Source organism: Mytilus galloprovincialis, chromosome 6 (genome assembly GCF_965363235.1).
Source record: "Mytilus galloprovincialis chromosome 6, xbMytGall1.hap1.1, whole genome shotgun sequence".
NCBI lineage: Eukaryota > Metazoa > Mollusca > Bivalvia > Mytilida > Mytilidae > Mytilus > Mytilus galloprovincialis.
In genome coordinates, this window is record NC_134843.1 from 56,208,206 (window position 1) to 56,352,384 (window position 144,179).

Here is a 144,179-nt window from a genome sequence, read left to right on the forward strand (position 1 = left end):
GAGTTCGAACCCCGCTTCTGCGGGAGCACTTGACTCCAATCTTAATTGACTAGGATCGTCAGTTTTCCTATCGAAGGTCGGTGGTTTTCTCCGGTCACTCTAGCTTCCTCCACCAATAAAAACTGGCCGCCACGAAATATATCGTAAATATTTAACTTATATTTTAATAGTAAATGTTAAATTAGATACACTCAATTATGCATCCTTTGTTTGACATAACATCAATACAAAAATAAGAATTCACAAACAAAAGTTTAATTCTAGGTGTAGAAAATGACATTTGAAACTTTCCAATTTTAGATTTTTTTTCAAATTTTAACAAAAGTATTTAAAAAAAAAAGTAAATTGCAAAAATACCAAACTCCAAGTAAATTCTTTTCGTAGATAAGTTATTGAAATTCTACAAGAGTGACGTACGCAACCAACGGACATCCAACCTCAAAAGTTAAACTTTAAATGAGAACGCAATGGCTTAAAAAGAAGAAAAGACAAACAATACTTTAAAATTTAAAGTTACCATCACGTATCAGACATGTGTGTCAACATGTTTAAATTTAAATTAGAGATACTCCAGGGTGTGACTTAGAGGCACTTTATGTTTAAATTGATTTGACTTACCCAACCTGATAATGCTATGCCAACTAGATTCATTTTAAGGATAGTGTTGGAATATCCACAACGAGTATATGTTGATCTAGCGCCGCCAGTACCGTATCTGCTGTAGAAGTTATAGTATTTGCAACCACTGTCTAAGTCAGTGTGGCTTAGAATAGCTCCAACAATTCCAAAGATACCACACACAACACCTAGGCCAATCTGTAGTCCACCCAGAATTCGAAGTGCTCTTACTCTTGATGTGCGTACATCTTGTTGTGTTTGATTTGGAACTATTTGAACATCAGTAATCATCTATGTAAAGAAAGGAATGCAGAAAATAAATATTTTATTTCAAGATTTTGGTATCCATCGACACATTTGGTTTTCTCTGTTACAATGTGTTATGTAGTAAACTAAGTGAGATTTGAGGTTATATATTAAACGTTACATGATTGTGTGTACAGAGATTTGAAATATTCAATTCGTAGCTAACATTCTGATCATTGATCGGTGATTGTGATCTATGAAAATCCATTTAACAAGAACCGTTTTCTGTACAAAATGCTTATTGAATTTTCACAGTACCAGTCTTTCATTAAGGCGTATGAATAATAAGTTATATTATGGATCGAAGTCTCCGTAAACATATGACGTATTTACAAAAAAGAAGATATGAGTTGTTTATGTTGTTAATGGTTTAATCAGATTACAGTTGAAATGTTTTCAACTGCTACTCTTCCAAAACTCAAAAGTGATATTTTGTAACTAATTTGTTTTGCATTAAACATGTTAATTGATAGAACTATGTTATGGTAACGTTATTCGCCCAACCTCTAGTGCATCTATGTCCAAAGGAAATCCCGTAGGTCACCTGATCCTGCAGATAATTATTGCTCAAATTCTATTTAACAGAGCTTATCATTTGTCGGAATTGGAGTATACGAGTTTACGTCACCATGTCTATGAGAATTAATTGCGTATTAATTTATTCAACAAAGCAGAATAAGCTCCCAATAAATGTTGGTTTAGATTTATAAATTAGATAACTATCAATCACAGAAGAAAGGACGCAGGTATATATTTAACCGTACAACATTCAACAATGAATGAGCAAATAGAATATCATTAGAAATGAATTGTCCAAATTTAAACAAGGTTAAACAGACAAAAAGTCATTTATATGCTTCAATGAGAAACAAAAATCAGGTATGACAGATATTAACCATACTAAAGTTAATATCTACACTGTCTATATTTGAGTAGGAGAGTTAATGGCATTGATAAAATGTATCTGCATTTGCAATGATATGCTCTTAAGGTAGCACAATACAAAGATTTTATAACTCCAACTCCCAAGTTTTACAATGCTGTATCTTTCTTAATAATGCTTGAAAATTTATAAAAGTGGTAGTTTTGGATAGCTAACAGATTACTCTTTCAAATTAATGCAATGTTAGTATTATGCAACAATTATGTAACCAATTATAATGTTAAGTGTGTCTAAAATATTTTTCACCAAATTTCCACTTTCAAATGAAATTAGCTTCGGCATAGGTATCCCTAGAGGGTTGATTTTATAACATGTTGTTCCTATGGCCATTATCTACTAAAGGGTGTCTCAGATTTCAGATATAATGTATAGATCAAATTTTACACCTAATTAAACATTATCTTCTTTTATGTGGTTAGGATGTTAACACTAATTAGAGATTTATGAGAGAATGGAATACCATAGGGACAATTTGAGACACCCTTTTGAAGCCCATGGTGTGTTAATTAAGATTCCGTTAAATTTTTCTGTATAGTTAAAGAGATGATAGAGCTAAATTCATTCAAGTGAACTGACTAAGATTTTGCCACTAATTACATAATAATTGATTACTTAATGATTACATGATAAAAATATTGCATTCATTTAAAAGATTAATCTTTTATCTATCTATATATACCTTTTTTATTATTTTTTATGCATTCATAAGAAAGTTACAGCATTTTAAAGGTTAGTGATTGGAAGTAAAAACATCTTTGTATTGTGCTACCTTAATATGATACATCATATACAATTGATGCTTTATCGATATCGACTGTGTCATCGATTTTTTTTCATGTCATTTTCGTGTTTCTCTATGTATTTATCCAGAAACTACAGCTAAAGAAGTACAATCAAAGTCAGTAATTAACTGTTATCCAATGCTACGTCTACAATTATAATATACGTTATAACAAGAATAAAAACAAATCTTTATAATATTTGAAACCCTTACCCTTCTCCAAATCACCAACTCCTACGTAGTCATTGGATTGATTGGTAAATCATAATTCGTTTTGCAATTCTGTTATTGTCATTTTCTTCACTCAATCATTGCTTGTTTAATTAGATTTAATCAATAAACATGCAATAAATGAAATAAATTTGAAAGTATCGTCTGCTAAACAAGAATATGTTATATTTAATCCTGATGACATTCGCACGTTATTTTTATAATTATTCTTGTTTATATGCTTTTATTTGGTATATTATTACATGATTTTCGTGCTTTGTTTAAAAAAATTTGATAAATAAGTCACATTGTGCACATATAGATTAATTTTTGAAAACATGTTTTACTGCGTACAGATAACATGTTAGTTTTGATATAATCGATGTGTGAGTGATACATCTTGCACAGGTACTAATATATTGTGTTTGATTTGTGTATCATTTTTATGAGGGGATACTTTTTTTTTCAATTACACGTTAAACTATTCCAAAGTTGGGTAGCTGAAGAAAGTAGACCGTTAATAAACTACGATTTTTTTTATATAATCAATTGTATACAGTGAAGTGGATTTAAGTTGTGGTTTGATATTTGATTTTATTTGTGTAAATGCATTGACATATATTTACGTTTATTTTAGATAACGTTGTGTGTATAAATATATAAGTAATTTGTTCTACTTAAGTGAAATTTATTTTATATTGGTTAAAAAGAATTTATATTTCTATAGTTTTCGTTTTAAACGCAATTGCCAATACGGGCATTATATGTGGTTTCGAATGATCTTGCTTTCAGATGTCGTAAATTTATAGACAATGAAACTGATAATTGTCCAAAGCACGTCAAATACATTAAAGGAAATAACAATGAACCTTTGCTTCATAAGTTTGTTAATTTTGATAACAAAAACAAGCGGTTATAACAGATTTATTAATTTTCAGAACTACAGCCGTCCTGTTGAAATGTTTGACTCCATGAAAATCTCCGTTATAAAGGTGAAGTAAGTTTTTAATAACTATATCTTGAAAATTAAAGGGCTGTGCAACTATAGAATAGATTAAGGTCTTATTTAAAATCTATTAATATATAAGTTTAAGACGCTCATGTGCACCAAATGTGAAAAACATATCAATAAGATTTAAAGCCATCTTTGAGTCACATTTTGACGTAAGTGCTTTAAAATAAATGTTAAATTTTTTTAGTTTTTTTTCATATTATTAATTTCACAAAGGTTTTTTTACTGGATGCAATCACCTTTTTAAAAACTTTTTTTTAATTTTTGTAATACCACAAAAAGTATGAGTTAATTCGGTTTTGAATATGAAAAATACTTTAATTTGAAGATCTGACAAATGAATGTTTATTAATATTAGAAATATAATTAAGAAACTACTTTATATCAAGAATAAATCACCGACTATGCATAAATTCCAGAGTTCACTTATTGCCTAAAATTGTGTTCGGCAATAGGATGAATAATCATCATCAGATTTCAGAAAATAAGCTTAATGCCTGAACATTTTAGGAAATAACTTAAGGTAGATTCATGGTATACCGCCATCTTGAATTGTACAATCACAGTACAAAATCGGTCTAGTTATTTGCCCAAATCAGCAAATTTGGAAACACATTTGCAATTTAATGGTCAGACTGTTTATTTATATAAAGAAAACTTGTTAATTTATTGTATTATTCAAAATATTTTAACAAATATCAACCTTTTTGGTTTTTAAAATCATTTTTTTCAAATGAGCCATTTAAGGGGAGATAACTCTTTTAGTACAAAATTTATACTGGGCTAATAGGGAAATTTTTTATTTTTACTTGTGGCAAGAAAACAAGTTCGGTGACACTATGTTTTCTTTTTATTTTCTTAAAAGATATTATGAAATCTAACTTCTCACAATTTATTTCAAAATTCTATCTCATAGAATTTGTTTTATGCACTCTTATGTGTTTTTTCATGAACAAACTAACCAAATTTAGGCAATTTTTAACGACTCATAGCTTGAAAAATAGCACGGTGACCCATACTTTTTATTATATTTTTGAAAAAAGCATAGTAAAATCTTCATTTTGGCAAATTATAAGAAAATTCTGTCTCAAAAAACATTTACTTATGATCTACCTTAATGCCTAGGCGTTAGCTTATTGCTTAGGGTTTAAGCTTAATGCCTAATTTCACTTATTGCCGCTAACATATATATTAAGTTGCTGTTTGTGTTACCACACCCGATAAAAGCTGAAACAAAAGTTAAAGGATGAGATATCGTTAGGTCAGATAGCCAGCTCATTTGTTGTGTCTTCTTAACGATAGCATCAGTTACTCAAGGTATATAATTCATTTACAATTCGTCATTTGATAACGCTGTCAACATTAATTAGAAATATAGGAACAAATATCATCTTCAATGGATATCAAAAAGTAAATTCACAAAAATACTGAACTTAGAGGAAAATCAATTCGGAAAGTCCATAATCACATGGCAAAATCAAATAACAAAACGCATCAAAAACGAATGGACAAGAACTGTCATATTCCTGACTTGGTACAGGCATTTTCAAATGTAGAAAATGGTGGATTAAACCTGGTTTTATAGCGCTTACCCTCTCACTTTTATGACAGTCTCATAAAATTCCGTTATATTTACATTGATGCGTTGACCATGTTGACTAAACAGACACAATAAATAAAATAGTCAAAATATGGGTACATCAGTCATCATCGTATAACAATTTTAAAAGGAACAATTTAACAGAACACAAAAACATCTATCTACAAACACATTCATTGATTTGTGTGTCTGACGTTAGAAAATTGTATACGTCACATAGATTTGTCGTTTAATGTGCATACAAACAATTTTAAAATTTTCATAGGCAATGTTAGCATATAGGGTTAAAAATCAAAAGTATGTAAGAATAAATTTCAGAAATAGACCGCGATTGAAAATAGTCCAAAAGTTATATATATAGAATTTATAAGAATCCACCAATAGTTAATTCCACTAAACGATTGAATGATTTTGACGTTTATGGTTCAACGTATTTTGTAATTCACAATAGAAAATATATCATAATGACATAAAATAAAACAATATCATACTGACGGGATCTTTTAAAGTACAGAGTCACGTTATAAGAACCAAAGAAATACAAAAAGTCGCATATACAAAACACGCGACCAAAAAATGAAAGACAATACAAACACATTGACGAGATGTATAAGTACCGAGCCACGTCAAACGGATATCACATAAAACCATTCAACAGTAAACGTAATATTAATAATAGAACAAAGACAAATGAAAGAACTATAAAACACGTTGTTAAGATGATAAACAACACCAGTACGCAGAATCTATACATCAAGACCATCGTGTATTATTTGTGAAGTTGATACAGAATATTTATCAACAAGGTCTTGGTACCTTCCGATGAACTTTTTTAGTTTTTACGAGACGTTCTTTGACATACCCCTGGTTCATCAACTTTCTACTCAGACACTGATGACGTTTTACAAAATCTGAGTAGGAGCTGCAAGCTCTTTAATATCTAATAAGTTGGGAAATATATATCCCATATGCAGGTGAAGTTGGTATATTGCTACTAAGGTGGGGGAAATTTATAATTTCAAAATTAAAATCGTCTCGGTTGTCATAGATTCTGGTACTAAGATGACTGTGTAAGTCAAATTCGAGATATAAGTCTAAAAATGAGGCGGAGGAAGCCGTGTCTGTTGTTTCTTTAATCTCTAGTTCTGGGGGATATATTAATTGGAACCCAATCAGAAAAGTTCGGATTGTTTATCATGTTTATAGAAAGAACATCATCAATATATCTGAAAGTGAAATTAAATAATCTGGCTTTTTTGATCCTCTTGTTTTTGACAGATTAGCTTTTTCTTTGCTTAAACATCGTTAGATATAACCCGTGTAAATTTGATTGTTATATAGCTGAATGAAAAATTACTATATTCAAAAATTGATGTCCGTTGAATGTTCTATGAGGTGTCGGACGTTTGAGAAATTTTCAAAATTTTCGCATTAGTCAGTTAATTATAAAATGCATTTGGAAAATTTATATCATTATCATGTGTTTAGTTTGTTAGAGAAGTTCATTATGATGTATTTTTCCTACTTTCCGATCCATTTTCAATTGTCGCATAGCAGTCCCGATAGCCATTTAAAAAAACTTAGAGTCTTGCACACAACGTAAATATTGAGGTTTACATTAAAAAACCAAAAAATCAAATAAATGGGGCATTGGGAAAACAGTCTTAACGAAAACAGTCTTTAACAGGTTCAATGGCTTTTAGTCCAAGGGCTCCGACTTTAGGCAGAGCATTAATGAAGTGTCTAAAAAATTCTAAGAAACCCGAATAATCTGATATATCTCGACCTAAGAAATACTTTATGGTCTGGAAATTCGTTAGTACTTTCGTAAAGAATATGATAGTTGTACCTATACCCTGATTTATAAATAATAGGATTTAAATTATAGTTTATATTTGTATATTGATAGTGCAGGTGGTAATTCATTAGTTACGCCGTCTTTTCAAATGAGTCAATTTTAAAATGGCAAAATAATTGTGACAAAGATTTATTACGTGCCATTACTTATTTGTAAATTTTACCTACCTCTTAGGTTATTCATCGATAGAATAATAAGAAACTTTTTATTGGGATAACATGTCGATAATGATGGTTCTTCTTCAAGTTTAGAGTACAAAATCTTCAAATGATAGGATTATGTGTATTTTGAAAAAAAGGTATGTGAAGGTTAATATTCAAATTTTGCTTATGCTATATAGAAGGACAGTTGATGAAATTGAGAGAAGAAGCCAGCAAAGTCGACCTGACTTTTCCACATTCATTTTTCGATCATCTTTTGATGTAGACGTTCCAAATTATCAAATTAATTTATTCGTCAAAATTGGACGAACGTTTATGAAAGTGAATTCGTTCAATATGTTTAGGATGGAGTATCCTATTTCCCTTTTGCTGCAACCCAAAAACAAACAAATTGTATGATATATTAGGTTTGTTGTAATTTAATCAAATAAATATTCACGATCAACAATAAAAGCATATTTCCCTGGGATAAGCTTCAAATGACCAATTAAAGGGCACAATTTGTGACATTTGTAAAAATTTGTAAAAGAAATGTAAATACTGTATTATTTTATGCATATCTTTCTAAAATATAGTACACTTCACTATTCTATTATTTAGATTTGGATTTGCAATTTTGCTAAATTTTTAAATGTTATCATTAATAAATACCACAATATAATTAATTGTAGTCTCGAAGTACATGTAAAAAATACATTTGTTAATGGCGATGACACATGGTTCACTTTGAGTTATCTGCCGTTTACCAATAAGCATCCTAAGCTAGAATTACTCAAATATATATAATTTGCCTATGCCTATTACTCATGAAATATATTGATATATAACAGTCTCCGGGACAAGTTTGCAATTCCGCTGAGTGCAAAAGTTGTCACCTTAATTTTTGGAGTTAAGGCAAAATAAAGTTGATAACTTGGTTGGTATTAGTTCCCTGATATTTGTCCTAAAATTTTTTGGATCTAGCACCACTGTTGAAAAAGTTATGCCCCTTTTTTCAACAATTTCCTCAGAGGAAAAGTACTTTTCCTCAAGGGAAATCAAATTTCCCTGAAGGAAAAAGATTTTTCCTCAAGGGAAATTGTTTTTTCCTCAAGGGAAAAAGATTTCCCTTAGGGAATTTGCTGCATAATTATTTCCTTTGAGGAAATTCTATTTCCTTAGAGGAAATTCTTTTTCCTTAAAGGAAATTCTTTTTCCATTGAGGAAATTTGCAGCTTCAAATTTTCCTTGGAGGAAATACTTTTTCCTGTGAGGAAATTTGTAGCTTCAAATTTTCCTTGGAGGAAATACTTTTTCCTGTGAGGAAATTTTTGACAAACACTTTTCCTTGGAGGAAAATTCAAGACAACAAATTTCCTCTAAGGAAATCATTGATCTTCAAATTTCCTCTAGGGAAATTTCTGAACATCAAATTTCCCTTAAGGAAATGTTTTTCCTCTACGGAAATTTCATAACAGTACAAACAGTATTAATATATTTTCTCCTAAACTGAATTATTGATACAAAAGATAATTAAAACTTTAATACTGTAATACAAATTTTCATGGTGAGTATTAAACATACAAAAACAAAAGGCTGACTGTTTAGCATGTTTAAGACAATACAATAATAAGCAAAACGCTATGAATATCATACCATTTGTGATGTTATTAATATTGTGCTCATATTTGCATATTAAATCAAATAAACACTTTTCATGTCAAATTAACTTGTCTTCTGTTTCAGCTGCTGTGTATTCGACCCCCTACATAACTGTTCAGTGCATAAATAATTCAATCCACAAGACATCTTTCTTCAATTGGTTGAATAAATTTTGGCAACATATGTTCTTCAAACATCTTCTTTGTATATTTGATATGATGGAGCCATGTACATGAATGGATAAAGCAGGTGTTTATTTCGACAACAAACATGACAAAGATACTATTTTTTTTCTTAATTTCTCCATAATCCATCAGTTAATATGAATGTAGGTTGTTACATTTTACACAATTGTGTTCTTTGATAGTACTCCATTTTGTTTATAGCAATTTTGTAGGATTTTTTCTATTTCTTTTTCCAGAAAAACACACAGTTGAGTTCATTTCACATTAATAATCCAATTAGCACATTATGTAGAAAAGTATTAACAATTAAGTTTCCTCTACAGTATAGACCTGCAGGACCTGTTGATGATCATAAAAACCAAGATATCTGACCTATAAATACACAAAATAAAAAAAAATGTTATAAATGGAGAAAAAAACAGCAATATAAATAAGCTTATTTTATCATGTTTTAATGAACATTTTGAGAAACTTTCATTTGATATTCTTACTTGTCATGCTTATGCGTTCTCTTATTTCAGTGCTTTGTGTCCAAGATTTAATATTCGTTGTTTAGTGCCTTGAAGTGATATTTAAAGTTGAGCCACTTGCAATAGTTGTTATAGAATGTTCATATGTTGTGTTAATATTTGAACCACTGTCCTATATTATGGTCAGGTTGAGTGCTCACAGACATGAGGCCTAAATTAATATATTGTTTTTTTCCCTAATCCCTATTCTGACAAGCCAGGTGTGGGTAGTTAGGTAGGTAAATAATTTTATTTTTCCCAAAAGCCTGAATATTATCGGATGATCCAGCAAGCCCGAAAATCAGAAATGAATAAAATAATATTTGGCTTAGTTTTGACAATAAAATTTTATGAGTAGGGCCATTTTTGCAGGGTCGGTCAGGATTGGAGAAACAAACAATATTTTATATTAGGCATGATTTTTTTTTATTAATTGTTATTGACTTTGAACATGTTGAACTAAATTGGATTGTTTAAATCTTTATATGTTGAGATCTTTAATGGATGACCTATAAAGGAAGTGTTTTCTCATTATTGAAGGCAGGCCCATGATTGGCCTTTAATTTCTTGCATCCGCTTCATTGAACTCTGGTGGATAAGTCACTCATTTACCATACCACATTTTCTTATTTTTATATGAGTCATCATTCAAAGGCAATTTCTTTTATTACTGTAATTCAGAAATTATCGAAACTTTTTAGTAATGCGAATAATGTGACTGGGTGAGTATCGCAAAAACAGAAACATATATATATATATATCATGTAACTATATAGATCGTTATGCAGATTTTTTTTGTAATCACAATAAGTTGTCCATTCCCTGAAAAATCTGAATTTACAGTATATAGAAGTGGTCTTACCATTTAGGCCTTGTTGTATTCTGTTTATCTTGTTTTGCGCTCATTTCTATTGTAACTGTTTATATTTTTCATTATTTTTCTATATTTCTTGTCCTATAAAACATAAAAAGGGTAAAAACTATTATAAAACATCAGTTTGTGTTTTTCTTTATATTTAGTTATATTTAAAAAGAATGGAATATTTGTGCTATTTCATTTCACAAACTTTTTGCCAGTGATGACTTTCAAAGACTTTCACCCTGGTCAATAGTTTAAAAAACAAACATTCCCATACTTTTTCTTTGTGTTCGTACTAATTTTTCATTTGACAACAAAGACATGATTCAACTATTCTTCTAAAATTTGTTTCGCTTGACTACGTTAAACTCTGAAATATTGTTAACAGTATAATCTGTATGTGTCTCACTTGTCAAAATTTCAAATTAATATATAAATAACCAATAAAAATGCTATGCATGGCTCAGCTTGATACAAACGTACAGGTTGAACCCAGAACAGTTGGGGCAAGTATGGACACAACATTCAAGCTCGATAAACTCTGAATTTTAAATTTGGATTGTGATTCAATAGTTGATGCAGCATAGGTTTCTGACACAGAATGAATGCGGTCCAAGAACTTAAAAATTTTAAATTGACAATTAACCTCTAAAATGGTCCAATATTCAAAATCTCAATACATGGTTAGATGCAGCATATCAACATGATCAAAGAACCCCAATAATTCATTTTTTGGTGAAATAAAATAAAGTTAAATTTTGGACCTTTTAGAACTCAATGTGGAACAATTTGATAACGGGCCAAAATATCAAAAATCTTAATGAATGGTTAGATTCAGCATATCAAAGAGCCTCATATAATCAATTTTTGTTGAAATCAAACAAAGTAAAATTTTGGACCCCGATTTGGACCAACTTGAAATTTGGGCCCATAATAAAAAAATCTAAGTAAATATTCAGATTCAGCATATTAATCTGAACACCAAGAATTTAAATATTGTTAAAATCAAAATAAGTTTAATTTTGGACCCTTTGGACCTTAAGGTAGACCAATTTAAACAGGACCAAAAAACTAGGAATCTAAATACACAGTTAAATTTGGCATATCAAAGAACTCCAATAATTCAATTTTCTATAAAATCAAACAAAGTTTACTATTGGCCCCTATTGGCCCCTAATTCATGTAATTCCTAAACTCTGAACAAAAACTCTGGTCACAAACATTGTGTTTGAATTTCATAGATTTTTATTACTTGTACTAAAGTAATTAAGCGAAAACTAAATGTCCTGGGACAACGACGACTACATGATAAAATTGAGAATGGAAAAAGGGAATGTGTCAAAGAGACAACAACCTGACCATAGATTCGAGGGTTGGAATCCTTTTCTTTTACCGAGCAATGCATTTGAATGGGAGATATAGTTGGAACCCCTCTTTGCTCTTGGTTGGGACCCCCTTTTAAAATGGCTGGATCCGCCCCTGAGAAGCATTATAGAAAAATCTATAACCTTTAACTCAAAATAAGGATAATTTTATTTTTAAAGGGCAGGCACAGATCCAGAGAGGGGTTCAAGGGATTGGAACCCCCCTTTTTTCGGATTATCAATGCATTTCAATAGGGACATGTAATTGGACCCCCCCCCCACTTTCCCCTTTTGTCCTGGGTTAGAATCCCACCCCCACCCCTTTTTAAAATGACTGGATCCGCCCCTTAAGGGTCTATAATTAAGTTTGACAACATCAGACATACTACTTTATAAAAAAAAAAAAATGCCACATTTCATCCAATTTAATTTCATCCCTTACTTGCTACATGTATTTCATCCATAATATTTAAAGAAATAAATTTGGGAGGAGTATGATTTTAATTTGCAAGTTATTAACTATTTAAACTAGAGACCTAATAGAGTCGATATATACTTGACTAATTTAAATCAAACTTGGGGTGACTGGGAACAAAGCTTTAAGGGAATAGATGACAGTTTACCTACAATGACCTAGTTTCATAGCAATAGCATACATTAATAAAGACTACATGGTCATTCTTTAATATGTTTAAACGTGGTTTAAACTTTGGGTGTTCATTTTTTAATGTTTAACATGTTTAAAGCTAACAGTTTCAACTACATACATGTATCAAGATTTGATCCTACATTATTTAAATATTGAAAAAAATAGCTTTTTAAATTTGGATCTATATATAATTGTGAATGTCACATGGATGTATTTTAATGTAAAGCATCTGAAAAATCATTAGCCCTCTCATATTTATTTCAGTTCTTCAAAAGGCAAATTTATATGAGCTTATGCTGAAAATAGAGATTTCTTATTAAGGAGAAATCCCTGCCCCCCTTTTTGTGTGAAAAATTTTGTTGATTATATAGGGAATCACAGAAACATGACTGAGGCAAGCATCCCCCATCTGAACCCCCCCCCCCACCCCCCCAATGAAAAGTTCTGGATCCCCCCGTCAACCTTTCACTCAGGTCATTGGTGAAGAGTTGTCACATGTTTGTTTAGCTTGTGTAGGTGTAAGTCAGTAAGAGGCAACCATTTGATGTGTAGGCCGGGTGAAAAATGTGATTATAATCTTGCTTTGTAAACTTGTGCTTTAAATAAAATTACCAATCCATTAAAAAATCTGTGAGCCCAATCTCATCCAGTGAAATAGATTATAGTCTGTTTTCGAAGTTATATGGAAGTAAGTTAGTAGTCCAGATAATTATGACGCATTGCAAGGCATTTTTTCTAAGGAGAAGTGTAGAATGGGGGAATGGAACCAATAAATTGATCGGATCCGAAATGTTCTTCCCAGTAAAGGAGCACCTATTATTTTGTAGGTAATTATTATTAGTGTCGGTGGTCTCACAAGTAAATCAGAGTGAATATTGCATGCACATTAAAATTAGCAGAGAAGAGACAATTATCAACTTGTGTATTATTCATCTTCTCGCAGTTATTTACGGTAAATCAGCTATATAGACATAGGAAGATGTGGTGTATGTATATATATCCCAAAACAGGTGTTCGGTTCTAGTACTATATAGTGGCTATATAGTATATGACTTTTAAATAACAATTATCAATTATATCTGTATTCTGTGGCGGGTCGAAGGGGATGGAATCCGGGGTTGGCCTCCCCTAGCATTTTGTGAGCAAGCATTGCATAAATGATAATCTCGGGAATCCTCTCAAGTTCCTATATACAAGGTGATAGGACGTTCCGTTGGAATAGGTTACCTGTGCATCAGGAAAAGTTTTAAGGCATAGCGTGAAAAGGTAACATATTCCAACGGAACCGAACGTCCTATCACCTTGTATATGGGCCTTTTTCAAAAAATGTGGATTTTCTTGTACAATCAATATTTCTAAAAAAGTGTAAATATTTTTATCCAATTTTTAGATACACCATTTAGTTTTTGGTGTGTGTAACAAGTTCCAGCAAATTCAATATGAAATTTAGCTACAGAAATTGCTTCCAGTGGGTTTCAAAGGGTCCAAAAACCCCAAAATTGCTTGTACGAAATTGAAAAACTAGTCTTTTTTAAATGCTGGTTTTAATACCCAGCGGAAATTATTATTTTTCTTTTGTTATTATAAATATATAGGTATCACTGCAGGTATGTATACACAAATACAGGGAATTATTAGATTTTATTAGCATTTTTTTTTACTTTTCATTTCGTACTTAAAAAAATGTCAACTACATAACACAAATGAAATAATGTTGCCAATAAACAACTGATTATATTCCTTGTAACTAAGCATTTAAGATTGCATATTTTTATTTCAGGTTGTATTGTTGTTAAACTATTCAATTTCATGTATTAAAGTTGAAAATTGAATATTTTTTTGTATTGTTATTTCACAACTGAAATATCCACATTTTTTGAAAATGACCCATATAGGAACCTTAAAAATATGTGAATAGGTCGGGAAAAACTCTCTTTTGACACTTAGGTATGCTTAGACACCCCTTATTTAATGGAGACATGTAGTTGGATGTAGTTGGAACCCCCTTTATTATGGCTGGATCCGCCCATGATTTTACATGTAAATCAAGCCCCGGGTATTTGTTGGCATAACGGTAACCACGAAAGGGGGGGGGGGGCCTAATTAAAAGCACGAGGAATTATAAATATACAATTCATCAGGGGTAGAGTGCATCGAGGAATGGGAATTAAAATTGTCTCTTCACGATGATCGAAAAAAGTATCTTGCACGTTATTTTCATCATCTTGTCTGAAACACTCTGAATAATGAGCTTCAAGGCGAAAACAAGGCATGTGAAATACTAATAACATACACTTCTTTTTTTATACGTTGTATGGACAAACCCATAAATCCCTCAACAAAAATTGCTTGATTCATGTCATATCAAATAAATTACAGCGCGGAAAGGTAACTTTAATTTAATATCAAAACTAAATTTTTGTTATATTTTTCAATAAATTTATAAATCTTAATTAGGCATGCGTTGCGTGAGTTCCATTTCATGAGACCTACACAGATTTCTATAAAACAAATAAAAAATTATAAATACAGTTTTTCAATTCTTTCCGGCATAGATAAAAAAAAAATATGTATATAATCAAGGATTTGCATAGTAAGAAAATCCTTGATATAATCTATATACGATTTGGTTGAATTATTTCACTTCATTATAATGATAAATCCTTTAGTTCTTAAATTTTTAATTAAAATGAATTTATCATTTTGATATCTAACGATAAACTTTTTAAATTGAAGTGACATGGTCAGTAACCTAATTAGTTGCATGGCTGATTACCATCTTACAGGTGACCCAGTAATTTTCCATATGACAGTAGCGTGTACCCTCGGGGTTATATCGGGGTGTGTATAACTTATTTTCTGGGGAACATCCTGTCCACGTGTAGTACTTAGCATATATTGCAACAGATGACATTAAACAAATTTTCTTTGTAGCATCGGAGGCAATTTCATGTTCGACCACACAAAATATTTCATAAAAAAGATATGATAAAATCAAAAGAAAAAGATAAAGAAATATTAACAAATAAAGGTGAATTGAGTAAACGGGGATTCGTGTTTTTATGAGCTTATTTTCAGTGGACAACAACAAATGGAAGTTTTTAACGACCTTGTGTGACCTATAGTTGTTAATGTTTGTGTCATTTTGGTCTTTTGTGGATAGTTGTCTCATTGGCAATCATACCACATCTTTTTGACTGGCTATATACATGATATAATATATATAGCACTTGCAAGTCCAGTGGACATATTTCATACTAGATAACTTATACAGTAATTCTTTTTATATATATGAAAATTATTGTCCGATCTGATACACGTACCTATAATGTACAGAATTTTGAACAGCTTCAAATATATGGGGTCCGTAGAAACACCGCAAAGGACCTCCTTAGTGCACTAAGAACAAAAATGTGCACTAAGGACCTGATGGAATGATACAACTGTCACAAAGGATATGGCATATAGAAATAGACTTTGTAAAAGGAGAAGGTCCGGTAAGACACCTTTTTGGCCCCAAAATATAGCAGTTTTACAAAATTGTTAAAAGTAAACTTTTAGTTATTTTTTGGACAGTAGAATGCTTCTGCTACATAAATATGGGCTGTTTTTGACAATACATGGCACATATATCGGGTACAAGCACCATAAAGTCATGCTAAATTGCAAAAACCATCTGAAAAGTGACATTTTCCGGAATATTTGGTGGATTTTTCATATTTAATTGAGCTTTTAATGACAAAATCAGTGAAAATCTTCCACATACACTAATAGAATCAAATAAAATAGACACTTAAGTGTTTCAAAAGTGGTCAAAATCTTTCGTCAGATGAACCTGAAATTTGAGGCCAAAATCGGTCCTTACCGGACCTACTCCTTTCATAATTTTAAATTATATTTTTTCTAATGTTTTCTCGACACGTGCCTCAAAAAGTTGATTGTCACCTTTAGTATAATCGATAGCAATTCATGTTCGCTCAACCTTGGCCCGTGATCTACTAGTATACTGATTAAACATGTATATGGTATTTCAAATTGTTCTCTATTTTTTTTCATTTGTTTGTTTCTGCCGTATTTATTCTGTCTGCTATATTTTTTACTTCTAAATTAATAGCGTATTTTCAACTCTTTTCAGTTTGGGAATTTTTCATCCTTTTAATTTTAAAAAGACAAATAATTGTGAACACTTCACGGAAAAGTGAGGATTGATATTTGGTTGCTTAACGTCCAGTTGCCAATACTTCATTCATTTTTCTAATGTTAAGAACTATGCCATTTATCAATATTTCGATTTGAGCGTTACTGATGAGTCTTGTGTAGACGAAACGCGCGTCTGGCGTACTAAATTATAATCCTGGTACTTTTGATAACTATCACAGCAATGTTTTTAAACATGTTTAGGAAAGGAACATATTTCTGATTCGATGTTTATATACAAATGCATTACAAGTATAAATATGTATAGGTTGATGTTTAGTCCCTTCGATGTTTTAGACTGTAAATAAATTATGACCAATTTATTTCTGACATCTTCTTCATTTTTAACTTTTGTGGATAGGTGTTTCATTGACAGCCGTACCACATCTCCTTTCGCTTATTTTTGTTGTATATATTTTTTAATTCACTTTCCTTGTCTTTTAAAATATATTTATTCCATTATTTTTATTTGATGCCGAAAATAAGAATACGAAGTTATTTGTTAAATGCTATAAATAAGCGAAGTAAAACAACCGTTAATAATTATGTATATGAGCATTTAAAAAGGGGCGGATTTAGGCGGGGGCGTGGCGGGCGTGCGCCCCCCCCCCCCAAACCCCTAAAATTTGCAAGCATGGGTTGTCCGGACGTAATAAAGTATCCGACGAAAGCTTATGTCGTCGCATTCAATCTGTCGTAACATTCAAACAAGTATTACTATATAAAACAGTAATTTAACAGATTCATTTAACGTGATTACTAATCAACTGACCTTTTGTTTATTTAAGTTCTATAAACATGTTACACTTCAAAGGAAGGTGTCAAATCGGTACTGCGTTTGATGACAAATATCATAGGCTTTTAGCAGTTAGAATAAAAAAAATTGTGACATTCTAGTTGCAGTTTTAATAAACAATTTCTTTGATAATCGAAGTTCAAAAACATCCCTACATCACTTTACCACGAAGAAGGTGGGAGCCCTACCCGCTATTTGGGTAACCGGTTGGTTATTTCATCATACCAAGAAAGCAGTGTAAGTTAGATTCTTTCTTAAGGAAAGATAAAGATTATGGTTCAAGCGAGAGGTTAGTTTGTTAATTTGACTCATTATTTAATATCTCTGTGACAATACATGATTTCTCACTTGCAACATGTAAATTTTGCCGAAGCATGCATAAACGGTCAAGGCCCAAACCCGTAGGTACTACCGTATTAAATGGGATCCCAAGAAAATAAGCACAATGAATTGTTTAAGGATCTCATTTTGATTTTAGTGGTTAGCGGCCATTTTTGTTTGTTTTACAGTATGTAAAAAGTCTAGCACGACCTCCAAAAATAGAACAAAAATAAAAACACGTATCATGAATTGACAAATAAATTGTACCAGTAATCATTTTCGTTTTCAATACCTTATATTGGTCAGATGAGCTATCGTCATTTGCTTCGTCTCACTTTTTTTATATGGAGAATCAGTTTGTGTACTCAGAATTGTTTCTATTCTACTTTTGTTCAGTCCCGTTTTCTGGTAAATATATATAGGTAGTCAATGAACAGAAACTAATAGATTTTTTGTTAATTATGGTTAATGTAGATTGTCATTTAAATTATGCGGTTTTAGATTGAAACTTTAATTTCTCGCTCATTTTACCACAAATGTTTCTCGCCACACTTCACTTCGCTTGGCAAGATATCTATCTACATTGCACCTACTCTAGAAGAATATTTCAATAACTTTGATAATTTTAACCTCAAAAAAATTTTCGAAATTTTATTCTGCGCCCCCTAACGTCAAATCCTGTATCCGCCCCTGCATTATATCTATTTATAAAATATTTTAAATACAAGCAGACATACCATTTGTGACACCAATTTCATTTATTTCCAAATCTTAAAATCATACATTTCCGTTCTTTAGCGTTTCTTAATAATGACAGAACGGGCTTAAGAGTCATATGATTAAATTAACTAAATAATTTAGTTCTCCCACATCATTAGCGGATTTAGGGGGTTAAAGCGAGCCCACCCCCGGTTGAAAATCTTAAAATATTAAGTTGACTAAGAATTTTGAATTAAACTGTATAGGTGATAATAAGCTGCGTTTTGTACTTTTATATAAGATTAATGACTCAAGATATATAAATTCTTAATAGCTCTCAAAATATTAAATGTTAATTTTTATTCAAGATCGCAACATTGTAATCTATAGTACATTATTATGAAAAATAGAGAACAAAATTATGAAAAAAAGCAAAAAATTGCTTCCGGCCGTACGGTAACGGATACTGGATGTGTAGTGATTGATAATTTAGTCTTAGATTATTTGTTGTTCTGTTGCACCAATGTCTCAAGATAAGGGGGAGTGTTGGAGCCTGTAATTCGGTGGTTGTCGTTGCTGTGTAATATATTCGTTTTTCGTTCATTATATTGTACATAAAATAGGCCGTTATATTTCTAGTTTGAATTGTTAAACATTTGTTTTCTCGGGTCCTTTTAAAGCTGACTATGCGGTATGACTTTGCTCATTGTTAAAGGCCGTACGGTGATCTATATTTGTTAATGTCTGTGTCATCTGGTCTCTTGTGAATAGTTGTCTCATTGGCAATCATACCACATCTTCTTTTTTATGTATAATTGTTAACTTCTATTTCATTTGGTCACTTGTAGAGAGTTGTCTCATTGTCTATCATACCATGCACATATTATAAAATAAAAAATTACATCACTGTGTTAGACTATATGGACTTTTACAATTTTGGGAGACTATTAAAAAATATATATTTCTTTAAAAAATATATACCTTTTTAACAATATTTTGGTCAAGAACATGTGAATTACAGGTAGATATCAAGATCCAGTCCTTAAGAGGACCCCATAATCCCTAGTGCTGTTTTAGTCTAATTACCAAATGTTGGAGAAACGTGACCTCACCTTTTGTATTAACCATTTCTTGTTTTAATGTTATCTTTACTATAATTTGAATATCTAGCACTGAATAGAGTGACACGTTGTCGCTACACTTCTTTAAATATACACAAGTCATAATAACATTGGCCAGAGGGTAACTTGATATAGCCATGGAGTTGTCAGTTTGTTTTAGATTTATGAGTTTGACTGTCCCTTTGGTATCTTTCGTCCCTCTTTTGATAATTAGAGGACCAAAGGATTTAATTAAGACAATCCAAGGCTGCTATCTCTATATTTTATTATATATATCTTTATTAGCCTCCCTTAGAGTGATACAACAATTGCAAAACGGGTAGATACGATCTGTAATCAAATAATTAAACTTATAAAATTAATACTTAAAATTTTATTTAGAGTAACCATATGCCGGATGAACAAAAAGTGTGCCATTTCTTGAAAAACATATGGTTTGGTATAACATGAAAACTTCTCTTAGTGTTTTAAACATTTCTCACATAACCCCTCCCCCAAATTCCCACTTCAAGCTCTGGATCCGCGCCTTCCCACAGTGCTTATTACATTATAAAATAAAATGGTATTCATCTTCAATTGTTGAAATAAAGATGAATTGTTAAAAAAAAAAGCATTGACACCAGTTTAAAGTTATCGTTCATAGAAGACAGTTATGATTTATTCTATAATTCTCTTTTTAAAACGTAAAATAATTTTACCTCTTGGAGTTTTTCTATATATTACTTCTGTAATCGGATTTTGAAGAACCCCATGGACACCACATACTCTCAAATGTCTTTCAAGGAATAATGATAGTATGTAAACTCTTGTGTTGTTAGTAAGGAAATGAAATATCAAAAGCATTTGTTTCTCAATTTTAATCTTAAAATAGGGTTCTTTAAATAAAAAAAAAGCTTGCATAGCAATTTCCTTAAAAACTAAATATATATAACAAAGGCAAAGTTCTAAAACACAAAATTTATTTTTTATTTTTCTTTCATAAACTTGAATTTATACCACGCTAAACCGTTAGGTTAACAACCATTGATTAATCAATAAGTAACGATCAAAAGACAATTGTTTATTGGATTAGGTTGATTGAACATGATGATTCGGGAATCTGCAATAAACCGTTGGTCACGTGGCGAGTGGCAGGCGTTGATTAAAAAGTCATTTAACTTCAAAATTACAAAATCTATTGATACCTTACTTTATAGATTTGAGGTATTTAATCATATCCTCTTATATTCATGTTCGCTGTGATCTTAAAACATCGTTTTAGTGTCCTTAATGCAAAAACTTTCTTCTTAGTGCACTAAGAAGTCTTTTGCGGTATTTCTACACACCGAAATATATGGCCTTATTATTGGTAATATACCATATTAGTGTCACTAATGGCTTAACGTGTTACCAAATTAAAAAGAAGAAATAGACTCAAAACCGCATTTTTAACCTTAGATTTTTTTTCAATCCCAAAATAGAGAAGAGGTCCGGTATACAGACTTATTGAAGGCCGTACTTTAACCTATAATGGTTTACTTTTTAAATTGTTATTTGTATGGAGAGTTGTCTCATTGGCACTCACACCACATCTTCCTATATCTAATTATTAAAAAGTCCAGATGAGAAGTTTAACTTGCTTTTCTATTCCCGGCACTTTTAACTGTTTCTTGACGCATGCAAAAAAAAAATGCAGTACCTGGTTACAGTTGCGCATTGACAAATTATAATCTTTCGATTAAATGATCTTAAATCTATATGGTCTTAATTTTAAAAGTTATAAAATCTAAATGTGAAGTGATCTAAAATGTTCAATATTAATGAGTATTTTCGCTGTGAAATGAATCTAAGGTCGTCTAAAAGTATATACATGTGTATTTGACCCGACTACTGACTACATAGTAAACTATATGTACCTGGTCTGAGCGGGACTCGGGATTGTCGAGGCGTATTTTTTGTAAACGTGACACATGAAAGTAAAATTATGAGGGAGGGTAGGAGGGGTACTGATCCCGAAATCCCGAGCTTAAAAACACGAAATCCCGAAATCCCGGGCTTAAAAAAACGAAATCCAGAGGTCCCGAAATTCGAAAAAAGAATTATCGTATCCCGAAAGGATCAATCCCGAAACCCAGAGCTTAAAAACACCCGATCCCGCAGTCCCGATAAAGGTCCTATCCTCCCTCAAATTATTGTGCCGTGAAAACGCGAAATGAAGTTTAGCGGGACATGGGAAATTACAAAAATAGCAGAATTGTTCACTTACATAGTGTAAGCGGGATGGCATCATGCGAGAATCTAAAAAAATAAGTAGTAACTAAGCGGGATCCGTGAACAAAACCCCCAATGAGACCCCCATTAGTTGTGGCTTATTTTGGTCTTTTTAGTTAGTTTCTTTCCCCTCCATTACTTGACCGTTTTTGTAAAACAACAGCACTCGAGGTCTGACAGTATTTTACCAAGAAATGCACAAACTATTCAAAAAGAAGGCCTAGAAAATTTAAATATTGGTATGCACACATACTCCCCTCTCAGCACAGACAATTACATTTTTGTAAAGGCGCCAAACTCGTTTCTAATATTTATAATAGAACCGAAAAGAAAATGGAAATGGAAATGGGGAATGTATCAAAGAGATAACAACATGACCAAAGAGCAGATAACAGCCATAGGTCACCAATGGGTCTTCATTGCAACGAGAAAATCCCGGAACCTGAGACTGGGGTGGATCTAGTCATATAAAGGAGTGGTTCCTCACCCAGCACAATTTTTTTTTTGGGGGGGGGGGGGGGGGGGTGTCCAACTTCATGTCCCCATTCAAATGCATTGATCGTCCAATAAAGAAAGGAGGTTCCAACATGTCCAACCCTCAGCCCCCCCCCCCCTGGATCCGTGCCTGTGAGGCATGCTTTAGCTTGCCATTAAACAAAAATGTATACTAGTTGAGTGATAATGGACGTCATACTAAACTCTTCAATATAAAAAAAAGAAACTAAAATAAAAATCATACAAAGGTCACAAAGGCCATAACTTCTGGCTCCTGGATTAGGAAAAGTGCAAAATCCAGTGAGGATAAAAGCCTTTACTGTAAATTCCTGAAATTACAATTATATAAATCATCTCACATCTTTGTGCATTTCTTGAAATTGGTCATATTAATAAATGCATGCAATATTTTAAGAAAATTTCAATATATAGGCTTTTAAAAGTCAATACTCGCACAATTAACACATGTGGTTCTCAAAACTCAGAGGTGTCTATGCTATTTATGACAACATTTTAATCAAGTATAAATTTACAAAATTTGTTTAGAACTATATGATTTTTAGGTTTTTAAGCATAGATATAGTAGGTCAGGATCTGCGAACTCTCACTGACTGACTGAGCACATGAATTCAACACTAGTTTTTTGGTGATGTTGGTGTTGCTTAGTGTTTTGTTTTGTTTTTCTTTTCTGCATCTTATGTTTTGCCTTGGCATTGTCAGTTTCTCTTTCATTGCCTTTGTTTTTTTTTGTTATGTTAAATAACAAGTCACAAGAGAGAAAAAACAATAAAAATATGTGAAAAAATGGCTGAGTTCAGTATATATTAAGGAAAGAGATAACAAATAGCTAAATAAGAAAAAAGAAAATTCCTTTTCTACAGTCAATTGTCTGATAATCTAGAAGATAGCCTGATTTGGTCTAATTCTCCTGAATTCTAACAGGTACTTTATTCCAACTTTTTTAATTCAAACAAACCATGTCTTAGATAGTCTTGGAATTAGAATACATTAATCATAAAATTTTCATAATACTTTGGTGAATTATCTATTGATATAATCATGATAATTAAGCTCCTTTTTAATTTTTAGGGATTTAAAATTTTTGATTTAAAGTTAGGGATTTTATTCATAAAAAGGGGGATTTTTCCAGTACGTATACTATTAATAATGCTTTGAGCAATTTTCATGAAACTTGGTGAATTATTTTTGTATATAACATAAACATGATAATTTTCCTTTTAATTTAAAAAAAAATCTGATTTATGTCATTGTACTATCATGACTTGGGATTAGGATAGTCTCAAGAATGCTTTCACAAATTTTTATGAAACTTTGGTGAATTGTTTTTATATCTTGACAAACTCCCTTTTTAGCTCACCTGACCTGAAAGGTCAAGTGAGCTTTTCTCATCACTTGGCGTCCGTCGTCCGTAAACTTTTACAAAAATCTTCACCTCTGAAACTACAGGGCCAAATTCTACCAAACTTGGCCACAATCATCCTTGGGATATCTAGATTAAAAAATGTGTGGCGTGACCCGTCAAACCAACCAAGATGGCCGCCATGGCTAAAAATAGAACATAGGGGTAAAATGCAGTTTTTGGCCTATAACTCAAAAACCAAAGCATTTAGAGCAAATCTGACATGGGGTAAAATTGTTTATCAGGTGAAGATCTATCTGCCCTGAAATTTTCAGACGAATCAGACAACCTGTTGTTGGGTTGCTGCCCCTGAAATGGTTATTTTAAGGAAATTTTGCAGTTTTTGGTTATTATCTTGAATACTATTATAGATAGAGATAAACTGTAAACAGCAATAATGTTCAACAGAGTAAGACCTACAAATAAGTCAACAAGACCAAAATTGCCAGTCGACCCCTTAAGGAGTTATTGTCCTTTATAGTCAATTTTTAACAACTTTTCATCATTTTTTGTAACTTTTCTAAAAATCTTCTTCTCTAAAACTACTTTGCCAAATTTAATCAAACTTGGCGACAATTATCATTGTGGTTTATAGTTTAAAAAATGTGTCCGATGACCCAGCCTACCAAACAAAATGGCCAACATGGCTAAAATTAGAACATAGTGGTAAAATGCAGTTTTTGCTTTATATCTTTGAAACCAAGACATTATGGGCAAATCTTTCAAGATTTTAACGTCCATCAGAATAAGATATATCCCCTCACAAATTTTCAGTTGAATCGGACAACCTGTTGTTGGGTTGCTGCCAACTGTAAACTGTAAACAGCAATAATGTTCAACAAAGTAAGATCTACAAATAAGTCAGCATGATCAAAATTGTTAGAGGACCCCCTAAGGAGTTATTGCCCTTTAGAGTCAATATTAAACAACTTTTCCTCATTTTTGTAACTTGTATAAAAATCTTTTCTAGAACTACTTGGCCAAATTTAACCAAACTTGGCCACAATCATAATACTAGGGTATCTATTTTTAAAAAGAGTGTCTAATGACCCCGCCTACCAACAAAGATGGCCGACATCAGTAAACACATTAACAGGTGAGCGACACAGGCTCTTGAGAGCCTCTAGTTATTATTATGACCCAAAGTGGAGGGGGCAAAATGTTTAACACTTGTCAGATCGTTTGTCCGTCTGTCCCAAAGTTGTTTTTTGTTCTCTTACAGTACTTTAGTTTGCCTCAACCAAATTCAATTAAACTTTTACAAAAGCTTGTTATCACAATTCTCAGATCAAGTTTGAATTTTGGTGATGTCAGTGTTACTGTACTAGAGTATCAGAGTTATGCCCCTTTAGAAATGGGGAAAATATGCTGAATTTTTGGTTTCCTGTTCTCTAAAATTTAGTTTGTCTCAACCAAATGTTATGAAATCAATACACAATGCTTATCATCACAAAATACAGATTAAGTTTGAATTTTGGTAGTGTCTCTTTTACTAAATTCTATAGTTATGTTCTTTAAAAATGGAAAAAATTGTTTCGGCCTTCTAACTTAAGTTTTCCTCAACCAAATTTTATTAAACTTTAAAAAAATACTTTTTATCATAATTTTAATCAGATCAATTTCAAATTTTGGTAGTAAAACTTTTACCGTTCTTCAGTTATGTTCCTTTAAAACTTTGAATAATATGCAAGCTGGAGTATCATTCCCTATTTATCATGTATATTTTTTATAAGATGCAGAGTTAAGGAACTTTAGTTGTTGCAAAGTTATTTTAAAATTGTCCATTTTCAAAAACTTTGAAAGGTTTTTAGAAATTTATGTATTTGTTAAAAAAATCGCAGCCTTAAACTTATAGTCACTTGAGATATATATCTATAAATGGAGCCAAATTATATACATGTTTTATGTCAATAAATACCACTGTTTGTGCATGTTTTTTTTTTTTTTTGGAGGGCAGGGGTCTTATTTGCACAGTGCTCATAGTTTTTTAGTCGATCATTAAAATTCATTTAAAGCTTAAAGACCAGCTATAAGGGCAAGAAGCTTATCAAGCACTCACGGTTTAGATTTTTATTAAACACACATTAATATACATAATGTACATTAAACAGAAAAAAATATTGATGCAAGATGTCATTCAACTTTTACTCTTTTATGTATAGGACAAGAACTATAGAAGATACAGAGAAATTATATACAGCAGAAATGATAGGCAATGTAAAATTTGCAGAAGCCAACTAAACCTAAATGGTAAGGCACCTTTTAATATAAAAAAGTTATTGAACTTGAAAGATGATTACTAGTATCATGATTACTATAAAAATTAAAAGATGTGGTATATTAAATATGAAAACTATCATGGCTTTGAGAAAGCAATTGTAGGCCTGTTACGACCTTCAATAATGAGAAAATCCATACCCTATACTATAGTCAAAGTAGGCAGCTATAAATGACCTAAAGATGAAACATTGAAACAATCCAAACTGTTAAACTTATCATGGTAATTGCCTAGTTTATTACAAAATAAATTACAAAAAATAAATATGACTGGTATGAAACAACAACAACAACAACCACTAAATTTTAGTGTCAGACTAAACTGACAAAAGCTACAGGCTCTGAACTTTGGACAGGCACAATAGGAATATGGCAAGGTTATATAAAAATAAGATGTGGTATGATTGCCAATAAGACAACTCTCCACCAGACAACCAATGATGTAAATTTCCTGCAAACACGGACTTGACTTCTGTAAATCAACTAATTTTTCGTGAATACTTTATTTGGCATTTTATACTTTCTAGTCTACATCACAGTTATTTATTTTTCTCGAGTTCAAGTTTACTTAATGTATTTTAATAAGGAAAGATACACATGAAAAACATTTATTGCTGTTTCTCTCTCCATTTATAACATTTTATTTGTTTATTTTGTGTATTTATAGGTAATCAGACATCTTGGTTTTCATGATCAATAGGTCATTACTGAAGAGGAAACTTAAAGTTGAAATTTATTTACATAGTGCATAATTGGATTAATTTGAAATGGAATGTGTGCTTTCCTGCAAAAAAGAAATAGGAAATTTCAACATTATCACATGATAATGACCATAAACAAAATGGAGTTCTATCATAGATACACAAAAACACTATTGCATAAAAGCAACAACATATCTTAATCAAAAGAAAGGAGAATGCTGAACAAATACTATTTTGTTGTTGAAAAAAGGAACACCAGTTTTATCCACTCATTTACATCGCTCCCTCATATCAAATATACAGAAGAAGATCATTGAAGAACAATTTGCAAAAATGATTTCTCTTAGAATTGAAGGGAATTGTTTAGTGAATGGAATAATGTATTCACTGAATTCTTACGTAGTGGATTGAATAACTGTATACAAGCTGAAACAGAAGAAATTCTAATTTAAAATAACACGAAAAGTGTTTATTTTATTATTTAATCTGCAAATATATAAACAAATTCTTTAGAACACCACAAATGGTATGACATTCAAATTGGTTGCTTATTAATGTATCGCATTGAAACAATTACAAAGAAAATAGAAGCATTTGCTCCAAAAAAAAATATAAATCAAAGTTAAATTTATATAAAAAGTATAAACAATACCTAGATCTAAACAGTCAGACTGTATTATTTTCAATGTCATTAAAATAATGAGTCAAACATTTATTAAAGTTTTAAATATCATTTGCATCAATTATACAGTCTTGTTATAATTAGATTCATACTGTTTGTATACATGGTGTAGTGAAGAAATGTTTAACAAGTAAAAATAAGGGAAAACATTTCCTTAAGGGAAATTTGATGTTTAGAAATTTCCTTAGAGGAAATTTGAAGAACAATGATTTCCCTAGAGGAAATTTGTTGTCTTGAATTTTCCTCCAAGGAAAAGTGTTTGTCAAAAATTTCCTCACAGGAAAAAGTATTTCCTCCAAGGAAAATTTGAAGCTACAAATTTCCTCACAGGAAAAAGTATTTCCTCCAAGGAAAATTTGAAGCTGCAAATTTCCTCAAAGGAAAAAGAATTTCCTCTAAGGAAAAAGAATTTCCTCTAAGGAAATAGAATTTCCTCAAAGGAAATAATTATGCAGCAAATTCCCTAAGGGAAATCTTTTTCCCTTGAGGAAAAAACAATTTCCCTTGAGGAAAAATCTTTTTCCTTCAGGGAAATTTGATTTCCCTTGAGGAAAAGTACTTTTCCTCTGAGGAAATTGTTGAAAAAAGGGGCATAACTTTTTCAACAGTGGTGCAAGATCCAAAAATTTTTAGGACAAATATCAGAGAACCAATACCAACCAAGTTATCAACTTTGTTTTGACTTAACTCCAAAAATTAAGGTGACAACTTTTGCACTCAGCGGAATTGCAAACTTGTCCCGGAGACTGTTATATGATAGTTCAATACTCGTGTGTGTAGTATTTTAATTAATGATTTTTTTTTTCAAATCCTAAATTTCAGTGCATGAATTTCTTATGTATTCCTCTCCTCAACTTGTCAGTAAAAAGTCATTATTTCGTTTTTCAAAATTCTTTATTTGTTTGTCGTCTGCACTTGATAAAACTATAGATATAAGCCTTTTACCCACATTATTATTCTCTTGGTATGTATTTCTCTGTCAGTACTTCTATGTTCTGTGTTTGTAAACATTTTGTTTTTCACCATAAAATAAATGTTCTATTAAAAGGTATATTAAATTACTACTGAGTAAAAACAAAACAGAAATCGCATAATCCGATGCAGATTTAATTAGATATTCAATTCGAATTATATTTGTATATGTTATTCTGTAAATAGGACGTAATATAAACTAAAAAATATAAATAAATATTCAAATCGAAATAAACAACACAAGCTATCTTTAGACTTATAGGTCAATTAAATTGTGGACCTTCATAGAAATATACTATATGCAAGGTAAATTTCTTTTTCAAACATATCAGGTAAACAGTAGATAACAGAAACGTTATCTTATACATTACTATTTATTTGTTAAATATAATCTTCAGAACAGGTGAAGGACTTTGTGACTGAGGATTATCAAGACGTAAAAGGTTTTTAGCTGACTTTTGTATGCGACAGCACAGAAGATTGGGATTTGCATACGGAAAAATTACACAACGCTGTGAGTGCAATTATTATTCCTTTTTAGTTCCTGTTTTCAATTTGTAACATTTATACAGGACATATGAGGTGAGCATTGATTAAAAAATAATAAATAAACAGACTATATAATGGCCGTACCAAGCATTATAATCAGCATTGATTTATTCTTAGATTCGATGAATCTCTCTTAGGTATCTTGACCAAGAACTTGAAAAACAATATACTAGCTTGTTCCTCCTTTTCAACAACAATATTTTTTTACATTTTTTACAGAATAATCCACCATCTTCCCAATAACAAGAAGACTTCACATAATAATGTTCGGACCTTTCACCGGATAATTTGGGCCAAGTTTGCTTTTCTCACCACTTTGCGTCCGTCCGTCGTCGTCGTCCTCGTCGTCGTACTCCGTCTTTGTCATCGACGTCCGTCTTCGTCGTCGTCCGTCGTCGTTAACTTTTACAAAAATCTTCTCCTCTGAAACTACTGGGTTGAATTAAACCAAACTTGGCCACAATCATCATTGGGTATCTAGGTTAGAAATTCGTCCAGTGACCCGGCCAATCAACCAAGATGGCCGCCATGGCTAAAAATATAACATAGGGGTAAAATATAGATTTTTGTTTATATCTCTGAAACCAAAGCATTAAGTGCAAATCTATCATGGGTTAAAATTGTTTATCAGGTCAACATCTATCTGCTTCGAAATTTTCAGATGAATCAGAGAATACGTTGTTTGGTTGCCGCCCCTAAATTGGTAATTTTAAGGAAATTTTTTCCGTTTTTGGTCTTGAATATTATAATAGATAGAGGTAAACTGTGAACAGCAATAATGTTATGTTCAGCAATTTTCAATTGACCCCTTTAGGAGTTACAGTCCGTGTAACGTAAAAGTTATCAATACGAACGAAGCCCGAACCATGTACGGACGATAACCGAACGATGTACGTACGCTTCCCGAACGGTGTACGAATGCAAACGAAACGCTGACCGAACGTTGTACGGACGCTGAACGAATGATGTACGAACGAAACCATGTACCATAAACCATACCATAAACGATAACATAAGCGCCCTTTTATCGTATATTCTATGGTTTTGCGTTAATCGTTTCATTTAGCGTATATCGTATCGTTTAGCGTACATCGTTTCGTTTAGCGTATATCGTATCGTTTAGCGTACATCGTTTCTTGGCGTGCATAGTTTCGTTTAGCGTATATGTTTTTTTTTTAAATATAAAACATGAATTGTGTTCTGTTAAATCTTTTTATATAGGTGATAACATGCGTAAAATTCGGATCAATCAACATTTTTTTGAAAATAGCCTAAGGTATCACCCTTTTTTTTCAAATGAACAATTCAAGTTATTTTAGATGGAAGTCGGAATTAATATAATGTTCTTACAAAAATATATTCCGTGTCTTAAGGTTGACTTTTTGTTCAAAAAGATTGTTAAATGTTTTTTATGTATTCTCTTTTAGAGCATGTCTTTTAAAATCGACTGAATAGCAGTTTTATCTATATATGTCGTAATTAAACCATTTAGTTTTGTATTCTAGATTTTTTTATTCATTTTAAAATCAGACGAAAAAAAACAAAATATTCGAGAAATTTCAAACAAAAACAATTACTCATTATGTGCCTCATCAACTCCAAACATAAATCCCTACCAATGTACAAACGATTGTGTATTATTTTACCTATAAATGCCCTTTACTTTAAACAAAAATCAACATAGGCGGATCCCGGGTGGGGGATGGAGGGCCCTGGTCACCCTTTCGTGGGAAAAATTTGATTGATTATATAGGGAAGCATGACTGGAACCCCCCCCCCCCCTTAGGTCAGTCAGCCCCCCCCCCCCCCCTTAGGAAAGTTCTGGATCCGCCACTGATCAACAATTGTCCGGCAAAAAACTAGACCATTTCCTTCTATTCCTGATTTTTCTTATACCATTTTCCTTAATTTTCTTTTACCATTTTCCTCTGTTCTTTATTTTGCCCGTTATATTCTTAGACTATTCTAATTTTGTATTTTTTTTCTTTATTTTCCTGTATTTATACCTTCTTAATTCGGAGCAACCCACCCTAAATATACATATGATACACACGGTCTATAGGTCATCGCTTGTGCCGAAATACACATGTTTGCATAACACAGGATGTCCTTGTTCATATTTATTTTAAGTATTGAATGCTTTTTTGTAACTTCATTGGGGTGTAAAAGTGTTGACCGAAGTACATTTTGTAAGTAGCGCGAAAGCGCTTCATTCTAAAAATGTGCGCACGGTCAACGCTTTTACAACCCTATGAAGTTACAAAAAGAAGCATTCAATACTTATAAATACATTTTTTTAGCTAGGATTATGAAAACACGATTTTTATCAAGTTTTTATTCAATTTACCTGTGCATGCTATTGTGGGACCTCGTGTCATCTTGAGTGATACATTTTATTGTGTAATGAAATTGATTAAGGAATAACGCAAGACTGCAGTGTAGCCAATCAGAATAACGTATTATAATTCAATTCAAATCTTTATTGCTATAACACTACATATTTATAGTATGTGACACAACATATAATGACACATACATCTAATGTTAGTATAACATTGTAAATGTCCTAATGATACATCTAATAGTTGCCACTGGACATTAAACAGCTAACTATAAATTCATCCGTCATATTCTTAGTTTTGTTATAATGTGAAAATCAAACAACATGATGAAACAATAATTATTGCAGATTTTCACTAGGGAAATAATGGGAAATAATTGTAAACAAAACCACTCAATCACATCCCTACGACACAAATTAAAGTCCAGCCTTTTCACATTAAAATACGTTATTTTTATCTATTTCAATCTATTCTGAATAATTCTAACAATTTCAAACCAAACGGTCATTTTTCTTATTTGCCATAAAAAAAAACAATTATTTTCATTTCTTATTTTAAACAGATCGATTGTTTTTCAATGGTCGGTGCCTGTCAGCATTTATAAAACCGTGTTTGCCAGAAAAAAAGCTACATAGAACAGAAAAATAGCAATGTCTTAGAAATACTTCGAGTCCCTACATGTATTTTCTAATTTCTGTTGTAATGTGGTGTAATGCAAAGTGGTAATTCCTGAATACTAATTTGTACCCATCAAGCATCTGGGGTTAATAACAAATCTTTGGACAGTAGCCTCTTTTTCTGTACTCACAAAGTATTTACCTAAATCATGTTTTATTTATGAAAAATGCTCATTGATGGCAAATGTTAAACATTGATCTCTAGGTTTTTTAATTATTTAGTTGTTAGGTTACTTTCTGATCTCGCAAATCTGACATTTTACGGTCATTATCAGTCTTCACGCTGAACTGCTAAATCTACAGGCCCGCAGCTCAATATTTGAAAATTTTTAGTTAGATTCTGTTGGCCTGTAGGTCTGATTTTTACAGGCCCGAGAGCAATTTTACCAGCCTGGGCTGCCTGGGCTGCCACTCGTCGTGAAGACTGCATTATTGTTTGCATCCAATTGCACCAATGCATTCAAAAGATATAAACGCAATACCGTACAAGAGTCGTTATTTTACATAAACTATTAGTATTGTTTTTCTTTAACCAAAACGAAATACGAAACCACTTCTCGCAATTCGCTTTGGAGTTATTGTGCTTGTCTTTGGACAACATATAGCCTTGTTTCAAAAACAAAACGTATAAGAGTAATATATAAAACTGAACTAGAGTGAAGAGTTGGGAAGTAGGAATTCCGAATTTTAATTGAATGTTCTAAATCTTAGTGTATTTCTGATATATGTCACCGTCACCGGCTAATAAAAGCAAAATGGATAAACATTATTTATGTATGTGCCTGTTCCAAGTCAGGAGCCTGTAATTCAGTGGTTGTCGTTTGCTTATGTGTTACATATTTGTTTTTCGTTATTATTTTTTTTACATAAATAAGGCCGTTAGTTTTCTCGTTTGAATTGTTTTACATTGTCTTATCGGGGCCTTTTATAGCTGACTATGCGGTATGGGCTTTGCTCATTGTTGAAGGCCGTACGGTGACCTATAGTTGTTAATGTCTTTGTCATTTTGGTCTTATGTGGATAGTTGTCTCATTGGCAATCATACCATATCTTCTTTTTTTATATAGTAGATCTTTCTAATTTTGAAAACGATATTTCTCTTTGCTTCGTTGATAAAAGGGCACTTACAAAATAGTGAATACTATCCTCACCAAGATGACCATAGCTGCTTGCTGTATTGGGTTATATATTGATAATATTTAAATCTGCATTTGAATAACTGCACCATTTCACTCAACTGCACTGGTATTAAACTGATAACCGTAACTGGAATTACGACTATCCCAATATGGCGACGGCAGATATATGTAAAATCTTTACAGCCATTTTTCTCAAATGTAGCATGTTTTTGTCAATAGTTAGTCAGCTGCTAGGTTTTTCTATACCATTAAATCGTATTTGAATCGTAACGGTGCACTGTAATAGTCTAAGCGCTTTGAAAATTGCCGTTGAAAAATTCTGCCAAGATCTGTTACAGAATAAGTTTGTCAAAGTTGAGAAAAACGCTTGGTACTTTTATATACTTTGTGGAAAGATAGAAAAAACACTATAATTTTCGTCAGAACTCAAAGATTCTTCGATATGTCCCATTGTCTTCTGAATACTTTTTAAGATGAACAATTTAAATTTTTTATACCAAACATTTAACATTTTACTCGGCGTTTATACATAGCATTGAAAGTACAACATCTTATAAACGATAATCATTGATAAAATTAATGTAAATGAGCCACTCTTTATCAGGTTGAGATGGAATATGTTCGTTATTTGATTTAACGAGTTTAACAATCGAAAACCCTGCAATATCGTCTTATGACAAGCACGAAAAATGGCAAAACTAAACTTCCAACAGCGGACAATGATTTCTAATTATACGATATTCTTGCAATGAATGTTTTAAATGCAATGCAGAACTTATCAAGTAAGACATTTCTTATCCCTTTTCAAATATGAAGTCACATGCACGAAAAATTTTGTCTGACAGCATATTTCATCTTGGCCACAACTCCCCCACCCCTACCCTGTAAAAAATTCATGGTATCTCCCTAGTGTTGATTTCGACCTCGAGCTTTAATTGTAACCGCAGAGAAATAGTCAATTGTAAGTCGATGCATGCATGTGCCTCTATCCTCCACCAACACAAAACCACAAGCTGAGTGAGGAGACTTTCTTGCTATAAGACGTCTAGAATTATTTTCAACCTTGTCGTCTTATTTTTAAAATTATGTCATTGATGATCTGATCACTACAACGCTTTAACAAAATATTCGTTCTCGTGAAAACTAAGATTTGTTTAACTTTCAAATTTTATCGTGGTCTCTTCTCATAATATAGCGGCTATTTGTATGTTGGCTTTACAGCTAATTCCCTTATGCATGTAAAGCGAAACTTTGGTTAGCTTGCTTGCTTAGTTTGTATATTTTACAATTGTAATTGGGATAATGTTTAATCAAATTTAAATATAATATATACAAATTAAAATATGCCTCTATATTGTTTGAAGATGTCAATGTTATTTACAAAGCTTGAATCCATGTTTATACAAACTAATCAAGGAAGCCTATCAAAGCTTTACTCTACAAGCATTAGGAAATTAGCTGTAAAGTCGACAAGATAACAGGTTAATGTATTCAAGTGAATTTAAGATCGGTTGCAATTACAATGGTTCAATCAATCTTATCTTTGATGTGCCATATTGGCATCCCTATAAAATAAGACAGTCCATGCGTGACCCATGGCATTAAATATGCATGTCAGTGGATATTTTCTTTGTGAAGCTAGCCGTGACTAATAAGTAAGTAAGTAAGTAAGTAAGTAAGTAAATTATTTATTATAGTGACATGTGTTTTTCACAAAATATTATATAATACAGTGAGATATAAAAACAATAATTAGAACACCCGACCCTTTGGGTCTATAAGTCACTTAAAACATGAATTACAATGGTACGACGAACAAAAATAAATAAATGTTATCGAAAATTTTCATCAAACATTTTTTTTCTCTTACTAATAACATATATTATTAACGTGTCTGAAATATTTTGAAAAGTGAAATTAAACTCTTAAACAGATCATTTATGAACGTCGTTTGTGTGAATTCACTTTTCGGGATTCGAGGAAAAAAACATTTAGCAAACACTGTTGAGGAACACAAATAAAAAAATAAGTCTGTATCATAAACTTAATTTGTTAATATTTGCAACTCTTAAAACCAGCTGATATTTTTTTTTTATTTCTTCATGTTAAATAAACCAAGGAGGTTATATTAGAATATAACCTCCTTGAATAAACTAACAAATAGGGATACATGTATACACGACTTCCCAAATTTAATCTAAAATTCAACTACGTTACCCAACACTTTTAATATTGAAACAATACAAGATATAAATATATATATTTTTTTTTATCAAATTTGAATACTAGGAGCTATCTGAAGTCTGTTCATAGGATCTCAGTCTTAATATAGGCGTGGCAATCCATCACTTTTATCCAATCAACTGTCCTTAATAATAAAGAATGACGTGCAATTGTGTCTGTGTTAAGTCAGATAAATATAATAATTCATATTTCTGGACGTACATATGTCAGAGTTTAGGCTATTTCATTCGATAGTAGTAGATGAAAAAAAAGGATTTTCTGATATTCTATCTATAACTGAAAAATTGGCATTAAATCGTAGAGGCAGTCCCACTTCATGTGAAGAATAGAACGTATTCAGCTTTTTAGATTTTCTTCTGTCCACTAGCAAATGTCTGCCTGTACCACTGAAAATATATATAACTTCCGGACTAGCGAACACAGGCAACCCAGTTACTAATCTTCCTGCTTCCAACTGAACGACATGTTCCAAATTGTTGGAATCTTGATCTGTTTTAATATCATCTGGAGAAGGATTACAGGAGAATAGCATAGTAATAGTCTTGTTCCGATTAAAATCATTAAACCAAATGAATCCTTAGACCATACTAAATCGCTATTTAAGACATTCGCTAATTTGTTAGGACTAGTACTTGAATAAGAAAAGGATTTTTCATCAGCACACAATCGAGTTAGACTTATCAAATTACCAGCTTGGTCATATACATGAATAAGGAATAGTAGGGAACCTAATACAGAGCCTTGTGGAACTCCTGCATTAGTATTCTCAAAAGGCAAATATGAACTTGAAACAGAAACGCATTTTGTATATTTGAAATACAGTGTATAACTAATTAAGTGATTAAATACGTTTTTAAATACAATTTTTTTTTCAAATACTTTGCCCACTACTGATAATAATGAGATTGGTCTAAAATTGGAAATCAGTGATTTGTACCCGGTTTTGAAAATAAATAAATGCTCAAAGTCAACTCATTTTAAAGAAGTTTTGAAAATAAAATGGTCAAATACATTTTTTTTTTACATAAAGCACAAATAAATTTACATGTTACATTATGAGATCAAAATACCTTAAATACCCCAGCCCAGAGATATCGTGTATATTCGACTGAATATACCATATCGAGAATTTTACATTCATACTTGTTACGTAACAAGATCTGGGCCTAGGTAAAAAAATCCAGCAGGTGGTGTATATTCTAAAGTGTTTATCGCCTTCCATTATACATGCTGACGATGACATTTAGCTTTAGGGCCATTTCGTTTTCGCAAAGACAAACAAAAATTAAATAATTTTATGTATATAAAATATTCTGTTGAAACATGTTTTCATCATTTTTTAAAATAAAAGGTAAACAGGTAAGCATAACGTCTTCGCAATTTCTTGTTCAGATCCATGGACACAGATGTCAGAATGAATAAGAAAACACTAAATTCTTAAACAAATATATTGTAAAATGGACACCAAACACATTTTGATAGAATAGTGTACTGATAAATTTTCTTGTGTATTTTCTATGTTCTGGAAACTTCAACATCCCATCAACAATAATTAAATTAAAGTCCTAAGTTTAATAAAGTAAATATATATTATTTTTAGTATCATTTGCAAGGCTGCATGCCCATTGCATCTATCGTTTTCATATATTTCTTTCCGCCATGCATAAGTTTAATCTTTACTTTTACTTTATTCTATATATATATAATTTGTTTCAGAGATCGATTTATGAACTTATGCTTAAAATAATTAACCGACAATATATGTATATGGTATACGGCATATATACATACATGTAGAATAATAATCCCTTAAATATATTTTAGTTGATTAATTGTAAGTTGTTTTATGTCCAGGGTAAACTATGTCAAACATTTTTATGAAGAAAAGAGTTTCTAATTTGTAGGAAGATTTTATAACATATTTTACACAATGTAATTTAAAGTATTATTATATTTCCTTGTTTCAAAGTAAAAAAAAATAATATTATTTTTTTTCATATTTAAAAAAAAAACGTGGATTTGTTTTGTGATCAATAGAACTTACTGCGACCAATTAAATTGTTTTTATAATGAGGTTTATATTTAGGTCTGTGCCAAATAGGGAAACAATAAACAGGTAAGTTGGTGACCATTTAGACTTCGTTTAAAATTGCGATCTCTTGAAGAAGATGTGATAGAAATGAAATGGAGATCTATGCAAAATAATTTAATATTCAGTGGACTAAGATATCAACCAGATGAGGATACGGAATTAAAAATACGAGATTTCATCAACAAAGAGCTTGGCATATACAACACTTTATCCTTTGGAAATGTCCATCGATTCGGGAAAAAAGACCGAAACGGTATTAGACCTATAGTAGCTCGCTTCACATCCAGACGAGATCTTGAGTATGTCTTGAAATGCGCGTACAGATTGAAAGGTACCGATTACGGGATAAAGGAACAATTTCCCAAAGAAATAGAATTAAAACGCAAAGAGCTTTATCCTATACTAAAACAGGCCAAAAAGGACAATAACAAAGCGGTTCTAGTACGAGATCGATTATATATCAACGGAGAACTCTACAAACCGCAACCAAATATTTCAAACACTCAAGGAAGGGAATTTAGAGATAGCCTTATTGATAGACCAACACACTCTCAGATTCCAGTGAATAGTGGCCCTCCAGTTCCACCAAGGCCCTATAAACGTTCACGAATAAATTCTGACGAGATAGAAAATACTCATTTATAGGACAGGTCAACAAGAGGTGAATTGAAATTTTCATTTTTAAACATATGTGGACTTAAATCAAAATCTTTAGCACCAGAATTCTCAGAACTCGTTATCAACAACGATATATCTATATTTGTAGAAACAAAAACAGATAAATTAGACATTATATCACTCCCTAACGGATATAGTTGTTTTAGTAAACATCGATCAAAGTTTAAAAGAAAGTCAGGTGGCATAGTAATTATTTACAAATCTGAACTTGAAAAATTTCTTACATTTCCAAAAACAAACTCAGAATTTGTGCAGTGGATACAATTTTCGAAAGATCTTTTAAATGACAATGTACTAATGGGCTGTGTCTATATACCACCAGAAGGATCTAAATACTCATCGGTAGATGCTTTTACTGAAATTGAAAACGAATTTCTTCATTTATCTGAACCTAATCTAAAAAACGTCTTAATAGGGGATTTTAACGCTAAGACATCTACATTACCGGATTATGTTATCCCAGATCAACTTTTACTTGAAATTCTAAATACTGATGATACACACACGATGCATTACTTTTCCGATTACAATTGGCTCTTAACAAACAATATTTCCTTGCAAAGATATAGCAAATGTGCATGTAGACCAAATACGTATGGTCACCGACTTCTAGAATTGTGTAAAAAAATGAATATATATATATTGCTAATTCAAGAATATGTAATGACAAAACAGTAGGAAAAATTACTTGTAATGACGTTAGCGTCGTTGATTATCTAATACTTAGTTCTGATCTTTTTCAAATGACAAAGCATTTCGAAGTTGAAGAATTTAATCCTATCCTATCAGATGTCCACTGCAACCTTAAGTTTACTCTGGAATCACAACCATATACTAATATCGACAATGTGAAAACCGTCGAGAAGCAAGTTATAAAATGGAATAATAATAAACAAGATAAATTTGTCAAATTTGTTAAAGAAAAAAAGTCTGAAGGAATACGGGACATAGAAACTATTCTTGATAAATTAATCGATCGAAATGATACTGTACAACAAACCGATATTAATACGGCAATGAATAAAATTTGTGAAATATTTAACAGCTCTTCCATCTCAGTGTTTGGAACAAAATGTAAAAACCAGAAATATGCAAAGCACAATGAAAAACCATGGTATAAAAGAGGATGCAAGAGCAAAAGAAATTTATTTCATCAGGCTAGACAAAGATACGGGAACTTAAAGAGTAAAGAAAATAAAAAGGCTTTTAAAAGAAGCAAGTAAATCTTATAAAAAAGAACTAAATCGGAGTTATAATGATTTCCAAATGAATACCGCAAAAGATCTTAGAAAACTGGCTAAATCTGACCCAAAACGGCTATGGCAAAAATTAAATAGTATAAATACCAACAAATCAAATAAAACTGATGCTGCTAAAATTGAAGACTTATATGAACATTTCAAACGTCTAAGCCAAGATGAAGTCATCGAAGACAACTCAGACATAGATTTATCAAAGGTACCACCAGAGAACATTAACAGAATTTTAAATTCTCCAATCACAGAAGAAGAAATCTTGAATGTCGTCAAAAAACTTAAAAACAATAAGGCTTCCGGATATGATGGTATTGTGAATGAACATATTAAACATACGGTTAAGGAAATGTTGACCATCTATCACAAGTTATTCAACATTGTTTTAAATACCGGGAAGGTACCAGATTCATGGACAATGGGAATTATTCAACCTATCTTCAAGAATAAAGGCAATATATATGATCCTAGTTCGTACAGACCAATAACATTAGTATCATGTATTGGGAAAACTTTCACATCTATCTTAAATGAAAGACTTGGGGAACTGTCAACTGAGGTCAATCTGATTTCCGAGGCTCAAACAGGTTTCAGAAAAGGATATAGTACATTGGATAACATATTTGTATTACATTCATTAATATCAATTTATCAAGCACTTGGAAAAAAACTCTTTTGCACTTTTGTTGATTTTTCGAGAGCCTTTGATACAATCTCTCATACATCTTTATGGATAAAATTACAAAAGGCGAATATTTCTGGGAAAATTTTTAAAGTAATATATAGTATGTATAGTGATGTTAAATCTTGCGTAAGGAATGGGAACGAAGTGTCAGCCGTTTTTAACTGTAACATCGGAGTGAGACAGGGAGAAAACTTATCCCCCTTTTTATTTGCTGTTTATCTAAACGATCTGGAGTCTTTCTTTGACGGAAATGATGTTCAGAACTTGCAAGTTATCGAAAACATTTGCCACAATCATTTGCATATATATATTAAACTTTTCGTTCTTTTGTACGCCGATGACACTATAATTATATCTGAAACAGCCGAATCAATGCAACACGCCTTAAATGTTTTTGAAAGATACTGTGTCCGATGGAAGTTAAATGTTAATTTATCGAAGACAAAGGTTGTTGTGTTTTGCAAACGGAAATCAAGAACATTACCAAAGTTTCAAATATTTAACCAGTCTATTGAAATTCAAGATTCTTATCCATATCTAGGACTAACCTTTAATTACAATGGTTCATTTGCAACAGCGAAGAAACGTCTTAGCGAACAAGCACAGAAAGCTCTTTTTAGTCTCTATACAAAGATACGTAATCTCTCTATACCTGTCGACTTACAATTACAACTGTTTGATGCACTTGTACTTCCAATTCTGACATATGGATGTGAGATATGGGGATTTGGAAATAATTACATGTTGGAAAAAGTCCATTTGCAGTTTTGCCGGAATGTGTTGAAAATTAGATCGTCGACACCAAATTTTATGACATATGGAGAACTTGGTCGTACACCAATAGATACCGTAATAAAATGTAGAATGGTGTGTTTTTGGAACAAACTTCTCACAAATGAAAATAAACTGAGCAGTATACTTTATCAAATTATGTTCAAATTAAAAGATGATCACACTTTCAAATGGATGGATTATATTAAATCGATCCTAGACAATGCCGGACTAAGCTATGTTTGGACTCAGCAATCACCATTAGATATAAATCAACTAAAAATCGTACTGAAAGAAAAACTAAAAGATTCATTCATTCAACAGTGGCATAGTCAAATTGACAACTCATCCAGAGGAGAATTTTTATGGACTTTTTAAAACAATCCTTGGACTAGAAAACTATCTTTTAAAATTAACACCATTCGAACGTAAATATATTTCAAAATTAAGATGCTGCAATTTAAAAATTCCAGTAGAGTTGGGAAGATGGTATAACATTCCAAAAGAAGAGAGGACATGTAATTTGTGTTTAACTGCAATTGGCAATGAATACCATTATTTATTTGAATGTAATTCTTTATTAGTAAAAAATATCAGAAATCAGCATATTCCAGAGTACTATGTGAAATATCCGAGTGAAGCAAAAATGAAAGGACTACTGTCATTGACTAATATTAACGTACTTAAAAACGTATCTTTATTCATTTCAAAGTTAACTAAAATATTATGATATTAAAATATTATAATATAAGGTAAAGTAATTTTCTATATACATGTATTTCATTTCTAAGTTGTTTCATTTATTTCTTTAATTGTATGTGATTGTATTGTGTAATTTACCTCTTGTTTCACATGTCAATGTGACTGAGTGTTTCTAAAATAAAGCATATTGTATTAAACGCGTTCTATTTGAAAAAGAGAAAATCTATTTTATTCTCTTTTTAGTGTGGTTTCAAGTTCGGTAAACAAAAAGATTGTCAACGTTTATTGTAAAAAACATCTTTATTTGAAGAAGCGAGGCGATTCAGTTGCTAAAAATTAGTGAAAATTTATCCAGAATTACACCTGATGTTAACTTTATATTCATGCAGCAACAAAGAATGATGAAACTCATTGAAATTTTTCCTCATCTATTATCATAATGAATTTAAAAATAAATGAGAATGGGGAAATATCCCCGGAATAAAATGACCTTTAGACTGGGGAAATATCCCCAGAAAAAAGACCTTCAGACTGGGGAAATATCCCCACTTTTCTTCAAATATAATTATAAGTTTGAGAAGTATGTGTAAGTAACTGTAATTAACATCATGAATAAAGTGGGGAAATATCCCCAAATTAAATATGACTTTCAATATGGTGATAAAAGAATACGAAATGGGGAAATTTCCCCATTAAATTACAAGTAGTGGGAAAACATCCATACAGAAAGACAACACATACGTGAACACTTAACAATATTGGGGAAATTTCCCCACATGAAAATAATCTTTAAAACAAGCTGTGTAATTGGTCATTTTCTATGTCGAAGAAATAAAAAATATACATGGAATGGGGAAATGTCCCCATTATGTGTATTTATCCATTTCTACAGCATTTTGCAAAGATTTACTTCCGTCTAAAAATGTCAATCTTGAATATAAAAATGACGAACATTTATCAGGTGAAGCTTGGAAAAGCAGTGTGATTCTCAATGCACTTTTCGACTGATTTATTTTTATATTGCAAACAAGTCAAGCTAATGAAAATACTGCTTTAAATTCTTTTTGCAAAGTTAGATAGCGGGCCTTAGATTTGAAGGTCATAATTAACACTAACTAATGTACATGTGCAACACTTTAAATGACTTTGAAACATTCAAATACGAAATAAAAGATGAATCTTGGTGATTCGCACTGTCCAGTGGGAAATAAATATGCATATTCAGGACAAGAACAAGTTAATGTAACATGAAAAATAACTTTACTTTTCACTTGAACCACACGCAGAGTCGGATTTTCAACAAGCTAATTCATAAAGGAGGAGTAAAAGATACCAGAGGGACATTCAAACTCATAAATCGAAAGTAAACTAACGCCATGGCTACAAAAGAAAAGACAAACAATAGTGAGGAAGAAACGTCAAAGAAATTAAAACCTACAAGCAACAGGCATCCCACCAAAAGCTTGGGGTGATCTCGGCAACTCCGAAAGGGAAGAAAATACTGCTTCACATGTGACAACCGTCACGTTGTTCATAAGATAACAGTCCACCGAAACGGACATAGCATTATCACTTCGAGCCAATCAATCCTTTGATCAAACTCCTTCATGCTGCGTGCTAAGCGGAGAAGCAACAAATACAAATTCTAAAGTCTCCGTTTTCATCCAGCTGGGTTCCAAACTACGACCTCTCGCACTCGGGGTGATCACGCTACCACGTATTCGTGTATCCATCAAATTAAAGGAAAGTAAACGAGATAGAAATCAATGTTTTTTCAAGAGAAAACATAATTACAAACTGTTTAATGTCAGTACAGCACAAGTAGAAAATTTGAACTCTTGAAAATTACATATTAAAGCATGCACATTATTTTGAATAAAACATAATTGTACTGTTGCTGTTGAAACCATATGTTGTTCAACTGCTAGGTAAAATAGCCACAACAAATATGATACCTCATGTATATAACAAATCAAATCAAAAAAGAAAATGAGTTCTATTAGTTCCTGTATTATAGAATAAAATATCTGTTTCTTTTGACATATATAGCCATATACATATGAGCTATATATGGTGCGTCTAGTTGTCATGTTCTTCGTATTTCCTGAAAATACATAAAAAACAACGATTGATTTCGACCTTAAATGTTGTTAGTTGATGATTAAAGAAAAACAAATAAATATTATAAAGTAGTCAATTACCGATTTCAAGTTGAGTTTGCTAATAAAACGTCCAGATGTTTTGCTCAAATGAAAAATATTTAATTTGAAAAGAAGATAAATATTTAGTTTTCTCTTTAGCAAGCAAAGACAACGCGTTTGACATTTGATCCGTGAAGAGACATTTCCAGTCATTAATTCCACTTTCAATTTTTTCGATAAATATTTTGTCAAAAACTGGCGTGGATACTTTTGGTACACCCTTTGGCAATTCTACTTCACCTTTATCGTTAAACATGAACATTCCACTTGTTGAAATCTTCCAAGGCCCCGCATGATTGGATTTGTAACACAGTTTAATCTTATTAGATACTTCATCCATTGTAAATCTATAATGTAATGGCTTGATATGTTTCCGTACATCAGCAATAAATGGTTGAAGCCAGTTCCTAATATTGTATTGCCAAATTAAGTTGCTTGGATTTGGTAAGAGATCCAAAAGCTCAGGGATTTTTTCTGCGTCATTTCGACGGAGGGAATCTACTATTTTGCTGAAAACCGGCGTCAATATCCTCATGTGTGTGTCCAACATACAGAAAAGAAAGGTGAACCTGCAAAAAAAAATATTTTCATAAAAAATTCTATCAAATTTTATATTGATTTATATTTTAAAACTGTCCGCATTACGATTCTTGTATGTGCATTCTTTTGCTAATTGTTTTGACATTTCTCTGAAGCAATATTGCGACAGTCATGATAGTGGATGTATGTGGAGTATTTATATATTACACTTGATACATTATTTCAGGGACGGTGTTCCATATCATGAATTCAGTTAGTCTAAAAATACGACGGGTGTCCCTCGAGGAGCTGTTAACCGAGTTTTCCGGTGGTATTGGAGTTACTTTATATTTTTATGTAATGGTTTGTCTTAGTTGTTTTACTGTTGAATATTGAGATGATTTATTTTAATCGACTTTTCATTATGATTCTCCGTCGGTATATTTTCTCGCTTTATTATATCTTATTCATCATGTTCATTTGGATACAGTTATTCATGTTAATACATAATGATACGACCCTTATAAAAATGGTAGGAGGAATCACCGATCAATTCAGTAGGAACAAGAATGTGTCCTCAGTACACGAATGCCCCACTCGCACTTTCATTTTCTATGTTCAGTGGACCGTGACATTGGGATAAAAACTCTAATTTGGCATTAAAATTAGAAAGATTATATCATAGGGAACATGTGTACTAAGTTTGAAGTTGATTGGACTTCAACTTCATCAAAAACTACCTTGATCAAAAACTTTAACCTGAAGCGGGACAGACGGACGAACGGACGGACGGACGAACGGACGGACGAACAGACGAACGGACGAACGGACGCACAGACCAGAAAACATAATGCCCCTCTACTATCGTAGGTGGGGCATACAAATACGTGTGTCCATTGTCATGATTGTATTCCCTGATTTTTTTTAGATAGGAATTCTATTATCTAACAGTAGTATGATTACTGTGGGCTATAAGATATCAAATGTCTACCTCTTGAAATACTTTCATGTGCACCAGTAACTCGCAAAACGATAAAACATATTTATTTTTGTTTTCCCGCCAGCAGTTGTCCGCTTGAATATACAATACTGGAGGCAACGTTCCACCCTGCAAAAATTATAATTCAAACCTTAAACATGTTATTTTATTTATCTTGCTCATTCATTACTTGATGTGTCAAAACAGGAGTTTGTTGTCCACTAAATAGCTGTAGCTGACTAAAATAATTGCAAGTATATAATACTGCCTTAGCAAGTACAGTATGTCCAATGAACATACACACCAATATGTGTTATTCCTCCCTACCGTGTTGCTTTTAGTTGTTTTGTCATCGTAGTTGTAATGTTTTTCCCCTTCTTGATGTGGTATGGTATATGCTATATTTGTAACATAACCGAATTAAACTTCGATATTAATTATGAAAAGACAAAATATTGGTTGAAATCCATGTTGCTTTTTGTATATCAAAATACATTGTATTAAGAATGTCCCAGACACCCGCAGAAGTCGACTTAAACACATACGTATGCATGTAAACACATATAAATTTTTCATAGATTTTATATTCAATTATAATGCAAAATATTCTATAAGAATACTAAACCACCGAGGCTGTACCATTTTAGTAGGCTTGACTTCTAACAGATAACAAAAAAAAATGATATTTCTTTTTTTATGTCTCTTCATGATTAACCATGAACTTAATATGTAGTTCATCCTTAAATTGGAAAAGTAAAGATAATCGGTTTAATAGATATTACTATCTAGTAATAGCATAATTTAGTCAGTCATAATGTGAATCTTTTCAGTCAATATAATTATGTATGCACAAAACTGATAATCTGTGTATCGCACTATTTCGGATCATTTCTACTGAGGGCTATTTGAAATTTTCTAGTTTGAATTGTTCTATATTTGCATTGTTGTTTTGTAATATTTATAGCTGATTATGGACATTGATTTTACTCATTGTTGAAGGCTGTGTGGTGATCTATAATTGTAATTTTTGGTGGCATTGATCTCTTGTCACATTCCAGCACTATGCAATGGTGGTTTCTATAAGTTTATTATTTATGATTATGAAATACATGCTTTTCTATTTCAAATAAATCAATACAAGTAAAGGCAAAGGCAGAGATAATCGTGTGTAAAATAGCAGAACAAATGTGTCGTCAAATAAAATAATCATTGTAAATGACATTAAAACAATGACATGATTAAACAATTCCTAAATAATTAAATTAACCTATACTGAGCCAAAAAAGTTTAGCAACACTTTTTTTTAAAAATTTTTTTTGGTTGTTTCTGGATTTTTTTTTAATGAACATCATTGATCACTGGGGTAAAGCTGATGACCGTAACTGCATTCACGGTCATCCCAAGATGTCGGATGAAAAATTAGGTCAGTTTCTGTATTGTCTGTTAAAGTGTTTCTATATCATTTTCTTTACAAATCATACATTGAAACGATGTAAATTTATAAAAGAATCACTCGGAAATCACTAATTACTTCTGAGAAATGTGCATGAAACGGGAAATTCGATTTGAAAAAATCGCCAAGATGACCGTAAATTACAATCGAGATGACCGTAACAGAATCAGCGATTCATAACAAGGCTGACCGTAACTGCTTTTAAGATGACCGTAATTTGTAAATGATGACCGTAACTTTTAAAGGATGACCCTCAATTCTAAGAAATATCCGTATTTATATAACTATCTTTTTGTAACAAATGATTAATCGTGTTTGTATACACATATTAATATGAAAGTTTTATCCTAAAGGTAGAAGAAAATAAGACGTGCTTCAAATGCAAAGATTACCATATGTATCTTTTTTACAGTAGAGGGTTCAATTTTTAAAATGAATTTGCCAAAAGACATGCGGTGCACAGCCTACAACTGCTCGACAAAAGATTTTTTTTTGTTTCTGGGATTCCTTTTAATGACATATAATAAATACACATTTTTAAAAATGCCAAAAAATTGCATGTACACCCATTGATATTATATCGTCTTTCATTTTGTCGTGCAAATAAAATAACAGAAATATTTTGAAAATATCATTCGAATAAACTAGTGAAGGTGAGCTCCAGCAAAGTAGATCCTTAAAATAGTATTGTACGAAAAGCGTATCACAAGGCGGAACGTTGTCAATTTGTATATATACAGAAATGTTATTCATACAGTCAGGATTCTACTCTAAAATTATCTCCCCATTACGCCAGTTCATGCTCACAGTCGTAGAAATGGAAGCCATTGTAGGGATGACGCTCTGCCAATTTTGCTCTTGAAAACTGACAAATTTATCCACATAGCACCATTACGATCGATCGTTATATGTCAGTTATAGTTTAAAATACAAATGTATCTACTAGCTAATGAGCATTAGTTAATGATCTTGTCTGCATTGATTCAACTTAAAACTATTGTCTGTTTGGATGTCAGATGGAATTTTTGAAAATTCTTAAGCATTTAAAAAAATTCTAATTAAATATTTCGTGGAAGGGCATACTAAACATTTTCAGTGGTTGAAGATTATAAACCCTAGTTATCACACACACATTTTCATCATCCAAATTAAAAGACTGTCGTCAAGTACTTTTAGAAAAAATAGCTATTCGAACACACCTACTCTGTTTTTGTGATTCATTAGATATATAGGTATCTGAATTGACCCATATATTTCATCTTTTCGTACTGTCATTTTTTACGTTATAAAGTCAACCTGTAGCTTTGATATATAATAATGATAGAATCTGAAGCGAGATGCTATATAAAATACTCTTGCTTTGTACGTTTTAAAGACAAAATATACACCCCAAACATAAAAAGGTGCACTCGATTTTTCTCTTTTCGATACAATCGTTACCTGTTTTGGGGAATTTTTTCTTGATTCACATAATGGAAGGGCAGACACGAAAATTTCTGAACTAAAAGATTGATGTGTTCTCCGTCCGTGATAAAAAAAATCGGAGGTTATGCATTTTCTACATCCAACTTATAGATACTATATATAAAAAAGAAGATGTGGTATTATTGCCAATGAGACAGCTATCCAGAAAAGACCAAAATGACACAAACATTAACAACCATAGGTAACCGTAAGGCCTTCAACAATGAGCAAAGTCCATACCGCATAGTCAGCTATAAAAGGCCCCGATAAGAACCATGTCGTCGACTTGATATCTTATTGTTTTGCATTACTATGTAATAGATACATCGAAAACTTATGCAAACGGTGTTTTTAAAATAAGAAAATTGTCGTTTTATTTGTTTCTATTAACTTTTTAAAATTTTGTTACTATATCAAACATTACAGTTAACTTTTATCGCTTTCTCGATAAACACAGAGCTTCGATTCTTGTGTTCTATTTCAAAAGTGTTTCCGCCTGCATATATCAAGACAAATTAAGATTTTAATCTGCTTCCTCTGGACCCATACACATTGGCTCGATTACCAAATATTCGTATGTATTATTAATGTTTTTAATACTCCATTTATTGGCATTATGTTTTTCTGGTCTGTGCGTACGTTCGTCCGTTCGTCTGTTTGTTTGTCCGTTTGTCCAGCTTCAAGTTAAATAAAATTGAAACTTAGTACACATTTTCCCTATAGAATGATCTTTTTAATTCTAATGCCAAATTACAGTTTTATCCCATTTTCATAGTCCACTAAACATAGAAAATGATAGTGTAGATGAGGCATCCGTGTACTAGAGACACATTCATGTTTCTTCAAATTTTCGTCGTATCGCTGTAAATTTGTGTTAAAATTTTAACGTCGATATCAATAAATATTTCATTGTTTACGAGAAATATGCAATTTACTATCATTGTTATAAATCCTAAATATGGCCAATTATATTATAGTTTCAAAAAAGAAATTTATGAAACATATTTATATCCGCTAACGGAGCCCCTATTGAGATCGACAAACTCAACAAAAAAGCTTTGAATACAATACGGATATTTCTTGGAATTGATGGTCATCCTATAAAAGTTACGGTCGTCCTATATAAATTACAGTCAGTCTTTACAAATTACGGTCATCCTTTACAAGTTACGGTCATCTTTTTACCAATCACGGTCATCCTTGTTTTATGTTACGGTCATCTTGAAAATATTTTGATTATGATTTACGGTCATCTTAACGATTTTTTCAAATCGAATTTCCCGTTTCATGCACATTTCTCAGAAGTAATTAGTGATTTCCGAGTGATTCTTTTATAAATTTACATCGTTTCAATGTATGATTTGTAAAGAAAATGATATAGAAACACTTTAACAGACAATACAGAAACTGACCTAATTTTTCATTCGACATCTTGGGATGACCGTGAATGCAGTTACGGTCATCAGCTTTACCCCAGTGATTGATATAATCCTTAGTATTACCTGTATTTTTAAGCAGTCGTACTTTTTTCCAGGTGATTGATTTTGCGCCATTTTAGCTTTGCGCGTGTAACTGATGTTTTACCTTCTGTACCTGTACTTTTAAGACGAAATTTAATTTGTTTTTGCACTAACGTTCAGAAACACACCATTGGTAAGAAAAACACATAAACGTTTGAAAAAATCGTATGGGGCGTCAACCAGGCCTCTCCGAAAATGACCGTCAGATGGCTCTTGGAATGGTTGATGCTTACATGAGTGTTACTGACGTAGTGGATCGATTTAATGTGCATAAGTCAACAGTTTATAGACTAAAAAACAGTTATCAACAAACAGCACTGGATAGGTCAATATGTCGTAGACCAAAAACAACTATCGTCAAGGGAGGAGCGCTACATTCGCTTTACGTCAACACGGGACAAGTTTTGTGTGGCCACAACAGTAGTGCATTGACTAAGGGCAGCTGCTGATGTTACTGCCAATACTTAAGTGATGCCATGAAAGCATGGTCGAGAAATTGATTTTGAATAACACAATACTCAATTCCGCTTTTTGACCCTCTCGCGCTCCATACAAAAAATATTCTAATGAATATGCGTGTTAAACATACATTTTGCTTCTCACATGTCATAATTCATAAAAACAAATATGTAACCCATAAAAAAACGACAACCACTGAATTACAGGCTCCGGACATGGAACAGGCACATACATACATAATGGGGGGGGGGGTAATCATGTTCGCGGGATCATAATCCTCCCCTAACCTGGGACAGTGGTACAACGGTACAACATGAGAATGTATTTTGTGACTTTTCAAAAGTAATCCGTTTTTTCTTCTTTATCCTGTTCACTAGCCCAAATATATTTATTTTATTTTATTAAAGAAAACCGATATGCAATGACTTTGTAAACTATGCTCAACAGCAAAATAAACTGACCATCGCCATTTTTTTTAGTACATGTCTTAGGCAGCAACTATTTCATTTTCGGGGGGAGGGGGGGGGGGCAAACAATTGATTTTCCCATAAAACGACAAGACAAGACAAACTATTTTATTTTCTCAGTCATAAACGTGTACAATAGTACTGTAGCCTTTTTTCTCTCTCAAGCCTTTGAATGTTGATTTTAAGAACGAAACCGTATTAAAGAAAATTGTAGTATGTTTTAGTAAAAAAAAATATAGGTTGCTGTTGCTTTTTTTAACGCAATTTGTACTTAATAAAAGTATCTCCCATGCCTATCAATTATGCAATAAAAAAAGTATCACGCAAAAAGTAGAAAATTCTTTTGAGGCCTATTAGGTCTGAGTAAACTATGTTAATTTTCCTTTTATGACAATGCAGAGTGAACGAAGCATCTAGTAATAAAACATATCGGCTGCACACATCGATCAATTAGATTAATCATAGTTTTAATTTTGAATACCATATTATCTTCATAAAATGTCTGTGCCAAAAAAAAATCGTTTTATAACCCCAGCTTCATAGTGCGTGATTTATGACAACTTGCCGCTGGGTGCGTAAATATTAACACCGATGTGAAGTGCCTACTTCTTAAAGCTTTTATATAAACAAAATAATTAATGCTTTTGTACATTTTGATTGGAATAGGTATATTAATATTTCTATCTGTTATTAAAGGATTAACCACGATTATTGAGGGAAATCCTCTCGTTGTGAAAGTAGTTGATATCATGCGTGTTAAGGAATTTTTGATTCTCGGACTATCATTTTTTTCGACATTCGATTTTTATCTCAATATGAACAATTTTGTTTTTAAATCCTGTTATTTTCAATGGGAACCCACAATAATTATTTAAAAAGTTCTTGCCGCCTCCACCTCCACAAAAAATGAATGGTCAATGTCTAATATAAAATCATTAATAAAATGATATCGTAAGATATGCTTTAAGTTTACTCGGGGGTGGAGAGGGGGCACTTACTATGCAATGAGTGACAGGAATGGGCCGCTGGAATAGGTTAAAATTTCTTGCTACATGATTTATAATAGTTGATAAATTCAAATATCAATTATGGGTTCATATTATCACTTGCTTGATAATATCAGAAGTATCTGAAACAAATCAGATGTCAGTATTTATTTTTAATGCGGTTAAACCACAGTCGACTTGTAAATGCATTAGCTATTTGTCAAACTAATTAATCTCTATTATTCTAATGTAGTATTTCCACTGATGCTAGTCATAGATGCTATAAATCCGATTATTTTGACATTTGCACCTAATTACCATATCCAAAGGTTTGTATACATGAAACACTATACCATTGATCAGTGGCAGATCAAGAATTTTTCACAAGCCGGGGCCCACTGACTGCCTAAGAGGGGGCCCGCTCCGGTCCTGCTTCAGTAATTCCCTATATCATAATCAACCAAATTTAGCATCAGTAGTCAGAGCTCATGTTTTGTCTGTTATTGTGTATATATAAGCCGACCCTAAACAAAATTTACTTACTTAGTACTTACTTTTCTTAATCTTACGTATACATGTATATGGGTTATATTTAGTTTTTAAAGATCATTAAAACCGAATATTTTTTTTTGTTTCGATTTGTTTTGTTGTAATAATTCACTACGTCAATTGATAAAAATCATCAATATAAATACAAACATGTTTAACCCCGCCGCATTTTTGCGCCTGTCCCAAGTCAGGAGCCTCTGGCCGTTGTTAGTCTTGTATTATTTTAATTTTAGTTTCTTGTGTACAATTTGGAAATTAGTATGGCGTTCATTATCACTGAACTAGCATATATTTGTTTAGGGGCCAGCTGAAGGACGCCTCCGGGTGCGGTAATTTCTCGCTACATTGAAGACCTGTTGGTGACCTTCTGCTGTTGTTTTTTTATTTGGTCGGGTTGTTGTCTCTTTGACACATTCCCCATTTCCATTCTCAATTTTATTTCACATATTTAGACGTTATAATAACCCCTATCTAATAATTTCACTTTGACATTAGTTACATCGTTTATATTTCTTATTTGCCGTATTGCTTCACCTATAATAAATCCTCGGAATACATGCTGTGATTGACAGCTACTTTTGTATTTCTGTGTGTATAGATTAGTTTCTTTAAAATGTATTTCAAGGTCAAGAATGCCAGGTGTTGTAAATTATCAATTTTTACAGCGGATGAGGGCATTCCGGTGTATTGCTATCGCCTAGATTTCCATTACGTAATATTCGTTTTGGTTTTTTGAACCGATCTATAAACATGATGAAGACATCATCAAGTGCAAACTTATATTCCTTATCGCTTGTTAAAAATCCATTTCTTCAATGAATACTCATCACATACTTTTTTTAAAAAGATAAATTAATAATATTAAAATGTTTTGTTATACGTATAAACATTTAGTGAAAAATCATTTAAAATAAATATGCACACGCATGCGGTAGAATATCTCAAGAACGTTTGCAATCTTAAGCAACGATAACTCAACCATGCACTAGCACTGCACTATTATTAATATAGAAGAATAGAATGATATACAATGAAAATACACGTAACTGTAATATACAAGTATTAATATACTATATAACAATAATATACCTGAGTAATTATACGGATTTGTATCACGTACTTCAATATAATAGTCATTACGGTGAGGATGAATTCCCTGTCATTAATTTATCTACGCACGAACTTGTCAAAGAAAAAAATTATATCTGCACATAAAACCTCATTTTCAGGTATAGATATGGGGTTTTTTCTGAGACAAGTGCTTCTCGGACCATTCACAAGAACTTGCGGTCATCCGATTTTCAGTATTTCAGTACTTTGGTTTCATTCTTCGAACAGAACCCTGCATAACTGGGTAATTTTGGGTCAAGGGAAAACGTTACGTAGCCCTAAGCAATAAACCATACAGGCCTCATTTCGTAGCATATTATGTTGAAGTAGATTTCATATTATAACTTAAATATTTTAGTTAAATACAATGACGATGATGGCGGCCTAAGGCTCTTCGCGGTTTTATTTTGTATTTGTTTTTGTGCAGTAGTGTTGTGTTCAATTGAAATAACATATTGTATACTGAGCATGTTTAGTGAGAATATAAAAAAGAAGATGTGGTATGATTACCAATGACACAACTATCCACAAAATACCAAAATGACACAAACATTAACAACTATAGGTCACCGTACGGCCTTCAACAATGAACAAAGCCCATACCGCATAGTCAGCTATAAAAGGCCCCGATAAGACAATGTAAAACAATTCAAACGAGAAAACTAACGGCCTTATTTATGTCAAAAAATTAATGAAAACAAATATGTAACACATAAACAAACGACAACCACTGAATTACAGGCTCCTGACTTGGGACAGGCACACACATAAATAATGTGGCGGGGTTAAACATGTTAGTCATGTTAGTAACTCCGGAAATAATTATACTGAATCTGATCGTTCATGTAAATCATGAAACAAGACATTGAGGAATTAGCAGATGGGAATTTGTTGGGATAAACTTCAGATTTTGCGGTCATTAGTTATCTCGTACATTACTTAATAACTATCATGCAATCGTTGGTCATTTTATTTTCTCAGGAGGATTGATTACTACACAAATTGTCTGTTCACTACTGCATGGCTATGTAAATATTTCTAAATTAATAAACTATGGCATGAGAAATAAATCATACATGCAGAATACTTGCAGTTTTAATAAGTTAAATATTGTTTCTAGATAAACATTGTGGTCAAATCTATAGAGACAAATAAACTTATGACGCTTGAAAATAAAAAAAAATCGCAAAGGCTTCAACGGAATAGTGATTTCTGCTGTCATTTTGAAAGCGTAATGTTGACTGTAAAATTGAATCCATGCATTTATCTGTAAAATACCGAATTACCAAAAGGATCAAACCATTTCTGTATTTACTATTTCATGACTTTGGAGATTATATTTTATCAAAGTAGCATTATATACCATGGAGTTTACAAAAGTATAATGTTAAAAAAAGTTACCTAAACTTACTAAAAACGTATAATGTGTTATTTGATCTTATTAATTTTGTTCACTATTTCTCCTTTAACAAACTTAAAGCACGAAAAGAGGCTTATAAAGATAGAAATATATATATTGTATTCAAACATTTATTATTCAACAAAAATTAAGAGTCCTGCAGGGGCCTGGTTTTCGAAAGTATCATAAGATATGTCATAAGATATATCTTAGGACATATTTTATGATCATCTTATGACTATCGTCTGATATGTCATAGGATGTAAATCAAAGCTGTCTTAAGAGAGTCGTAGCTTTGGTGCTCTTATGACTGTCATAAGTGAACATTATTTTCTAATATTTTAAGTAATGATTAAAAAGTGATAAATATAAAAATTAAAATGAAAAGTATGAACATATTAATATTTACGAATATTTTCTTTCTTTCATATAATGGACATGAAATTTTATATAAAAAGGAATTGATATTTGACTTGAAAATTTGTTAAAAATTAGTTTGTGATAAATAATAAACTTGAACTTCGTTTTCGTGTATAATCATACTTTTTTTAAATGTGAATACTTTTTAGATTCGGTACATCGAGTACCCGCTTATCGAAATGCCCGTGCACATACGTTGATATAGTTCTATCAGAGACATATATATGTCTCTGGTTCTATTAACTATACTATGAACTAAGTAATATGTATATGTATTATACAAAACCATGACTATTAGAAAAGAATTCAAAATTATATGTCGCAGGAGATTCAAATTTTAGTTCACGTAGTTGAGAAAAATAAAATCCTTACTATTAAGCTAACTGAGATACACAACAAATATTTGTATTGCAATTAACATGAAATTAAACATGAAAAGTAATTAAAATTTTAGTTTACAATCATAAGACCATCATAAGTCATGTCGCGAGGGGTCTTAAGTTTACCACAAAAGTTATGACAATTCGTAACTTAGGACACTTTCGAAAACATATCTTACGACTATGACATGTCATAAGACCATCATAAGACATGTCTTAGTCATAAGATACTTTCGAAAACCAGGCCCCTGACTCACTAAATTTTGAGGTAAATCATGACTGAAAACTGTAACAATAGCCTTTTATTGAATTATCAATTGTTTAGCAATAAGGTCTTTAAGTTAGTCTAAATATGTATATCAATTAAAAAAAACATTCAGATTGTAGTTTGGTCATGAAACTACGGTGGCAGAATGCGAACATGAAAGAAAAAAAAATATGTTGTTCCCTCATGATACTATGTCGTTCCTTCAAGATGATATGTCCTTCCCACAAGATAGCTATCTCGTTCCCTCAAGATGCTATGTCGTTCACTTAAGATACTATGTCGTTCCCACAAGATAGTTATCTTGTTCCCTCAAGATAATATGTCGTTTCCTCAAGCTATTATGTCGTTCCCTCAAGATACTATGTCGTTCCTTCAAGATGTTATGTTGTTCCCTCAAGATGCTATGTCGTTCCCTCAAGATACTATGTTGTTCCCTCAAGATGTTATGTCGTTCCCTCAAGATACTATGTCGTTCCTTCAATATGTTATGTTGTTCCCTCAAGATGCTATGTCGTTCCCTCAAGATACTATGTTGTTCCCTCAAGATGTTATGTCGTTCCCTCAAGTTATTATGTCGTTTCCTCAAAATACTATGTTGTTCCCTCAACATAGTTTTAACATTGTATTGATATTGCTATGTTGAGGGAACGAGATAACTATCTTGAGGGAACAACATAGCATCTTGAGGGAACGACATATCATCTTGAGGGGAAAACATCGTTTCTTGAGGGAAAGACATAATATCTTGAGGGAACGACATGATCTCTTGAGGGAACGACATATCATCTTGAGGGAACAAGATGACTATCTTGGGGGAACAACATAACATCTTGAGGGAACGACATATCATCTTTAGGAAACGAGATATTTATCTTGTGGGAACAACATAGTATCTTGAGGGAACGATTTGAAAGATCGTCGAGTCCAGTTCGTAAAATGTATGCATTTGTTTTTTGAATGAAGTAAAGCGTTTCCAACGAGTTTTTAAATCTAAATTATTTTTAAACAATCTATAGCTCCATTCGATCATATTTTTCATCTCGATATCCCTTAATTTTACTCAATATATATATTTTCAAAATACAGAAAAGAAGATTAAGTTTTGTTGAATCGACCATGAGTATAGTATGTGATATTTTTTTCTCATTGTTAAAGACCTACGGGTAGCCTGTAAATCCTTACGACCGCTTTATTGTAATGCTTTTGCGCCACTTTGCACACAATGCAGTGATTTGTTATGTTAAATCTACGCAAAAAAAAACAAACCCAACATTTAACTTAGAATAACTATTTTATAACACTAATTTTAAAAAACGTGCATACATAAAAGTAATAGTTATGAAAAAAAAACATGTCGTCATATATTTATTCTTTACATGTAATATCTTCATCAGTCGTTCTGTTCATTTTTTTTTTAATACTGTGCCATGTCACACATCAGATCTAGACTAATTACTATAAAACATCCCAAAAAGTAATTATGCTGTTTTACCATGATATTATATAGATAAAATTTCTCTGAAAAAAGTTTAATACCGTAAATAATAGTTAGTTTTCTTACGCTTTTGTTTTGTATGTGTTTGATAGCTAGCACAGTATTACATGTATTATGCATCATAGATGGTTGTTTAATGGAAATAGTTTTTAAGTCGAAAATAGTAAACCACTCATATATACACTAGCTTTCATTCATTTTATAACACGGATATCATTTAATATTAAACGTTTCCGGGCAGTTGAAGAATCAAACCACATGGGATCTTTCTTGTGTAGCTGAATAAAGGAGTGGTGTAGTGCATACACCTTTCAGATGATGTAAAATGTAAAACCAATTGACAAGTCGATTACTAGTTATTGTATTGATATATGTCGGAGATAATATAGTTTCTAATGAACGAACGAATCATTGTAAATGTAAAATTACTGATCTTTATCTGCGATGAAAACTCAAGTTAAAGCTTGTAGTAAAAATTATAACAACATTACCACATCTCGCGTCTGAGACAGTAAACATATTATGATACAAACACAAGCTATTTTATCGTAATCATAAATTATAAACAATTATGTATACTAGTATACAAAAATCTGGAAAACCAGATAGGTTCATTATACATGCACCTAAACTGGCCATTCGTTAAAGAGCGGAACAAATGAATACCATGTAATACTCTATGCTTATTCGTATTTATACATTAATTCATAAAAATCGTTTGTAAGTGAGTAAAACGTTTTTTAAGCGTCTTAGGATGTTTATTCATGTTGTTTTTAGGATTTTTGCAAGATATTCGGAATCCTCTGGGTTTTTTTTATGTACTTTCCCAAAATATTTTGCCCGCTAACCCCTACTTTTATATATTTTCATAATGTTATTACACAAAGTTCTATTTAAAAATCTAATAAAATCCTTGTTATTTTTTTAAAAGTTTTTGTAAGAAAAAAGGTGCAAATGTTAAATGTATGAAAAATATAGAGAGAATGATTTCCCGCCAAATTTTCAATGCCCTTTTTTTTTATATTAGCTCACGGATGATTTTGGCAGTCTAATTGTTTTACCTTTATTCCTCCTTTATTCATAACCATTCTTATTTTTATTTTAAATGTTGTTGTGTGCAAATTAAGGACAACCGATAGACAAATGCAATAACATCAATAATTTAAGACCTCATTAAAGATTAAAACAAAATTAAATTACATTAGACACATTTAAAACTTGTCACCGTCAAGTTTTAAATGTGTAGAAATGTGTCCTATCGAATAAATAGAATAGAATAGAAGAGAAGAGAAGCAGTGGTGGATCCAAGGTTTGAACCCCCTTTTTTTGGACGATCAATGCATTTGAATTGGGACATGTAGTTGGACCCCCCCTTTTTTTTGTCGTGGGTCATGAACCCCCCTATTTAAAATGGCTGGATCCGCCCATGAGAAGTTTAAATCGGGGTTACATGAACATTACAAACATAAGCTTGGCAGTACTAGTAGAGTTTCGTATCAACATTGCTACCTTTCCAATTTAAAAACATTAGCATAATAAATATCTTTATCACGCTTAAGGACTATAGTCAACTTCATGTGCTATATTTGACTTTTTAAGATATACGCATTTAAAAGATGATATATTCTAAATGTACACACGTTTTAAGCTCTTAGATAGCAAAATTATTTTGTGATGACTTTAGCCATTATTGAAAGCCCTGTCAGTAACTTTTGCAATTTAGCAATTTTAGACAACATAGACATTCTATCGTCTTTATTCATTGCAATGGGAAAAAAGAAAATGTTCTGTACCGTTGACAGTACTAGAATCACATACTATACATATGTATTCTGCGTGCAGAGGTATCAGGATGCATCTGTCTAGTTATATTTGTAAAATGTTAGGGAGCTACCATTTGATTTTTATGGGGGGGGGGGGAGGGCTAGGATGAAAAATCTTGTCCTGCATTTTTTTTAGTTTTAATCTCTGTCCTGCCTTTTTATTTTTCACTTTATCCGGTCCTGCTTTTTTTTTCTTAGTTTATCCTGACTTTTTTTACATAAATTGTCATCCTGACTTTTTTGCAAGTGTCTCATCCTGCCTTTTTTTTTTTTTTTTTTAACTCAAAACTTCTGTCCTGCCTATTTTTTCAAATTTCATCCTAGCACGACCCCCCCCCCTCCCCCCCCCCCCCCCCATAAAAATCAAATGGAGGATCCCTTATCTAGTATAAGATGCATCTGTCTAGTTCTATTTGTAAAATGGTATCTAGTATACGAATAAATACGTTGCCTTGAAGGATACTTAATAATGGACAGCTATACAGTATAAACTGCTACTTTTTTTGTATTTCAAAAACATGCAACTAAACGTTAAGCATGCAATTATCAGTTAATCGATCAACGTTTTTAAATAAAGTTAAACGGTGTTTGTATATTCGCTTATATTATATTTCCTTTATCCTGCAATCAGCCAACTATTGTACAAACAACAGGTACACTAATATTTTTGTTGTTGCTTTATTTCTACTTGTTCAAATTAATGTTCTGTTGTCCGACTTCCATATTGAACGAGCGGTAATGCGGATATTCCTTTTTTTACGTAACAGTTAATTTTTGGGGTCCGCGTTAAGCTACATGTCAAATTCTTTGAAAAATAAGGGACAAATTTTTTAGATTTTATACAACTAAAATTTCAAGTGAATGGTGTAAATTTAAGGATAAAAATAATATACGTTTATTTTCGGAGAAAACAAATATAAGTACTTGCTACGAGTCTGAGAAAAGCTCGGCGAAGTTAGTTTTTCGTCATGTTTCGAATGCTCATACACATAAGTTGTATATTTTCCGACAATGTACATATATCATATATCTATCACACTCGGGGAGAAAATAGATACATGCGTGGAATGAAAAATGTGCTGAAAATACACGTTTGCAATATTGGAAATTCCTTTGTGGTTTTAAGGAATGGTAATACTTGTTTTACGCACTTGAACGTAACCTTTATTGCTTTTTTTCATAAAGTGTATATCATATTATGCGTACATTCGCCATGATAACGATTTTAATTTGAAAATAAGTTGAAATAAAATTATACATACCTGTCCCTTTTCTGTCTCATCTTCGCTGTCGCTAAATACGGCATCGGATATCATAAGCATTGAAAGAAATAAAAAGAACACATTTTAAATTAGGAAAACCATGGTGGAATTATAAAATCGACGATTATTTCAAAGTACACATCTAGACCGATGTGGGCGTGTCAAATACCGGCTGTTTTCAAGAGAAGGGTCAAATTTTTACTGTGATTGACATGCAGGCTAGGGTGAGAAGTATAAATTAGTGTGAACATATTATTAATTAAACATTCATTGGTAGGATATTCATTATGGCAAGTTGGGACATTGTATTAAACAGTGGTGATTTTTATCTTGTGCTTGGACGTTTCAAATGGGGAAAAATAAAATATATCATACCTGGAGGATTAGGATTTTTTTTAAAAGGTACTGTAGCTTAAGTTAACTTAGACTTGGCTTATGCCAATGCAGAAAAAAATGAGAACGATTTTTTTTTTATAATTTCACATTTTTCTAATTTAAAATTACATTTTTCAATACATTTTGTAGTTTTGATTGACAATTATTTTTAGCGTTTGGGCAATCAAAAGCTGACATCCACTATAATATTATAGCCAAAAGTGATGAAAGTTGCATTAAACACCAACAAGTAATCAATAAATCTTATAATTTCAACAGTTCATTAAAATTCACTTTCAAGAAAGTACATTTTGCTTGGTTTCAGTTATTGTTTTAGAAATGTTAAAGACTTTAAACGTCATTATCCACCAGGGTGCGATAATGACCGGAAATGGTTCAGTACTGGTCATGTGTTAACGAGAAATTTTATTTTTCTTAATTGACGAATTTAACAGGTTTTCTTTTTTAGATCACCTGGCCCAAAGGGCCAAGTGAGCTTTTCCCATCACTTTGCGTCCGTCGTCCGTCGTCGTTAACTTTTACAAAAATCTTCTCCTCTGAAACTTCTGGGCCAAATTAAACCAAACTTGGCGACAATCATCATTGGGGTATCTAGTTTTAAAACGTGTCCGGTGACCCGGCCAACCAACCGAGATGGCCACCATGACTAAAAATAGAACATAGGGGTAAAATGCAGTTTTTGGCTTATAACTCAAAAACCAAAGCATTTAGATCAAAATTTATCTGTTTATCATGACAAGATCTATCTGCCCTGAAATTTTCAGATGAATCGGACAATCCTTTGTTGGGTTGCTGCCCCTGAATTGGTAATTTTAAGGAAATTTTGCTGTTTTTGGTTATTATTTTGAATATTATTATAGATAAAGATAAACTGTAAACAGCAATAATGTTCAGCATAGTAAGATTTACAAATAAGTCAACATGAACGAAATGGTCAATCGACCCCCTAAGGAGTTATTGTCCTTAGTAGTCATTTGTAAATTTTTACTAACATTTTCCACTGAAACTACTAGGCCAAGTTCATTATAGATAGAGATAATTGTAAGCAGCAAGAATGTTCAGTAAAGTAAGATGTACAATCCCATTTCCATCACCAAAACACATTTTTGTCATGAATCCATCTGCTTCCTTTGTTTAATATTCACATAGACCAAGGTGAGCGACACAGGCTCTTTAGAGCCTCTAGTTTCATTTTGTTTCAAAATAGTCTACAGTAACTATAAAAGATACATTAAAAATAATAATGAAGGCATCATATGCATTACCGAAAAGATCAAATCTAGAAGTTTAGTTATAGCACTATATACATGATATATAATAATGACTTTTGCGTTATAGCCAATTATTTTAACATCTAAAATAGATGTAGCAAGAAATGATCAACAATACGCAATTTGCACATCAGTTACAAATACTCAAATTATCAGTAACAGGATGAGTTTTACCAATATTTTACGTTTTTAAGAAAATGCGAATGCGAAAGCTATCCACCAGAGTTCAAAGCATTAAATTGGTAGTAAGCTAACTTTTCCTATAATCTTGAAAACTACAATAGCTAGACAAATTTAAAAAGGTGAAACAATTTTTAAGAAAAGGAAGATATTAATTCATTTATGTTGTTGTAAAATTGGCATTGATGCAATTGTACTTTTAACTATATTTGACTACAAATATTTGCCTTGAAATGGGTAAATACGTTTGCCCTTAAAATGTCCGATGTAATTGCGTCCTAGATTTTGGCGTCCTAAATACATGATATACATCAATTCGCAAAGCATATATTTTTTTCTAAATATAACTGAACGCGATCAGGTTCAAGGCTTTATGGTTTTTGTTAATACTAATCTTTATTGCAAAATTACACCTATAAGGGTTAAGCAATACATTTCGTTGACTTATTTGAATATTTCAGGTTTTAGGAGTGGATGGAGAGGTTCAAAGTGTTCATCTTAAAGATTTCGATACACAGAAATCCTTATTTAAAGACCAGTTCAAAGGGACTTTATTTTCAAGATCAACCTTCTTAAAGGCGTGGAATCATATCCGTGGTAAGACTTTTGTTCATGTTGTTAGTCATTGAACATGTAGAAATTAAATGGTAGCTTCCTTAGTAACACAAATAGATAAAAATAAATAGATTAATTTAATTCTTGAATTTGACAGCAATACAAGAAAAAATAAAATGACCTGGGATTTAGTAAGCTTAATATATATCTAAGATAGCTACATAGTTTGATGAAAATCCAAGTTGATTTGAAAAAGTTATAAAAAAAATTAAAGATGCCTATCTGAATTTATATAAAATTTTAATTTTTACCTATTGTAAAATTAAATTCTTTCATTTCACAGCAATAAAATAAACTACCTAATAAGCTTGAATTTTGTAAGATCAATATTTAATTTAGTTAGATGGGCTGATTTACATCAGTCAAAACTAAATTTGAAGGTCAAGACTAGTCGAGACAGGTCGAGACTAGTCAAGACAGGTCGAGACAGGTCGAGCATTGGTCAAGACCCTTTCAGACTACACAAAGATCATCAAGTACTGAATCAGACTAATTAAGTAAAGTCGAGAAATAGTCGAGTACACTAAAGTACAGTTAAGTACAGTCGAGACAATGTCGAGACTAGTCGAGTAAAATGTGTGCTCGATTTTACTGGTCGAGCACAAAAACTGGTCAATTCAGACTCTGAGCAGTTTGTAGTGTATGCTTACTGCTGATTGTGCGGTTAACCTTTTTAATATGATAAATTGAACCTCAAAATAGGATTTTATTTGTAAAAATGTGACAGTTTTTATCAAAACAAAATATTATTTTGATAGGAAACAGAGATGACAATTGAGCTCGAGTCAAGAACTTTACATGCAAACGAGGTAAGTTGAGGATGAACTTAGGTGAAATTAAATAAAGCAAGAATTTAAGATTGTTACTATTACCCGGAAGAGCATTAGATAAGCCTCAAAATAAGCTAAATACATTGAAATGTCATGGAGCTCATTTCGAGATATTTGATTTTTAAAAGATGGCCGGATAAGGCTGACTCGAACTCTGTGTATATATCTGTCTGACAGGATTTATCTGACCTTCACCTCATCATGCTCATTGTCATCATATTTTAAAATGTCAAGTTTATGCGATACTTGTAGTTAGAGCTTATTCTTTAATAATTTCCACATGAAATCAGTGATTAGTGAATCGGACGAGACGTTTCAGTATGTGTGGTTAGTCAATTAAACAAAACACTGATTACTTTGATTTACAAACTCAATTATTTTCAAAGGAAATGAAGATACCTGAGAATCAGATAAACATCAGATCATTGGAAGTAACAAATGTGAGTATGAATTATGAGTATGTTTTATTTGTTTCTGCTAGTCCCATGTCGTGGATTATCACTGGGGTAAAGCTGATGACCGTAACTGCATTCACGGTCATCCCAAGATGTCGGATGAAAAATTAGGTCAGTTTCTGTATTGTCTGTTAAAGTGTTTCTATATCATTTTCTTTACAAATCATACATTGAAACGATGTAAATTTATAAAAGAATCACTCGGAAATCACTAATTACTTCTGAGAAATGTGCATGAAACGGGAAATTCGATTTGAAAAAATCGCCAAGATGACCGTATATTACAATCGAGATGACCGTAACAGAATCAGCGATTCATAACAAGGCTGACCGTAACTGCTTTTAAGATGACCGTAATTTGTAAATGATGACCGTAACTTTTAAAGGATGACCCTCAATTCTAAGAAATATCCGTATTTATATAACTATCTTTTTGTAACAAATGATTAATCGTGTTTGTATACACATATTAATATGAAAGTTTTATCCTAAAGGTAGAAGAAAATAAGACGTGCTTCAAATGCAAAGATTACCATATGTATCTTTTTTACAGTAGAGGGTTCAATTTTTAAAATGAATTTGCCAAAAGACATGCGGTGCACAGCCTACAACTGCTCGACAAAAGATTTTTTTTTGTTTCTGGGATTCCTTTTAATGACATATAATAAATACACATTTTTAAAAATGCCAAAAAATTGCATGTACACCCATTGATATTATATCGTCTTTCATTTTGTCGTGCAAATAAAATAACAGAAATATTTTGAAAATATCATTCGAATAAACTAGTGAAGGTGAGCTCCAGCAAAGTAGATCCTTAAAATAGTATTGTACGAAAAGCGTATCACAAGGCGGAACGTTGTCAATTTGTATATATACAGAAATGTTATTCATACAGTCAGGATTCTACTCTAAAATTATCTCCCCATTACGCCAGTTCATGCTCACAGTCGTAGAAATGGAAGCCATTGTAGGGATGACGCTCTGCCAATTTTGCTCTTGAAAACTGACAAATTTATCCACATAGCACCATTACGATCGATCGTTATATGTCAGTTATAGTTTAAAATACAAATGTATCTACTAGCTAATGAGCATTAGTTAATGATCTTGTCTGCATTGATTCAACTTAAAACTATTGTCTGTTTGGATGTCAGATGGAATTTTTGAAAATTCTTAAGCATTTAAAAAAATTCTAATTAAATATTTCGTGGAAGGGCATACTAAACATTTTCAGTGGTTGAAGATTATAAACCCTAGTTATCACACACACATTTTCATCATCCAAATTAAAAGACTGTCGTCAAGTACTTTTAGAAAAAATAGCTATTCGAACACACCTACTCTGTTTTTGTGATTCATTAGATATATAGGTATCTGAATTGACCCATATATTTCATCTTTTCGTACTGTCATTTTTTACGTTATAAAGTCAACCTGTAGCTTTGATATATAATAATGATAGAATCTGAAGCGAGATGCTATATAAAATACTCTTGCTTTGTACGTTTTAAAGACAAAATATACACCCCAAACATAAAAAGGTGCACTCGATTTTTCTCTTTTCGATACAATCGTTACCTGTTTTGGGGAATTTTTTCTTGATTCACATAATGGAAGGGCAGACACGAAAATTTCTGAACTAAAAGATTGATGTGTTCTCCGTCCGTGATAAAAAAAATCGGAGGTTATGCATTTTCTACATCCAACTTATAGATACTATATATAAAAAAGAAGATGTGGTATTATTGCCAATGAGACAGCTATCCAGAAAAGACCAAAATGACACAAACATTAACAACTATAGGTAACCGTAAGGCCTTCAACAATGAGCAAAGCCCATACCGCATAGTCAGCTATAAAAGGCCCCGATAAGAACCATGTCGTCGACTTGATATCTTATTGTTTTGCATTACTATGTAATAGATACATCGAAAACTTATGCAAACGGTGTTTTTAAAATAAGAAAATTGTCGTTTTATTTGTTTCTATTAACTTTTTAAAATTTTGTTACTATATCAAACATTACAGTTAACTTTTATCGCTTTCTCGATAAACACAGAGCTTCGATTCTTGTGTTCTATTTCAAAAGTGTTTCCGCCTGCATATATCAAGACAAATTAAGATTTTAATCTGCTTCCTCTGGACCCATACACATTGGCTCGATTACCAAATATTCGTATGTATTATTAATGTTTTTAATACTCCATTTATTGGCATTATGTTTTTCTGGTCTGTGCGTACGTTCGTCCGTTCGTCTGTTTGTTTGTCCGTTTGTCCAGCTTCAAGTTAAATAAAATTGAAACTTAGTACACATTTTCCCTATAGAATGATCTTTTTAATTCTAATGCCAAATTACAGTTTTATCCCATTTTCATAGTCCACTAAACATAGAAAATGATAGTGTAGATGAGGCATCCGTGTACTAGAGACACATTCATGTTTCTTCAAATTTTCGTCGTATCGCTGTAAATTTGTGTTAAAATTTTAACGTCGATATCAATAAATATTTCATTGTTTACGAGAAATATGCAATTTACTATCATTGTTATAAATCCTAAATATGGCCAATTATATTATAGTTTCAAAAAAGAAATTTATGAAACATATTTATATCCGCTAACGGAGCCCCTATTGAGATCGACAAACTCAACAAAAAAGCTTTGAATACAATACGGATATTTCTTGGAATTGATGGTCATCCTATAAAAGTTACGGTCGTCCTATATAAATTACAGTCAGTCTTTACAAATTACGGTCATCCTTTACAAGTTACGGTCATCTTTTTACCAATCACGGTCATCCTTGTTTTATGTTACGGTCATCTTGAAAATATTTTGATTATGATTTACGGTCATCTTAACGATTTTTTCAAATCGAATTTCCCGTTTCATGCACATTTCTCAGAAGTAATTAGTGATTTCCGAGTGATTCTTTTATAAATTTACATCGTTTCAATGTATGATTTGTAAAGAAAATGATATAGAAACACTTTAACAGACAATACAGAAACTGACCTAATTTTTCATTCGACATCTTGGGATGACCGTGAATGCAGTTACGGTCATCAGCTTTACCCCAGTGGATTATGAAATAATTTACTGAAACTTAGATTACAAAATTGTAATGCCTTGGGCAAAGTGAATCAGTGAAATATATAACATGTGTATGCAATGTAGTTTTAAGCTATCAACCGTTATATTTCTGTCTTCTCCGCAAAATATCAACGAGCACCTAAAACAAAAACATATATTTATATTATTTTTAAGTTCAGATTTGCACGTTGTGTTATAATTCAGCTTTCTTTGGAAAACCGGTTGGGATCCAGTTCGCGGAAAAGGTGGGGAGGGGGTGTAAACCTGGAACATCATGATACATTTGCATTTTTTGTGAACTTCAAAAATAATCTAATAATTATTTCCAGTAATGTGTCATTGCTGGAATGATTTCACACTTAATTGAAATATTTGTTTGTTTTTTACTTGACGTTAAATTGGGCCACATTTGTACATGTTAAATGTCTGTCCCAAATCAGTAATTTAGTGGTCGTTTTGGTTGCTGTTTGTGATCTATGAAGCATTTCTATTTATCGGCCGTTGATATTCACGTTTAAATTTGTATGCCCCACCTACAATAGTAGAGGGGCATTATGTTTTCTGGTCTGTGCCTCCGTTCGTCCGTACGTCCGTTCGTTCGTCCGTGCGTCCGTTCGCTTCATTTCAAGTTTTGACCACAATTTCACGGTCCACTGAACATAGAAAATGATAGTGCGAGTGGGGCATCCGTGTACTATGGACACATTCTTGTTTGACATTATGTTAAATCGTATTTTTTAAGCTTACACTACGGCATATGATTGCTTATTGTTGAATATTGTACAGTAAAATATAGCTGCTTACATCCAAATCAATTTACGTCTATGTGATATTGTCACTAGAAATCATACCACATCTTTGTATTCCTATTTAGTTTAAAACATATCATTTTAATAAAATTAAAAGCAGCATTCAAACAGAGGTGAAATTCTAAAGAAGATTACATTGTTTAAATTTTTTCTCAGGATTTCGCAATGAACGAAAAAGTAATGGGCTTCTGGAAACTGGAGAAGAAATGGTATAATGCAACAGTCCTAGAAAAAACTAAATCAGGTAAACCATGATATACATTAAAGAGAGATTACAAAAGAACGATGAGTAATGAGTTGATTGATTGTCAGGTAGTTTTTTTTGTTGTTGTTTAAGGCCTTATTGTGCACTCTAGGCTATATCATAGATATAGGAAGATGTTGTATGTGTGACAATGAGACAAGTCTCCATCCATGAATTTTTTTTATAAAACTAAACAATTATAAGTCAAGGTATGGCCTTCAACACGGAGCTTTGGCTCATACCGAGCAGCAAGCTATAAGGTGTCAGACCACCAATTACTCCCTCAAATTTAGAACGTAAAAGTAGGCCTACTCGGGACAAAAAATAGTGCATTTGATGTCATTGTTTACTTAAACTACACAACAAATTTGCAGAAATGAAACTTTTGGTGAAAGAGAAATATATTAAGACCATTTTGAGCCCAAATTTACTTGTCTATGAGTTGAAATTAAAAATTGAGGATTAATGCGCTCCATAGTATACTAATTTAAGATTTCAAGAAAACCAGGGGTCATTTTTAGTGGTACATCCATTCGGAAGGTCTCTTCTTTCTTATATGGCTTTAAAGGTATGTCGAAAATTGGAATGAAGAAAGGTGATACCTGTACGATTCAGGACATACCTGGTTTGTAAGAGGTTAAACTTAAGATAAAAAAATTAGAAATCTATGAAAATTGCAAAATTTGGTTGAACAGATAGGGACTTTTAATTGGTGGTCTGACATCTTTTATAACGGGCCCAAAAAAAATACTAGTGTAAAACAATTCAAACAGGAAAACGAAGAGCGGTCTAATTTATATAAAAATGACCGTTTGCATTTATTGGCTGAGAAAATTGGCGTATCTGGAGAGAACACAGAGCATCACATGTCCAATCAACAGAAACAATCCGCATATCATTCGAAGTAAAAGACTCACTAAGGAGTCAACATTTCGATAAAGTCTAGGGAAACATCATATGAAAGGAAAGATGTATATATGTTTGATCTAATTGTATATGCATAATTTGTGTTTGGTTTTCTGTCCCTTTGATTGGATAGTCTCTATTTTACAGGTTACAAAGTCGTATTTGCAGACGACAACTTAATAAGAGTGTTAGGTCTACAGAATCTACGATAAAAGACATCGAGATGAATTCAGCTGAAGGTGTTTTGTTTAACAAAACACTTTCATATATATATGAACTTACAAGAAACTCACAAGTCATCTGATAATGTTCTCAAAACAGGATATAATAAACAATATCAACAACAAAAGGAAGCTGTATTTCCTTGTCCTTGAACAAAAGACATTTAACATCAGTCAAATGATCCTATATATTTATACATGTATACAAGAATGAACAAGGTTATATATGTTATTTAATCTATATTGGGACATTATCATGGTATCTTAATGACAAAAAAACAAACATTCACATAATTAGCTTGTTTGGTCTGAATGTGCTTGTAATTTGATATGACAAACTGTATGTAGAATAAGAAGTAATTATCACACCATCAATGAGACAACATCAACGACGAAAATAAATAGATGAAAAAGTATGCAAAAATCATCAACAACAGATAGATGTGCGTAGAATCGCCAAGTGTGTTACAACATTATGCACATAAAGCTGTTCAATATAGTTGCAATATTAAAATATGTAACAATGTGTCATAGAGCACTTTTTATAGTAATTAGTAAACACAATCCTAGCATATTAAAATTTATGATGATGTACTTGTGCAAGTTATTGAGTTTCATCATTAACAGAATTACTTTTATAAATTCACTAAAACATAACCACCGTTTACATACAGGATAGATATTTTCTGAACATCAACAGCTTCAGGAAAACTATTTGAAGTTTGTAAATATCGATATTTGGTATAACAAATTGATTGGAATTGCTTTTTAGTAGTGCGGTCGGTAGTGTCTGCTTATTACATTTTAAACAACCATAGATTTAAATTCCTTGTTTGTGTGCGTTTTGTGGTTTTTGTGGTTTCGTAAGAATATAACAATCCCTTATGTTTTTGTGGGTTCTTGTTGCTTTGTCTTTGGTTTTCTATGTTGTGTTTTTACTATTGTTTGTCTGTTGGTCTTCTTTTTAAACCATGGCGTTGTCCAATTATTTTCGACTTATGAGTTTGAATTTTCTTCTGGTATCATTTGCCTCTCTTTTAAGGAGGTCTGTTCCTAATGATGACGATTTAAAGTAAGCTCCTCGTGTTTAAAAGCAATCTGTATTCAAAACATTCTGCCTTCTTCATACGGATAACCACAAAATATTCAAACATTTTGTCAGGAATCTGATGTTCAGTAGATGTCGTTTGTTGATGTGGTTCATAAGTGTTTCTCGTTTCTCGTTTTTGATATAGATTAGACCTTATGTTTTCCCGTTTTAATGGTTTTACGCTAGTCATTTTGGGCCTTTTATAGCTTGCTGTTCGGTAGGAGCCAAGGCTCCGTGTTGATGACCTTTTTATACCTATAAAGTTGGTTTTTTTTACAAATTGGGACCTGGATGGAGAGTTGTCTCATTGGTACACATTTGTTTCATAAGTAGTCAACTGTCTAAACACTGTCTAAATTTCACGACTTGGGATGACAGTTTTAGTACATACAATTATTTGATTTGCCGTAAATTTGAATCGTATGAGATTATGGGGAAATTTCCCCAATTTGAAGTCAACAATATACATAATGAGATTATGGGGAAATTACCCCAATTTGTAGTCAACAATATCTAATATGAACATGATGAGATTATGGGGAAATTTCCCCAATTGATAGTCAACAATATTTTCTATGATTTGAACATAATGAGATTATGGGGAAATTTCCCCATTTGATGGTCAGCAATATTAAAGCTTGTATTTTCCAATTAATAATCTTATCGTGGGAATTTCGGCATTCTGATGTTTTTGGTTGTAGATGTGAATGTGGGGATATTTCCCCATTCTAATGTTATTGGTTTTATATGTGTAGTGTATGTGGGGATTTTCCCCACTGGTACGTTTTTCAATTCAAGAATACTAGTTTTCTTCATTGAGTGGGAGATTTCCTCAAATTTGATAAAATCATGTAAGCGCATTTCCATTAACTTATAGATTTGTTGACAAAAAGTGTTTATTTCAATTCACATCGTCAACCGAATTTGAAACCACCAAAAAAAGAGAATAAAATAGAAATTCTCTTTTTCAAATAGAATGCGTTATTATTGTATTGTTTAGATAACACACGTCTTCAAAATCAATAGTTTAAAATAAAAATTTTGGGAGTTAAAAATTGAAAAGTGAAACGCTAAAATGTATATACAAACCTATTCTATCACTTTCCTCTGAGCAAAGTCTTAAGGGAAATATATATTGAAACTGTAGGAGATCATAGTGGGTTTAACAACAACGAGCCAGCAATCAAACAACAAAAATACATAAGGACAGCTAGTGGGTCACATATTATTATAGTGTTCACCAATAGATAGACCTGTGTATACACAAAATGCCAATTTCTAAATCATCCCTTTTTCTTTATCATTGTGAATAATTTATCCCGGAAAATAGAATACATGTACTACATGTCTTTGATTTAACAAATGATAAAAGATCTGGCGTAAAAACGTGATTCTTAATATAATTTAAAAATGGAGGAGAAAGCCAGAATAAGAAAGCTATACAATTTAAAGAATATTAATCTTAAAGTTTTACTACTTAGAGGTATATTGTCCCCCTTCTTTCAAGGCAGTGGCTATTCGTACGTCTAGCCGGACAAATAGTCAAAAATGTCTATTCATCCGGCAAGTCGGACAAATAGCATTTTAACGGTTTTTCGCTATTTGTCCGGCCAAAAATCATAATGATGAAGATATAGCATTGTGTTTTGAAGGTTTTAAATAAAGCACGAGTTGTCTTAAAATAATTATATTGTCTAACATCGTTTTATGAAAAAAAAACTCATTCTAATAAACTATACATTTGATTCAATTTTTTCTTTATTCTAATATTCTAAAGGAATTTGGGTAGGAGGGGGGTGGGGGGTGATTCTCTCTTTTGTAGTTCTGCCTATGAATTTCATGTAAGGTAAATAGTCGGGCCAATCATTATTGGCTTTATCTATGATTCAAAAAAAGATGCTGAATTTATTGTTTCTGTGAAGTTTGGTTAAAGTAAGGTCCCCATATGATTATGCACGATTCTTAATTAGCGTAAACGTCAATTAATGGACAAGCAACCCAACGAGAAAAATATAATTTAAGGGCATATCCAACAGTTTCAGGGGAGGTAATAACAAACGTAACCGTCGTCTATTGTTTCCCGTAATTTCACGGTGTTTCAACGACGTCATAATTGCCGTCTGGAAAGGGCGTTTTTTTTCCTCAAAGGAAAGGGTATTCCTCAAAGGAAAGGGTACGGCGGGAATCGGCAAAAAACTCATATGATACAGTATATTAACAGAACTAGAACTCAAAACTCAAAAGATATCTTTGTCCTCTTGGTCTATTATAAATGAACTGCAATTATCTTGATCATTACTAGACCATACTCACTTAATTTTCCGTTTTATTAAAAATCTTCATTACAGTAGAAAACATAGAGAGCAAATGCGCAATGATTTATTATTGCATTAGAATGCAACACAAACTTTTCCGAGATTTTGTCATTCAGGATAGAAAACTCAAAGTCTGGTTTTACTTGAGAAAGATGAAGAAAAAAAATTGTTTCTTGAGAAAAATAAGATACGGCGTAAACTAACATTAATCATGCATCTAGCTTTGCGTTGAAGTGGTAATATATACAGTAGCTCTTTAAATGAATACGACCTTTAGCCGGTAAACAATGTAAAACAAAAGATGACACAGTATTCAGATTTGTGCGTTTTTCGATTTACGAATAAGTCAATAAGATAAAAAAGTAATTGAAGCAACAAAAAAAAAAGGTACATGAAAATTTTTAATAATGAATTAACATATTAGTTTACAAATACATACCTAGGAGCATCTAATAAACAATTTGAAATAATTAATACATTTTTTACATATTATTGTAATTTATGTTTATGTTCCCGATATGGAGTTCTTCTAAAATTAAAAATCACTTGAATGGGTATTTCTGGTGTATATACATGTATCACACGTGTTATCTACATGTACAATATACGGAAATGACACGGCTGGGTATTGTAAAGTTACTGAATGAAGATTACTGTCAGGTGTATATCCCCGGGCGAAGAATTTATTGGTTTGTCAAAACGGTTAGATGTAATTTGTCATATTGTAAAGGTTTGAATCACGCTCATCTCTTCTTTTTTTATAATATGAAATGCGCCAATAAATGGAACTTGACACATTCCCCATTGCCATTCTCAATATTATTAATTGTTTCATATTAAACTCGAAACGATTAACCTATTTACACGTACATGTAACATTAGAATACTGACTTCAACTGTTAAATAACTTTATAATTACTAAAATTACTAAAATTTGAAATTATGTACTTCTCCTTCCGTATGCCATGTTTTTTGTGTCAATTCTATCTTTCCATCAGGTCCCTAGTGCACTATTTTGTTCTAAGTGCACTAAGGAGGCCCTTTCAGTTTACGGTATCTGTACCTGTAAATACCGGAAAAGGACCTCCTCAGTGCACTAAGAAGAAACATTTGAAAACAAGTCTATAATATTTGCGCAATTAAAAATTATTGTTTTATTGGCGCAAATGAATGTTGCAGTTTTTACAATAAAGTGGTGCAAAAAAGGAATTGGCGTACTTAACTTTGTGGAGCAAATTAATTCTTTTTTAGCGAAACTGGATATCGGCCTTCAAAACATTGTGTGTACACAAACAAAACAGTATTCATCTTTTAAGCAGTCTAGCCGGAGAATAAAAGTTTGTGCAATTTGTGTAGGATTTTAATTTTAGAATTTAATGAACAAGTAAGAAGATCGTTAGAAACCTTAAGTGAATCGGAAAATGAGCTATGCACGATGAAAGGGAAAACTTTGGTGCGTCGATAAAAAAATTCATGGATGCATGTGATAATTGTAAAATGTCAAGTCTTTAAATAACATCCATTTGTAGAACTGATTATTTCGATCCTTCAAATATGTGTAGAATAATAATAAAAAAATATATTATTTAGTCTCTTTCATATAAATACTGTAGATTTGTATTTGATCATCGATTGCAAACATAACGTCCAGTGAGAAATATTTCATGTATTCGTACAAAGAACAAATCAACTTCTTTTAGAATACAATTGATTGGTTATTTAGGTAAATGATTTGCGACAGAATAAGTGGAACTTGGCCAGAACCTTCCCTCTAAAATAAAGAAATATAAAAAGGGTCGAGTTATTTTTTAATTCTGTATTTTACTCATAATGGACTTAAGCACTTTTTACAGTAAAAAAAAAACAGTTTTTACACCGACAGCAGGAATCACAAGCGACGCTGGTTCCATAGATATCTTCAACGAATTTTTATATACCCCTGGCAGTTTTCGGTTTATATCAGACTCTCACATTGAGGAGAACAAATACCATGAATGTGTTGTCTTTTTTTTTTAATACATTTAGATATGAAACATGCACTTCATATAAAGCCTCATTTATAGAACATTCTTTATAATTTATTGTGTCAACGAAATATTTGGATCAGAGAAATGTTTGGCGGAGGAGAGAGAGAGAGACATAGAGAGCCTGACTTATATCGCGGTATTTGGTCTCATGTTATTCATGTCAAAATTTGATTGGAGGAAACGTTTCCCATTCGTTTTATATATATTCCATTATGATATTAGTTAGAGATTTAATCCCATCCAAACTAATAATTGTTTTTTTTTTATCCCGCATCTTTTTATATTAAATCACTTTAACTCATAACTATAATAATTGAAATAACTTTCTGAAATAAAACCCTAACATACGTGTATATCAGACGCTTAACAAAACGATATACCATACGATTGGTGAAACGCTAAACGATATCACACACCATACGATAAACGAAACGCTAAACGCTAAACCGTACCATAAACCATACGACAAATAAAACGATTAACGATACCATGAACCATACGTTATACAAAACCATCAACGGTGACATTTACCATACGATGAACGAACGATGAACGAACGCTGACCGAACGTTGTACGGACGCTATACGAATGATGTACGAACGATGACCGAACTCTATACGAACGATTACCGAACGCTGTACGTACGATTCCCGAACGAAATAAGTGTTAACTTTTACGTTACAGGGACTGTATTGCCCTTTATAGTCAATTTTTAACAATTTTTCGGAAATTTTTGTAATCTTTTACAAAAATATTCTCCTCTGAAAAAACTAAAGCAAAACGTACCAAAACATGTCTACAATCATCATCAACGTATCTAGTTTAAGAAATGTGTCAGATGACCCAGCTGCCCGCGAACAAAGATGGCAGACATGGCTAAAAAATAGTACATAGGGTAAAATGCAGTTTTTGGTTTATATCTCTGAAACTGAAGCATTTAGAGCAAATCTGACTGGTGGCAAAAATGTATATCGGATTTAGATATATCTGCCCTGAAATTTTCTTCATACAGGAACTTCTTAGGAAGAAAGATAAGAAGTTAGCAATATCCTTTAACTCTACTTTCCGCTATATAGATGACGTTCTATCACTAAACAATTCAAAATTTGATGACTATGTGGAACGCATCTATCCCATCGAATTGGAGATAAAGGATACTACAGATACAGTTAAGTCGGCTTCATATCTTGACTTACATCTAGAAATAAACGATGAGGGTCGGTTGAAAACAAACGACAAAAGGGATGATTTCAGCTTTCCAATTGTGAACTTTCCATTTCTAAGTAGCAACATTCCAGCAGCACCTGCATACGGGGTATACATCTCCCAATTGATACGATATTCCCGTGCTTGCATTTCCTATCATGATTTTATTGATAGAGGGTAACTGCTCACAAGGAAGCTATTAAAGCAAGAGTTCCAAATGGTGAAGTTGAAATCATCCCTTCGTAAATTTTACGGACGCCATCACGAGTTGGTTGACCGTTATGGAATAAGCGTTTCACAAATGATATCGGATATGTTCCTTACGTCGTAACTACAATCCCCTACCCTTTCATGAATGTGACCTACCGAATTAGACTATTTACCGGATTAGTAATCACATAAGCAACACGACGGGTGCCACATGTGGAGCAGGATCTGATTACCCTTCCGGAGCACCTGAGATCACCGCTAGTTTTTGGTGGGGTTCGTGTTGTTTATTCTCTAGTTTTCTATGTTGTGTCATGTGTACTATTGTTTTTCTGTTTGTCTTTTTCATTTTTAGCCATGGCGTTGTCAGTTTGTTTTAGATTTTTGAGTTTGACTGTCCCTTTGGTATCTTTCGTCCCTCTTTCAGACAAATCCGACAACCAGTTGTTGGATTGCTGCCCCTGAGTTAGTAATTTTATGGAAATTTTGCAGTTGTTTGCTATTATCATAGATATTATTATAGTATCTTGTGATATCTTATACTATAAATTATGATTTTAACCTTATTTTATATGATTTCCAAAGCATCAGTAAGTACAGGTGAGCGACACCGGCTCTTTAGAGCCTCTAGTTCATAATTTAAGTAATGATTAAGGATTTACAATTAGTCTTATCGAAATAACCCCCAAAATGTAGTGCATCCGCGTATGAGTTATTTTTCAAATAGACCGAAAAAATATAACCGTCATTAAAATATAATTCAAAATTCATTTTTTAAGCAATAAATCATGATTAGACGTTAATGATGCCACGGTTTCAAGAGACAATTATGTATATGCGCCGATAGAAAGTAACTTTCAGCTAATCAGAAGACGTTGTACGTCAAAAATTAATCATTGAAGAATAAAAATATTATTCATAGCAAGGAATTATACAAATTCGAGATTTCTAAACCGCTCTACAAATTGAAAACATGATGAAACAAATATACAGAACAATTAAGAAAATAAAAAGCATCATATAATAATAAATTTTGCATAGGTTCAAAGCAAATATGGTTTATTTTATAAAGTATACGAAAATAATCCAGAAGACATACATGTTTTAACAAAATATTATGTGTTGTCCACAATCAAACACACAAATCCAACCTAAAACTTTTTAAAAAGTATAACAAGCCCATTATATAATGTTTCTGTTTAATCAAGAATATATGAAAATATCTCTTATAATAAAACGCTGATTAAATGTACATTGTATTACATGTGGATTCAAAGGGCAAACTTGGAGTAAACAATATTGTCAGCTGAACTTTACTCTCAACCGGTTTTCTATTTTGTCAAGCACTTTTCAATAGATTTTGATACTTTATTAAAAGGTAGTCCTGTACTGTTACTAACTAAGGTTAGAGTAATGGATGCGCACTAATAAACTTGTAAAACTCAAACACAATATGTATATGCCTTCCTGAAATCACGAGTCAGTAATTTAATGGTCGTCTGTTTTACCGTCTGATAATTTTTTTATTGTGTTTTGTTTTAGAATAGAAAATGCCTTATACTGTCTTATTTGAATTGATTTGCATTTTGTTATGATTATGCCGGAATCTGCATAGTTTACTGTACATGCTGTCTTCGGTATGAAGTTTTGTCATTATTGAAGCGTGTACGGTATCTCCATAGCCCTTTTTCATTTGTAGAAGAGGGGCGAAAGATACCAGCGGGACAGTTAAACTCATGCATAGATTAAAAATAAACTGTCAACACCATGGCTAAACAATTAAATGACAAACACACAGATAATAGTAAACAAACACAACATAGGGAACTAAGGACTAAGCAACACGAACCTCACAAAAACCTTTGGGTGATATCAGGTACTTCAGAAGGGTAAGCGGATCCTAATTCACATGTGGCACCCGTCGTGTTGCTCGTGTAATGACAAACCAGGTATATTGTTGAATTCGGTGGATTGCATTCGTGGAAACGGCAGGCATTGTAGTTACGAGATAAGGAACATATCAGATATCATCTCTGAAATGGATATTCCATAACGGTCAACAACTTGTGATGGCGTCCAGTAAATTTACGAAGGGATAATTTCAACTTTATCATTTGGAACTATTTGATGTAAGGCAAATATTAATCATAATGAAATGAACAATCTTTAATACTATTTATACAACTAGTTAATTGCAAAACAAGTAATATTTTAGAATTTGACTAAAAAACTAGAGCTCGAGTACAAAAATGAAGGACATAATTTGGTACATAGCTTAACATATATTAAGAAAGACAAAATCACCCATGAAAAAACATATCTTAATACATGCATGGTTATCTTTTCATAGAGTGTTAAATGGACACTGATGCTCATATAAGTGTAATGCAAGCACACCAAGTGCAACCAAATGTACGGACATCGGGGATAAGAGCACTACGGATCCTAGGTGGATTAGAGATTATTTTTGGTATTGTGTGCTGTATCCTTGGTATTTGTGGAGCTATTATTAGTAACACTGAAATAACCAGTCGTTGCAAAAGCTTCTACAACAGCAACAGTTTTGAAATGTATGTGTCTACACATCTAAGTTGTAGACAATCAAATACTATCCTTATAATGGATCTTATTGGCATGGCATTATCAGGATGGGTAAGTAAAATGTATCAGACTATAGGGCTTCTCATCATATTATCATTTTCAGAACACCTTCAATTTGATATTTTAACCTGTTGTCAAAAATTTCTGTTGTTTAATGGTAATTATGGTAAAATATCGAACTTCAAGGACAAATGAAAAGTCTTTTATCCAATACCAAAATCAAAGCTCAAACACATTCAACGAATGGAAAACAATTATTACTATATAGTATTTTGACATGTTAAAGGGGAAATCGTAAACAACAAACGACCGGTTCAACTTCTTTTTTTTAATGTCAACCAAAGAGGAAGAACTGTATCTTATTTCATTGTACTGGATACCAAAATTATATAAGTGACAGTAGAAACACCGTTTATTTATAGAATTTAGGAAGAATATCAAACTCCAAGGTAAAATGAAAAGTCTTTTATCTTATACCAAAATCAAAAGCTCAAACACATTCAACGAATGGAAAACAACTGTTACTATATATTGTATATATATTAACAACATGTCAAAGTATAAATCGTAAAGAACAAAAAACCGGTTCTATCTCGCTTTTTTAATGTCAACCAAAGAGGATGAACTGCATCTCATTTCACTGTAACCACGGGGGGTAATGTTGTCCTTCGAGAAAACGTTCTGTGCTACTGATTTGGTCCTGACTGGTGCTGGTGATCATTGAAAATGTGTAAACAAAGACAAAAATGATGATTTTTGACGGTTTTCGCATAAAAAATGTAAAGAAACAGTTCAGATGTTTCAATTTTGTTTCTTATGGTTTCATAGGCAACGCAAACAATGTTAAAATGTGATCATCTTAACTGTGTTAGTAAGCGTAACACAAAAGTACTCAGTTTAAGATAATCTAGAACTGAAAATATAAAACAAAACTACCCGTGGAGTCCGGTTCCTATACCCGAATCCACACGACAAAATTATTTTGTGAAAAACGTTCGCAATATATTAAAATTGTGCATTTTCCATTTAGAAACGTCCTGATTATGTGGATCCTGTCATTGTACTGGTGGGTCCTGATACGGTTCTGATGATTTTTGGTAAAATGTTGGTCGTGTTCTAAAGAAACGTTACAGAGAAAAACACATTAATGAGGATTGGTGACTCCTATTTTTTTGTGCATATATCTGTATCTTTAATAAGCTTTTTCAAATAATCGTAAATTATATAACATAAAAGGGCAGCATCTTCCGTCCAATATCAGATGAAAATGTATCTTATTAGAATACTAGTAGTTTTATTGAAGATACTGCATGCCCTTAAATAGATGATTCTCTACATAATTTGCTAAATAAAAATGAAAATGTGCATGATGTAAAGCGACATTTATAACGACAATAAACGTTTGTCTGGTTACTTTCAATTAAATTACGATGTTAGATTATCCAACTACTGGTGCTTCTTATTTCTTCCTTAATATATACACTGTCTCAACTACATTTCGACGGGATAAAAAAATACTCAGACTTGCTTATCATACATGACTGATAAAAACTAAATAAAATGGAGCAAGATGTGAATAATTGTAAGTCAAATATGACCTTCAACAACGAGCAAAAACCATTACGAATGCTAGCTTCAAAAATGTAAACAATTCAGATATGAAGACGTTCTACCTGATTTAAAAACAAAAATATGACAGATAGCAACCATGGACAACCACTGGTGTTGGGAACTCGTGACAGAGCTTAACATGTTTGTTTGCGATCCACACACCTCCTAGCCTCAACCTAACCGACCCCGCCTCCTTTTTTCCTTTATTGGTAGAGTTGTGTAACAACACAATACTTATAATGGAGAATGAAAATGGGGAATAATTAAAAAAATCAACAACCCGAACAAACACCAGACAACTTAGCACACAAAATAATAACATAAAGACATAAATTATTGAACCATGAGTACTCGCAGCTACTGAAAGCTAGTTTTAAACCGCATTTTCAACTGATAGATACACCATGTTCTATTAGATTAAAATCGTAATCGGAATACTCATCAAACTAATTTCGCAAAACATGAGTTAAATATTTCAATTTTTGGTTAAGTAGAACTTTAAAACTGTGCAGTGAATCTTGTTATTGTCCTAAATATGTATACATCAGACATTATAAAGGGTGTGTGGAAGATACTAAGAAGTTTTTACTTTAATGTTACCAATGTATCTAACGATTATAGATTAAAAAAATCTATGATAGTATATTCATGTTGTGTGTCAATTTGATTAGACAAATAAAACTGCAAAAACTTTGAATAATTTTGGTTAAATGAAATTATTATCTGTCGATTTCTAGATCTATGCGAGGTAGTTATTTCAGATGACATTGGGGGGGGGGGGGGGGGGGGGGGGGCGGCGCTAAAAATTGGCAATAATCCTATCGTAAAGAGACAGTCCAGTACATGTTTTACATTCAAAGCGTGTTTTAGTTGATTGTGTTGTCCTGAAAACGTATAAAATAAAATAAAAAAAGGTTTGATTTATCTGTCTTTTGACTCAATTTTTTAAAGATATATTAAGGTTACATGTTAATATAATAATACTTATAATTCACATTATAACAAAATAAAATAAATGGTATTTTTTTTTCGTTCAAACATTTTTCACTTATTTTTAAATAAAATTGGCATATTATATGTTATTCATGAAACATATTTAAAAATAAAAAGATAGAACACATCGTTCACTTACATTAAATTAATTTTTATCAAAAATCCTTGATATAGACTTTTCTTTTGGATTTTCAAAATGCTTAACTTAAAAAATCTTATTCTTGTGTGCATTATTTAGATTGTCTTGTCTTCATTCTCTGCCCTTCCATGAAATATTTAAATATTTTTTTAGTGTTTTACTGAACTTTCGAAAGTCTCCCTCAACGACAACTTATCAGACAATGATTTTATGTTGACAAAATGCAAATGATGCTTAAAGTCATAAGAAACCTCAAATTAAAAAAATAATGCATACGTTTTTTTATAACTCAATGGATAGTTTTCATTGTAAAACTTATGTACATATACTTTTTTCTGAAGAAAATTCTTTTATTTATTCATATTTAGAAGAAGTTTACTTTATTTAATTGCTTCCTTCCAGGAAGCAATTCCCCCGACATATGTTCCGTATGCAAAGTGACCTCAGTGTGACCCATCTCGTAATAATCCGGTGATCACAATACGCATGGATGTCCTTAAAATAAACTATTATTTAAATTTACATAAACACGTGCTCAATTTCCATGCTTTTTTGTTGATTTTTTGTCGATTGTTGACAAACAGGTGACAATCGTAAAACTTCGGCTTCAAAACACGAACTTTAATTACCTGCCATATTTTCACAACAACACTGACCGCTTGAAAATAAAAATAACGATTATACGAAATTTACACGAAAAAAATGATAGATTCGTACACAGAAGACTAAGTTAATGATGTTTGTATGCATTGGTTCAAGAATTGGAAGAACATTATTTTCACTTGTCAGTCGTTTCTTGTGAATTTAAGAGCTTAAATGTACATTTTTCTTTAAACTACAACTTTTAAATCTGCATCAATTTTAAAACTAATCCAAACTTAACAATTTTCACTGTGAACTCCCTCTCCTTATTTAAAAAAAAACAATATAATTTGATTGATGCTTCTGAGGACATATAGTTCTTAAGTGCAGAAACAAGGCTGATATCCATTTTGGTTGAATAAAAAGAAAAGTATCTACAGTATTGGACAAATTTATCAAAGAAAAAATATCCATGATGCTTAGGCTACACTTACTTTATTATCTGAACTCACATGATAGTTTGCCTTGATCAAGATAGGTTGTGCTTGATTTTTATAAGACGAAGACATACTATTTCAATCAGTTTTATTGAGAGCTGGAGCTGGCATGGGGGTGACTGCTAGTAGTCCCTTGTTAATTTATGTTTCATTTTCATTTTGCTTAGTTTCTGTTTAGTTACCTATTTTGACATGGACTGCGAGTTTGATTGTGCGTATTACTGTGCGTTTGTTTATTCTACATTGTCTAGAGGCATAGGGGAGGGTTGAGATCTCACAAAACATAGTCTCAGAAAACTTATTTGCAATGTCTGGTTAGATTGTTTTTTTATATCATGTATTCTACACTTCTTATCTTTTTTTTCCAATCATCGAACCTTAACGAAAATTTCCAAATGTGTTCTCGGCGTAACATATTAACATACAAAGGGTATCTAGACTTCCTTATCAATCATCGTGTATTGTGTATAGTGACCGGAAGCTGTTTTATTGATTCGTACTTATTTAAAGTAGACAGATAATTAAAAAAAAAAGGAAATGTAAAGTTACAAACACTTATTTACATAGATAGAATCGGAATTGTTTCTTCAATACATCAATAAATAGGATGTCTCAAACTAAGTTTATATTCATTTAGACTTTGATATTGACAAGATAAGTTATACAGAAGAATGATATAAACACACTTAAACTTGATTTTGCATTTTAACACACCTTCCTATTTAAAATATATGTTTAAAACGGTTGTATAAAACTACTTTTAAAAGCGCATTTTACAGTTGCCGTCAACTTTGTGCACGTCGTCATGTGCTAGAGGCACAGGGGAGGGTTGAGATCTCACAAAACAGAATCTCAGAAAACTTATTTGCATTGTCTGGTGAGGCACTATCACATTGACACTCATCCCACATCTTCTTATTTATACATGTTATATTAGGAAATCTAAATTTTGTGCTTGCTGTTTTGATCGATTTACTTTTATTTTCATCTTTAAAATATTTTGTCATAAATAGTTTAATATAACTAAAATCGTCTTTTGTTAACATTGAACATGTTGAAAATGTTGAACGAGTGATTTATTTTTAAATCTCGGTCTGTTTCTGAAATTAGTTCTAACATACTTTTGATTTTTTAATCCTGTATACCACCATTCCCTATGTAAAATTATATTTTTTTGGAAAAAAACATTGAAAGGCAAAATTATTTTATATTTCTTCATATGTGACGTTAAAACTTTATGGCGTCAAACACGCGAAGAAATGCATGTGGTTTTCAAATTTGATAGATGCTTTTTCTGTTTTGTGTTTAATATTTATTTGTTTTGAGATTGTGACACAGTGATGACTGCTGTATCCATATTTTGACTATTTTACCTATTAAGTCTGTTTTGTTCACGCTTCGTTGTAAATATAATGTAATTTAATGCAACTGTCATACAAGTGAGAGGTTTAGAGCTATAAAACCAGGTTCAATCTACATTTGAAAATACCTCTACCAAGATAGGAATATGACAGTTGTTGCCTATTCGTTAGATGTGTTTTATCATTTGATTTTGCCATTTGATGAGGGACTTACCGTTTTGAATTTTCCTCGGAATTCAGTATTGTTGTGATGTTTTTTGTTGTTGTTTTTTTTAACTATTGATGAATACATAATACAAAGACACAACAAGATATTACGGAAAAACCGAACAATTTTTTTAGCTTTAATTGTAACACTATTTTTAAGATCTTTTCGACTACATTTCTGAAACTACTAAATTTAATGATATTTTCACGTCGAATTGCTTATTTAAAATTGGAATTACTTAGTAAACAGTACTCATTTTCTTAGTTGAATAATTGTGATGGAAAATTAAACAACTCAAAAGTATATATATAGTTTAGTTATTAAACGATAGTTTAAAAAAGATATTTTGTTCATTTTGGCTTTTTTTACTTTTTTCTATTCAAGGCTCAAAGTGAATAAAGAATTTTAATTTGAATTTGATTCTAGCGTCACTGATGAGTCTTTTGTAGACCAGACGCGCGTCTGGCACAAAAAAAAACAAAATTCCATTCCTGGTATCTATGATCAGTTAAGCAATAATAATCTTTGTAATCTGGTCATTTTTGGGGTATTTATATATCTCAGAAAGACAATAATGACTGTTCATTACTTCTATTTCATTCGTCTTTATGTTATTTTGTTTTATTTTACTTTCAGTTTATACTAACAGGATGGTTACCGTTATGCATGACAGGAGAACGTCAATCACGATGGAGATGCATGGTATGTTCTTCATAGATTCTATTATTTTTAGAATAAAAATCATTATTAAAAGTCTTATAGCATGTAGAGCTAAATCATTAAAATTCATTTTGTTGACATTTTATAAAATGATCCCAGCAATGCAAAGAGCTGAACAAAAGCGGAATGATTTACTACTCCGATAAAATAATGAAGTTTTTTTGTTTCTTTAGTCTATGGTAGCAATGAAAAGTTAGGAAAACAATATAAAAATTTGCCAGTTCATTAATTTTACCATCCCCTTTTCATTGCTTTCTTGCAATATTAAGCTTACTGTTTGTGGCATATATGTGCATATGTATGTAATCAGCATCTTCCAGAGATTTTATATCCATGATATTAAATGGTAAAATATCATTACTTTTGGGTGTATCCATGGCAACAATCTGCATTTATTAGCTATTAAACATTGCAATAATAAATTTGGCAAAAAGTAGAATTTCAATCGCTTGAGGTAATACCTTTTATGAAACTGTTTACATAAATCTTTCAGTGAATACAATGAGAATCATATGTCTTTCATCTCATTTTTTGGTAAAATTGCGTCAAAAATTTCGTGCAGAAAAAAAGTTTGAGGAAACATAACATTAATTTCTGGACCGATGACCGGTCTAGCTATGCAAATACGTAAAGTCAAACAGAAAAAAGAACATAGAACATGTAAAAAATTATCTTGACGTTCTTTTTTTTTTTTTTTTTTTTTAACGATAACAAATATTTTTATTCAATTATTTCCTGCTATATAAATACCTAAGTAGCCCAGGTCGCATACTTAGGGACCTCTGCTTTTTAAGAGCCTCACTTGACCAGGGAAAATATCAAATGAGTTTAAACTTCACATAGTTTACCTAAGTATACATTTAAAAATGACCAATACAATTGATTTTACCTGCTACGCATCACTGGCACTGTAATTCATAATAATTAACGTGTATCCGGTTCACTGACTTACATTATACATGTGTTGATTTAAACGTGAAAACTATATATTTGATTGAAAAAATAATAATAGTTATAGTTAGAATTAGAAATTATTGAATTAATGTGAACAAAAGTTGAAATGATTCTGTGACTGACGTATGGATTATAAAAGTATAAAGCACATGTGGTGAGTACTGATGTATAAGAAATGTGATATGTGTAATTTACAAATAAACATATTAATATGGACAGACATAGATTCAAATATCAATTACAGTACAAATCTTTCTTTCTGTAAAAAAAAACAATACCAAACAAACATAGTGTTCCCTACGTTCTTCCTAAGATATAGTATTATTATTACATATGGAATCAAACACACCTTTAGTTTAGAGCAGTTTAACTAAATATATTTACCTACATATTTCCGATAAAGAGTTCAATTTTTAATCTACATATATATTTTATATCTGACCGTAGTAAAAGTAGTTTTAATTCGTTTTTCATATGCAATTTTAACAAAGCCTGTATAGACTGCATACTCAGTTTATTTTTTTCGAATTTGCATTTATTACGTATTTTCCAAATAGCCCATTTAAAATAAAGTATTATTGCGTTAACAATTATATTATTCGAATTATCTAAACAGATTCCTAATAGAATATCTTTTTCAACGAGTGCATCGTTATTTATTAAGTTACACAGTTGTAAATTTCTGATAACTGTTTCTATCAATGGTTTAACATTGTTACATTGGTAAAATAAATGCTCAAGAGTTTCAATGTTATTGTTTTCATCACATAAGTGACATTTTCCATTTGACATACGCATTATTTGCAGTCTGTTTTCTGTATATATAATCCTGTGTATACATTGCCATTGAAACTCTTTAACTTTTCTATTAATATCCAGTTTACTGAGATTTAGCCAAATTTTTTCCCAATTTATGTACTCGCTATACAAATTTTCCCATTTTGTTTGACATTTTATAGGGGTCTCAGTTATGTTTAAGTTTAACTGAAGATATTTTAATGTCAAATCTTTGATTTTAATGATTTTGTTATCTGGATTTATAAATTCAAAGTTTTCAGAAATTTTGATTTTGTAGTTTTTTAAAGTGCGTTGTACATCGTTATTTCTTAAAACCTGTATAAAAGTTTGCGGTACGGCACTTTTAATTCGTGAATATTCCGAAATACATTCCGTTTATCTATAAGTTGTTGATATATTTCATTGCACGATTTAAATTCATTGGTATTATCATCCCATATATCACCAATAGTTTTTATTAGACTTTTTGAAAAAGAAGAATAAAATATAGATTTTCTTTGAAATAAAATATTTGAGTTTCCAAATAAAGGCTGTTTTTTTACTTCCATTTTATTAGTTATTATACCCTGTGTGATCCTTGTCAATATTGACCACGATTGTAAAGCGTTTTTGTAATAATGTGTTGTATTTTTTTTATCTCAAGACCTGAAAGGTCTGAACATCTACACAGAAAAAGTTTATCTGCAAATTTTTTAACATATTTTTTTAACCAAAATTTACCTATCGCATTCCAACTTGATAATGGCTTGTGTAATATTGAATATATCGATTTGATATATTTACTTTCTATCCAACTATCCAAATTTACCATCCCCATGCCCCCCTTTTTGCCGTCTAAACAACAAACCTTCCGGTCTACTTGATTCACTTTACCATCCCAAATAATATCCCATATTATCTTATTTAAGTCTTTTTTTATGTTTTTCAGGTATACCTCTTATTTCTAATTCATAACCACACACTGAAATAATTAAATTTTTAACAATAAGGACTTTTCCAGAGTATGTCAATTTTCTACTTTTCCAGATGTGTACACAATTTTGTACTTTTTCCAATATTGATTTCCATACTTTATCGTTATCAATGTTATAACCATGGTGAATACCTAGTGTTTTTATGTTATCTGTTGTCCAGCTTATCTTTTTAAAAGTAGGCCGTTTGCGTTTATTTGCGCCAATATTTATTCCCTTAGTCTTTTCGTAATTAATTTTTGAACCCGAGGCCTTTTCATATTTGTCTAATATTTCAAAAGATTTTCTAACAGAACTTTCATTTCTATTAAATAATTGCGTGTCATCAGCAAACATATTCAATTTGGTTTCTATTAGCTCCCCATTTTCTTCCCCGGGCAGCATAATACCTGCAATGTCTTTGTCTGCCCTTATTGCACAGGCCAGGGGCTCTGCTTGTAATATATATAAAAAGGGGCTATAGGACACCCCTGCCTGGCTGATCTAGAAATTGAAAAATATTTAGAGACGTAACCATTTGTTTTTATACATGTCTTAGCACTTTTTAATAGCATTTGAACCCAACCACGAAAATTGTCCCCAAAATTAAATTCCTTCATAACGAAGTCTAGCAATCCCCATTCCATCCTATCAAAAGCCTTTTGTTGGTCAAGAAAGACAATTATACCCTCTTCATCCTCACTATCAATATATTCTATGATATCCTGTATCATTCTATTTGCTTCCGTTATATGTCTGCCTTTTACAAACCCTTTTTGGTCGGGATGTATAAGCTTAGGAAGGACTATTTTTAATCTTTCTGCTAGTATTTTTGCTATAATTTTATAATCACAATTCAGTAATGTAAGAGGGCGCCAGTTCCGTATGTTTTCTCGTTCCCCGCCCTTAAATAGTAGTGTTAAAACTCCTTTATATTGTGAGTCCGACATTGTTTTTTTATTAAATATTTCTTGCAATAACGTTAAAAATTCCTCTTGAATTGTATTCCAAAATAATATATAAAATTCTGGTATGATCCCGTCCTCCCCTGGGGATTTATTTGTTTTTATAATTTTTAGAACTTTCATTATTTCCTCCGCATTAATTTCACGGTCTAGTAATTGTTTGTCGTCCTCATTTAGTTTGTTTTCGATATGGTTTGTTAAATATTGAGCATTTTCCAAATGCCATCCCTCGGAACTAAATAAATTTGAGTAAAATTTAACTTGTTCATTTAGTATTCCGTCTATATTGTGTTTATAATGCCCATTTTCTGTTTTTATTCGACTCCATAATTTATTTTTTTCGTTTTGCTTTTCAAGATTGAAAAAGTAGCTAGACGATTTTTCACCTTCTTCCGCCCATTTTACACGCGCCCCTATTTTTGACGCCTCTGATTTGTTCTCATAGTATTTTTTAATTAGCGCTTCTATTTCTGAAATCTTATTTTCAACCTCACCAGAGTTATTACTGTTTAATTTTAGTTTTTCTAATTTCTCCTCAAGGTTAATAATAAAACTTTTTTGAGAATTTTTGTTTAATGTTTTACTAACTTCCATTGTTAATTTTTTGATTTTTGATTTTGTGACATCCCACCAATCTTGTATTTTTTCGAACCTTTTTTTTCAGTTTTCCAGGTTTCCCACCAAATTTTGAATGCATTCTTAAATTCTTCACTTTTTATTGTATTTATATTCATTATCCATATACCCGGGCCTCTTTGTATTTCATCAAGTTTTAATTTTACCGACACAAGATCATGATCGCTAAAAGGACAATTCGAGATACCAACATTGTAAACTTTATTTGAAAGACTTTTGTCACAAAAGATATATTGACGTTCTTATAAACCACCTTTATAGGCTAAATTATTACTCAGCTTTCTAAAAACGAATTTTCCTACACAATAGTTTTCATATTTGAAAAATCTACCGGGACATAAATGCGAAACAAAACCCTTAACTGTGTATTGCTACCTATGTTTATTTTTAAAACCAGACACTGCTATTAAAACTAGTCTTTGTATCAAATATTAAGAATTTCAGGATTAAATCAATTGGATGTATAAAGTGTTTGCAGTTCCTGCTTCATAAGAGGACCAGTCGAGCTTCACATGTTGATGGGTTATATCCTGTAAAAGCCATCACACAATAGCACATTGGTAAATGTCACTTGTCGAATCTCCAAACATCAATGAATTAATTAACCGTCAAGATATAGACAGAAGCGACTTTTATCAATAAAATTAAGACATATATTGCAAATATCGCACAATATAGCGCGGAAACTAAACCCAGAGCTACTTAAACTCTTTCGAACAAAACTATGTGTAAATTAAGATGATCTTAAAGGACAAACACCAAATGAACAGTCTTACTTTTTCTATGTACACATATGTTCTTGTTCATTGCAAGTACAGCCAGGCAGTGGTTGACCATGATCGCATTATATGTCATTAAAATCAAAACAAGTTATAATAAAGGTTGGAAAGAAGTCACTTATATCATTTGTGTACTATTGATGACGTTCTTGCGCTTAGTGGATAGTGTAGTTGATGCAGATGTTGAGAGGACATTTAACATAAACACTATACGTTTATATATCTAGACGGAATGATCAAAGTTGTATAGTTACAGTCTTAATTACACATATCTTGTTTTTTGTAGTTTTAATAAGTATCCGCAACTGATATGTGTGAATATATAGTACGTTATTTGTGTGGCTTTTTAACCAAAAACCGATCACACCGATTACATTGTGGTTTTGTAATATAATTTTACATTTGTAGATAATAGCATATCTGGTTTGTAACATAATATCAGCAGCAGTATTTTCACCAATCGTGGTTGGCTTAGGAGTTGCCGGAGCACTGGATGTTAGTATTTGACCAACTTTAATACCATCCATTGTTTTTGACAAATATGATAATGTTTGACAGTGTGTTATATTTAAATATGGATAAATTGCTTTTCACAGGATATTATTGAGCTTTCCTAAGATCTATTAATATGCAATGCTCAATACCAATTCCTATCAATTCAGTAGTTTCCACTGTTAATTTTGATTTCTAATTTATTTTAGCAACACGAAGTTATGTTCCTTTAATCCTTAAAAAGCTATTAGCAAATCACAAAAAGATTTTAACAAATTACCGACTTAAATCAGACGTGTCACGGTACTTGTCTATCCCAAATTCATGTATTTGGTTTTGATGTTATATTTGTTATTCTCGTGGGATTTTGTCTGATGTTTGGTCCGCTTCTGTGTGTGTTACATTTTAGTGTTGTGTCGTTGTTCTCCTCTTATATTTAATGCGTTTCCCTCGGTTTTAGTTTGTTACCCCATTTTGTGTTTTGTCCATGGATGTATGAGTTTTGAACAGCGGTATGCTACTGTTGCCTTTATTTAAATCAAAATACAACGGATTCATTGATTTCGTGGGTATCAAATGTCGTGGATTGAGGAAAACTTATACTTTCGTTTATATTATATTTCCGTGTTTTGACATAGTCTACACGCCTATGGAAAATGTTTGAACATTGAAATTTGTTGTTCTGCTGTACCTATGAAATCCACGATAACTGCTATCAATCAAATAATAATCAATTCACAGTTTACAAAACATCAAATTTCAATTCAAAATAGAAATATCACATTTTGGCATTCGTCTGTGATAAGACGATTAACATGTGTTTATAGTTGCAACATTCCTAGCAGTTATGTGTAGATAACAAAGCTAGTATTTCATAGCAGTTCCGATTTTACAGTTTGTTTTGAAGTTGTTAATTACGTAAATGATAAACAATAAAGGTGTATAATTAGGTGGGTGTATATTTAAATCATATTATATTATCTGTAATTGTGCTTGAGACCAAACCATTTTAAAGTCGACGATTTATCTGATATGATAATAAAAACACAGACTGATGTTACGGCCAGAAATCGCCTTTAAATTGTAGCCAACAAAAGACACAAATCAATAATAAAATTTAACAAGATTTATTATACAAAAGTTTACAAGAAGTATTACACAAATATTACTGTCAACTTAACTGTCAAAATATGAGTCCAATCTTTTATCTTTATCTGTATCCGGATATCTTTCGGAATCCAATCTGAATATTACATTCACTACTACGGTCACAATCCAGTATGATGTTGTTTGTAGAATTAAAGAGTCAATCCAAATGCGGTGAATACTAATGTCTATCGATGTCTAAGTCTAAGTCCAAGAGTAAGAGTGCGAGTTTAACTTTAGTGTCTGTATATATATATAGTTGTCATGGAAGATTCTAGAACAGTCTATAATGGAACATCCTGGAAAGTTACAACGGAAGTTTCTAGTAAAATGTAGAAGTTTATATAACTCATCTTTTATTAGGATTATTCTGGAAAGTTCCAATCATTCTGTAATTGTTCCAGTGATTTCTAAACTGCACAGTTCTAAGATTATTCTGTAAACAACTATCAGGCCACACAACACAAATCAGGCCAACATAAATAAATACAATAATTACAATATCATAACACTGAATCGAGACTAGTATAGGACATCTGAGCTTTCCTTCTCGGAGAAACATTTTTTAATGTAAATTGCAAATTCTTTAGTTTGATCATTGTTAATTTTTATGAATAAAAAAATAATTCCATTATTTTCATCATTATTTCATCAGTACCAAGGTACTTAACTACTGGAGTGGTGAAATTTCAATGACTCAGAGGTAACAGTACGTAAGAAGAGACATCGCTGCGATGGATGGTAATAAGTACATTATTCGGTATCAATTTGCCAGTACAAGATGAAATTAATTAACAGTTATGCTTCACATTTTTACATTTGCAAATAAATAATGTAGACATTCATTTTAAGGTGGATTTGGAAACGAATACAAGATTAGTTATTATACTGTCTTCCCTCCTGGCTATATTTTCTTACTTTGAATTCATCATATCAATTGTTGCTGCATCATACTGTTGTTGCTGTTCACAGATCTTTAATGGAAATGTCAGTGTATTAATTAATGTCTCTCTATCATGCTCTTTAACATTGAATTAATTTTTTTTTCAACATGAAAGATGTTACATACAGTTTTGATTTTTGCGTTATGAAATTTATACATAAGCAAAATAGTTACACGTTTAAACCATCACGTTGAACAACATTCAAATATTAGTCCCTAACATCAAACATATAAACAAAAAAGCTACAACAAATATATTAGACTACTTTTACCTCAAACAAATTAGATTTAATATCTATACCATGCATCTGACAGCAAAATATGATAAAATATCCAATGACTTGAACGTAAATCTTTCACGCTACATATTTATTGCAGTTTGCTGAATTGTAAGTATTCACCGTACACAAGTAAATTATTGACAATATCTTTGTAGGCATTCGAAATACAAACTGACATTGGCTTTCAGATATAAATTGAACAATTGAATGCTTGATTAAAACAAAAATGTTCTCATTTTTCCACCGTCTTTCTCTATATAGCTAGTCATTAATGGATTATTTCTAAATTATGAATATTGGATTTTAACAGCATCAGAGTGTCACATTCATGAACACGGCACAATCTAGAATGGTGTATAATATGCCAAACACTGCAATACCTTCAGAAAACCAGCAAGGATATCATCAAATGCAGGTGCACCAAATGCACGGATTTAATGATCAACAGCCGGAAACTATGCAAGATTACCAACAACAAGAAGGCTACTCACAGGCCAATCAGATATCTTTACAAGAACACTATGGACAGAATTCAATAGCATTGGCGGCCGCTGATGACCAATAAGAATTATAAACGCATGTCATCCAATGACACCTGCTGTGGACACAGATCAGCCATTTCAGGTTAACAACAAGTAATTCAAATATTACGAGCGTCATGTCCTAGGATAACATTTTATTACAATAAGACATATTTGTTACCGAAAGTTATGCTGATTATTAGTTTTCTTTCATGGAAAAGTGAAATGAGATGTACATATGTGCAGGTCAGATTAAGTTCTTGTGTTATCGACTTGTCGTCTAGATGAAAAGTTATATAATTTATATATTCTATTGAACTATTAATTCTAAAACAGTACAATGCTATTTGGACTTTTCATTTTGTTTTTTCGGTTATTTTTGTCTTGCTCAATGCTCTCTAACTTCGTACTCTATTTGGCCCTTTTAACATTTTTGTATTCTTGTAGACGAAATGAGCGTCTGGCGTATATATATATAGACAATAATAGTGCATTGACTTGACATATCAACGATATAAGAATGAGGCTTAGAAACGGGGAAATGCGAGGCTGTGCCGAGCTTTTTCCCCGTTTCGGGCAGAATCCTTATATCGTTGATATGTCAAGTCAATGCACTATTATTGTCTTTATACTGCAATCTAAGAAAACCATTTTCAATTGTTGTTTAGTGTGTTAATGTTATTTATTTGATTTAAATATTGGGGGAAATCCCCTTTAAAAAGGCCTCATATCACCAGCGGAGAAATATACAATACGATGAAATGTACATCATTACCTGTTGAAACCCCAATCAATGGTGAACGAATTCGTTTGTTTATAGACTAAAATATCAACAATAAACATAAAACATAATGATTTATAGGTTGCAAACAAAAAATATTAACACGTGAAACATGTTTTTTCCAAAAATTGTAAAAAAAAACAAGTTTGAGTCGTTAAACGCATCGTTGTTTACATTGGAAGCACGAACAGGTTGTAGAGGTCGTATGAATAAATATATATAATTTCGACAATTTCTATTTAAATATTCATTAGGAAAAGTGATATCAGGTCAGTGACTGTATATGACATAGAAATATACTGTCAACGCATTTTGACTGCTCAAATAGAATGAGTGCAGTATAAATTAGATTTCAATCCTGGTATCTTTGATGAGTTTATTTAATAATCCGCAAAACAAAAATAATTTGTGGAGAGCTAGTCTAATAATCATACCAAAGACCTGACTTAAGGCTACAATAGTTTCCTCATACAGGTGATCAATCCTAGTAACAAACAAAACCTGATGGAATTACACGAACGCCAAAAGGAACGAGACTGGGTGTCTCGATATTGTGTGCGTCTCCTACAATGAAAATATAACCGACATACGAATACCCCTCAGTCATAATGTCACAATCTCGAATAGAAAACACTCCGTTAACTTACATAGTCGACTCTATAGGTGTATCTAAAGTTTACAGACTGTGTCGCTAGTAAGTTGAGACAATTACACTTCGTAACGGTCAACAATTTTTTTATGATAACCGTTAAGTTTATGTCGGGTCTTATGTCAATAAATGACTATTCGGTGATGATAGTGTCACAATTCGTTGAAAACCTTATCGACAAAATCGAGCTAATAAAAAAAAAGTATTAAAAGTATAACCAAAGCCGGAATTCAGGGCTTTGCGTTAGCGATATATTCCTTGATTCAAAATAATTTTCAAAATTTAAAAACAGCAATTCCAAAAACACCATATCTTTTTGTTTCATGCCAGTACAGAAGTTCAGGCTACATACTCGAACATATTTGGTATACCCTTGAGAGCTGACTGTTCACCAGCAAAGTTATTGAACCAGTGGTAGTAATAACATAAACATTTTTTGGTATCAATTTGCTGAACAAGATGTGTATTGATCACATACCTGTTAACGTTCGTGAGCGTAACTTTTTAGAATTTTTATCCCCACACTACGGAGCAGAGGGTGTGTAACTGCTAAAAAATGTGGTATAGACAATTGGCACGGTAAATCATCACCCGTCATAAAATTTCAATCCTGGTATCTATGATGAGTTTATTTAGTTATCCACAAAATAAACAAAATTTGTGGAGAGCTAGTATAATAATTATACCAAAAGACCTGAATTAAGGCTACAATAGTTTCCCCATACAGGTGATCAATCCTAGTAACAAACAAAACCTGAAAGAATCGCACGAACGCCAAAATGGACGAGACTGGGTGTATCCATATTGGAATCTTTGGCCTCTCTTTTACTTTCACGTGAATCCTTAATCAATATACACATGATACAGTGTATTGGATTTATGAGATGTGAACATTCTTTGAAATGTATTCATTGAAATGTAGTGGCAGGATATCTTCAATATATCTGAAAGTTACATTAATGTATTTTACAGAATATTTTTCTGAAGGTTTTGTGTGAATTTTGGTTTGTATTAGTACAAAAACTAATCCGCCAGTAGTAGTGCGACTGTTTGCTGAAATACCGCATGTATCAGTCAAACAAATTGAAGTTATACGTTTACATGTTTGATCGATCAAAAAGTCTAACTCTTGCATTTTTATGATGTCATCATCGGTGTTTATAATAAATTTCTTTTATTTCCAAGATATCTAGACTAATAAGTAGCAATGGATACGTTGGACCATTTAATCTCATGTCGTGCCGTGCAGGAAGGAGGGGCGTTTTTAAGAATTGTTAAAAGAACGTTCGCGCGGCAAACAAAATTCCAAACAACAGATGAAAATAATAGATCCATCTTCGAAACATCCTCCAGAAAGGCACTCACCTAGAATTCTCCCATTCCATTGCAAACTTGCATCAAATGGAAGCAACACATTGGCTATGTGGAATGTATTAATGCCTCGTCAGATATAAATGGTGAAGGTTATATAGGTTACCCCGTGGAGAAAAAGAGAGAAAAATAGTGACGTGCTCGTTCAAATTTTAAAAATCTTCGCAAAACAACTGTGTGAAGTCCGTATTTATATAATCAAAATAATTGGTGTTCATTGCTAATAATTAAAAGAGCGAAGAAAAATACCAGAGGGACAGTCAAACTCATATATCGAAAATTAACTGACAACGCAATGACTAAAAATGAAAAAGACAAACAATAGTATACAAATATACCATAAATAGTCTGATTCGATAGGTCACATTCATGAAAGGGAAGGGGATTATAGTTACGACGTAAGGAACATATTTGATATCATCTGTGAAACGGTTATTTCATAACGGTCAACCAACTCGTGATAGCGTCTGTAAAATTTACGAAGGGATGAATTCAACTCCCCCATTTGGATCTCTTCGTTTAATTATAGCTTCATTGTGAGCAGCAAAAAAGTGTTTGCACATTATATACTTTAAGATAGTAATTGTCTTTAACTGTCATATAAACAGTACAGGTCATGTCTTTGTGTCAACTTACCAAAATAAAGATTTAATGAACGCCTGAACATTTTGACATTGTTATTGTCTTTTATACGTGCATATTTCTTCTATTATCACAATTCCCTGTTAATAATTGACTAAGTATCCATATCCCGACATCGTCAGGACAATTATCGGAGATACATGTATGATGTGACCCAATTCTTTGAAATTCAAAATTTGAAAGTCAATCATCCAAGTTAATTTCATTGTATTGGTTGCACACGCATGTCTTATTGTGTTAGAAATATACTCCTTAACTATGTTACTAGTTTTTATGGGAAATAAAGAGATTCAGCATCAACATTATCAAATATTGTTGTCCTATGATGTATGAGAAAAGATAGGAAGTAAATTACAATCAAATCAAAATATCGTAAGTAAAAACTGCGTTTCTTTCAGTTTAGAAAAAAATAATAACAAAAATACCGAACTCCAAGGCAAATTTCAAAAGGGGAAGTCAATAAATACGGACTAAGGGACGACATCAAAAGATCGATGTAGGATAAAAAAAACTTAAATCGAATAGTTTGGGGGTGGGGGGGTCAACATTGCTGCAAGTTTTGTTAATCTAAAATCGATTTTACATATATCCATATAGGTAAATCAATTTTTCCCAAATAAAGTTAAGAAGGGGGGTAGGGGGGTCAGCGAAAAAACTATGTGAATTAAGTTTTTTATCCTACATTGAACTTTTGATGTCGTCCCTAAAGCAAACGCAATCAATTAACGAAACAATGGAAAAAACTGCCATATTCCGGCCTGATTTGGTACATGCATTTTCCAGAGAAAAGATACAGATAGTGTGGAAATGGATATTGTCCATTCACTTTTGGGTATCGGTTTAAAAACTGCGCTTTGCTTAAAACATTCAATATTCATCGTTGTTATTTACTTCTGAAGAGAATACATGACGCTTACTATACTGGTTTATCGGGGAGAAGAGTTAAATTTTTGAAAGACATTTCTTTACTAAAAAAGGATAGCCATGAAATTGTTTGTTTTCTTCTTTGATTCTTGGTCAAGTAAAACATAATAAAGAGAAATCAAAATAAAAATAAGATTAATGTCGAATTGAAAGCATTGAAACGACCAGTACATGGTATCTTTATTCCATCGTGTTCAGTTTCACGTATTTATTTAAAAACAGAAATATTTCAACAATACAATCACACTCACACCTTTTGAGAATTATCCTCTATTCAAGTCCCCAATCCTCTACTCTTCCGCTTAAGAAAACAAATTTGAATTGCCTATTTTTTATATTCTGCCGTCAATGAACGTAAAGAAAAGTCCTGTCACTTGTGTATGAATGTATCCGTCATTAATTATATAAAAAACATTCAATGTAATTTATTAGATTGACTCTTTGTTATCAACTGTCACATATATCTGATAACAGTGTCAAATAGTTTATAAGAACAAATAGCAGACTTACCGCAATGTTTTTTTTTTTGTTTGTTCAAAAACATCAGGTTTAACTGTTGATAAAACCGCGAAAATATAATACATTACAGTTTGAATGCATTTGTTGAATATATTGATTATAATCGGCATAAAAAGTTTCGTCAAGGTTATGTTAAGCGACTTTGAAATGTCAAGAAAGAACAAAGATGAATTTAGAGCTAGTTTATTTTATATGCCACAGAAAAAAAGGATGAGGAACGGGGAAAGATGACACAGCTGTGGGTGTAATTCTATAGTTATGACATATACTTACTTTTAAAAAAAAAAATTTCAATTTACGACTGTTAAAACCTGACACTTGGGTTATACGTCGATTAAAAAACTATCGATACCATGTACAAACCATAACAATGCCTAAGTATCAACAACGATTACTTTCTTTTTTAATATATCTTTATTCAGATATGATTGAACATAAAACAAAACAACAAATGTTGAGTAAATCCTGTTTAATTAACAAGGAAATGTCGACCCGTCAAATTTTCAACCCTCCAGAATAAACTAGAATAGTCATTAAAAATTGAAGCAAACCCCTCTTTAAAAATAGAATTATAATATAGAATAGAAAACTTATTTTAAAGAAAAGATAATACAAAACCACGACACCAAAATCAGTGAAAAATTGAAAACAAAATGGAACAAAAATAATAAAAGAGAGATAGCAAAGTACGTTTAGTTTAATTAGTAAAACATAAATTAAGTTTAGTTTAAGTAGTAAAACATAAAAAAAAATTTAAATATGTATTACTCGTCTAGTTTAAAGATAAGTTGTGGTAACAATAAATATGTTGTCAAAAAACTTTCCTAAATCTAAAGTTTGGAAAAAGGATAATAATCGCAATATAATGTTCTGAAACTGGAACATATAAAACAATCAGAAAATAAAACTCTTCGGTGTCTCATTGTGTTAATTGTAGGCAAAATGGTTATCTAGACATGGTAGAGGTGTTGCAAAATTGTCACCTGCCCTTTTTTTTCAACCAGCTTATATTTCAACCCATTTCACTTGATTTTTATACATTTTTTTTCAAAATTTGTGCTGTCACAAAACCGTCTCAGATTAGAGTAAGGGATAAGTGCTAACAACAACTGAACAACCCGCAATATTCTGTATATGCCTTTCAAAATCCAGGAACGAGTGAAAAATATAAAAAAAAATGGATATCATGGCTTTATAAATTTCACATACTTGTCACGGGTTTCTTGTAATCTGTGTTGATTGTTTTTCAATGTCACATTCTACTAATTTTCGGCACCAAACTCGTAACTCAATATGCTTGGGATCAACAATCACGGTATAAAAGAGGGACGAAAGATACCAGAGGGACAATCAAAATATCAGTCAGTATACAATATTATTTGTCGACAATACGTTATAAATTTGTAATAAATATACATTGTACACAAAAATTGGTTAAATGATTTTGATAACATTTAAACTACAAGAAAATCGTGTCATATGACTTTAATTCGTAAATCAGGTCTAATTTCCATATTATTATTATTATTTATAACCTATACATATATGGCAACCAGTTAGCATATTACAAGAACAGTATTTGGCAAGAATATTTCTTCTTAAAAAACATTTTCATAATTATCCAATAGAAAAGTTATAACTTGTGTTGTTTTCATCATTTAAACTTACATAAAACCAAGTTGTGATAGAAAGGAACTAAATACTGCGAGAAGTAGAATAGAAAAACTACTGAACTACAAGAAAAATTCAAAATCGATAGTCCCTAAACAAATGTCAAAATCAAAAGCTCAAACATTTCAATCGGGCGTGAAAGAACTGTCATATTCCTGACTTGATACTGGCATTTTCTTATGTAGACAATGGTGGATCAACCCTAGTTTTAAAGCTAGCTAAACCTCCCATTTGTATGACAGTGGCGCAATGCGACTATATGTAGCGATCAGTAAAAAATACCAAGACAGAATGCCCGGAAGACACCAAACAGCCAACCAGACACTAAAGTTTAAGTTACATGAAACTCTCACAGATTTGCTATGAAATGAACTAATCTGTTCAGAACAGAAACATCATTTAGTATACGTAAGAAGGGAGAGAAAAACACAATAATATACATTGGTGGAGTAATGTATTCTTTATCCCAAGAAAAGCTTCAAATATTTTTCTTGTTTTCTTAGCATTATCTACATTGAAATTCCCCTTTTAAGATACCTCAATAAAAAAATACTTTCTTTATATATGGTAGATGTTAAAAGGACAAAAGTTTAAATAAGAACCAGCTGCATATTTTGCATATAAATATTGTGTTTAACGCTAATCGATAGTATTCATGTATATTATTTAACATGTTTGAAGTTAAACAGCTGTATTGTCTGAAAAACAAACGAATATAATCTGTAATTGAAAGTATGAAGACTGGATGAATTTTTGTAAAGATTTTATGACTGGAGAATTTCAGGAAAGGTATCAAAAGTAATATGTACTTGTCTGTGAAGGAGACAAATCTGTTAAGCCCTCCAATTTTTTTCTGTAGTCCGTTATTTTTTGTTTTTCTGTTTTCTGTATACTACGAACATACTACATGTACTATAAATAAAGTGTATTTTCTAGTAACTATCAATTCCAATTTATTACCCACGGCGGTAACTGATATATCATTTGATTCGAGCGTTACTGATGAGTCTTTTGTAGACGAAACGATCGCCTGGCGCAAATACAAAATTTCAATCCTGGAAATCTATGATGAGTTTATTTGCATAGAGACTCTCTATATAGTATATGAGTGACCCCCGTTGATAGTAACCTTGGAATTGATAATAAATAGCAAATACACTTTATTTATGGTATTTGAATGATCATATTATACAGAAAAATGTGAAAATAATTGTCCCATGAAAATTATATGTAATTTTAAAACAGTCCTAACACGGAAGTCTTGTCTATGTGTTCAATATGCAAATCAAGTTATGTTCATGTTGTAATTAATGGGTTGTTTTTTTTTTCTTTTTTTTTTTTTTGGTAAAAAGAAGTGTTTTTTTAAATCTCAAAAAATGCAAAATTAAAAAGAAATTATTTTCGCCTCAAATCAATCTCCAATCAATGCTTAAGATATGAAAAAAACTGTAAATATGGAACCTTTCAGATTAGTTCTAAGATTGTTACCGTTTTTTTTTTTTATTTCACTTCACACAAACTGTCTATGGTAAATCATTTTATAATGTATACATTTTAACGATTTATTGTTGGGCCGAAGTTTGCTTTACAAAAAAAACGAAGAAACTGTTTGATTTTTAAAAAAGAATTGAAGGCAAACATTGTCTTTATCTTTAAGGGGGTTCGCGGGTCTAAATCATTTATATAGGATTTCTCTATATTTTTCTATAAATGAACTTCATCTTATAGTTAATAGAAAAATAAAATAAAAAAATGTGGTCACCGTTCATTTGCGCTCACAATCTGCCTTCGAAAGAAGCGTACATCTTTGTGAACGTGTTTTTTTCTGTTGAACTGATAGGAGAAATAAAGGTAATATCGAAATAAAAAAGGAAATTTATTACAGAAATCGCTCAAATTTTACGATAATTTAGTTTAAGTACAGAATATATCGAAATTATATTAAAAAATATAGGTCACCGATGAGTTAGAAGAGATATTTCAATTTTAAAGCCAAAACATTGCATTTTTCCACCAAAGGGAGATAAATTGGAACTTTTTAAATGATGTTTACATTTTAAAAGTCATCTGGAGCCAACACGAATTAATTTTTTTGAATGTTTTTGTACCATATGATAAAGTAACAACTATAAAAGGTAATAAATCAAATTTGTAATGAAAAACAAATGTTTAATTTTTTTTTGAAATTTTTATACCCTCGAGCCTCCTTAAATGAAAGGTTGTCATCATTAGTTGGAAGTTCTGTTTTTGAAATTGTCGTTTATGTAAATTTTGTAAAAAAATAAATATCTCCAAATGACGTCACGTAAACGAATTTATATTTCCAAGGTCATTAAGTATTACTACCTTCAATATTGGTCATATAAACGGAAAACTTCATCTTTGATTTGAAAAAAAAGTCCTGTATCGTTTCTTTTGTTGACGAGTATATATTAAATGTGTGTTAATTTTAATTAATTATAGTTTATGTTAGTGTTTACTTCCTTGCAGATTCCATTTGTACTTTTGTAGCTTCATCTTGACCTATTTATGGAAGTCTGGGAATTGTCTGACCGCACTGTTATAGTATATCTTGTTTGATATAAGGCATGTCAATCTTAATTAACTCCTCCCTTACTTGTACTTTATAAATTTAGTTAAGTTGCAGTTGTAATTTTTTATATGGATTAGATTCACATGTTTATTTTATGTAATATAATATATGTAATTATTGAAAATGGCTTCGAAAAAACGAAAATCCGCTACCGTTGTCGATTCAAATAATTCTAGCAAAAAATCAAAAAAGGAATTAATAGCAAAACTTGTTGTGATTGGAGTTAATGCTCCTGCTTCATTTAGTCAACAACAATTACACGCTTTGTTAAACATTAATCGTCAGGCTATGCCTGCTGCTAACATGCAAACAAATGATGGCACAGAAGTAAATGATATTATACCAAAGAACACTATTCGTGAATGATCGGCCAATGTTAAATCGTTGACCGAAACATTAAAAAGCCAAGGAGAAATTCTTAAAACAGTCGTGGATCTTCAAAAGAATGCTACCGAAAGTGATTTATCGCATACTGGTACTCAAAATCAATCGGCATCTCAAATAATCGACACACAGGGATATAGTGCTTCCGAGAAAGTGTCTGCTGGTATGCTACCGAACATAAAAACAGTGTCACAAACCCAGCCACAAAATATAAAAGAAGGCAAATACATTAATTTAGTTTCTTTGCTAATTTCTGTAAATTAAAATCAAAGTGATACTCAGCAAATAGAAGCCAAAGATCATCGCCCGTAGCGTGACTTATCTATTCACGAAAACAAAGAGGCATTTAACATGTCTAAAATTATTGTTTTCGAATTCGAACATCGTTAGGTAGAACTCGATATGTCTTTACAAAAAAGCATAGAAATGGCGACGAAATTTAATGGTTACATTTTCTATGAATACCATAAGGCGTGCGCCAAACAAATTGCGGCAATTAAATTAATTAATAGTTTGACCGTTGACTGGTCAATTAGACTTTAGAGATGAGAAACTCTATTCTTAAATTGCTTAGGAAGAGTTATACATACATGTGGCGTATGTGGAAGTTCTTTGCATTATCATTGATATGGTTATATTTATAAATTAATTGTTTACAAAATTTTGAATTTTTTGAAATGCTAAGGCTTTTCTACATGTTCTACCTCAGGCATAGATTACCTTAGCTGTATTTGGCAAAAAATTTTAGGAATCTTGGTCCTCAATGCTCTTCAACTTCGTCCTTTATTTGGCGTTTTTAACTTTTTTGGATTCGACGGTCACTGATGAGTCTTTTGTAGACGAAACGCGCGTCTGGCGTATATACAAAATTTAGTTCTGGTATCTATGATGAGTTTATTTGCATAGCACTGAAATGTGTTACTTATCTGATACATCACAGGACAAAAACTACTATTCCCAACAAAAGCGCATTCCTACCACACCATATTCTAAGCCACAGTCAGTCGATATTGACCCATACGGAAGACAAAAGCTATTCCACAAAGGGAAAGAAATCTGCAACTTTTATCTCGCTGGTAATTGCTACAGCCGTTCTGTGTGCCGCTATGCACAAGATGGCATGAACATAAAATCGTCAACTCAAATCAATCCCTCAACAATTGTATCAAAAACAGCCAAACAAACAAATATATGACTAGATAATGATAATGTGTTTATGCATGCTGTGCCATGGCACTTATTAATGTAGATTAGTTAACATGGGAGCTACTAAGACATCTAAATAGATATTTCGTAATTTATTAATTAACGGGTTACGTAAATGATTTTTTACGGGCGTATCATCTTTGCCGGAAAAAAGTATTAAAATGTAAAACCCTGCTTTCTACTACAAAATGTCCAGATGACGTTTCCGGATTAGTCAAATCAGAGTTAGACAATAATTTTGTTAAAGGCCCATTTACGAAAGCACTTTTTGATATATATATATATATATATGGGGTTAGTCCTGTCGGAATTGTTGAAGGTAAATATTCTAAAAAGAAAAGACGTATACTTGATTTATCTGCACCGCACAACACATGCAACAGCGACAAGCATAGTAGTGTCAACAATCTCATCAACAACAAAGATGTTTAACTATCGTACATTATAATCGATGATGCCATTAAAATCATCAAAAATTTTGCATCAAGGTGTTGTAAATTGGACGTATCTAATGCATTTAAATTAATCCCTATTCGTTCGAGTTTATGGCATTTATATGGATTTAAAGGGGAAAATATTTATTACTTTTACACTAGATAAGCATTTAGATGTCGTTGAAGTCCTAAATGTTTGACAATTTATCTATCGCTATGTGTTGGATTTTACACATTAATTATGGAATTAATACAGTTCTGCATCCACTAGATGATTTCTTAACAATCGACAAACCATTAGGAAATGCTGACGCTACTATGAAAATCTTAGTTTCCGTGTTTGCTACGCTTGAAATTCCGATCGCAACACATAAAACTTTAGGATAGGTAACATGCATCAAATACTTGGGTAATATATTGGAGACTATTCGTATGGAAGCTAGACTATCAGAAGATAAATTATGTCGAATCAAGGAATACCTACTTTTCTTCCTCAATCGATCGCAAAACATGTAAAAAACGTGAGATGTTAAATTTTTTGGGTCATCTAAATTTTGCTATGAAAGTCATTATTCCAGGGAGATCATTTATATCTTATCTATTTAACATCGCTCACTCTGTTAAAGAACTACATCACCATGTCACTTTAAATTCTAGTTGTAGGAATGATTAATCATTGTGGCATAAGTTCTTAGATCAGTGGAATGGAATTTCTTTCTTTATTGATGATAATATAGAAATTCGTCTGATTTTGATGTATATACTGATGCTGCGTCAACCGTGGGATTTGGAGGTTATTTCAAAAATCGCTGGTTTCAATCGTTATGGCCCGTAGAAATGAAATTAGATACGGAATTATCATTGTCTATTGCTTACATGGAATTATATCCGATAGTAATTGCTGCTATTATATAGGGTAATGAGTGGTCAGGGAAACGCATCCTATTCCACTGTGATAATATGGCTTCGGTTTTAATTATAAAGAAAGGAAGATCAAAATCATTAGAAATTATGAGATTGATGATACGTCTAACTTGGTGCTCCGTAAAATATAATTTTATTATTCACGCTACTCATGTAGCTGGAAAATGTGATACTATAGCTGATGCTCTCTCTCTTGATTTCAGGTGGACCGTTGTCGTCAACTGTATCCGACAGCATTAGTGGAACCTTGTCACTGCCAGCCCCACTCAGAAATTCTGTGGAATTGAGTTGTGTGATTTAATCATTTGTGTAGCAAAAGTATTAATAGTGCTACAAAAGATGTATACACATCTGGATATAAGTGTTTTTTAAATTCCGTACCTCTCAATTCGAGGGAGAAAATATTGGAAACGTAATGTCTAATATTTCTGAGGATATATTTGTTTGTTTTGTATCATATTGCCAGTCAGTGTTAGGGTTGAAATATTCTACTATCTAGTTATATCTGGCTTGAATACGTCATTTTTCTATAGCAAATTGTAGTGTCAATCCTTTAGTAGATAATGTAGGTAAGACTTTGTTACGTTTAGAAAAATTCTGAATTGTATAAAGAAAACTGAAAAACAAAAGTGTACGACAAAAACTACCGATTACTTATAGTGTGCTTCATCAGATTTACCAATCTTTACAGAAAAGTATTTTCGATCCGCACTTATATTTTACAATGTCAAATGCAGCTCTTAAAGGATTTTTCGTTTTTCCGCGTTGTTCTGAATTAACATGCAAACAGTCATTGGATTCAGCTTTGAATTAACTATTGATGATGTAGTATTTGTATCTGATTGTCAAGTTAATTCACGTTTGAAGGCATCCAAAACCGACATTTTTCGTCATGAAGTAATCATTAAAACTAATTATAATATTTGTCCATATGTACAGTTGTCAAAACACGTAACATTCAGGAAAATGAACGGTGCAACAGATAATGATCCGCTATTGGTTGACAGTAGTAATTTAGCTTTACGCAGATCGTTATTTATACACACATTGAAAACAATTATATCACACTTAGGTTAAATGCCGATAAATACAGTGGACATTCTTTCCGAATATGAGCAGCCACAAATTGTAGTTCTAATGGTATATGTTGAAAATGTGTAAATAATTACTATTTTTTTGTTAAAAATCACACATTTATTTAGTACCATTTTGTTCGTATAAAAATTTAATGATTCATTATTATTTTTTGTATTTTATAAGACTATCGATTCATGTTTATTTTTGTAGTTTGCTCTAATAAGTCGAAAACATGTAAATAATATACAATTACTGTCTTCTGATGAGGTAAATATGCGGTTTCATTTACTTTTGAAAAAGTGATATTCACTGAGGCTCTAATAAAAAAGTAAACTTCTTCTGAATGTGGACAAATAAAAGAATTTTCTTCAGAAAAAAGTATATCTACATAGGTTTAATAATGAAAACTATCCATTTTGTTATAAAAAAAACATATGCTTCTTTTTTTTTTTCATTTGAGGTTTCATATGAATTTAAACAGCTGGAGAAAGGTCATCGCTCGTTCAAATCTTTATCGATAGAAACACTGCTCATGAAATGGAATTTAGTAAATCAGGAGTGTTTTCTATGGACAAAACGTTTTTAAAACCGGTTTCTTTAGTAGCTTTAATATATATCGTAATTATATATACAATTGTGTCACATGACAATCAGGTGATTTATAGACAAAACATCTCCAGAAATGAACATTTGACATCTTTTCAAGCCCTTCAGTACATAAAGACATCTGACTCAACAGTGTATATGTTATCTGCTTATATCATTGAAAAGAGAAAAAGAAATGATCAAAATGTCGTTAGCGTTATTGGTTTGGAGGACAGAAAAAACAAATACAGTGACTTTACATGTTGTTTTCGTTCAAACAATGATGACACAATAGTCGAACACGTTCGATCAAAAGAACATCACGTGTTTTCGTATGAAAACAGCCCTTTTCGTCGAGTACAATATACGTGTCCGCTACCAATGATGTCAAAATCGACCAAATGGGTATCAATTACAACTGCGTTCAACAAAACTTGTAACAAAGATGCGAAATATAATGTCGCAGTACAAACACCATCACAAGGTGATTTAGCTGTATGCACTACTGTTCTGTATGGATCTCTATCTGCTAACTTGCTTTTAGAATGGTTTGAAGTTCAACGGATCTTAGGAGTTGACAAGGTAATATCGTATACAAATAACCTGAACGATGATGCGATGAAAGTATTGGAATATTATGAGTCATTTGGATTAACAGATATCATTCATTTTGCTGGTTTTCCTGCTGGAGGTAAAGTTTGTGTTTAAGGGCATACAATACAGTTTTAATCCAGCGAAGATTTTTTCGAGAATTTGCATACAATCTATTTTTCACCAACGCAATTCAAATATGTTATAACGAATATACCTTCATGTGCTACTTTAAGAGATAAAAAGGGTCGATATTTTAGACATTTACACATTTAAATTATTAAACGTGTTGTTTCCAATTTTTTACATCACTGGGTCGATAAAATTGTCCGTTTATAAATTTTTAAATTATTAAAAAAACTAAGGTTTCAACTCCCTCAGGCAAAGTTGACTTTAGATGAATTTGGCTATATATTTTAAGTAATTTTGTCATATAGCTCTTCAACGGTTTCGGATTCCAAATGTTTGGCTTTGACCGTTCCTGATGAAGGTAAATCCAGAAAAGCGCTTCGGACGCATTCAATTATTAAACGTGTTGTTTCCAATTTTTTACACAAAATCTCGGGTTTTTTTTACATTTCTATCCTTTGGATAGACTCACTTAACTTGTTTATTTCAACAGATAAACACAAGCAGATTTTTCTAAAAACATTATGAAAATCTTCTTTAAATTACATAAATATCCTCTTAATATGTACAACAATTCTTTGGAAATAATTATTTTTAACTGTTTTCGGAATTTTCGTTTATTATTTAATGAAATGCTATTAGGTATAATAAGGTTTTAATTATACATTTAGTTATACAAAAAGTTTGCTTTAGAATAATAAATAATAAATCAGTGGTATAAATTATGCCGAACATTCTTTTGCATCGGGCCTTGTGGGAAAATCATGGAAAAATGTATTTATTTTTGCATATTTTTGCGTTTTACTATTTGATTTGAAATGATCTAAAAGTATTTTTCGATTGCAAGCGAAGCACGGGTAAAACAGGTTATAACGAAATAGGGATCAGAATTCACATAATGTTTAACAAAACAATGTAGACAAGTGAAGACATAGAATATTTTACTGTTGAAGCGTACCAAGTTTATCGAGATTTATAAACAGATATTTACTTTCAAGTATTTTCGATTGATGTATTTGTAATAAATGTCATTATTTACATTATTGAAACTAGACAATTAAAATCAGGATAATAAGTTCGTAAAATATGTTAAATTTATATCTATTAAAAGGTGTTTACAATTGAATATTAGTATACATATAACACGGAACAGCCAAAAAAGAAAAACAACCAAACAAAATGAGCTTGACGCTATCTTTCTAACCCCAAATTTATTTCAAATAAATTAGTTTATGTACAAGTTATGGAATAGAAACGTTCAAAAATGTAAATATTTTAATTACCTGGTATACACAAAATAATTCGTCGTATGTAAGAAAAGGAGGTCGAAATATATTGTTTGTACAATCATGTTCTTAATGTGCATAAACGGCTTCTTATCTTTAAATATCAAAATTGAAAATGATCCACCCTTTTCCACCAATATCATATGTGATAACTGTCGGCATACACTATCATGATCGAAAAAGACATAAATAGAGTAAAATCAACATTGAACGAATGACTTTATACCGCAGCGTACAGCAGCAGAATGTAATGAGAACTATTCGGGTTACTTCTTACGTATATACGACAACAATCGGTCTGTTCGTAATTTTACGTGAACACGAAAATGACCGAGAAATGTCAGTGATTTGATTGATTACATGCCGTGAATCGGTGGTAACACAGATAAAACCTATGAACTGACGTTGTGGTTCTTTCTGTCAATATAATACTTCAATGATATAACGAACCAATAGTCAAATTTCATTTAAGTACGGGTAATCTGTGTATCAGGTCAGGAATATGACAGTTGTAAACCAGTCTGAGCGTTGATTGATATAGTCGAGCGTTGGGTTTTGTAATGTTTTATTGACTTCCGCATATTATTGTAAACTGACTTTTTGCACACTGACCTCAGAAACATCCTTTGAAACTCTGTAATCAAAACATTTTCTGATATAACAGGATTTTTTTCATATGTGGTGAATTGTTCATGCCTTCATGAACAAATACTTTGCTTCCAGAGATTTCAGTGGTGATCTTGAGTATTAGTTTTGTATAATATTTATGGACTGTTATACATAATATGCGTATGTTATTCTTTTCTGTAGTCCATCATGTTGTTGTATGTTGTATGCTGCTTTTTTAATTTGTGTTTCTTCACTGCACAGTTGATATCTCCCCCTCTTTTTCATGCACACAATATCAATATATCCAATATATTATATTTGTCATAGCTTAAACATTGTAAAAATTATGATTCTTTCTTTTTCTACAAGTACTAACTTAAGCTAAATGAAATAATGTTCATATTTTTTCTATACTTCAGATAAGGATATACGATTAAGCGATAAAAAAAAGACAGAGAATGGATTAACCAAGAAGTGTTTGCTCTTGATTGTCATACACGTATGTATGGTTACAAGTATATATGTAATGGGAATAGATAAAGACGAATTTGTCTTACCAAACATAAGAAAATATGGATTCTCTCTAAAAAGAGTTATAGTAAGTTTAATTCTTTAATTTTTAAAACTAATGAAAGGTTTGCTTTTTTTAAATTCGCATCACTGCTTAAAATCTTTATCTTTTTATCATCATTCTTATAAGGATCTGCTTAATCTTCAGGAGCGCCTGCTATCACTCCCGTGGTTTTTTTTTCCCCTCTCTTTATGTGGTTAGAACATGTACAAGGAAATATTGATAATCTTTCAGGAGAATACCTTTAACAGTTATGCATTTCTATATTGATAAATGTTGTGCCTATTGTTATTGACATCACCGATTATAAAATATAACCATTTTGTAACTGAATAAACGAGCTATGCAATTCCGATATTAAGGGCAAGAATGAAAGTATTCCATTTAATGTTTCATTAACAGTGGGATATTTTATGGTAAATATTTACTGCTGCATTCATAGTTTTATTACATTTAGCAATATCATCAATAGAGTAAGTTCTAAAAGAGCAAACTCGTGTGTAGAACACATAATGATTATGTTTGAGGAATCAAAATAAAGATGTAAAACCAAATCATTTATTATGTTTCAATATGCTTATTGTGTTTGAAATAGATATAAGAGTATGTGGTATGAGTGCCAATGAGACACAGGTAATTAATTTAAACCAAAATCTGCAAAACGTATCACAAATATATGAGACTGATAATTAAGTATAACAAATACTTGTACGCGTTTTGTGAACATATTACTCATTAGGGGCTCTCGAATCAAAACATTCGGTGAGTCAAATCAGTGAAGTGTAAACTTTCAATTTAGATCCTGCTCCATACAACACGCCAGGTTTTTTTTCTCAACCAAACACTTATCCCAATAACAATACACCATACACTATACACCAACCCCTATACACATATACCATAAACATAAGAATATTTTATTCAAAGTATAAATTGTCTTCGTTGTAATCTAAGTTTTTTTAAACATTACATAGACATGCATCTGCAAATCTTTATAAATCTCAATATTTCAGGATAACCTCATCGATAGTTCAACTGCAGGTATTTTAATGAAAGCAAACATTCGTATTACAATTGTTACGGCCAGAAATCGCCTTTAAATTGTAGCCAACAAAAGACACAAATCAATAGTAAAATTTAACAATATTTATTATACAAAAGTTTACAAAAGGTATTACACAAATATTACTGTTAACTTAACTGTCAAAATATGAGTCCAATCTGTTATCTTTATCTGTATCCGGAAATCTTTCGGAATCCAATCTGAATATTATGTTCACTACTAAGGTCACAATCCAGTATGATGTTGTTTGTAGAATAAAAGTGTCAATCCAAATGCTGTGAATACTAATGTCTATCAATGTCTATGTCCAAGTTTAATTATGAGAGTTTAACTTTAGTGTCTGTATGGAAAATTCTAGAACACTCTATAATGGAACATTGTGGAAAATCCTGGAAAGTTACAACGGAAGTTTCTGGAATAACGTAGAAGTTTAAATTACGCATCGTTTATAAGGATCATTCTAGAAAGTTCCAATCATTCTGTGAATGTTCCAGTGATTCCTAAACTGCACAGTTATAAGATTATTTGGTAAACAACTATCAGGCCATACAACACAAATTAGGCCAACATAAATAAACATAATAATTACAATATCATAACACCTCCCCCCTTAAAAGAAGTTTTAGTGTAACAAAAACTTATCATGAATAATATGAACAAAAATACATAATACATACAAAGTGATTTAATAAGCTCTAGATAAAGCATCAGCTATTACATTATCTTTACCCTTAATATGTTTTACAATTACATCATATTCCTGTAACAATAAACTCCACCTAGTCAACCTCTGATTCTTGTTTCTCATTTTATGCATGAAGGTGAGAGGATTATGATCAGTATAAACAAGAATAGGATATACAGTGGGATTTAAATATACATCAAAATGTTGAAGTGCTGACAACATTGCAAAACACTCTTTTTCAATAGTTGAATAATTTTTCTGATGTTTATCTAATTTCTTAGAAAAATATGATATAGGTTTTTCAACATTATTATCTGTCTCTTGATATAAAACAGCTCCTATTCCTACATCGCTTGCATCAACGGCAAGTTTAAATTGTTTTTCAAAGTCTGGAGTAATCAGAACTGGACTATTAATTAAAAGTGATTTGCTATTTTCAAAAGCTTTTTGACAATTTTTGCTCCAGATAAATTTAGAATCTTTCCGTAAAAGATGAGTCAATGGTTGAACAACAGTAGCAAAATTTGAACAAAATTTTCTGTAAAATCCAATCATGCCTAAATATCTCATAAGTTGTTTTCTATTTGTAGGAGGTGGAAATTTGGAAATAGCTTCCACTTTACCCATAATAGGTTTTACTTGACCTTGGCCAACTGTATGCCCTAAATAATCAACAGTGGCCTGACAAAATTCACTTTTACCAAGATTAACAGTCAAATTTGATTTTGACAATCTATCAAAAGTATCATACAAATGTTTTAAATGCTGTTCCCAGCTATCACTACATACAATAAAATCATCAATATAAGCATAACAACAGTCTAAATCTTTTATAACATTATTGATCATTCTTTGAAATGTAGCTGGAGCACTTTTCATGCCAAATGGCATTACAGTATATTGAAATAAGCCATCTGGTGTAACAAAAGCTGATATTTCACGAGCTCTCTGTGTCAATGGAACTTGCCAATAACCTTTCAATAAATCAAATTTGCTCACAAATTTTGCTTGACCAATATTGTCAATACAATCGTCTATCCTTGGAATCGGATAGGAATCAGATTTTGAGACTGAATTTACTTTTCTGAAATCAGTCACGAAACGAAAAGTTTTATCTGGTTTTGGCACAAGGAGACAAGGAGAGCTCCATTCACTGTTACTCGGCTCAATAATATCATTGTCAAGCATATATTTAATTTCTTTTCTCATAACTTCAAGTTTGAGTGGATTGAGCCTGTAAGGATGTTGCTTAATTGGAGAAGCATCTCCTACATCAACATCATGACAAACAGCAGTGGTTTTGTTTGGCACATCTGGAAAAAGATTTTTAAAAGAAAATACCAAAGTTTTTATTTCTTCTCTACGATCAAAAGACAGATGTGCAAGTTTTGAATCTAAATTTGACAAAATTTCTGAATTTTTCAATCTAACTGTCTCTTCCATAGTTTTACAACTAAAAGTTGGTTCAATTACATCTGGTTTGTCATGATTGTTCTCAAATTTAACCATGCCTAAAGTGGCAACTGGTTTATTATCACATAGTACATTAGTACGCTCAAAATATGGTTTTAACATATTAATATGACACACTCTATTTTGTTTGCGCCGACCTGGAGTTTTTACAATATAATTCAAATCATTAATTTTATTCTCTATTGTATAAGGACCACAATATTTAGCCTGTAAAGGATGTCCAGGGACAGGCAGAAATACAAGTACCTTATCACCAGGCTCAAAAACTCTGTCCCTGGCAGCTTTATCATACCATATTTTCATCTTGTTCTGTACATTTTTTAAGTTTTTCTGAGCAATTTGACAAGCAGTATACAATTTTTCTTTAAATCTAGATACATAGTCTAAAAGATTCAAGTCAGTATGTTCAGTAAGCCACTTTTCCTTAATCAATTTTAACGGTCCCCTTACAGTATGACCAAATACCAACTCAAAGGGACTAAATCCAAGGGATTCTTGAACAGCCTCTCGGACTGCAAAAAGTAGAAAGTGAACTCCATCATCCCAGTCTCTGTCAAATTGAAGACAAAAAGTTCTAATCATGTTCTTCAATGTTTGATGAAAACGTTCTAAGGCACCTTGAGATTCTGGATGATAAGCACTTGATCTGTACTGAGCAATCCCTAACTGGTATACGACTTGCTGAAATAAACCTGACATGAAATTTGATCCCTGGTCGGACTGTATAGACTTAGGAAGTCCTACTAATGTGAAAAATTTGATCAAAGCTTTGACGAAAGTAGGTGTCTTGATATTTCTGAGCGGAATAGCTTCAGGAAAGCGGGTAGATGTACACATGATTGTCAATAAATATGCATTTCCAGTCTTGGTCTTTGGTAAAGGTCCAACACAGTCAATTAGAACTCTGCTGAAAGGTTCGTCAAAGGCTGGAATAGGCAGAAGTGGTGCTGGTGGTATTTTCTGGTTAGGTTTACCAACAACCTGGCATATATGGCATGATTTGCAGTATTCTGCGACATCATTTCTAAGTCTGGGCCAGTAGAAATGTTGCAATATTTTTAGGCAAGTCTTCCTTATACCTAAGTGCCCAGCCAAGGGGGTGTCATGGGCAAGACCAATAATTTCTTGCCTATAAACTTTAGGCACCACCACTTGGTATAGCACTCTCCATTCCTCCTCTGGGGTGGCATCAGGAGGCCTCCACTTCCTCATTAAAATGCCGTCCTGATGGTAATAGCATTCGGCCACTTTGTCTGCTTCCTCCTGTGGTTGAGCTCTCTGGCTGAGCTGAAGAACCTCAGGGTCTTTATGTTGTTCTTCAGATAAATTCTTTCGGTCTAATGAATGGCTGTTAACGTGTGGCCATGGCATAATAACATTCTTGTTAACACTAGGTGGTCTTGTAATGGCCTTTTCTGAGCTACCAGGACCTTCAATGTCAGCTATAAAAGTGTCAGAAAGGTCCATGTAATCAAACTTGTCTTCTTGCAAATTCTGATTTTGTTGTTTTCTAGCCATCGCCCTAGTAACAACACAAGCTGGATACAATTCAGCATCATCTTCAGGTGATTTAACATCCACCACCGGTTCACTGGTAACAATTGGTTCAGCAACCACTTTGTTCCTAGCTAGATCATTTCCTAGCAATAATGTAACACCCTCAACAGGGAGATTAGGACGAACACCTACAACAACTGGTCCAGTTATCAAATCTGACTTCAGATAAATACGATGGAGAGGAACATCTATACAACCTAACTCTACACCTTGTAACAAAACGGAGGCACCAACAGAAGTCTTCTCGGACAAAGGCAACACACCTTCTAACAATAAAGACTGAGAAGCTCCAGTGTCCCGTAAAATTTTAATAGGCTGAAGAGTGGTATCATCAACAATAGCAACAAACCCTTCAGACATAAAGGGTTTATATTCCTCCATATAATCACAAAAACTGGACTTAAAAGCCTGACTCGCAGGACATTCCAATGTACTGGTAATATAAGGTGTCGTACAAGCACTGGTCTTCGGCTTATTATCTCGTTCATTCTTCTTCTGGAGTCTAAAACAATCAGCCATCAGGTGACCAATCTTCTTACAATAAGCACAAGTCAGTGACTTCTTCTCAAAAGAATCAAATTTTGGACTAGACATATTATAACTGGACTGACTCTTATTCTGTGGAACAGGCTTACTATCAGTACGCTCAGTGCTTTGATTTTTGTAATTTCCACTGGAAGTATTAACATTTTGACTCTTGAAACTTCTTTTATGTGAAAGAGTATAATTATCTGAAATAACAGCCGCATCATGTACTGACTCAACAGTTTTGTCGTCTAAATGTGTTTTTAATTCTGAATGAACACATTGTTTAAACTCTTCTAATAACATCAATTGTCTTAGTTGATCAAAATTGTTTTTTGTTTTCTTTGAAGTAAGCCATTTATCAAATAGATCTTCTTTTTCCCGAGCAAATTCCACATAGGTTTGCGAATCAAACTTTTTATAAGATCTAAATTTCTGTCTATATGCTTCTGGTACAAGCTCATAGGCTTTCAAAATTTCCTGTTTCACAGTGTCATAATCAGAACTTTTTTCTGATGGAAGTGCGGAGTATATTTCAGCTGCCTTACCCTCAAAAACACTTTGCAGCATCGTAGTCCAATACGGCATTGGCCATTTCAAATTATTAGCAATTTTCTCAAACTGTGGAAAATATTTATCAACTGTTTTTTCACAAAATTTTGGAACCAAACGTATGTTTTTTGCTGCATCAAAATAATCTGATTTCGAGTGAACTTTAGTGTTGCTTTCTTCTTTGACCATTTCAATTTTCAGTTTCTCCATCTCTAGCCTTTCCCTCATTTCAAGTTCTTTTAATTTCTCCCTCTCCTTCATTTCCAGTTCTTTTAATTTAAATTCATCTTCTTTTTCTTTTTTCTCCATTTCTAACCTTTCCTTCATTTCCAGTTCTGCCTGTTTTAATTTAAATTCGTCTTCTTTTCTTTTCTCCATCTCCTTCATTTCCATTTCTTTTAATTTAAGTTCATGTTCTAATTCAAGCTGTTTTAACTTAAAGGCGTCAACATTTTCAACCTTAAGATCAAGAGCCTCTTCACCTAAAATTTCTTCGTCAACTAATTTGTCTATAACCAAATTTTTTATAATTTGTTTTCTCATAGATACTTTGAAAACTAATTTCAGTTGTTTAGCAAGCAACACTAGTTCCTCTTTCTTTAAATTATCAAAACTCTCCAGGTCTGGCGTTTTCAAAAATTTACCAGCATCAAATGCCATTTTGTAGAATTTTGTTGGCTAGTTATAATAAAAATATTAAACAAATTTTGAATAAAATATGTTCAGTCTCCCGGACGAGCCCCCAATTTCTGTTACGGCCAGAAATCGCCTTTAAATTGTAGCCAACAAAAGACACAAATCAATAGTAAAATTTAACAATATTTATTATACAAAAGTTTACAAAAGGTATTACACAAATATTACTGTTAACTTAACTGTCAAAATATGAGTCCAATCTGTTATCTTTATCTGTATCCGGAAATCTTTCGGAATCCAATCTGAATATTATGTTCACTACTAAGGTCACAATCCAGTATGATGTTGTTTGTAGAATAAAAGTGTCAATCCAAATGCTGTGAATACTAATGTCTATCAATGTCTATGTCCAAGTTTAATTATGAGAGTTTAACTTTAGTGTCTGTATGGAAAATTCTAGAACACTCTATAATGGAACATTGTGGAAAATCCTGGAAAGTTACAACGGAAGTTTCTGGAATAACGTAGAAGTTTAAATTACGCATCGTTTATAAGGATCATTCTAGAAAGTTCCAATCATTCTGTGAATGTTCCAGTGATTCCTAAACTGCACAGTTATAAGATTATTTGGTAAACAACTATCAGGCCATACAACACAAATTAGGCCAACATAAATAAACATAATAATTACAATATCATAACACAATATGGAAACCTTACAACGAATCAAGCTCATTGTTTATAAGGAAATATCTGAATGGTACTATCCCCGTATACGACAGAATCAAGTATGTACATGTGCCGAATCGTACACACATAGCTTCACCAAGCAGTCATATGTTTCATCCGGAAGATGGATTCAAAAGGTTATATCTTTAAACTGACCATACAAATTTTATAAAAGACAATGTGACACATAAGTCCAAATGCATTTAGATATCTTCATCGTAGATTCATAAATACATATATTTTTAAAAGGTAACCCATTAACCCCTCCGCAATTTTGTGCAAATGTTCAAAGTCAGGAGCCTCTGGTCTTTGTTAGTCTTGTTTGTTTTGTTTTTTTTTATTATTATTTTAGTTCATTTATATGTTTTGGAGTTTAGTATGACGTCCATTTTCACAGAACTGGTACACATTTTTATTTAAGGGCCATCTGAGGCCCACCTCTGAGTGCAGGATTTTCTCGCTGCTTTGAGACCGTGTGGTGGCCTTCGGCTGTTCTCTGTTCTTTGGTAAAGAGAAATCTCCATTTCAGTTCTCAATTTTAACGTCAAATTTCTACATATTTTTTTTTCTCTCAATCTTCCTCTGAATGTTCTCCGATAAAAATTTAAACGATATTTTCAATAAAATTTGTATGCACATAGTGCATGTTGTCTTTTCAAAATTTTGATATTATTTAACAACACCTAGTTAGAATTTTCAAAGAAACGTCCAGGTCAAGTATGGGTTCAATATGTTCATTGGTTATAGATGTGACAATCATTGAAAACCTGAAATTTCCGATTATTCATTTTTTTTTTTCATAAAAGGAAACAAAATAACTGCAATCAACTTTGGATTCATCATTATTCATTGATACCAATCAGAGCTCCAGATAAGCTGCATATTTGCGTCATCACGCAATAAAGATAATTAAAAACACAATGCAATTGCCCAGTTCTTAACGCTTTTACTCGCTATCGTTTGCGTTATTTACCCTTATCTGATTACAGTCGTAGCGTAAATCTATGTTATGATATTTATAATTGGAAATGTCCTATCGTTCTAAAAATAGAGCCCTGCATCAAGAAGCTGAAATGGGTCTCTGTTAGAAGAGGTACACGTGAATATGAAAACATTTCGATCTTCTCGGTGTTTATCCAATTAGCGTGTGTCATGTTGTCATATTTTTTTCGAATTGCTCGGGACTTATCATAACATACAATGATTTAAAACGAAAGTAAATGTCCTCGTGTTTTCATCTTCTTTTTGATAGCTTAGGGAAAGTTATGATAATAACAAAACTCAGCTAGTGTTGTTAAGAAACATCCATCAAACGCACGTGCATGTTTGCATACCTTAAAGAGACCATTGCTAGAAAGATAAACACGGGGTTACGTCAAAAACGAAATCAGTTTGGAAAAGTGAAAGGTATATCTGAAATCTGGGAACTACTTATTTTTTTTTTTTTTTTTAAGTAGGTCTGGCAAATAGGTGAAAGTACTGGCAAAACTTGCTTACAGCACCTAAATTTCACATAAAAATCTAAACACTTAGCCGGCCCATGCATACCTTAACTAAACTGTAGGGTGATCATATGGGATCTAGAAATGTAATTAGTTACTGTCCAACTAGTGACACCAGCTGCAGTTTATATAAGTTGTGAGAAAATAAAAAACTGGAAGAATGTTTAAAACGGGACATAAATAAAATGTACAATTGCTCGTCAGTGAATAAACTAAATAAAACACCTAGCACATATTCAAAAACATCTGAGGTTGATATAATGTGATTATTACATGCCTGAATATTCAATATTGTGTTGATGAAAACACCCAATACATAAAAGAGCTTAGTGGTTAAAAACCCAATTTGATATTTGCTTGAGGGGTGAACGGTAATTGATAATGCAATAAAAAATCTTTATCACCCAATTACGTAAAAAAATGGTGTGTAAAAACCCCAATTTGTGAATTCTTATCTGGAGCTCTGTACCAATGTATAATGATAAAGATGAACAGATAGTTTTTAAATTTTCAACGTGGTACTATTGTATATAGGCATATAGGAAAATTTTGCTAAACCACGAAACATCACATCAACGAAAATACATTTCCCTTAATCCAAAAAAATGGGTCCAAACCCTAAAATAGATAAAAGCACAGTAATTGAAACGACCAATAGGTACTTTTTTCTAATACTCTGTGAGTTTTTTTTTTCAAACAGGACAAATAAATGAATTATACATGTAGCATACAAAAAATAAAGATTCTGAAAAAAAAATTGTCGTGTAAATAGCCTCTAAAATGATAAATTTAATATATTTGAATTAGAATTTATGACCGAGGACCCTGGTTTCCGTAATACAGAGAAGTCTTTCGTTAAAATCAAATACGTTTTTACACACGCGAGCAAATTGAAAAGTGTTTCCCATTAGATTTAAACGAGATAAATGAAAGACAAAATTAGGAAAATACTGACAAAAATATTATTTCTAGAATTGAAAAATTAAAAACAAGGTTAAAAAAAAGAAATAAATACCTCTGTAAATATAACTATTAAACAAACTATTGGAACAACAGACTGAATGGTTGTTTGTATACATGTAGACTAAGCATAATTCTAAAAATGAAGCCTTTGGTATTATAAAGGGGAACAATGTCGAAAGGGGGGGGGGGGGGTTAACTAATAATCTTTATGACCAAAAGAAATTAAAAAAAGACAACAATAATAACCATGGGAGCCTACAGAAGAAAAAATGTGAACAGCATGAATTAAATTAAAAATTCATTAAAAAAAACAGGTTCATAATGTTGTACGTCAAACGTGGCTTTATGCGACACGTCGGTTGCTAGCGACTTTAAAAAAGGGACGAAAGATACCTGAGGGACAGTCAAACTCATAAATCGAAAATAAACTGACAACGCCATAGCTAAAATACGCCACGACAAAATAGCCTGTTCTCAATAATGATTTAAAAGGATGAGTATGTTTTGTTCCTGATATCCATGCCATTCCGGAGGTTAAAAGCAGTTAATAATTATCAATATATTATCATAATTAGTTTTGATTTTATATGTATACTTTTCATTTTTAAAGGTATGAAGCATCGCCAACTGATGTTACCCTTCATCATTATAGATCTTGTCAGAAATACTTTGGGAAACTGTTCAAATCTGATAGTACGAATGTAGAAGAAAGGAAACTAAATATATATGATATAGCAGTCAGCACATGCCAAAAAATTCAACAGTTCAAACAAAACGACATTGAAATAATTGGCCAACATATTGAAACCAGGGTATTGAAACTCAGACATGAGTTATACATAACAAAGTAACTAGTTTGTATAGTGCACGGTTATAAAATACTGATCGCTCTCGTGTTGTATGAACTGTTCATTTATTTATAACTATGACAAAGTTTTATTGTGTAAATATTTCATTTTGCCGACATAATACATTTTTTTTTTAAATTTATACATCTTAAAAAAAAACCAGCTGGGTTAAAGGCAAAGTGTTAAGTATACCTGTATACATAATAGAATGCCTTCAGATTTTTTGTTATTTCTTGTATGGGTTTTGCTAGTAAAACTATATCAGTAAATGAAATAAAAAAGAGGGTAACCGTTTACGTTTTTTTTTTTAGATGTTTTAGACGAGCTGTTGAAATGATCAACGTGAAATGCAAAAATAACACAGACTATACAGGCAAAACCTGTACATTTGGCAGGAGTTTTTACCTGATCAAAAAATTCTAAGTCGCTAGTTTGCAGAAAAAGTAAAATCACACAAATTCTGAACTCCGAGGAAAATTCAAAGCGGAAAGTCCCTAATCAAATGGCTGAACGGAAAGCTCAAACACATCTAACGAATTGATAACAACTGTCCTATTCCTGACTTGGTACAGGCATTTTTTTATGCAAACAATGGTGGATTATACCTGGTTTTAAAGCTAGCTAAAGCTAGGTTCACACTGCCCATCAAACCAACTCGATCAATCTCGATCAAGACAGATTAAGCAATCGGGAGACTGGTCTGACTCAATCGACAAAAATGTTAGTCATCGATCTGATTTTCTACCCGAAAGTTGTTGACATGTCCAAAATATTCGAGTAAGGATCAAGAAGCCAATCACTTGAGAAGAAATCAAGAATTTGTCGAGTAGCGATCTAATTGATCGGGAAAGGATCGTGCAAAGATCGAATTTGGTCGGAATACAAATAGTTTACTGATCAGTACTCGATCATCTCGACCTTTAATTTGCTCGACTAATATCCGATCATCATCTCCAATCAACACCAACCTGTTTGATATCCCGATTAACTCGACCAATGTCCGATCGCTTCATGATCACTATATCAACAACTATATGTCACCGCAGTACAGTCGAATACTTTTTTACAACTTTTTGACGGAATTTCTCACAAAAATGTGACTAAAGAAAAATGAATTTTATTTGAAATCGTGTTAAATTTGTGTAAACAGTTTTAGAAAAAGTATACCAGGGGATCGAAATTTTATTTTTGGCCAAATTTTGTGGAAATGTGTGACATATTTACTCCCTTTTTGTAATAATGTTTAGTAAACACAAATAGGTTGTTACCATGGATACACCAACAAGAAATATAATAACCATTCAAATTCTGGAAATCAAATTTATGAAAAAAACTGATATGCACATATTTGACACAAACAATAGGCTTGATTTGTTGATTTTTGCTAGTAAAACTATATCAGTAAATGAAATAAAAAAGAGGGTAACCGTTTACGTTTTTTTTTTAGATGTTTTAGACGAGCTGTTGAAATGATCAACGTGAAATGCAAAAATAACACAGACTATACAGGCAAAACCTGTACATTTGGCAGGAGTTTTTACCTGATCAAAAAATTCTAAGTCGCTAGTTTACAGAAAAAGTAAAATCACACAAATTCTGAACTCCGAGGAAAATTCAAAGCGGAAAGTCCCTAATCAAATGGCTGAACGGAAAGCTCAAACACATCTAACGAATTGATAACAACTGTCCTATTCCTGACTTGGTACAGGCATTTTTTTATGCAAACAATGGTGGATTATACCTGGTTTTAAAGCTAGCTAAAGCTAGGTTCACACTGCCCATCAAACCAACTCGATCAATCTCGATCAAGACAGATTAAGCAATCGGGAGACTGGTCTGACTCAATCGACAAAAATGTTAGTCATCGATCTGATTTTCTACCCGAAAGTTGTTGACATGTCCAAAATATTCGAGTAAGGATCAAGAAGCCAATCACTTGAGAAGAAATCAAGAATTTGTCGAGTAGCGATCTAATTGATCGGGAAAGGATCGTGCAAAGATCGAATTTGGTCGGAATACAAATAGTTTACTGATCAGTACTCGATCATCTCGACCTTTAATTTGCTCGACTAATATCCGATCATCATCTCCAATCAACACCAACCTGTTTGATATCCCGATTAACTCGACCAATGTCCGATCGCTTCATGATCACTATATCAACAACTATATGTCACCGCAGTACAGTCGAATACTTTTTTACAACTTTTTGACGGAATTTCTCACAAAAATGTGACTAAAGAAAAATGAATTTTATTTGAAATCGTGTTAAATTTGTGTAAACAGTTTTAGAAAAAGTATACCAGGGGATCGAAATTTTATTTTTGGCCAAATTTTGTGGAAATGTGTGACATATTTACTCCCTTTTTGTAATAATGTTTAGTAAACACAAATAGGTTGTTACCATGGATACACCAACAAGAAATATAATAACCATTCAAATTCTGGATATCAAATTTATGAAAAAAACTGATATGCACATATTTGACACAAACAATAGGCTTGATTTGTAAGAAAGCAAGGAAAAGGGAATGGTAAAATGTATGTATATTGCTCTATCTTACATTAATACTAATCCAGTGATAAATTTCGTATTGTGGCGTCATTTTCAAGAAAAAGCAGTAAAACTTCCATAACATACCAGCGTCCTACTTCACTCTAAGGACGCTGTTATAACCTATAACCATAAGGGTCTTCTTTATTGCCCTTCTGTATACTTTTCTCATACTTTTGATTTTGCAATTTGATTACGGACTTTCCATTTTGAATTTTCCTCCGAATTCAGTATTTTTGTGATTTTACTTAATACTGCCCACACAGTGGTCGCCGTGTCAGCAACTGCCTCACCTAGATTGTTCGGCGCCCGTTTCTGTATACGCCTTCTTGGCCGTCTTCTACGCTTATTGTAAGCTCTGTATCAGCGTTTGACCTGTCTTTCTGATCTCTAACCATCTTGCCCACTAATCCAACTGCTTCATTTGCATGTTGTAGATATTTAAAATGTATGATTCTAGTGAGACTTTTTGTGAACATCTCAATCTAATCAAATAATTGGTGAATGTGTCCATGGGACACAGATAATGCACCAGCCTGCATGTAACGTTATAAAGAGTCATTACTCAAGAACGGTAAATTGGACGCCACCCAAATTCGGACTTGATCTGTGTTGTTTGATAATAAATAGTTATCACCTATTAGGTGGCAGGATTATAATTTTTAAACGTCAGACGCGCGTTTCGTCTACATAAGACATAGAAGAGCATTATACATGTTGAAGATCCAAAATTCCAAAAAGTTGTGCCAAATACGGCTCAGGTAATCTATGCCGGGAATAAGAAAATCCTTTGTTTTTCAAAAAATTCAAAGTTTTGTAAACAGGAAATTTATAAATTGACCACATAATTGATATTCATGTCAACATCGAAGTACTGACTACTGGGCTGGTGATACCCTCGGGGACGAAACGTCCACCAGCAGTGGCATCGACCTAGTGATGTAAATAGTTATCAAAGATACCAGGATTAAATTCATCATTGTTTATGTGTTTCATAAAATTTGGTGGTGGCAAAAAAAAAACAGAAACTCATTGTTGGGGCGTAGTTTAAGTGATCACGAGGCTGGTTTTTACTCAACAGGCAGCGAAAAGTGCAATTTTGACACTATTTTTAAGCATTTTTAGCCTTTCAAATGCATTTCGTCGCGTCAAATTTGAAGACTTTGAGAACTATTTCAGTATGATAATCATTTTGAAAAACATTTAAATTCTGAATTTTAACGTTTTCCTTGGATGTTTTAGAATCAAAATTCCTTTTAGTTTTAGATTTGTGTCAAAAAAGTTTCTAATTTCAGTTGAACTTATTTAAATGTAAGGCTCATACTACTGAATAAATCTAGTTTCCTTAAAATTTCTTTTGTGATTTTTTGTTTTAAACGGATATGTCAAAGCTATGAATTTTCGTGCATGGAAAGGTAACAATAAAATACGATCACCAGGCATTTACAATATATATATAGTTATGGACTTTTGTGTTACCCCTGTACCTCATAAGGACTTATTTCAATGTACAAGACTCACCTCACTTCAAGAATAAGACGGAGGTTTGGTTTTTACTGAGTAAAACAAACAATCCATTTAGTAAGAAATGTGTTACTCAAGTTTCGATAGTATATAAATTCTTATTCAGATTGTTACGTGATGGATCTGATATTTCCTTTTTTCATCCCAGCATGGTTGGCACATTGATAGTTAAAACGGAAAACATAAAATAACAAACTGAGCAGTGGCGGATCCATAACTTTTCATGAGGGGGGCGCTGACTGACCTAGGGGGGGGGGGGGGCGGTCCAGTCGTTCTTCAGTGATTCTCTACATAATCAACCACATTTTCCCCACGAAAGGGGTTCCCGGGACCCGAGGTTCCCCCTGAATCCGCCTATGCTGAGTTCTTTTTAAAAATAAAATATTAGAAATAGAAAACTTTGTAATATGGTATACAGTGCATGATCGTTCTCACCTATTATCTTTTGTTGAAAAACAACATTCTTCAAAACTGTCAAGCGTCTTTACGCACGCACGATACACGCACGTTGAATGATTGATTGACGAATGAACAACGAACGCTTTTTACACGATTCTCAAAGCTATTTTATTTAGCATAGTATTTAACCTTCTAAAATTCAAACTGACCACACGCACGATACACGCTCGTACGATACACGCACGATGAGCGATGAGCGTTACACGGAGGATTAACGCAAAATGAATGATGAATGATGAACGCACGATACACGCACGATACACGCACGTTGAATGATTCATTGACGAAGGAACAAAGAACGCATTTTACACGATTCTCTAAGCTATTTTATTTAGAATAGAATTTAAAATTGATATGCATTTTAATTAAAGGCAATACTTGTAGCTGTTTTGCCGATACCAGCATAATGGATAATATTCTATTTTGTCAGCTCAGATTTAAATTACTTAATTAAAGTCGGCTATTTTATAGGCACCGGATATATTTGTGAACTTGGACCGAAGCTTCTAATATAACCATGGTTTTTAGATCGCAAGAACAACAACTATTATTATACCTTACATATATTACAAACAATTCTATTGGATAACACTTTATCACGTGACATGGAATAATTCAGATAATTTTATTGAATAGCAAGGGAGGACGAATAAGCCTTAAAATTTACACCAGCGGTGAATAACCCTACGGCGAATAACCTTTTTGCGTGTCTAGATTTGCACTTGAGTTATCTCTCATTAAAATGACGTCACAGACGTACATAAACAAAATGGCAGCGTTTACGTTACACTGACAGCTCATCGAGGGGGACATTGAGAGACGAGGAAATAAGGCTTTGGAAATGAATAGAGTGCCAGCAGCCTATGATATCTCTTATAAAGTTACGGCCCTTTTCAGTGCCATCAATATTTTACAAAAAGATTTACCTTTGTTGTACATTCGAGAAATTATAGAACACAACTGTATTTACTCGGGGTATTTTCAAACGTCAGCTTGTGTTTGTTATGTAAAAATGTAGTAAGTGTTCAACAGCCCCTTCCACTGTTAGTTCGGTATAATAATACAATTGTGGCCCCTTAGAATCGATGAATATTCAAAACTTTCAACCCTTAAACGTTATTTCACTTCGGGCTGCGCCCTTATTGAAATAACCTTCTCGTGTTGACAATTTTGGATATTCACCTTTTCAACGGGCCATAATTGTATATTATACCCCCTTAGACAGCAAGAACGAACAAACGAAAGTACGCACAGACTATCAAACCATAATGGCTTTTGTATGCCCATAAATTGGGCATACAAATTTATTGTTGAAAGTGAAAGTAGTGATTTAGCCAAAATGAAAGTAGGATGGAGAATAGAGGGAGGTATGGCCTTTTTCGGGACGTCGAGATCGGGTGTTTTTAAGCTCCAGATTTCGGAATTGATCCGTAAGGATTCCGGGAATATTTTTTTTTTCGAATTACGGGATGTCGGGATATGAATTTCTTTAAATTCGGCACCTTGGGATTTCATGATTTTTTTTTCTGTACTTTTAAAATGTCTTTTGAAAAGTACCAAACAACTCTGTACATGTATGTCTGGGCGAACTTTTTGTTTTGTTTTATTAAGTTTTGATTTGCGTTCCTCTATGACGTCAAAATTAATTTTGATTAGACCCCTCAAAGCAATGATCGTTCCCAAAATGAAGAGCACACGCTCGTCGTAAGAAAATTCATAAAACAAATCTGATGTACAGTAGTTGTCGTCTGTTTATGTAGTTCATACGTGTTTCTCGTTTCTCGTTTTTATATAGATTAGTTTGATTGGTTTAACACAAGTCATTTTTGGGGCTCTTTATAGCTTACTGTTCCGTGTGAGCCAAGGCTCCGTGTTGAAGGCCGTACCTTGACCTATAATTGTTTACTTTTATAAATTGTTACTTTTTTGGATGGAGAGTTCAGTAGCGGATCCAGAAATTTTCATAAGTGGGAGCCCACTGACTGACCTAAGAGGGGCCCGCTCGAGTCACGCTCCAGTGATTTCCTATATAAGCAACCAATTTGTTTCCCAAAAAGGCGGGGCCCGGGGCCCCTGCCCCCCCCCCCCCCCTAAATCCGCCTGTGGAGTTGTCTCATTGGCACTAATACCACATCTTCCTATATCTAAATGTATATGCGCACTGTTAATGAGTCGATCCACCTTAAACGTATCAGCATATTTCCTTGTTCACACACATGCACGAGACATACCTCATCAAATGTCTTGTATCGATATCTTGCTATTTTCTTTGGCTACATGGCAAAGCACGATATAATGTTTGCTTGATAAACGAAGTTGCAGTAACAAAGGAATATGTTTTTGAACCATTATTTGATCCACATGCATGGCTGAAAAACTGCATATGATTTTGAATTGGTTTATGACTGTAATACGGCTAAAGAAAGATCCCGCAAATAAAACTTTAACAAAATAAAACCGATTGGACTTTTGAAGGTAATCTTCCCAATCTTCCCGTGCCATATATCATGCATATTTAAGAAATAAATATGGACCGGATAGAACCATCAACCTTCGATAGGAAAACTGACAATCCTAGACAGTTAAGATTTGAGTTGAGTGCACCTGCCCAGTGCTTAATTGGAACTCACTGCATCAGTGTTGATTGTCTAGTGAAACAGAAGTTTGACTACTTAGACCACTCGACCACCGAGGACACATGCTTATAAAGAAAATGAATGTGTTTAATATATTATATATATATATAATATATTATATATATATATAACGTTTGTTGTATTTTCACAGAAGCGATAACGACAAGAATTGTATGTTGAATTTAGCAGTTAGATTACATTTTATTGTAAAGTTTATGAAAAAAAGAAGGAAATTGATGATTTTCAAATAGCGAAACAATGAGTCTTTGAATATCTATAAAAAATTAAGAGTCTTAGTTTCCCTTTCATGGACTAAGGTATATCACTCGCGTAACTGACGACCCGTATTTTCTTGTAAAAAAATCCACTAGAGGCTAGAAATTACATTTATTTAGCAATGACCAATTATACATCAATTTAAGTTGCCGAACGACGTTTATGATAAAAAAAATAAGAAAAAAAAACGTATTCGTAATAGTGTTGACACCGATACGTATCTGGTTAATAATACTAATCGTTTTTATCTTTAACTTGTTTGTTGATATCGATGTGGTTTTGCTCAAACAGTGTGTCGGAGGCCTTCTTGTTTGGATATCAATAATCACTTGTCATTTCTTTTTAAAATGGAGTGCCCTTGGAGAAATTTCGACCTTTGGTAGGAAAACCAAAACATTATAGTCATTAAAATTCGAGTCGAGCGCACCTACCTTATGAGGGATTCGAACTCACAAACTCAGTGTTGACAATCTAGTTATATAGTGATACAGAAGTTCGTCAAAACTGTTACGAATTCGATAATAACAAACAATTAAATAAGTAAACCCTGCATAGTTATATAAATGACATTTATGGAATACTGTGTAAAAGTCTCCTCATTTTCATATAGTATGCAATGCCTGTGTCATCTAAACATGTCGGTTTCAATACAATGTACCTTCTTTATAGCATTGCCTGAACTATCCTACTAAAGTTTCCATGCACTAACATATGTTGTGGTTCATACTTTTATGATTAGCATCAATTTGTATCTTAGCTCATTGACCATAACAATAAACTAGTTACAATGCAAAAGGAGCGAGTTTACACTTTTCTGGGACTTTAACAGATTGTCCGAAAATGAATTTATCTGAACTTTTATTCTTTTGCGTTTGAGTGTACATGCAACGATCTAATTTAAAAGCATTTTGTACTCAGATTTTCTAATAATTGTTTGTTGCCTTAACAAACACTACTCGAAATGTCTGAGCTATAACTACTAATAATCAGGATAAATACCTGGAGACTGAAGGCAATCTTTTAACAGAAAGCAACCAAAAGGCACAGAAAACAAAAACGACATAGTATGTACTTGCATTCAGCTATACCATAACGCGCAGCGCCTGAACTTTTCAGTAGGCATGTACTGTGGGGAAGAAGTTTCTATCAAATGCACTTGTCCTTTTTTTTAATGCAAAATATGTTAATATGATTTGAATCGACTCCTTTCCTGGCAACTTGTTTCAATCAAAGTATAACCTTACACGAATTTATAAAATTGAGAATGAAAATTGGGAATATGTCAGAGACAACAACCCGACCAAAGAGCAGATAACAATCGTAGGTCCCCAAAGGATATTCAACGCATATCCCGTTACTAGAGATGGACCTCAGCTGGCCCCTAAATAAAAATGTGTACTAGTTCAGTAAAAATGGACGTCATTTTTAACTCTAAAACATACAAATGTTAAAATTTAAAAGAAAACATACACGACTAACAAAGGCAAGATGTTACTGACTTAGGACAGGCACAACAATGCAAAGGGGTTAAACACGTTTGGTGAGATCTCAACCCTTCCACTATACCTTTAGCCAATGTAGAATAAAGAAACACACAGCAATACGCACAGTAGAAGTATTATGTTTTCTTTTCTTTTTTATAATGCTGTAATTTCATCCTCGCCATTTGGTTTTGCTTGTTCCGATTTCACAACAAGTTTTCAAAGATCGAAATAGGAAAAAACAATAAACATGATAAAAGCGATGTTCCTTTTAGTTTGGGCATTTTTTGCAATATTAAGTCCTTTCCTTTACTGTTGAGATATACATTTGTAATTTATACGAGTATATATTTCTAATGTAAACTGTGTAGCGTATACGACAATAAAAAACCAAACTACTGACAAAAATAGAAAGTCGCCTTATACATTATACTCTCATTTAAAGCCAGCAGATTCTTCCTGAACATGTATGAAATATTTGCCACTGTACGTTAAGAAAACAAAACAAACCAGCAGGTAGTCATTGTCTTGTTGTAACATAAAGTTGTTTCTTTGATTTTCCTCTTTTCAATTGTTTCACATTTTTGGGGTATTTTCGGTGCCATGTACACATATAACATGTCTTAATTGTAGGGTGGTATATTTATTCTCATTAAAGAAGGTGAGATTCACAGTTCTCTTTTTTTGTATGTTATTTACTCGGCATGTACTAGTATTTAACTTAATTTTCGGTCGATGTATTACGGAAGCCATTTAGAGACCTTTTAAACGTGTTTAACATGGAATTCAATATCACGAGTTAAAATCGTTATCACGAATTGTTGAATTGGTTTTACAGATTTTTGCATGTATATACATGTATAGGTTTAGAATGGAGCATGATCTGCTTACCCTTCCGGAGCACCTGAGATCACCCCCAGGTTTTAGTGGGGTTCGTGTTGCTAAGTCTTTCTATGTTGTGTCATGTGTACTATTATTTGTCTGTTTGTCTTTTTCATTTTTAGCCATGACGTTGTCAGTTCATTTTCGATTTATGAACTTGACTGTCCCTCTGGTATCTTTCGCCCCTCTTTTACACAAATTATTGTATTCGTGACGACGAATAGATTAGTATCAACAAAATTCATAAATCACAATTCGTAGATAATAAGGGACATAAAAAAAAATCTGTCAATTTGGTATTCAATATATTTCAAAAGAATGGCGAGAACAACTGTGTATCCGAACTGTATATCGACTATGTGAATGATTATATTTGAACACGCACAATAATAAAATATGATATAATTTAATGTGATATACAATTGTTACAAATAAATTCTGATATAGCACTAGTGTATGTAATTAATTATGTCAATAAAACAAACGACCGGAGGAATATTTCTGTCGTTTTTGGCCAGCGTACCATGATTTTGATTTAGAACGGAAATGACGCAAATCGTCTTTGTGATCTTTGCTTAACATTGGAACGTAATCCATGGGAGTACATAATGTCTTATAACTTCCATAAAACTCCTTGTATCCTCCCTTTAGAATATAAAGCTCAGGGAAATACAAGGAAGGATAATTGTCAGCATTTAACTCTCTGTCATGATTACGAAGAAAGCGGCACATTTTAGGTCCTCTCTCGGAAGAAAACTCACAATGGAAAATAATAATGTCACGCTTTCCATCTGAGCGGGGTGTATTTGTATTTTTTAATAGTTCTAAAATATCGTCTTTATTATGAATATTTTCAGCACCATGTATGTGACCACCTTCAAACTCATAGGAATATCTACTGTCAATTATACGAAAGCTTCCAATTGTATCGTTGTATTTCCCGTTTAAAACATCATTGATGGTGGCTGGAGTAATGTATCTTAGGTCATGACAGTGTCCCTGAACGGTTTGTAAGCAACATTCTTTCTTTCCATCTCCAGTGAGGACGGCGGCTTCAACTAAAACATCTTCTGTTTTAGTATCTTTCTGATTGATGGAGTCAACGGACAGGTCTTTGTTGGTACTGAGAATATGTGCATCAAACGACAAAGATTTTGTTTGCAATAGTTTTTGAGACCTGAGGTACTTTCTCTTACTGTAAGACACAGGGGTATCACATTCAGTTTTGTTGTCAAATTTGTCGGCTCTTTTTCTCTTTGATCTAAAATCTGATTTAAACAAACTTAGTGTTGGTGAGTCGTCAAATTCAGAAAATTCCATACCAAGTCCGGAATCTTCGTCGAACAAACTTTTTATAAAGTCTGGAGTTTGGGGAATTTTACGACAGGTATCTCCAGTTGCACAATCCATCTCAGTGTCTGAAATAAAAAAAAAACTATAAAAATATGTGTTCTGCTAAGTTTTGTTCATTTGTAGATTGCCTGAAAATCAGTCATTATAAACAATTACATAATTATAAAAATGTAATATTTGGATTATAAAAATAAAAAACATATCAGCACGAAATACAGAAGAATTTCTAGACATGCCGACTTTTGTCCATGGTTATAGAACATGTAGAAGGTTACAAATAAGGCTTCTATCTGAACTTGTACATGACTATATCTTTGATACAATCGAGTATTATGGTAATATTAACCTTGAACGTAAAGTTGGGTACCATTTTATGGTATTTGGGTTGTCTATACTCGGTAAGTTTATGATGAATGTTACCGGAAACTAGATAGGCGCACAAAAGTTTTGATTTTTAAAAACAAATGCAACAATTTACGTCAATAGTGTGTAAGCATCGACAGATTTAAAATTGAAAAATATAAGTGCTGTTTTATATCATCGCAATTTCTTTCTATCAGATTGCACAAACTGTTTAAAAATTAAGGAAATGTGGTATGATTGCCAATGAGACAAAAAACCACCAGAGTCCATGTAATTATGATGTCAGCTACTATTAGGGGTCATCAAACGATTTTTGACAATGAGTAAAAACCCTGCCGTATAGTCTGTAATGCTTTATTGTATGACGGTTGATGCCATTATTACATATAACTGATATAAATTGAAAATATTTAAAAAGTTAAGTCATTTTTCATTAATATATGTATACTTACTATTTTTAAACATTTTAATTGTGACCAGACAGTATTTCAAAGCACGTGAAGTAATGGCAGATGTCAGACAGAAAATGACCAGTGTTGTAATCGACAACTATTATATATAACCGGGAAATAATCAAATTCTGCATCTCAGTTACATGTAAACATTTGTAATACTCTTTATAAGATATAATTATGACTAATTATATTGTTATGCCATTGACGTACAGGCAGATTAGGTTGTAAAATATTGTTTACGAACGGTAAATCGCATAATTGACGTCTGCAGGGTGTACATTTCAAGATGTTTCACTTTAAGATGGCTTTAAAGTTAATCTTTTAAATATTAGAACCATAGGGTAAGGAGATTTGTATATACATGATATATCATAAAAGACAGTTATCTGCATTAATCTGTTTCGTTTATGATGTGTTTAATGATTGGATCTCCGAAATCTATAGACAATCACATCAGGGGACGACAATTTAGGAGGACTTTGAAAAACACTATTTTGGTCTGGGGTTGAAAAGGCTGCAAATAAATAAAAATTTCAAAAGACGGGAAATATTCTGCAAAACAAAATGCAGGAAACAGTTGTGCACAAAAGTAAAAATAAATAATCCCGCGACGAAGCTGCGGAAAAAAATAAACGTGCACATTACATGTAGCAATAGATGCAAATAAATAGTGTCAGCAACATCATCCTGTTCCAATCACTATCCCCAGAATATCAAATGGTTTTCTAATGTTGGTTTGATGACGTCAAGTACAAGATATCTCATTAACTTAAATTGCTGACGTCATGCACGATAATTTCTCATCAGTGGCGTAGCTAGGCCATTTTTAAGTGTACGCCCAAACCTCGGCAAGGGGTCTGAGGGTCCCATCGTGTCCAGGTCATAGCACCTGTTGGTAGTGGGTTCGAGGGGCAAAGCCCCTCTGAAGTGAACGAGTTATCAAGAATGAGTTACCATTTCTGTCAATAAAAACTCACCAATAGCAACATACTTTAGAGTCTATTTTGTTTATCTTTTATGTTTAATTTATTCATTGTGTTGATTTGGTTTTAGAAAAAATGTCCAAACCAGTTACTCTAAATAATTATGTTTAAAAGGATCCATGGGGTAAAGCAATCACTCAATCAAGACCCCTTTTCATGTGCAAATTTCGTTAATGGACATGAAATAATTAATTTTGATCGTTTTCGTGTGTCTTATGAAAATTCCTAAAGGTTTCCGTAGAACCCTAGATCTCGCCTGGGCCTATGATTGCTTCCGCAAAAAAATAATCCATTTATCAGTCCATTCCAGGATTTAAGAATATTAAACATTTTCTTTAGATATTTTTTCATGATCTTCTTCTGCCAAAGTTTCATGGCAATCTACGAAGGTTTAAAAAATTATCATTTAAAGTATTAAACAGACCGTCTGTTAGTTGCGAAAAGATAAGTCCGTAAACTGAAAAATTAAAACAAAAACACTTTTAAAATTTTGGTTCTGACATTAATCATAAAAAAAGCTTCTGCTAAGTTTCATAAAATTCGATGAAGGTTAGACAATGTAATTGATGTGTAACAAAAAAACCCTAGACTGTATCTACTTGTTAACTGCAAAAAGAAATTCCTTTCATCAGTAAATACGGTAAAATTAAATATATATCCAACTTTCGTAAAATTTCATGAATAGTTGACAGTCATTGATATCTAAAAAAACTTTTCACAACATGCTGAACCAAGATGTTGATGCTGCCGACGGAATTTAGGACTGCTATGTCTCGCTTTCGAGACTAAAAGTTGCAGACTCGACAAAAATGCAAATCTCAACAGATAATGAATAGCTTTAAACAAAGGGAAAGTAATTAGAATTCACAGTAGATTTTTTCAGACAGAAAATGAACAAATGTATAATACGATACCTTTTGATTGAAAAGTAAATTTCGTCACTTTTATATGCAATTATACAAGCCATTGAAGAAAGATATGCAAGGCTTTTAATATGATTTTAATCAGTTTTTCTTAATGTATTGAGATGAAAATATTCTTTTACCAAAATTCAAGTGTACGCCCGGGCGTTTTGACGTAAACGTAGCTACGCGCCTGCTCATTAACTTATATTGCTGTCGTCATGCACGAGAATAGCTCCAGTGGAAAAGATTACACAGGCCCCAAAAAATAAACGGTAATGTGCACGTAGTAAAATGAACAATTTCATTTTTGGCCTGAATTTGCACGTGAAAGACATAACTAGATGTCGTCTGGTGAAAATAGCGGCGTCCACAATTTTTTTTATTTAGAAAAATATAATGCCGGCGTCACACATTGGCGTATAGACCGGCGTGCACCAGACGTACAGAGAAAATTGGCGAAGTCGGTATATTACGTTAGTTTCATGCCAGAGGAACGCTAAGCAATCGTTAAACGCGCGTTGCATAAGTTTGAAGTACGTCGAAATGCAAAGGTATACGCTTGGTGAAAGCTATTACTCCAGGAATTTTTTATGCAGCTAAAACATTTTCATCCAGCTCAAGCGTTTGTCTAGCGTATACCTGTACGCTTCACGAACGTAATACAAACGCTACAAGCGCGTTGAAAACGCTACAGATCAGTTTGAGACATGTTTAGGGCACGTTGTATACGCTTCAAGATCGTTCGATTTTAACTAAAACTTATGTGGGTGTGTTTGTAACAAACACCCCATAATTAAACTTTTTTTTCATTCGAAGCGTGCATTCCATCTACGTTAGACAAACGCCAGGCATACGCCAACATACAATACTTGACCGCCCGATAAACGTTTAGGTACGCTTCTCGTACGCCCAATACACTCTTAAAGCTCGTGGTGCACACAATACAGATATGATTGACAGGTTGGATGCATCCAAAATTACTAGCGTATTGTCAGCGTACATGATTTTTTACCACGCCCGGCGTACGTCGGAACTATACGCTGATGTGTGACGCCGGTATAAGACTCTATATAACTATTCATGTGAATTATTATTTGTCTTTGAACAATTATATAGTACTTACGTAATGAAAAAACTTAATATTTCCCTTCCTTTTTCTTCCTTTTTCTTCCTTTTTCTTCCTTTTTTCCTTTAACTAACTTTTGCGTTTATCATGAATTTATTTTGATCCAATTCAAAAACAAAGCAATGATAAATATAAGAAAATTCTGCAATATTTATAATATTTAAAATGCCAAATTATAAAAGGTGAGAAAATAAAAGACAAGTACTTAACAAGTTTTAAGTATTTTACTTGGCAAGTACATGGTATTGTTTTGAGCAGAACAATATGCAAACATGCTATTTCGATGTTGTTATAGTCTTGTTAATTGTTATTACAGGCGTGTTAATTACAATTAGGGAGTAAGTTCTGCTATTTTCTTTTTGTTCATTGTTCAAAGTTTAAATTTCATAAGGTTTGTTATTTTAATTCATCATTGTTGAATTATTTAAAAATTGCTATATTACTGTTAATTTGTAAAGAAAGAAAATCTTCAATTACACAAAACTCAATACATATTTTTTTTTCAGACTGAGGCTCTTTTGACTGAAAATAGACATAGAAATGGTACGTGTGTTGGTTGAGGCTTAGAATTCTTGACAAAAATAAAAACAGTTATTCTAAAACATTAATAAAAAAGGAGGAGAGTACTTTTAAAAATAATTGTTGTGGGTGATCGGGAAATTACCAATCTATCGTCTTTTTTCTTAAATTATTCGAAAAAAGATATGTTTAATTGTTTATTTGAATGAAACTAAAAACATACGCTTTATTTCTCTTAGACTTAATCACAAAAGTTACTAATATTCTCAGTTCGCTACGATATCTAGGTGTCTGTTTTAAGACAAACATGTACATGTACAATATATATATAAGAAGATGTGGTATTATTCCTAACGAAACAACTCTCCACCAGAGACCAATTGACGTAGAAATTGTCAACTATAATAAATATTAGTTACCGTACTGTCTTCAATAATGAGCAAAAAACCCAAACCGTATAGTCAGAAACAATAGATATAAGAAGATGTGGTATGAGTGCCAATGAGACAACTCTCCATCCAAGTCATAATTTATAAAAGTAAAACATTATAGGTCAAAGTACGGTCTTCAACACAGAGCATTGGCTTACACCAAACGGCAAGCTATAATGAGCCCCAAAAATTACTAGTGTAAAATTATTCAAACGGGAAAACCAACGGTCTAATTTATACAAAAAACGACAAAGACTACATTTCAATTTATGATGAGAATATACCTATATGCCACACCATTTGAAACAATAAATATATTTGGGTGAGAAAAAAAAAACCGTTTACACAGCTATTGAAGGGATTGAAAATTAATATCTTTCAAATGGTATACGGACGATATATACATTGTATCATGATTTGGTTTATGTAGTCTAAGAGTCTATCTTAACTTACACGTAATAAAGTGTCCTTTCGGGTGTTAGTCCAAAAGGAAAATTGACAGTCAAGTTTGACTGTTGACCCTGTTCAACAAGATAGTGCACATGTTCTATTAAATCCCTAATTTCTCTCCAGATTTCTCTTCCAATCCGATCAGTGCATCCACTATGCATGATTTATATAAACTTTAATTATATCCTCGACACAGTCTGATTATAAAAGAAATAGTTGTCACTAGACGTTCAGCATAAAAAAAATCACTTTTGTATATAATACCAATGAAATTTATTTTAAAGTTTTTGGGTTGATCGACTTTTCCCCTGTTGAATTTCGATTATTGTTGGCTTAATGCATGTCTAGTGGCAGAAACTTCATGCATATTCAATTCACGGACGAAGTCTATAAGTAAATTAAAATATACCGTATATAGAGTCCAGTGAATAATATTTCATGGAGTCATTTTTTTATTATTGAAGGAATACTGTTCTATGAACATAATATTAGCTTTTCATATCAAAAGATTTCCGAGATTATTTATACAAATGTTTTGTTACTTTAAAAGGGTTTTATAGATACATATCGGACAAATAGAAATCAACTCTTTTGTTAAAAAGTTTTTTCCAACTGACCACAATTGTTTACTTCTACATTTACATGTAAGTCATATTAATGAATCAGGCATTTAATGTGACAAATTAAGCGGTTTTCAACTGAACTTTATACTTTAAGTTTTTTTTTTGTATCTTGTACTGCTACTCCAGGTAAAGGAAGGTTGGCGCGCCCACAACAAATATTCGACCCCGCCACAGTCTGTATAATTGTGACTGTTCGTCTGAAGCATATCAAATTATTGGTGTCGTTTGTTGCTGTGTATCGTATTTGTTTTTCGTTTATTGTTTTGTACATAAATCATTCCGTTAGTTTTCTCGTTTAAATAGTTTTACATTGGTCTTTTAGGGGTCTTTTAGAGGTCGCTATGCGGTATGGGTTTTGCTTATTTTTTTATAGGCCATACAGTGACCAACTGTTTTGAACCTTTTACGTACTTTTTTTAACTAGTGGAGAGCTGCCTCATTTGCAACCATACCACACACTTCTTTATTTATATAAAATGTACATATGAAATCAAGTCAATGAGATGAACACGATATGTCGTCACTTAACCTTGATTGATGGTTTCATGTTTAACGTCCAGTGGCAAATATATCATGCATGTTCAGGACTAGATCAAATTAACAATAAATACAATAGGTAAATGTAGGTCCTGTAATAGGGTTCGTCCGGGTAGTAGATAGCTGTAATTTGGACTGTCACTAGAAAATAAGGGTATATTGAATAGAGACAGACATGTTGCCTTGCAACAGGCAACTTACGGGCCCCGCAAATAACTGCTGTATGTGTCACTAACGTACAAAGAGCGTGTCACTCTCTACACACGAGGCATCGTCTGTAAAGTCCCCATTCTAACTGGACGTGACTGCGTACTTGTACATCTCGCAAAACAAAGCTGTTGCCCAAATTGGACAAGAGTTTTATTGCAGGTCGGAGGAAGACCTGTTGAGTCCATATTTTCATTCCCCAGTAACCAGTTTCACTTACCAATGAATTATTTAATGAAACAACTACACAAATACATTTGTTATTAGCGAAACATGTTTTCTGAAGGTAAGTGTCAGCATGATTTACTTGAACTTGAACAAAACCTCCACAAAATGTGACCTCTTAGAATAAATAGCGCATCAAACAGAGGAGCATACCCGATTGGTTACTACAGTTGACCATTTTTATAACAACCTGTATTTTTGGAACGTTACAAATATGATGTCAATAAAAACGATTAATTTCAGAAAAGTTTTGTTTATACAAAGTAAATACATGTATATATATATAACCAATGTTTCCTTTTTAATATCAGATTATTACATGGCATTTTTCATATCGCATGTATTATCAGCCCTAGGTTCAATATCAGCCCAAGAGCTGCATGTTATGATCTTTTTATCGTATGCTTCAACAATGGAGAAAAATAACAGATTCATATAAATTTAATGATCTTTTTACGTGGTTTCCTAATAGAAGTTCAAAGAGTGAAAAGTTCACGGACGTCGGACCCCAAATTTAGTACATTCGATATGAAATTATTCTATCATATGCCTCACCAGAGAAGAAACATATTCTAATATGGACGAATCGACAAAAATATACATAATGAACACTGTTTGGAAAAAAGTAACTTTCTAAATCATGTTTGAAACTTTAAAAAATGCATTTATTTAATAATTTATTTGTTTGTTTTTTGGTTTTTTTGTGGTTTTTTTTTATTATTTTACACAATATACTTTCCAGTATCCAAATAAATGTTTTGTACAGTACTTTGTAATGTTTTTCATAGAAAACGTAGCATTGAGGTGTATTTTCCGGAATTTGCCGAGTACCACCGGAATGCCATGCGATAACGTTACGGAAAGGCATGTGATAACAATCGAAGCATGTGATAAACTTTTCATATCAGCTCGCTAAGCACCAATTCTAAAAAATATGGAATTTATGTTAATTTATTGCTATTATCATACAGTAAAAATCATATGTTATTTAGTCTAAGTATATGATAAGGAAAGATATTAATTTCTGTTGTACGTCAGACGTCAGGGCCGTATCGGACAAGTTATGATGCAATTTCTTCTTTCATTGTCCAATTTTTTTTATTGATAGATAATTTCAGTAAAAACACACTGCTTCGGAGAACTTCCCTCCTTACACACAAAACTTGTAAAATTTAGGGTCATATTTTATTTTTTGAAATTCATCCGCAATGACACGCAAACTCATCGTTTCCATTTAGAATAAAAATGTTTTCAAAATAATTTGATATAATTAACGATATTGAATTATTAATTATTTTTGTAAAATAGTTTTCACAAATGTGGATAAAATAAACAAATTAAAATTACATGAATAAAAGGCAGAGAGTAGAAGAACTTACTCCCTAATTGTAATTAACACACATGTTGTAACAATTAACAAGACTAAAACAACATCCAAATTGCATATGTCTGCTCTATACAATGCCAAGTACCTCTAAGTATAATACTTGAAACTCGTTAAGTACTTGTCTTTTATTTTCTCACCTTTTATAATTTTGACATTTAAAATAATATAAATATTTTAGAATTTTCTAATATTGCATCACTTGTTCTAAGTGGATTGAAATAGAAGAAATTACTAATACGCAAAAAAAGGTTTGAAAGAAAGACGAGAATTTTATTAGAAATTATCATCTTTTCGCAAAGTAAGTTTGATTTATCATTTCTTTTGAAACAAACAATAATTCAACATGAAACGGTTCCGATTAATTAACGCATTCGACATAGAACATAAATTTCATCACTGCTACAATGATGATTATTATCCCTTTATTTTCTTTCTTCTACATATCTTTAAACACTTACACCCATTCGAATATGACATTTTGACACCATTCTGTACAATTGCACGCACATTTTTTTCCTTCATCAAATTAAAAGATATTTTTCGAAGTGCAATAACTTGAAAAAGGATTTAAGTTTTTAATTCTTGATACAAATTTTCAAAGCTGTGGAAAAAATAGTTCAATTGTTTCGTTAAAGTTTATGATTAATCTGAAGAAGATAATTATCAATCTGAAAATTAAATGTTAAATATTTTTTTTTAATTTCTATTCGTTAAAAAAAAAGTTAAATGCTGATGCGATATGCGTATGTGCATTTTTGGGGGAAAATAAGCCGAGGAGATTTACTAGGTTAAGTGTTGCTTCGGATTTTAGCAATACCCCTTAAATTATTACATAATTAAATTAATGAAAGCGACTGTATATTTCGGAGATCCAATCATCAAACACATTATTATAAAACAGATAATTGGAGATAACTTACTTTTATGATATATCATGTATATACAAATATCCTAACCCTATGGTTAAAATATTTAAAAGATTAACTATAAAAGGCATGTTAAGGCGGACATCTTGAAATGTACAGCCTGCAGACGTTAAATTAGCGATTTACCGTTGGTTTACAATATTTTACAATATAATCTGCCTTTACGACAATGGAATATACAATATAATTAGTCATAATTATATCTCATAAGGGGTATTACAAATGTTTAAATGTAATTGAGATGAGGAAAATGATTATTTTCGATTTAGAATATAAATAGTTGTCGATTACAATTTGTATTCATTCTCTGTCTGATATCTGCCAATACTACAACTGTCTAGTCACAATTCAAATGTTCGAAAACAGTAAGTTTATTTATGAAACAAGGATTATCAATTCAGATTTTTCAAGTGCATTTCAATACACAGTACTATATACATGTATGTTTCTGGTAATAATAATACTACATGTATCTAATATCATTTAGCAGCTGCTGCACATAAAAAATAAGATATGGTATGATTTCCAATTAGACAACTCACCAAACGAGACCAAATGCCACAGAAATTAAAAGCTGAAGATCACCGTACGGCCGTCAAACATGATGACTTTTGCACAGTCTCTTCAACCTTCTTCAACATAACTAGAAATAAAATGCAATACGCTTACTGAAGTAAATTACTTTAAAATGAACAAAAAAGTGTAAAAGGAAACGACGTGCATTGTGTGGGTTGTTATACATGTACATTTTGTATATGTTTGAACTCAACACACACATTCAAAATCAAAACTAAAATGACATTCAATATCAATTTTAGTTTCAGGATCGTATGAAGAGAGTCCCCCTTAAAACTACTAACTTGTTCCTTTTTTTACATTAATAGTACAGGCATCCAAAAAAAAAAAACATAAAATCTATCAGACAAAATATATTTATTGTATATTCTTTATTTCAGACACTGAGATGGATTGTTTAACCGGAGATAACCGTCAACACAAAGTTCCAAAAACTCCAGACTTTATAAAAAGTTTGTTCGACGAAGATTCCGGACTTGGTATGGACTTTAATTCATTTGACGATTCACCGACACTGAGTCTGTTTAATTCAGAACTTAGCTCAAAAAGAAAAAGAGTCGACAGATTAGACACGAATACTGACTGTGATACTCCTGTATCTTACAGCAAGAAAAGATACATCAGATCTCAAAAGCAATTGCTAAAAAAATCTTTGTCGTTTGACGCTCAGATTCTAAGTATCAGTAAAGACTTGTCCGCTGACGCCATCGAGCTCAACAATACTAAAACAGAAGACGTCTTAGTTCAAGCCGCCGTCCTCACTGGAGATGGAAAGGAAGTGTGTTGCTTACAAACCGTTCAGGGACAATGTCATGACCTAAGATACATAACTCCAGCCACCATCAATGATGTTTTAAACGGGAAATACAACGATACAATTGGAAGCTTTCGTATAATTGACAGTAGATATTCGTATGAGTTTGAAGGTGGTCACATACCAGGTGCTGAAAATATTCATAATAAGGACGATATTTTAGAACTATTAAAAAATCCAAATACACCCCGCTCGGATGGAAAGCGTGACATAATTATTTTTCATTGTGAGTTTTCTTCAGAGAGAGGACCTAAAATGTGCCGCTTTCTTCGTAATCACGACAGAGAATTAAATGCGGAAAATTATCCTTCTTTGTATTTTCCTGAACTTTATATTCTAAAGGGAGGATACAAGGAGTTTTATGAAAGTTTCAAGACATTATGTACTCCAATGGATTATGTTCCAATGTTAAGCAAAGATCACAAAGACGATTTACGCCATTTCCGGTCTAAATCTAAATCATGGTATGCTGGCCAAAAGCGACTGAAGTCTACCTTCGGTCGTTTGTTCTATTGACATGAAAATAATAGTGCTAAATATTTATTTAATTGTACCAATTGTATATATTAGTAACATTAAATTATATCATACTGTAAGTATCATGGTGCTTGTTCGTGTTTTTTTTTCCAGTCCATAGAACATTAAAAAAATGAATAAAAGTATCTCGCACGTCTTTCAAACTACAAGTAATTTGAAGAACTTTTTATTTTTAAAGGCTCTAGTATCTGGCAAAAGGTAACACATGGTATCTTCTACAAATCTCGTTTGCACTGAAAATACATATATTGCATATCAAAGGACGAAAACAATAACATTGCAGGACACCATGTAACCCTTATCAACATCTCAGATTAAAGGAGACACACCGCCAGACATATAATGAAAAAGAAAACAAAATGTGAACAAAACTTGAAAAAAATCATACATACATGTACTAACTAAAGTAACCAAATGTAAAAGAAAGACATCATGAACCGTAAGGGGTGTACAAGTATTTTGCTGACTCAACTGTAGTTTAGTTGTAATACTTCCTTCTTGTTTAATATATATGTAGGTCTGAGTACACAGTTATTTCGTAGTGCATTTCTTTAAGACAATAAATGAAAATTTAAAAAAAAAACACCTGCGCTTTCGCAATAAAAAAATTACAGTGTGTTGTACTACTTTTGAGACAAATTATATAAAAATTAGAGAAAACTTCATCGGCTCTAACTCAAAATAAGGACAATTTTAGGTTAAGGGGGTCTTGCAATCTTTTGACAGCTTCCGAAGTGCTATTTTTTTACCTTTTTCAGCTGGACCTAATCACTACTTTACATTAATATTTATGACCCAAAAATTTTTACAGTGTCATTTCACCCCCCTTCTTGCTATATGAGGCATAAAACATGGAGAAATAAATTTGGAAAGGGTATACAAAAAAATGTCAAGTAACATACTGTCCACACTA

At 32.2% G+C, this 144,179-nt stretch overlaps 3 protein-coding genes and 3 long non-coding RNA genes across 11 annotated transcripts; 3 read left to right on the forward strand and 3 right to left on the reverse strand.

The window, feature by feature from the left end:
* Nucleotides 1-9,287: 9,287 nt before the first annotated feature.
* On the reverse strand, nt 9,288-13,966 carry LOC143079925 (uncharacterized). The gene is made up of 3 exons (XR_012979545.1): nt 13,309-13,966; nt 10,687-10,779; nt 9,288-9,687 (listed from the first exon to the last, which is right to left on the reverse strand). It is a non-coding gene; the product is annotated as an uncharacterized LOC143079925 (long non-coding RNA).
* A 7,986-nt stretch (nt 13,967-21,952) lies between these two features.
* Nucleotides 21,953-27,717, forward strand: LOC143079926 (uncharacterized). The gene is made up of 3 exons (XR_012979546.1): nt 21,953-22,319; nt 26,158-26,245; nt 26,940-27,717. It is a non-coding gene; the product is annotated as an uncharacterized LOC143079926 (long non-coding RNA).
* Nucleotides 27,718-28,992: 1,275 nt separating this feature from the next.
* Nucleotides 28,993-93,904, forward strand: LOC143079928 (uncharacterized). 5 transcript variants are annotated; one of them, XR_012979550.1, is made up of 7 exons: nt 28,993-29,141; nt 78,732-79,033; nt 85,010-85,075; nt 89,833-89,956; nt 90,584-90,670; nt 92,469-92,554; nt 93,348-93,904. XR_012979550.1 is itself a non-coding variant. In XM_076255552.1 (6 exons), exons 2-5 carry the CDS (start codon nt 78,740-78,742, stop codon nt 92,481-92,483), a joined length of 462 nt encoding a protein of 153 aa, XP_076111667.1. In that variant the 5' UTR covers nt 28,993-29,141; nt 78,732-78,739; the 3' UTR covers nt 92,484-92,554; nt 93,348-93,904. The 5 variants fall into 5 exon arrangements, 2 of the variants coding, with proteins under 2 accessions (XP_076111667.1, XP_076111666.1); XR_012979548.1 differs by lacking the exon at nt 92,469-92,554 and adding an exon at nt 92,666-92,800; XM_076255552.1 differs by lacking the exon at nt 89,833-89,956.
* LOC143079927 (uncharacterized) lies at nt 43,605-61,555 on the reverse strand. The gene is made up of 4 exons (XR_012979547.1): nt 60,514-61,555; nt 45,471-45,587; nt 44,201-44,529; nt 43,605-43,863 (listed from the first exon to the last, which is right to left on the reverse strand). It is a non-coding gene; the product is annotated as an uncharacterized LOC143079927 (long non-coding RNA).
* A 37,368-nt stretch (nt 93,905-131,272) lies between the features above and the next one.
* LOC143078212 (M-phase inducer phosphatase 1-like) lies at nt 131,273-133,074 on the reverse strand. Its single transcript, XM_076253142.1, has 2 exons — nt 133,018-133,074; nt 131,273-132,267 (listed from the first exon to the last, which is right to left on the reverse strand). Exons 1-2 carry the CDS (start codon nt 133,028-133,030, stop codon nt 131,321-131,323), a joined length of 960 nt encoding a protein of 319 aa, XP_076109257.1. The 5' UTR covers nt 133,031-133,074; the 3' UTR covers nt 131,273-131,320.
* Nucleotides 133,075-140,621: 7,547 nt separating this feature from the next.
* On the forward strand, nt 140,622-143,304 carry LOC143078213 (M-phase inducer phosphatase 1-A-like). 2 transcript variants are annotated; one of them, XM_076253144.1, is made up of 2 exons: nt 140,622-140,711; nt 142,296-143,304. In XM_076253144.1, exon 2 carries the CDS (start codon nt 142,304-142,306, stop codon nt 143,243-143,245), a length of 942 nt encoding a protein of 313 aa, XP_076109259.1. In that variant the 5' UTR covers nt 140,622-140,711; nt 142,296-142,303; the 3' UTR covers nt 143,246-143,304. The 2 variants fall into 2 exon arrangements, with proteins under 2 accessions (XP_076109259.1, XP_076109258.1); XM_076253143.1 differs by lacking the exon at nt 140,622-140,711 and adding an exon at nt 141,657-141,704.
* The last annotated feature ends 875 nt before the right edge of the window (nt 143,305-144,179 follow it).

Excerpts from the sequence above, each read along its gene's own strand:
- LOC143079928 (XM_076255551.1), top strand. The coding sequence starts at position 78,740 with ATGGACACTGATGCTCATATAAGTGTAATGCAAGCACACCAAGTGCAA. Across the intron at positions 79,034-85,009 it reads GCATGGCATTATCAGGATGG|TTTATACTAACAGGATGGTT; the intron begins GTAAGTAAAATG and ends TTTTACTTTCAG. Across the intron at positions 90,671-92,665 it reads GAGTTGCCGGAGCACTGGAT|GTGGATTTGGAAACGAATAC; the intron begins GTTAGTATTTGA and ends ATTCATTTTAAG.